The following is a 137,619-nucleotide window of genomic DNA, read 5'->3' on the forward strand; positions in this document are numbered from 1 at the left end:
CAGGAGGGCATCTCTGTCCCTACCATCTCAGGTGGTCATTGCAGGGGACGGGGAGCCTGGCTGGTCTGAGGTGGTCTTCAGCCCAGGCACCCATGTCTCCAGAGAACAGGAGGCCGGGCTGAGCCCTAGTCCACGCCCCATCTGGACCAGCTCACGGAGGTGGCAGTGGCCAGGGACAGACACTGACCGTCTGAGCAGCTAAGGGCCACTTCTGGATGCTTCTACCCCAGGAATAGGTTTTCTTTGATTAGTAAAAAAGAAGCATCTAGAAGAAAGACTGAGCCTAAAATAAAGATCCAGACAGGAAATGTTTACGGTTCACACAGACCTGACCCTCCTCCTCTGATCAGCAAGAGCAGGAGCAGAGAAGGCTGCTGCCCAGGGCCGTGTCCCCGACTTTCCTTGTGAGTGGGCAGGAGTTTTGGAAGACTCTTCACCACAGAGGACAACAGCCACGTCCACCCAGTAACCGGGCTTGCAGACTGAAGCCAGGGCACCGGTCACCTCATCTTTCACAGTTACCAGGACCCTAAGGACAGACCCAGGAGGAGCCATGGGGCTTTCCACATGGGAAAGGTGGGCAATGCCGGGAAGAGCCGAGGGCCTCTCAGACTCCAGTCTTGTGCCTGGAAGTGAAGAAAGGAACCGTCCCCCAGATGAGCCAGCTTACAACAGAAGCTCAGTCCCAGCCCTGACGCGGCGCTGCCGTCGCTCTGCCAGGGACGCCTCCATCTTGGAACACGAGTGTCGATCTCTTTCCTTCTGCCTGGAGAACGAGAGCCTTAAAGGTATTTTACTTCAAAGAAGGAAAGAGGTGTCTGGGCACCACGCTCCTGACCGGTGTTCCGGGTGGACCCTGTCCCCGCTCAGTGGGAAGGAAAAAAGCCCTGCTGACGTGCACTGGGCGTATTGGAAGTGAGTTTCCTTTGAAAATTGTGGTTCAGAGTTTCTGTGTGGCTGGACGCAGTGTTCACACCTACGGTCCCGGGGGCTCGGGAAGCCTGAGGCAGGAGCACCACGTTTGGAGCCAGCCTGGGCGACTTAGCAAGACCCTGTCTCCACCTCAAGATAATTAAAAAAATAAAATAAAAAAGGTTGAGGGAGGGTCGCACAGTCTGACACTTACTAGGATGCACGAGGCCCTGGGTTCAATCCCCAGCACGGAAAAAAAACACGATTCCGTGTGCTTTCAAGTAAAAGAGAAAAGAGGCGACTCAGATGAGGAAGAATTCATTCCCGTGGACTGAAATGCGTGGACACAGAGCAAGCCGCCCCGGGGCAGGTGGCTTTCCTTCTCCTCTCTGTGTTGGGGGTGGGTGGGGGCCTCGAGCTTCGTGGGTGGAGATGGGGCGAGGCTGGGGACTTGCGGCCTCACTAGATGGCACCCCTGGCTTGTTGTTCCAGCTTTCACTGGGTGAGGTCCAGCCCAAGTTGTGGCATTTGGGGACATGGTAAGGAAATAAGAGGCTGCTGCAGGCCGAGGAACGACCTTGGGAGGTCCGCCTCCAGCAGGTCAGGGGTGCCTGGCACTGCTGGTGTGCGAGGAGGCTGAGCAGAGGCCCCTTGCCTGGAGCAGGAGGCCGGGCCTCCTCAGCTGCCTGGGTTGTCCAAGGAAACAGGAAGCGTCCACAGTTCCATATCCGACTGGCAACTGTGGGAGAAATCCCTCTCATCCTCGGATCTACTCAGAAAGTTCTCGAGGGCCTGCTGGGGCCACCACAGTGGCTCTGACTCACCAGCCAGGTTTGCTGTGACCGGCCATCAGGCTAGATGGCCCAGGGCCCCTACCGGCAGAGCCTCTTTCCTGGGTGTTACCCATGTCCACTGTGATCATGTGGCAAGGAAACACAGTGCGTAGGAGCGGACGTACCCCATGTGGACACCATAACCCCCAAAGCACAGCTGTGAGCAGCTCGAGTGGCCTGAAAGCTATGGCTCCGTGACAATGAATCTTATTTGTCTCATCCGTTATGATAGGTAGGTCTCTGTGACCACCTCACTGAGAACCCCCCGAGAGCAGAGTGTCGCCACATGACTGCAACAGGAGGACTTGATCTGGACCCAGCTCCCCACGAGGCCCAGGAGACCAGCCTAAGGCAGCCGCTGGGCTGAGCTGCCCCATCCCCAACCCAAACTCAGCTGTCCACCTGACCTTCTGTGAAATCAGGGGGGATAATCAGCAAATCCCAAGGACAAGGCGGACACTCTGCCCCAACCTGAGAAGGAGCGTGACTCCCCAGGGCCACCCTGCCTCCCTCTGTCTCTGTGGCCTCCTTGGCTCGGCTCAGAGTGAGGCCTTTCCGCTGCACCTGCTGTGATCCCGTCCTGTCCCTGTCCCTGTGTGGCGAGCAGGTGGCACTATCCAGACTCTTTCAAGTGGGGCACATCTGACCCAGGCATGTGGCTTTTCTGGCACTGGTCAGTTCTCTGGGTCCAGCTGGTCAGTTCAGTTCAGTCTTAACATGGCCCCCAGAGCCGGCTCACAGGGGGCTCCATGGCCCCTCTTCAGACCGAGCCGAGTGGCCCCGCTATGGTCGCATGTGAACGTCCCCCAAGGCTCCTGTGTGGAAGGCCTGGTCCCCACGGCAGCCGTGTTGGGAGGTGGCTCCTGGGAAGCCATGGGGTCACGCGGGCTCTGACCTCATCAGAGGTGGACAGGCGGGGCTAGTTGAAGGGAGAAGGTCCTCTGGGGCATGCATTGGGGCCCCGGATTTCTCTATCTCCTTCCTGGCAGCCACGACCAGCCACCTAGCCGTCCACGGCCTGTCGGGATCGCCACGACACCCCCAGAACTCAGGGGCACACCTCACTTTGCCAGTTCATTGTAATGGACATCAGAGGGGACCCGGTGGACAGCAGATGAGGGTGTGCAGGGCTAGGCCTGGACAGTCCTGAGTGCCGGGGCTCCTGTCCCCTGGAGCGGGGCACGCTGCCCTCTGGCAGATGGGTGTGTTCGCCAGCCTGGACGTCAAACCTCGTCAAACCTGTTGTTCCAAGTCTCTCTCCAGCCAGACCTCAGTTCCCTGTCCTTTCTGGGGTTTGTGGGTGACCCCGAATGTCCCCACCCTTCAGAGAGGCCTGTTCCAGGAGGTGGGGGCCACCTGGTCAGCTCATCGGCAGGACAGCCGTGATGGGGCTCCTGGTGAGCAGCACTGGCTCCCCGCACCCGCGGCGGGAACCAGGGACAAAGTCCAGGCAGACTTCTTGTGCCTCAGCAATGCAGGGCGGAGTCTGAGGCCGACCTGCCAAGTTGGGCATGTGGACACCTGGGGAGGGGGGGGACGGACACACCTCTTCCTGAGGGGCAGCGCTGGGGACCAGGTGGATGGTCAGCCGCGGCTCTCAGGTGCACGACAGGAAGGGGCCAGCTGATTGACAGGACCTGAGTGTCTGTCGCTCTAAATCCACAGGAGAAAAGGACAGAAATGAGGGCTCCCGGGAGACGTTGCTGTGAACACAGGGGATGCCACCCCACCAAGCGGCTTGCGGCACCCCAGAGCGGGCAGGCAGGGCCCTCAGGTGTGTGCATCTGATGGCTGACAGGACAAGAAAGGGCAGAATTCAGACAAGGCTCCAGCCTGGACCCAGGACTCTGCAAAGTCAGGCCTGAAGAAAGGAGGGGGAGGATGAGAAACGACCCCCAAGCCAGGAAGCAACCCCAGATTCCATAGGGCAAGCCGAAGCAGGGCTGAGGACGCCAAGCAGAGCACACGGGAAGGAAGAGACACCTTGTTGAGGACCACAACCAAGTCAAGATGGCGCCTGGCGGTTTGCCAGGAGGAGTGGTTTGTGAGCCAGCGCCACCGAGCCATTAAGATGGTGGGGACTCCTCATTGGCTGACTGCTGTATCTGGATGATGCTAATTGAGTCAAGCTGTGTGTCACCGGTTAGGTATATATACCTCTGCTGTCCCGCAATAAAGCAGCTCTCGCTACCTTGAGCACCCGCTCAGTTCCCACTGAGTTTCTCTGCAATAAAGCAGTTCCCGCTTCAACCTTCAAGTTGCTTGTCACCTCCCGGTTATTTGCCCAGCCGGACTGCGGCAACACCCGGATTCAGGTACCCACAGGTGACAGCTGGGGAAATCTCTGGCTGAGGCAGTGACGGATGTCTGCCACAAGAGGGCGCTGCTCCCACGCGACTATGGTGGCGGCTGGAGCTCCAGTTGGTGACAGCCACACCCCATGGGGAAGGGCAACAGAAACGCTCAGTCCCCGGCCTGAGCCAAGGGTGGCTGGCAGTGGGCGCTGGGCTGCGATGGCCACACAGGTGTGCCACCTAGCGGTGCGTGGATAACAGAGAGAAGGAAGGGAAGCGGGAGGAGCCAGCCAGGGTGGAGATTCCTGAACACGTCAAGGTGCCTGAGCACGGTCCCCCACTGCCCACGTGCAGGAGCCTGGGGGAGGCCGGCCTCAATCTGGAGCAGGCTGCCAGAGTCAGGGCTGGGCGGGACCTGGGCAGGCTGGGCGTGCAGCCTTGACCCCAGGCCCGTGTGCCCTCACTCCTGAAACCCGCTCCCGGGCTGCTCACCAGGAGACTGCTTAGACCACGCAGTCCCGGGCTTGTCCCTGGTCCCCTTCTGGACACTTCCCCCAGGAGCAGCCTCTGCCTGCCTGGCTTGTGGCTTGGCGGCTCCTCAGGGTTCCTTGGGCTTCAGGCCGGGCAGCGGCTCCAGCTCTGCTGGGAGATGGACTTCCTTCTCGGTCCGTGGGCTGGGAGTGTGGGGGCAGGGCGGGGGTCCCTGGGTGGGGCTCAGATGCTCAGGCCGGCTTCTCCCCTGAAGGAGTGGGAAAGTGTCCGAGAAGCTCCAAGTTCCCTTCGGGTGGGCCTGTGGACTCTGGCGGGAGTCACGGGAGGGGTGTGGGGGGACAGGAATTGGCGTCCACGTGGAGTCAGGGCAGGACCGTCCACGCTCCTTCAAGGCCTCTCCCCTGAGTGGAGGGAGATTGGTGTGGGCCATGCAGCCTGGAGAGAAGACCCTGCCCAGGACGTCCTGTGGAGGAGGGTGACTGGGTGGCCGGGCTGAGCTCAGCAGGACAGCAGGCAAGCCGAGGGGCAACGAAAGCTCGGGTCCCAAAGGCCCCTGCAGAAAGAGCAGCCCGAGACGCAGGCAGATGTGAACAGACCCTCCTGAGGCACAGATGGGTGACCACTGGGGTCTTTGGAAGAAGAAAACCTTTGCAGAGAGGAAACCAGAAGGATCAGGCCGGGCCCCACCCAGAGGACTGGCGCCAGCAGAGCCTGCAGGCCAGGGGCAGGGCAGGCAAGGCTCGCTGATGTCCTGCACCTGAATCCTGCCCCCCATGGAGGCATGAGGAGGTGGGCAACCGGGAGATGCAGGATTACAAGAGGCCCGGGGGTGCCCCACAGATGGCTAGTGTCCTCCTGAGACTCCCAGAGAGGGAGGAGCCCCCACCTCTAGTGCACCCAGCAGGATACTGGAGTGGTCATCTCCCCATTAAATGCACCCCAAAGACCATACCCAGCAACGGGGATGCTCCCAGAAACAGCCCCACGTGCCTTGTTGGCAGAAACTCAACCCAACTTGGGTGGTCACGAGCGTGCCGTGCCAGGGAATGACGGACACTCTGAAGGGTGTGTCCTCGGTGGGATCTGAAAAGGCTGATGTCGGAGAAGCTGAGAGTGGGAGGGGAGAGGACGGAGCGCTGGGCCCAGGGCAGCGCTGCTGCTATCTGCAGGAGGGACAGTCCCTGTGCCGCTGAGGACAAACGAGAGCAGTATTGTTCTGCGGATCCCAGAGTGTGAGAGGGTCCACACCACACAGGTGATGAGCGCTCAGGACACTTGCCCTGCTTCCGACAGCGTTGATGGGCACCGAGGTCCATGGCGCAGTGCCCCAGCCACAGGCAACCTTCATGCTTCCCTGTGTCCACTGAGAATAGAGTGTGAATTTCTCTTCTGTTTCCCGAGCTGGTGATGTGTCAGGCACCGCCGAGGCTCCCTCTAATTTTCAGGGATGGCTGCCTTGAAGCGCAACATGGCTGAGTGCTGGCCCCAGACCCACGTGTCTCTGAGAGTCACCAGAACATTTCAGACCCAGCCTGTGCATGGATACCCCCTCTGTCCACAGATCCCCTACCTGTCTGTGGATCCCCTACCCATCCACAGATCCCCTATCCATCCACGGATCCCCTACCCATCCACAGATCCCCTACCTGTCCACTGATCCCTGACCTCTCCACAGATCCCCTACCCATCCACTGATCCCCTACCTCTCCACAGATCCCCTACCCGTCCACTGATCCCCTACCTCTCCACAGATCCCCTACCCGTCCACTGATCCCCTACCCCTCCACTGATCCCCTACCTCTCCACAGATCCCCTACCTGTCTGCAGATCCCCTACCTCTCCACTGATCCCCTACCTGTCTGCAGATCCCCTACAGACATGAGCAGTTTTAGGTTCCGTGGGAACTAGAGATCCCTCGTGTGTACCTCTGGGAACATGGCACAGAGTGGGGAACACCCCTGCCCGACATGAGTGATGGCACTTCTGAAGACGAGGGATGAGACTGGCTGCCAGCACCTGTCCCCGGTCTGTGTCTGTCCCTCTGGGGACTTCCCTGTGGTTTCCCAGAAGCACACACATCAGAGTTGGCAGGTGGCTGTGGAGCCCCAAAGCCCAGGAGAGCTGAGTCTAGTACAGTGAACCTGGGCATCTGTGCTTCCAGACCCCCTCCTGAGCCCTCAGGCCCCCCGAGCCAGCGCGCCTCCCCACGTGGTGCCCCCTGAGCTCACGCTGCCATCTCCGTCCCCAGGGACTGCATGGCTGGCAGCCTCTCCCAGGGGACCCCCTGCCCTTCACCAAAGATGCGACTGTTCCTCCTCTGAGGCACCTGCTCCCTTTCCTCTGCAGGCTCCCCTTCGGGATGGATAAGAAGTCACCTCCCTCACCACCTGTGGCCTCTGGCCTCCCCTGGTCCTGCGGGTTAAGTCACTCCATCTGGACTGGAATCTCTCCTGCTCCGTCCCAACACAGGGGGGATATCCAACCCAACACGGTGCACATGTGGGCAGCTCCTCCGGGCCCTCCAACACCCCACTGCGTGGTCCTCAGCTCCAGAGCAGGTCCCCAGGTTCCTCAGGGAACACCTGTGACGTGACACGAGCCACTCTGTCCACCTGGACATCTTGCCTCTAAGTGTGCACAGGAAGCCACAGAGGCAGGGTCTTCATCTCATCGTCCATGATGACTTCTCCCACAACTGCAAGGCTCCGAGGACACACCCCAGGCAGTGCCTGTCCCCTCCCCGTGCCAGCACCCTCGCATCTCTCCATTATATGGACGTCACAAATAAAAGGATGAAACAACGGTCTCACCCGTGTCCTGCGCGGGTGATAGAATTTGGGGTTCCGCGACGTGGAGTGAGGTGGCTGCAAGATGAAGCCGAGAAAGAAAAGGTGGCCACAAAACCACGCGGCACAGAACGTGGCTTTGGAAAGGGGCTGGGCCGGCCCTCCGCCCCTCGGGTCGAGAGTCCCTCTGGAGAGGGACGGAGCCGCGTTCGCTTTATTATACGGGGACGCATCAAAGCTCTCCCATGGAAGTTCTTGTGCCAAATAAGGTAGGAGGTGGGCTGTCCAGTGTCCAACAGGTTTCTACAAGATGGGTCTCCCCAGCCCAGAGAAGACCGAGGTCAGGGCATTGTGCAATCCTTCGAGTGGGAGGAGCCATGGACAGATTGCAAGGCCGACCTAAGTCTCCTTGGCTCAAGGCCAAGTGGAGACGCTCAGATAGCCAGGGTGGCTTCCTCACAAGTGTCTTAACAGAGAGCGGGGGGAGAGGCCGACTCCAGGGCAGCAGCTGACCACCAGAGGTCACAGATCTAGTGAGTGAGAAGGCTGGTGACCCTTAGGAAGACCACCAAATCAATAAAGGACACAGGTGACACTGGACAGGGGGAAAATGTGATGACTAAACTGCCTCAGAGCACACAGCAGGCTCCTCCCACATGACTCAGTTCACAAGTGGCTCATGGGGGCCAGGAGCCGGGGAGGAAGCCCAGACCAGGGTGCAAGTCCCACAGAGAGGGGACAGCACCTCCTGCCTAGCCACACACCGGGCTGGCCTACAGAAGAGCCAGAGCCCAGGGCTGCCGGGCAGTGAAGAAGCTCCTGCCGACCTCGGGCGAGAGTCACGGACCCCTGGAGAGCATCCCAAGGCCACCGACGGTGCTCGGCAAATGCCCACAGCTGAGCCTGGGGCAGGTAGGCACTCAGGGGTCTTCTCTGGGCCGCAGCCCCCTTGTGTTTGGGGAAGGGCCCTGGTGAGACGTGGAGGAGACAGGGCTCCTCCCTCGTCCCTGCACCCAGAGAACCACAGGCCTGGGTGTGCCCCTCTGCTGGGGCCGTCTCCTCGTCTGCCAGGTGGGCCCTTGTGGCTCTGAGGTTCCAGACCTCCGTGCACAGCCTCAGTGCCCAGCACAGTGCCCAACACCTGCTCGACACTATCGATTCCCCAGGAATTCAACGAGGCCACCACGCCTCTGACTCTGTTCGGAAATGGAGAATCTCAGCAAGGTTTCCACATGGCCATGTCCCCCCGCCATGCCTGCAGAGGTGCTGGGTGCCCCCTGCCAATCAGGGCAGGGCGGGCTCCCGTGATGGTCAGAGGGGCCCACGAGGAGTCTCACTGCCCACCTTGGTGTGGGGATTGCTGTGTGTGGCGCTGACCAGTGTTTCTGTGCGGGCTCTGCTCGTGCCCGAGGCGGGGTATGGCTCTGAGCCCCGTGTTCCTCCTCCAGGCTGGAGAGCCAGGGCATCCATGGGCAGCTGGGCTGAGGTCCCAGGAGCAGAGCTGTCCCCTCTCCAGGCCACCTCTTCTGACAGTGCCCTCAGGAGGGCAGGGGGCAGTAACGAGCTCGGGACAGGTGGAGGCTGAGCTGCCCAGGGCCGGGCTGCAGGTCCTCAGCCCCAGACCCTCGAGGGAGAGCCCAGGCACAAACCCAGATGTTCTGGCCCCAAGTTCCTCTGTCTCCTCACACACTGAGCACCTGGAGACTGGGGGCCTGGGTCAGGGGCACTGGGACAGGGGGAAGGAGGCCGGAGGGTCCAGTGTCCAGGACCCGCATTGTGACTCGCCAGCCTAGAGCTGATCCCGCGTCACCACAATGGCCAGCATCACTGTTATGGGCCGATCTGAAAGTCAGGTCAGGCGAGCCCACCCTGCTCCCACAGCTCACCCTGCGTGAACTGGCCCCTCCCGTGAGAGCCGCCTCGCCTAGAAGCTGACCCCCACCCCCTGCACCCTGACCACAGTGTCTTTAAACTACGGAGCTGGAGTCAGCTTCCTTCCTGAGTGGGCACGAGAGGTGCCAGTTCTGAGGACGTGGTGACATTTTGTGAAATGTGTCTTAGGACTGTCCTTGCCGCTCCGGCCCCCTCTTTGTGGTTCTTCTGTTTAAATGGCCCCCCACCTGCGCTCAGCGCCTGGGCGGGAGGACTCTCTGCTTTCTGCTCCCTCGGGCCTGGCCAGAAGTCCTTTGTCTCTTCTGCAAAAACACCCCGAGTTTTATTGGGGATTTCAGAATCGCGCCTTGACAGCTCTGCTGGGCTGGGCTGGGCGCAGGGGCACTGCGCGTCCTCTGTTCAGAACTAGCCACCCGCACTCAGCTGGCAGGCTGTGCTGTGTTAGGACCACACTGTCACAGCACAGGGACTGGCACCCCGGAGGTGACACCACCAACAGCTTTATTAATGAGAAGGATTTATTACTAGGGCTATAGAGGCAGGGCAGAGCAAGCTGGGCACCCCCAAGGGCAAAGGAGGGAACAGCTGGGGGTACTGAGTCCTGGCTGGGCCCAGGGGCATGTCCCATGCTATCAGTGTGCGGTGAGAGTCACAGAGGGCAGGGGTGGGGACCGGCCAGGAGGCTGGGCTGAGGCCTTTGCCTGTGGCCCTCGTCAGGGCAGGCCGTGGCATCCGGGGCACCCTGCCAAGCACCCAGGAGGATCCCCACCATCCTGGGACTCAAGGCACCACAGCCCCCAGGTTCTGTCCCCAAACCCAGGTCACTAAGGGATTTGGGGTGCTGTGGGTGACTGGGGAATCTGAAGAAGGGGAAGTTTGCGATTTCAGTGTCAGACCCCGTTCCTGGGCCTTCCCAACAGCGGCAGAGGCAGCATGCCCTCCGTCCCCGTGCCATGCCCAGTGAGGACCCTGTGCTGCTCCCACCAGCAGCCTCTGGGTGCCCCAGGCGGAGACACTGGAGCCTCCTCCCAGCCAGGACCCAGGGGAAGGCGGCTGAGGGGCAGAGCCAAGGAGCTTGGGCAAGCGCGCTGGGCAGGGGCGCAGGCCCACAGCTGACCCATCTGTGGCTTCGTGAAGAAAGGCAGCTGTGGTGGCAGGACCCGAGGGAGGAGGCCGCAGCCCGGGGTCGGGAGGACCCTGCCGGCTGAGCACTGTCGTCCCTTCAGCCTCATGCTTGCCTGGTGACACTTCTGTTAGGACACGTGAGAAATTGCTGCACGGACGTTGTGTGACATGAACTCTCAGGCAGAATCAGCCTGAGTGATCCATCTCCTGGTCCCTCTTTGGGGAGGCCATGTCTTGAGACACCACGTGTCATCGTTGGAGGGATGCAGCCCTGCACCGCCCACTGTCTCGGGGGTGCTCTGTGCACAGAGGGAGGGGAGCAGGCCTGGGCAGCAGGAACGCCGCCCTCCCTGGGCACTCAGGGCCTGCGGACAGAGCCAGGGTGGGGGACACTTCTGCTCCATGGTACCTCATCCAGGACAGCATGGGGCAGGGCTGGCTACCCCGCTCTCTGTGGCAGCTTCCCTGGGAATCTCCAGGGCCTGTCCTCAAGGACTCACCCTGGGTCTGTGTCGGGGGACCCTGGGGGCACACTGCCACAACGTGGTGGTTTAAGACCACGGGAAGGCCAGGCCTCCCGGTCCTGGAGCCAGAGTCGAGGTGCAGGCACGGCAGGGCCGGCTCTCTTCAGATCCTGGGGCCCTGTGCAGATCTCGGTGCCCTTGGGTGGCTCTAGTCCAGGGTGTCCTTGCAGGGTGTCCATCCCCTGTGAGGGTCAGCTCCTGCACTTCTCTTATCACCCCTCCCAGTGGTGGGCTTCAGGGCCCACTTGGTGCCAGTGTCACCTCAGCACATCCTGACCACATCTGCAAAGACCCTATTTCCAAATAAGGACACACCCAGTACCAGGTTTGGGCACAGCACGTCTCCCCCGCAGGCCATCCAGATCCTCTGGGGCATCGCGGTTGTGAGCACGGGCCTCCCTGTGGCCTACACCCCCTTCACCCGTCACTTCAGCCTTGCGGTCTCCAGCTTGGCCATCTCGGGATACTCATTGTAGGCGCCAATTGTGTGAGTGGATGGTGGCGGGCAGGCAGGTCTCAGGTGGGGAGGCCATCCAGCCCACTTGCCAGTTACCTGCCTGGGTCCCCTCACTTGGACAGCAAAGCTGCAGGGGAGTGCCTTGTTTTGAGGGTCCCCTGCCAGGAGTGGGAGCAAGCTGGGCGGGGGATGGGGCTCTGCCGTGGGCAGCGGTGACTCGCTGGCTCCAAGAGCAGCTCTTCTGAAAATCATCTGAGGCTGGTCCTGGGTCCTGGCCCCGGGGGTTCCTCTTTAGAGTGACCCCATACTTCACAGCCCCAGTGGGGCCCTTTTATTGAAATGAACAGGGTCCTTTCACTCACAGTTATGCATGACAAGAGAAATGCCTAGGATGTCCCTGGCACACGGGGATGCAGGATCACCTGCTCCTTCGCACACTGGGAGAAGCACGGGGGTGGGGACAGGAGGGACTTAGGAACAGGAGGCCCCGAGCTGGCGGGGGTGGGCAGGCGGTCTCTGGGGTCTGCTCTGGGGGCGGTGTGGCCAGCAGGGACCTGAAGGTACAGAGAGCGCTGAGGGCTTCTGTCTGCAGCTCCCAGTCTCCTGGCACCTCAGGCCTTCCAGAGAGTTCTGCCCCAGACACAGCCTGCCATCTGGAGGCCTTGGTCAGCTCAGGCCACCGCGACAGCCTCACGGCCACTTCTCAGTTCTGGAGTCCTAGGCCAAGGCACAGACCCAGTATCCGGGGTCTTAACCCAGGACCTTCAGTCAGAGCAGCCCCCATCGATGGGGAGAGACAGTGGAAATGCAGAGCTTACTGTGGACAGGGCCTGATGGCCACAGGGCTCACCTGAGGCCCCACACAGTCGTGGAAGTCAGGGGACGTGGGTGACGGGTCCGTGGGCACGTGGTTACTGGGCCCAGGGTGTTACCCAAGCAGGCTTCCCTCGGGGTGTCTGAGAGGTGGGCTTAAAACAGGAGGTTGGGCTGTAGTCGTGGGGTGGACACTGTGGCACTGCACTGTCCATGTGGGGCATGAGGTCAGACGGGCCAGCTGAGGTGGCTGCACGTTGCTGTCCCAGAGGGAGGTGGCCACCAGGGAGCTGGCGGAGAGGGCAGAGGCATCTGGCTCTCCCTGCTGAGGACCCGGGGGGAGGAGGAGGCAGAGCTGGACAGTTCAGGGGTGACCGAGCCCTGCTTCCAGTGGGAAAGGCCAGCGGCCTTTAGACGTAGACACAGAGGCTGTGTGGAACGGCAAGAGGCTGCCTCCCCACAGAGGGCACCCTGAGTCCTCATGGGGTGGAAGGGCAGAGGTCGCTCTGGGGCCCCCCTTGGCAGGACTCCCCTCTGGTGACCGATCACTTCCCAGAGGCCCACCATCACCTGGGGTGACCTCGACACAAGCCTTCAGACCACACAGGGGCTCCAGGAGGGCCTTCATCTTCCTGCCCACACCCGGAGCCCTCCTCCGCCTCCGCCCTCCTTGCCCTCTGGGTGGCTTGGGCACCCCGCTGCTGCCCTCCCCAGTTCTCTGTCTGGCCATCGTGTGTAGGACCACGGGGAAAGCCCTGGAAACACCATCCCTCCACGCCCTACGGAGTTTTCCTACATCACAGCTACTTCAAATGACCCCACTTCCCCAAATCCATTGTTTTCCCTCAGATAACCCAGAATCGACTATTTGTCAACGACCTTTTCATCACAATGTCCCGTCTCCCCGTGTCCCTTCTGTTCTTAATTCTCGTCCTGGTGGAACCCAAGTCAATAAGACTTTAAGGCTTCTTCTGAGCAAACAGCGTCTCGACGATTTGGTCAGCTCCACAGGGGCGCGTGGCCCACCGTGGCCCCCTGGCCTGTCTGTGGAGAGTCCCCGTATGTGGAGTGACAGCCTTGTTGGGGACCTCTGCCTGGTGAGTGTAAGTTCTGCTCTTGTTTAACGCAGGCATTTGCAGGGAACGGCCCAGCCACCTGTCACTCACCTTTGCAGGTCAGCAAGGTCCTGGTCACTTCCAGGCCACAGTGGCCTCCCTGCCAGGACCCCCGGCCTGGTCTGCATTTTAACTCCTCACAGCCCAGAGCTTGAAGCCACGTCTGCTTTCTCCCCACGCCTCTAAGTCTCCATGGACAAGACCCGTGTCCTCGCCGCCCCCTCCCCTGGGAAACACCACCTGGTCCCTGGAGAGTGCTGGGCCCGTGGCCCCTTTACTTTGCCCTGGAGAGACTTCCCTGAGGTGCCCGGGCCCTCGCGGAGCTTAGGGGCTTCATCCTGTGTGCGCCTACCTGCCCCACGCGGAGCTGCAAGCCCTGAGTGACGGGGTGGCCCATCCTCCAACGCGCTCCTGCCGCCAGCCTGTGGGGTGCTCCTTGTTGGTGTATGAGGACATGGCGGTTAGTGGCAGGGACATCGACTGGTCCCTTTCCTCTTTTCTGAGCAGTTTATCATTTCTGGATCACTCTCTCTCATCTTGGGGAAGCAGCCGAGCAGCCACTTGGTGAGTACAGGTGCCATGGCCTCTCACCCAGAGTGACGCAGAGGTCCCCGCCCAGGTGCATCTCCCCACCTTCAGGGAAGGGACAGACCCCAGAGGGCCAAGGGTGCCCCGGCTCAGCGGTGATGTTGGAAGCCCAGAGTCCTCAGCCACAGGGCCATGCCCCCGTCAGGCTCAGGGTGATCCATAGGAACACCCTACTTGCCGTGACCCGACCGCCAGGGTCCCTGTCTTTGGTGCCCACGGGGGACTGGGACACTATTTGCTGAAAAGCAGGGATTTCAGGAGATGGCGGTTCCTGTGCTCTCGTGTGAGCAGGATGGGGCCGGGTGGGGGGTGTTTGGTGACAGGGCCCTTCTGACCCACAGGTCTGCAGAGTCACCTCCAGCCTGTGCTTGGCAGGCCTGTGTCAGGGCAGAGGGGGCGTGTTGGAGGGGCTGGTGGCCTAGGTTTGAGGTTCTCCTGGTCCTGACCCTGCTGCCAGGCCTTGGGCAAGGTGCCCAGGACACATAGCCGGGGCCAGGGTGCAGAGCCTCGGGCTGCCCTGTGGCCAGCCTCCCAGCTGGAGGAGGAGCCCCAGGTTGAATCTGGGCCCCCTGCCCAGGGTCTGCTCAGGGCACCCCTTCTGCTGGGCTCTGGAGGAGGGAGCCTCTTCAGGGCACCAAGGGCCTGGGAAAGCCAGGGGGACACAGGGGTAGCCGAGACTTAACAAGCGCGATGAGCATCTCCATATTTCAACTACGGCACAGCCCATCCGGACAGTTCTGTGCACGCCTCCACCTGTCCTCCGTCCACCTGTCCTCCATCCCAGCCGAGTCCTGGTGGAGGAGATACTGGGGCAACATCCACCACTGTCCACCCAGAGGCCTGTGCTTGGTTCGCACATGCAGGCACTCAGCAGGGTGCAGGGGCTGCTCGGGTGGGGTGACCCTGCACGCCTCTTGTCCTGCAGAGCCCCACGTGTGGGAACACTCGGGAGGCTGGGTGGGATGAGGCTGCGTGTGGCTCAGGGGTGCAGACCCTGACGCCTCCTCCCCGTAGGCCTGGAACAACTGGTCACCAACCTCCTGAGCCTCACGGCTGCTACCTTGGGCTTGACCCTCCCTGGTGTCACCCTGGCTGGGACGGTCCCTGCAGCCAGCCAGTGTGAGCTGGACCACTTAAGGGACGAGAGGAGTAACTGCTTTGTGGCCCTCTCGGGTTTGCGGGTGAGTGTCTTGGAATGTTCCAGACTGGTGATGTCCTGGAGAGTCGCAGCCTCGTCTGTGCCTTCTCCTGGGGTGGACTCTTAGCCCAGGACAGGGGAGGAATAGCGGGCATCAGCAGATCTGCAGCAAAAGTGCTGCTTCTAGAACAGTCAGTGAGACATGGCCTCAGCTGGACAGAAATCATTACCTCCAAAGCTGGGGTCAAGTTCCCAAAGGATTCAGCCGTCATCTCAGGGGTGCACTTTCCCAAACAAGACCCCAGCGTTGGGAGCAAAGAATTGCTCAAGAAAGGCCAGAGCCCAGGGGGCCCTTAGGACCCTGGAGAGGTGGCCCTGGGTGGCACCTCCAGCACAGCAGGGCAAGGGCAGAAGGTGAGGCACAAAGGGGCATCCCGACTCCTCCAGGGCACGAGGGGCAGGTGGCAGTTAAAGTGAGGAACTCAGGAGGATGGCCCACAAACTTGGGACACACAGGAAGGGGAGGGGCCTGCTCCTGCAGCCAAAGGGAGGGCCAGGGGCAGGGGCAGCAGGGAGGGGCCAGCACATGAGGACTGACTCTGGCTCCCTTCGGCCAGCTCCAGCCACCTCCGCATGCCGATGCTGGAGGAGGAGCCGGGTTCAGCCTGGCCCCTGCCCAGGGTCTTCTTGGGCACCCCCTTCCCACCAGATCTTGTGTTCATTTCCTGTGTCTGCGGTAACAAGGGACCACAAACTGGGGGGCACAGAGTAACAGAAATCACCTTCCTGACTCTGGAGGCTGGAAGTCCCAAGATCTAACTGCCACCAGGATGTGCTCCCCTGAGGCCCCAGGAGGCTCCGCCCTGCTCTCCCAGCTCCTGGGGCTGCGGGTGCTCCTTGGTGTGTGGCCACAGCACTCTAGCCTTCTCCGTGGTCCTACGGCCGTCCCCTGGGTGCCTGTGTCTTCTTTTCTCCCAAGGATACCAGCTGTTGCTTCAGGGCTCTCCTTAAACCCACGATGACCGCACCTTGAGATTCTCAATTAACTGCATCTGCAAAGACCCCATTTCCAGACGCGGTCACATTCAGAGACATGACTTGCCAGGTGGAGGGGATACTGCTCAGCCCACCATGGTCATGGTCAGCTTAGACACCATTCTCACACCTGTGGCCTCCTGCTCTACCTGGAGGCCATGGATCCAAGGAAGGTGACCCAGGAGTGGAAATTTTCGGTTCCCCTCAGCAGGTGCCTCCTGCAGTCAGCACGAGCATTAGCACTCACTTAGATTGGTCACTGTGTCCCTTGCTGCCCCCAACAAAGCCAGGCAGGCCCCCAGGGCTGAGCAAGGTGGGTGTCCAGGGATGCTGTCCTCACACACCTCCACCAGAGCATGCGTGTCGGTGGAAACGCAGCCTCAACAGCAGAGACCCCCGGGAGGTGGGTGCCACCTGCCATCCACTCCGCTGTCCCCAGAGTGGCCCAGGACACTGGACTTCATGAGGAACAGGTGGAGCCAGGTGTGCAAGGGGAGGGGAGTGGTTGATATCCACCCTAGCCAAAAGCAAGTGGTCATCTTGGGCCTTCAGCCCTCTGGCCATTCCAGGTAGACGGGGGCTGGTGTGTCCAGCAGGGGCCCTGGGCATCTTGCGTTTCAGGGCATCCTGACCATGATGCTGCTCTTCACTGGGCTGGAGCTGGGTGTCTCTGTTCTCTCTGCGGTGCTGTGCTGGAACCAGGCCCACTTGGACACACCTGGGGTGAGTCTGCAGCTGCCCAGACCTGGCCCTGTGACAGGACCTGTGGGTGGATGATCTTGTGTGACCACCACAGCCACTGTCAGGATGGAGGAAGGATACGGCCCTGGGGCCCATGCAGACAGCACTGACCACAGACCAGCTAGGCCACTCGGCTGAGGACTGGACGGGCACTGGGGCGGGGGCAGCACAGTCGGGGCGGAAGGACCAGGAGAGCAGCAGCTGAGGTCCAGAGGTCCTGGGCCACCTGTGCCCAAGCTGGGCGGCTGGGTTTGCCCCCCACCCACCTCCATGGACAAAGCTGGGTGGGCCACCTTCCCCACCCAGTGGCACTTGCTCTAAATTCCTTGAGATCGCTGCCTCTCTGCAAATCAGTGAAATACGCTCAACCCAGATTCTGTCTCAGAAAGAGATGGATCTGCTGGTCGGGGACATCTGAGATCTTGTTAAGGGACAGCCGGCTGAACCTCATGACAGGGGCTGTCACCTGCGCCTGCCAGGGCTTTGTGACCAAGCAGTGGCACAGTCAGCCGTCTGAGGGTTGCATGTCACAGGAGGAACTGGGATTGAGAAAGAGACACGGGGGGACCCGGGGCTCAGTGCTCACCACCCTCCCCTCCGGGTCCTCTTCCTGACTCAGAGGGACACCGTCTTCGCAGCAGCCTGTCCCCATCTGCAGGGCAGGCTCCCAGCTGTGCTCCCCGGGGAAACTCTTGGGGGAAGACAGAGAGGAACAGAGGGAAAAGGGGAGGGAGGGAGGAAGGAGAGCCAGGGGTCCCGGTGGCCTGAGGGTGGGCATTTAGGCCCACTGAAGACGCTCCCCAGAGGTGACCGAGGAACTCTAGAGCACTTTCTCCTTCCTCTAAGGAGCCTGTGGGTTCAGCGTGGTCCCTGGTGTGTCTCGCCATGGTCCACAGCAAGTGCAGAGGTGACCAACCTCTCAGGCCTCTGCCTGGACCCCAGGTGCTTCTGACAGACCCCAGAGAGCCAAGCTGGGCAGTCACCGTGATGACCATGAAGTGCCCCTGGGCCCCTCCTTCAAGGCCAGGTGGACTGCAGGACTTGGTGGGATGACCACGCAGACCCAGACGGTGGAGTCTGTCTTAGCACCGTGACCCCATCCTGGGCCTCGGGCAGAGCTCTCAGGGGACCTCAGGAACTTTCAGAGAAGCTTGCTTTGAAGTAAAAACATCTCTGACCGCGTATCTGCCTTCAGTCTCACCTTGCCGCTTTCCTTTTAGTCAACAGACACCGACGGAGGGAAAAGAATTTAGAGGAGTTGGAGAAGTCTTAAATGAGTACCGGAGAGGAAAACAGGGGTCACAGCAGGAAGCCCCGCAGAGCCTCCCTCCACACCGCGGGCCACCCAGGCACTGGCCAGTCGGCCTCTCCCTTTGTTCTTTTGCTGGCCACAGCCATGTCCCCCCAGGGCAGGACCTCGGGGCCTCTGCTGGGGATCTGAGAGCCAGCCTCTCCCCTGCTGCCCGGAGCCACGCAGAGCTCAAAGCGGGAGCTGCTCGGTGGCCCTGGTGCAGAGGCAGTCCTCCAGCCCCCGGGTGACCCCTCCGGCCGGAACCCTCGGGGCCTGAAATCAGTGCAGGGGATCAAGCACAGCACCAAGGACGGCGGTGGGGCCTTCAGAGCCGTCCTGGCCCCCAGGCTCAACCACACTCGGAACCTTCCTTCCCTCTCCCTGGGGGGCAGGGCCGGGCGGGGTCTGGTCGGGACCCACTGCACACCTGCCCCAGTGGGGCCCGCGCTGTGAGGACACCCCTGGGCCACGTGGGGACCGTCTGTCCTCCTTCCCTTCTTCCCTCGGTCTGTCTCCCAAGGCTGGGGGAGGAAGCCACCGTAAAGCCCGGGGTGAGCTGGGATAGGGCGGGAAGCCTGGTGCAGACCCAGGTCAGAGTGGCCACCATCCACCCCACAGGTCTCCAGGGCCAAAATCAGCCCTGGTTGGGACAGAAGGGGACCCTGGCATGGATGAGTTGATTTACCCTAAAATCTCTAATTCTCGGCTCTCCCTGTACCCCCTGGGCATGCAGGCGAAGAGACTGGGGCCCCAGTATCCCCTTCAGGGCCTGCCCCAAAGGCCTAAAGACCCCCACCAGGCCCCACCCACTAAAGCTTCCTCTACCTCCCAGTAGTGCTCGGGGTTGGGGCCCAGCCGTGGGCACAGGGACCTGGGAGACACTCACTCCAGCCACAGCACCACCCACCTGCGTCCTGGCAGATGGTGCCAACAGGCTCCGGAGGAGTGCGAAAGCGAGGCTCCCCAGAAAAGGCACGGTGGGGGGGGAGCTGGGGAGCACACGGTAGGGGGGCCCCTGGGAGCCAGCCAGGCCCCAGGGCACAGCGCTCAGGGCTGGGGCCCCTGGGATCCAGGCCCGGGAAGCGACTTGGGTTCATGATTCGATGCAATACTGGGGCTGAGGTAGCACTGCAGGAAGTGGGCCCCACTAGAAGGTCCTGGGGGGCAGCCTGGGGACTGTCTGTCCTCCATCCCGCCTTCCCTCTCCCTGTCTCCTTCTCTCGGCTCACGGCAGCTGATCCCAGGCTCAGAAACACAGGGAGGTCATGACCCACCCCAGCTGAGCTGGTTCTGACTGACCAGCACCTGCCACCTCAACTCCAGCTCATCCTCCCCAGCGCCAGCGTGTGTCCCCAGGCTGCCCCAGGGCCCTGTGCCCTCAGGGGCACCCAGGCAGGGCGTGGCCCACCCTGCAGCTGGAGAGCCGTTCCTGGGCGAGGCCCTGCTGAGATGCCCTGCTCTGCTGGTGCCACCACCTCACACTGCCTCAGCCGGGAGGACGGGACCAAGAGGGTCCAGCCTGCCGACTGGGCGAGGGCCAGCCCCAGTGGCCACGATCAGGAGGGGCTTCCTGGTTTAGAGCAAAGCAGGGAGAAGAGCCGCACACAAGGACAGCAAGGAAGGCCACCCCGCAGGAGACCACGGGCCAGTGGGCAGGGTCCAGGTTCCAGGCCCTGCTCAGGGCCCCCTCCGTTCCTTCCTGGTCAGCTCTCCCCTGCCTCTGGCCCTGGCTCCAGGGGGGCTCCGAGTGCGGCCTGGACACCCTGCTCTCTGGGCCGTGGGGCTGGGCTGGGGGATGGTGCAGACCCAAACCAGCTCCGCTCGTCCCCAAAGCCTCCTCTGCAGAGGTGGCTTCACGCTGCCTGGCTGGGAGGCCCAGGCTCCTGGGGCCCAGCCCTGCAGAGGGTTCCAGAACACAGGGTGTGGGGAGGAGGGAGCGGCTGCTCCACTCCACGAGTGGACTCAGGCACCCAGAGAGGGAGGCAGCCCGCAGGACGGGGACCAGGTGTGGACCAGGCAGCTGCCACTCAGCTCCGGTAGGCAAAGGTCAGGACACAGGAGGAGGCAGTGGCCTGGAGGTTCCTGCCCAGCGGAGACAGGGGCCGCCAGACAAGCCTCATCCCTGGACCTGCAGGACATGGGTAGGGAAGGTCAGCTCCCAGGTGCCCAGCAGGAAGCTGTGCAGGGAGCCCAGGCCAGGAAGGAAGGTGAGGGTGGGAGGAGGTCTCTCCCTGTCTCCACTCAGGACCCTGCTCTGCCCATGCCAGCCCCAGAGAGGCCCTCCTAACTGGCTCCGATGGCTTTATTTCAGCTTCTTTTAGAGGAATCAGATTGAAAGTTCCCTCTGCCTTTAAAACGATCAAGGCTGATTTGCCAAGTGGCTCCAGGTGGGGAGTGTCCCTGTCCTTGGTCACAGTGATGCCAGCGTCACAGTGAGCTGCGGGGAGGGAGGCCTCTGGCAGGCGCTGTCCGTCAGTCCAGGCCGTCGAGGTCCTTCTGTGCTCTCTTCTCCAGCTGCAGGACCTGAGGGGAGAGGCCGTGAGAACAGTGTCCAAGCACCAGCTGCCCCAACACACCCACCAGCACCGAGTTGGCCAGCCGTGTCCTCTGAGAACGCAGGTCACCAAGGAACCCGCACGACCCCAGCACAGGGAGCACAGTGTCCGGGGTGGCTGAGCAGGTGGGCACTGGCTCTTGCAGGATGCAGGGCATGGGCACCACCCAGTGACAGCACCTGGGTGTGGGCAGCAGAGCCCTGCCCAAGTCCCTGCTCCGCAGCCCGCCACCCCGTGTCTCCTGCTGACTTCCACCAAACCCCCAGGTCACTCCGCCAGGAAGCACATCTCCACTGCACTCAGCTGGACCCGGCATCTCTACCTGGCAACTGTGAAGTCCAGGGGCTCGTCTGGCCCCAACATCAGTGTCTTTCAACCTCGGCACCACGGATGCCAGGGACCAGCAATTCTCTGCTGGGAGGGAAGGCGTCCTGGGCACCATAGGCCATAAGCAGCGTCCCTGCAGGTCACCACTAGATGCCAAAGCGGGGACGCCCCCCTCAGTGATGACAACCCAAAGCATCTCCAGACACGGGGGCCAACCATCCCTGATGGGGACAGCCTGGCAGATGGAGGGCACGTCCGTCTGCACACCAGCTGCTCAGAGACCTGCGCCTCCTGCCAGGCTCTGGGCACGAAGGCTCCTTCTGGTTCGTCAAGCTCTAGTCAGCAGGGCACTTACAACTGACCACATGTCCCTGTGTGGACGAAGTGGCCACTTTCGCCTCTCACAGAGACGGGGCTGGGCACGGCTAACTTGCTTTCTGGGGCTCCTGCCTGGGGCCTGGCAAAAGGAGAGGAGAAGGAGCGCCCTTGTTTAAGTGACTATCAGTCCTTCCTTTATTCTGTTACTAACTGGAAAAAGAAAGGGGAGGGCGACCCACTGTCCCACAGGGACGTGGCCACAGGAAAGAAGGCAGCCGGTGTGGTGACGTCGGCACCACAGTGTCCACCGCGGTTGTCCCCTGCACATGGTGTGGCCCCAGCCTAAGCATCCGCCCGTGGACAGCTGGGCAAGGCAGTGTGGCACGTGGACCCCGTGGAATATCACCCAGCCTCAGGAAGGAAGTCCTTCCGGTGGGACCCGGCGAGCCTGCAGGATGTCATGTCCAGTGAAAGCAGCCAGGCCCAGCACAGGGGGACCACAGGCTCTCCCTCACACATGGAGGTGGAAAAGTCAAACTCATCAACAGAAGGGCAGAGCGGGTTCCTGGCCGTAGGAGGAGCAGGAGGTGCCGACCACAGGACGCGGTCAGGCAGGAGAAGGGGCTCTGGAGCTCTGTCCTGTGGCGCGGTGGCTGCCGCTAAGGTGCCACATCTCACACGTGGGCCAGGGGCAGATGCAAAATGTGTTCACCGCCCGGGGCCGGAGCCGTGAGGGCTGCGGGCGGAACAGCTTGCTCCGGCCAGTCCAAAACGGGCACGTGTCCAGAACGCCACGCTGTACACACCAACGTGTGTACGACTTTCGTCAAAATAGATCACAAGCAAAGCGCCCCCTTCACATCCTGCCTCCGTGCAGGACGGGCTCCGTGGCTCCCGGGGAGGCGGCCGCCGCACCCACCTGGTCCTCTATGCACCGGAACTGCCAGGGCCAGCGCGTGTTGTACAGGAAGGGCCGCAGGTCGAACCTGTTGTCGTCAGGGCTGTAGTTCTCTGCGTGGTAAGCGGGTGTGAGCGTGGTCATCTTGTGCCTGTTCAGGGAGTACCTCGAGAAAAACCGCTTCACCTTGTCGGCCACCTGTGGGCATGCGATGTGTGGGCGTCGAGGTGCAAAGGGGAAGAGCACCAGGCAGTGGCACTCTGTGGGACGAGGCGTGCACACAAGGCTGGTGGGCCACAGCCCCTCTCGGGGCCTTCCCTCAGGGCAGCTGTGGACACCAGGCAGGGCTGGCACTGGCTGAGGTGAACACGGCAGAACAGCCGATTCTGCCCCAGGAGGCCGGGGCAGCCACAGTCACCCCACAGGGTCCCAGGCAGCTCTGTGGGACTAGCACGCTTGTGGGCTTTGGCCCCAACAGCTCAAAACAGCGCTGTGTGCAGGATCCGACCTGGAGCCCCGGTGCTGCGCTCACAGGAGGCTGGGCCACCTCCTCGGTCACTGGGGAGGCTGAGCCTCTCTTGGTGACAAGGCAGACAAAGGTAAAGACTGGGCCAGGAGCCTAGAGCACACAGCACAGGTGGTATCTGGGAGGCAGGACGCTCGCCTGCCCCAGTGGGCCGGAGGTGCCTCTGTTCGGGTGCTCCTTGGGTGGCTCCGTCTGTGACACCATGCACGGCCTCACCTGCCGAGGTGTGCAGGTGTCTCTCCACATGCTGAGCAGCTTGCAGAACATGCTGTAGGGGCCCATCTTGGCAATCTTCCTGAGCCGCCCGAACACAGAGAGCTCCGTGTATGTCATCCCCATGTCCTCCTGCAGAGAGCAAAGGTCACTCCAGGCAACGGCCAAAGAGGGCAGAGAGGCCCACGGTTGAGGGCAGAGGCCCAGGGAGGTGAGGCTGCCTCAAGAGCCAGGAGTGGACACTGGCTTCATTTCCAGCTTCCACCGGCCAATCTGGAGGTGCAACTTGGCTTTTAGGACCGCAGGACAGTGCTGGGGCCACCAAGGATGTGCCTATGTCCTGAGCACTGGTTCCTGTGAAGGGGACCTTATTTGCAAAAAGGGTCTTTGCAGGTGTAACGAGGTCATGAAATGACCCTGGTGTCTGGTGGGTCCTAATCCCAAGACAGAGTCCTTATAAAGCGTCAGAGGAGACACAAGGAAAGAGGAGAGGCCATTCTGAGACAGAGGCAGGGACAGAGTGACGAGCGATGTGGCCACAAGCCAAGGGCACCCGGAGGCCCCAGAGCTAGAAGAGGCAGGAAGAGCTCCCCCCAGGGCCTTTGTGGGGTCTCAGCCCAGCCCCACCTTGATGCCAGATGTGGCCTCTGGAGTGGAGAGGCTATTGTTTTGGGGGGTTTTTTTGCAGAAATTGCCAACTGTATCTTAAAATTCATATGAAAATTTTAAGAACCCACAGTAGCCAAAATTATCTTGAAGAAACAACAAAGTTGGAGGACTCACACTTCCTTATTTCAAATCTTACCACAAAGCAACAATAGTCAAGATGGTGAGGAACTGGTGTAGACAGATGCAGAGACTGACGGAAGTGAACTCCAAGTCCAGAAATAAACCCACACATTCACAATCAACTCATTTCAACAAGGACGCCAAGACAATTCACAGGGGAAAAGAACAATCTAATCAACAAGTAGCGCCGGAACGCAGACCTTCCTCACCCCACCCACCGAAGCTGGCAGCCCTGCACTAGGGCCTCAACCTCCCCGAAGAAGACATGGGGCAGGTCTGGTGACCAAGAGGCTGCGGGGTCTGGTGATGTCCTTCAGCAAGGGCCCAACAGCCACCGGTCAGCATGAGGTTGCTCTAAACCAGAGGTCCCACCCTCTGTGAGGGATCTGCGTCCCTCAGCCTGCCATGGTGGTCCCCTCCCTACCTACTTTGTCACCCCTCTCCTGGGCCCCCCTCGCAGTGAGAAAGCCACCAAAGTGTCAAAGGCCAGGGGGGGACTGACGCTGGGTCCCTGAGCTTAGGCCGGGACGTGGCAAGGGTGCACGGGCTCCTGGGCAGAGAGAGGCTGTGAAGGAGCCCGCCCTGCCACACAGGCCATGGGGCGTGGGAGAAGCCTGCCACGAGAGAGCCCTTACCTCATCCGTCTGGGACACCTGTCCGTTGGCCAAGGGCTCCAGCTCCGCGGTGGCCGGTGCACACAGGATGCTGTGGCCAAGAACACGGGTTGGTCACCACAGTGTGGATGGGCTCCTGAGCCTTGGGAGGAAGCCCCAGGCCACCCGACCCGGCAGGTGGGCAGCAGGCAGAGCCACGCCAGGGTTTCCCTGGGCAGAGGCGAGTGGACGTTCTTGGGGCTTTGTGACCTGACCGTGATGGGCTGATGGCAGGAGGGCAGCCACGTGCCTCTCCTCAGCACAGTCTCACCTGGGGCCGGGCAGACCTGAGGGGTCCTGTGTGCTGCAGGGCATTTAGGAGCCCCCTGGCCTGCACCCGGGAGCTGCTAGCAACACAGCCTTGGGACAACTAAAAATGCCTCAGCCACTGCCCAATGCCCCTGGGGACAAGACTGCCCCAGTCCTCACTGGGGCAAGGAGAAGGCGGCCTGGGCCTGGGGAGGACGCAGTGAGCCGGACAGCCTGGATGCCAGTCAATTCAGCAGACGCCATAAGGGGCAGGTGCCTGCTAAGTACCCGCATCAGTCCCCCCGCCTTAGGTGGTGGGAGAAGAGTGGAGAGGACAGGAGGGCAGAGCCGGCCTGTGTAGGAAGCAGTGGCTTGGTCATGGGACCCCAGTGTCCGGCTGAAGGGCAGGACTCTTTCCCCAGGTGATAGGGAGCTACAGAAGGTGTCTGGGTGGTGGTGAGGGTGGCCCTGGGCTGGGCTGGCAAGACCCCAGTGGCTCAGGAGCAGCCGCTGTGGCGTGCTGGCGCACACTCACCCCTGCAGGGCGGGAAGCCGGAAGCGCTCCATGCAGAACTGGACGAAGGCCCTCAGGTCCGTCTTGCTGATCCCCCCTATGGGGTTGATGTCTGCGCTGGAGCAGTCGTACTTGGTGAGGTAGCCGAGGAGGCTTCAGGAGAGAGGGGGCGGGGAGACAGGGACAGACTGGCTGGGAGAACCCGAGATCCCCAGGGCACGCGGTCAGGCTGCAGATGCCACCAACTCTGGACATCAGCGGACTTGCTTCTTCCAGGAGCCTGGCGGGTTCCAGGCTCCTGGAGAAGGTGGCATAGCTGGGACAGACGGCCAAGGGGGCAGGGACTGCAGAGGCCTCACAGAGGCACCGGGAGGCCAGGACGTCCTCGCGGCTGGGAAGCAGATTTGGGAGTCGCCAGCATTGGCCTCTGCAGGCTGAGGCCGGAGGGACCTGGCCTCTGGGTTCCTCAGCCTTCTCTGTCAGCGTCTGTCACTGTCACAGCCTCTGACGTGCCACTCACCAGGACCTGGAGCCTGTAGGCCTCTGCCCACCTTGCCCGTGGCCGCCCCTTGCCGCCTCTCCTCCGCTCTGCCACCCACCCCTGCTTAGCAGCGCCACCACCCAGCCTGGAGCGGTCCCCGCGGCACAGACGGCTGCAGAGGAGACACCCTGCCTCCAGGTCTCGCGGCCCCACCTGCCATCACCTGTCTCAAGGCAGCGTCTTGTCCCCTCCCCACGTGTCACCCCTTGCTCCCCCCACCCTAGTGCGGTGCCAGTTCCTCCTCCTTCATGGGGAAAAAGCCTCTCAGAGTGGACCCTCACACCCCTCAGTGCCCCTCTGTGCCCTCCCGTGGCCCTCTGTGGCAGTGGAGGCTGGTGGCTCCCAGCAGAGCCTGCCCCTCGCCTGGTCTCTGCTCTCCTGCCTCACCGCCCTGCTCTGTCCACTGGCCTTTCCCGTTGGCAACTTAAAACAAGGAAATGTCCTCTCCTGTCCCCAGGCTGCCCAGCCACTCCTGCAGCTGCCCTCTCCTTCAAGTGTGACCCCTGGAAAGGCCTGTCTCGAGTCGCTGCACCCCCACCCCACCGTCCCCCCAACCTGCCCAGCAGGTCTTTCAGTCTCCCACGCTTGGCTTTCTAGGGGACAACGACAGCCTCTAATCCTGACATGGCCTCACCCCAGGGCTCTGTGTGGGCCCCTCCGTGAGCTGTGTCTGCCCCTCCCGCAGGCCTTTCCAGTCCCAGGGGGCCCCCGGCCGAGGGCTTCGACGGAGCCTCCCACCGCCCGCCCCTCGAGCTCTCTCTGCAGACACTGTGCACACGTGCCACATGCTGTTGTCTGTCTGCCTCCACCAGGGTGACACGGGGCAGGGTGACACGGGGCAGGGTGACACGGGCAAGGTGACACGGGGCAGGGTGACACAGGAGCTGCTTTTGTGTTTTGTTCACAACACCAAGAAGACCCACGACAGGGGACCACAGGGCGCAGTGAGCACACCCAGGCTGCGGAGCCAGGAGCACAGTCAGAGGCAGGAGGAACAACTAGAATTAAACACCCTTGAAGCTCAGCACTACAGAAATGTCCACCCGCGTCTGCCCTGGAGAGCGCAGGAGAGAGGGCTGTCGGGAGCGAGAAGAAGGAGTGGGGTACAGCAGGTAAAAACAGGCCCGGCACACTCAGGAGTCCAACGGCAGGCGGCACCGTGGGACCCTGTCATGGGACCCGACAGAGGAAGGTCGGCTCAGCGCGGGGCCCGTGTGCCTGGAGGAGGACGGAGCAGCGGGAGCTGGACGGGGACGGGCGGCCCTCAAACGCCCTGAGTGCGCCACCTTGTCTTCCCCACATTCACCCAGGACCTGTGAGTCTGGAGTGCGCCCCGCCCTGGGACGACGCTTGCTTCTTGGTAAAATGTTTAGTAACAAAAGAAAAAAGGAGGGCAGACAGCGTGGGGGGAGATGTCCAGCAACACCCTTCACAGACGGCCGCTCTCGTCCTCTCTGGGCAGCACGGTGCTCCCAGGACACCCCCGCCGTCAGCCCCCAGGAAACAGTGCCCTCCACACAGCACTGGGGCGACAGAGAGGCACGAACAGAACAGCACAAGGAGGGCAGGGTTTACCAGACACAGGGGACATAAATTAGGATCCAAAAGCTTAGAAAGTAGGACTTAACAGACATCTGCAGACTTGCAAGGGTGTAGAAAGATTTGACAGACTGTAGGTGAAGGGTGGGTGGGAAGGGGCGGGTGGAAGGGTATGTATGGGGGTGGGACCGGGGGACGGGGGGTGGGTGGGTGGATTGGAGGATGAAGGATGAGCAGATGGATGGGTGAGTGGGTACGTGAGTGGCCAGGCGCTCAGATGGATGGACAAATGGATGCATGGATGGATGGATGGACGGACGAGTGGTCAGATGTATGCATGGAATGGGAGACAGGTGGGTCCATTGATGGATGGACAGGTTGATGCAAGAACTGACAGATGGGTAGATGACAAAGTTCTTGAGATTCCTCAGCTGATAAGAGAAGAGCTGAGCGGCCTGGAGCTCACCTCAGGGAAGAGGGAACCTCGGCTGGGAAGACGGCTCAGCTCCCCCCGCTAAGCCTGAGACCAGCCTGGTTTATCTGGACAATGTGAGGAAGGGACTATTTTTCAGTCCATATAACAAATGAGCCGTTGAGTTTGGAGGTGAAAACTACAGGCAAAGAAGTGGCATCGGTCACCGTTGAATACCTAGGAGCAGCAGGCCCTGGATCAGGGTGGGGCACAGCCCCAGTGAGCATCGTGGAGGGAGGAAACAGGCTGGGGCAGGGCGGGCGGGCATGGGCCAGAGGGACAGCAACGTCCAGCCAATCTGCACCCTCCAGGGTCCTGACGTTCTGGGACACCACGTTGCTGTGGGCACCAGACTCCCCGAGCCATGGGGTAACACGGCTCCTCCCTGGGTGTTGTGTGGATATTGCGAGAACCAGCCGGGTGCTGGGGGAGGCTGCCTCTGGAGGCATGTCACCCTGAGATCAGGGATGTCCAGGAGCCCACCGCTGCACACCCGCCACACCACCATACCTCTCATCCACGTTGGCAGATCCGAGCACGAGAAGCCCCCCACGGGCGCCCCGGGACCAGAGGCTCAGCTGAGCAAACAGGTAGGCGAGGACCATCCTGATCCGAGCCTGGGCAACAGGAGGGAAGGAAGAGTCACCCAGCGAAACCCGGGACAGGTGTGCTGCACCCTGACCCCATCCCGGCCCAGGAGCAGGTCCCGGCAAGGCCTCCAGGGGGAAGCTGGCTCGGGGGCGTCCTCCTGCAGGGAAGGCCCCTGAGGCGTCCCGTCAGGCCAGCCTGCAGAGCTCTTAGGGGCCTGCTCTCCAAAGACGGAGGACCTGGGCCTCCTCATTCCTCACCACTGGCATTTCTGGAGGGGACAGGCCATCCACGCACAGGAGAGGGGACGGGGACATGACAGCCTGGAGCAGTGGCGCCTGGGGCCTCTTCTGCCTCCACTGATAAGCAGCACCCAACTCGAGGGCAGCAGCCCAAGAGGCAGGAGCAGGGCTGCTCTGATTGCCCCTGCACAGCCCTGCGCACCCCGAGCCCTCGCGCCCCTGCTCGCCCTGCGCACCCCGAGCCCTGAGCCCCCGTGCACTCCTGCTCACCCCTGAGCACCCCGAGCCCTCGCGCCCCTGCTCGCCCTGCGCACCCCGAGCCCTCGCGCTCCTGCTCGCCCTGAACACCCTGAGCCCCCGTGCACTCCTACTCACCCCTGAGCACCCCGAGCCCTTGCACCTCCTGCTCGCCCCTGCACACCCCAAGCCCCTCACGCTCCTGTACTCTCCTGCTCTCCCCGAGCCCTCGCGCACCCCTAAGCAACCTTGAACACTCTCACACACAAGCCCATGCTCACACACTCCTGCACATACTTTTGCATTCCCATACACAATCATGCCATGCTTGTGCCACACAGTAACACACACATGCCCATGTTCACTCCCGGCACACCCTTAATTATGAGCATGCTTGTGCTCACACACTCCTGCACACTCACAAGCACCATGGAAAACTCTCAAGCATGCACATGCCACCTATGCACACACATGCTCACACATGCCCACACACACATGCCTCCATGTGCTCACACATGCAGGAACAGAGACTCCTACTCTGGCACATACACTAACACACACGCACACACACTGCACACACATGTTCATGTGCTTGTGCGTACACTCCACGCACAGCTACACACACATAGCACACTCACACCCATGCACACACAACATATTCAGGCATATCCGTGCACACCTGTGCGTACACGCACACTCTTATAACCCTGTGCCCTCTTAGATGAGCACGTGCTCAGCCGGCAGCCGCGTCCTCATGCCTGTGTGGTTAGTGTCCCCAGCGAGGCACAAGGCTACTGACCCCAGCACCAGCAGTCCCCAGGGCTTCCTGTGCCCCACTCCCCTCAGAAGTGGAGTCACCTGCACATTCTGCAGGGCCAGGTTTTCCCTGCTGCTTCCTCCATGAACTGCAAATAGAGGACTTTTCCCCGTCACCAGGCGGAAGATGCCCAAGATGGCCTTCACAGCTGGGTCCATGTTGAGGCTGATGTGGTGGCTGGAAGGAGAAAGGACCAGCATGGGGGGCAGTGCGCATACGCACACCTGTGAAAAACACATTCCACTGGCCCTGGCCACCGTGCGTGACCCAGGGTATCTGGTGCATTCACGGCATCACGTGACGTCACTGTCATGCAGGTGCAGGGCTCCGGCACCTGGAAGCCTGACCCCGCCAGGGTCACTCCCGCTCCTCTCTGACTCTGGGCTCTGCCTGATGAGGACCTTCCACACAGGCAGAGCCACACGGAGGAGGCCTTCGGCAGCTTTTGAATCTGGGTTCCCGGCTCACAGTGACTTGAAGGCTCACACGCATGTGGCGCGGGTCGACGTGTGCCCTTCGTGTGGCTGAGTGACACTCCCTTTCCCACCGCACTCTGCCTCTTCCCTGTCTGCAGGTGGGGCTGGGCTGTTTCTGCCTCTCGGCGACCGTGGGAGCTGAGCCGTGGTCATTCCTGTTCCAGCCCCTGCTCAGGCCCCTGCTCCTGTCTCCTCCACTACACCAGGGGTGGGACGGTGGGACTGCTGGGGGGGCAGCCTTTAGCGGAGCTCAGCAAATGGGGCGCGGCGGCTCCTCCTTTCTCCCTAGGAGTCAGCGTAAGTGGGCCATTCTGAACGGCCACGCCTCGCCTTCCCCACCATCCTCGAGGAGAGCTGCCCGAGGAGGAGGCAGTCAGGGCAGCCTGTGAGCAGGTGCTGGGGGGAGGGGCGGGAGCCATGCCTTCCGTAGGCCACTCCTGTGCCCTGGTGCTCACTGGAGGTGAGGAGGCTGCCCTGGGCATGGAGGAGGGAAGGAGGCGGAGACGGGAGGCTGTCGAGGACCAGGGAGGGCAGAGGACTGGCTCAAACCAAGGGCAGCTAGACCCACTGAGGGACAGTGCAGCCACGGGTGTCCACAGCTGGCTCCTGGCCACCGCTGCCTGCCTGTGCTCGCACCACCGAGTCTACCTTCCGATCTGCTGGGCCAGCTCTCTGGCCCTGCTGCAGGTCTCCTGGGAGGAGTTCTCGCTGGCCATGTAGCAGGTGGTCAGCAGGCGTCCACAGAGCTCCCGGGGGTCCTGGGGGATGTAGCTGTTCTGGTTCAAGATGGCCTGGACATCGGCCAGCACTTGCTGATCTGAAAACCACCAGATCAGAAAGAGTAGAAGTCGCTGTGAATGTCCAGCCAATCCCAGGCTATCCCCAGGGAACTCAATGGAATCCCAAGACATCCCCGGGCACCTGCACAGTCCCCAAAACGTGTTCCCCCCACAGGGCCTCACTGTCACGGACGGCAACAGGCTTAGTCATGAGGACTCTGCAGTCAGAGCCACAGCAGCAACAAGCCCAGGAAAGGACCTGAGTGTCCTGCTGTCCCTGGGCTCTGACTTCTGCACACGGCCACAAAGCCTCCTTCACCCACTATGCCACGACCGCCCACCCCGGAGCTCCCGGGTCAAGGACATCACCTACTTCCGTCCCTCACGGCCTCGCAGACCTGGAAGCACATGGAGTAGACGAGGCAGGCAGTGGCCGCACTGTCCACACCACCGCTCAGGGGCAGGAGAAACCCGGCCTGAAACGGGCCAGCCGGGCACAGGGTAAGCCAAGCTCCCGACACACAGCAGCGTGCCCGAAGCGCAGCCCAGCCCTGCCCACCGACAGGCCTGACAGAGGGCTCCGCCTGGTAGGAAAATGCCCACCACGTGCAGAAGGAGGGAAGGTGTTCGCGGGCCTGAGCTGACTCTCCACAGGGCATCACAGACCAGCATGGCCACAAACTAGCACAACGTGGGCCTCGGAGCTCCGAACGCCCAGACAGTCCCGCCAGGCTCCCGTGGCCAAGCCGGCCGGGCCCACTTGGCGTCCAGCCAGTGCAGACGGCTGCGCCAGGCAGCACCTTTAGCTGCATGCACAGAAAAGAATCCCAAGCCTGTCCCAGACTGACGCAGGCCACCCAGCAGAACAAGCAGTGGACACGGGGCACCTACCTGGTGGCTTCGCCTCAAGAAATCCCAGAGCCAGCAGGCGGGTCCGAGGCTGCAGGGCAGTAAGAGCGCTGAGTCTGGGGCACCCGAGCAGCCCACCTGCGCAGGTTCCCCGGGGGAGATCTGCCCAGCAGGGCTGGCTCTCGCCAGGCCCCGGCCTCCATTGCAAATACCTGATGGGAATTAGGGCTTCTCAGGTCTGAAACAAGCCTGGGAGACACGTATCACTAGTGTCCCCTTTTGAAATGGGGACACCGAGACTCAGAGGACGGCACCTTTGTGCCCAAGGATGCAGCTCAAGGACACTACTGGCCCAGGAGATGAGCTCAGTCTCTCCAGCTCCAGCATCCAGACCCTCGGCCCCAATGAGGCAGAGTCCTGGAGCCCAGCGTCCACCCCAGGCTCTGAAGACCCACTGGGCGCACGCGGTGCCACCCCACCCCAGTGCAAATGGCGGCAGCTGCTGGGCGACGCGGCCACACGAGTGAGGGGATCCCTGCCGGGGGCTGCCCACCTGATCTCCTCCTCCGGCCTGTGGTATTTCCACTCCAGGGGCTCAGAGACGGGCTGCAGCAGGTCCTCGTGGCACGAGAGGGCAAAGTCCACCTTCACTCTGGGGTAGGGGCTCACCCTGCTGGCCTGTTGATGGACGTTCAAGACAAAGTGAGGTCCCCCATCAGGAAGCCGGGGAACAAAGACCAAGCCCTCGGGGAGACTGGGAGGGCTGGAACCCGAGCAGCAGGCGGTGGCCAGCGCCGGTCAGGGCCCAAGACATGGCAGCCGCTCCCTGCTGGTGGGAACGGAAATGGTGCAGGGCTCAGGAACAGCCTGGCAGCCCTGGGGCTACACAAGAGTCACCACACGAGCCCCCGGGGTCACTCCTGAGTATGTGACCCAAGGGGACAGACATGAGTGTCCCAACACCTGCATGTGGACGTCAGGCAACACTGTTCCTAATGGACACAGGCTAGTGCCCCAAGTGCCCTCAGTGGTGGAGGGTGAGCACCAGGGTCCCTGCCCGGGTGGAGCAATACGCAGCCGTGAGGAGGAGCGCGGCTCAAACATGTGCCCTGCCGCAGGCGAGTGGAGCTCTGCTGGTGACGGCAGCAGGTGTGAGGCTACGCCTGGTCTGACCCCACCCTGTGACGTGTGCGGGGTAGCAGGTCCTTGCAGACAGAGGCTGGGGACGGGGCAGGGTGAACACTCAGGGGACAGCTGCTGCCCGGGGTGCTGGAGATGCTCTAGCATCGACCCCACGTTATGCGACTCCAGGAATACAGGGAAACCCCACGGGGCTGGGCTGGGCGGGGGACAGGTGTGGGCACCGCGCCTCGTAAGGCGGTTTCCAAACAGCGGCTGTGCCCACGTTGAGCTGCACACTTCTGGGCTGCCTGCAGAGTCGCCCAGTCACAGTGACCACTGGTTGGTGGCCTGTGGGTGATGGCATCTTAGGAATGTGGGGTTGGGTCCTTGGCCATAGGACTGGGGGGCCAGGGCGAGGGACCGTGCTCACCTTCAGGAGTCCTGGACACGCTGGCTCACCCCGGACCTCACCCTGGCTGTGCTGCCTGCCCGTCCTGCCTGCCCTGGCTGCTGCCCCCGTGTGGGGCCTTCTGGCTTCCCAGGCTGCTCCCATGTCTGTCCCCGTGTCACAGCCCCCAGGGGCCAACCCTCAGCCTCTGCTGCCCTGACCTCACCGTGCTGCCCGCGCCCAGGACTCAGGCCGGCCTCCAGGTCCTTCGGCCCCTCCGCAGCCCCGAGCTCCCGCTGCATGTCCACACCCTGCAGCTGCCCCGCACAGCTGCAGTGAGCCCTGGCCACCTCCCGGGCCCCTTCCAGGACTGGGCAGGCTCCCCGCAGGGGCTCGCTGAGCACTCACCGCCAGGTTTCGGGAGGAGATCTCTGCCCTGTAGCTCCTGACGTCCTCCAGGTCCAGGGTGGCCGTCAGCACCTCCTGGGGAGATTCCAGAGAAGCACGTTTCCTTCCGTTTCTTTCCCCTACATGTAACTGCCTTGGTCACTGTGCTGTGTGGACGAGTCACATCTACAGAGAGCCTGGGACCTGTGACTCCTGGGGCCCAGGGACAGGGTGAAAAGCATCCTTGCCAACCTAGACCCTTCCTCTGTTTCCACCAGAGCCTCTGCTGCTTTCAGGCCCTGGCTAGTGATCCACCAATCCCAGCATGAGACGCAACTCTGCCAGTAAGCACATGCAGGGACTTCCAGGGAAGCGCCTTTCTTGTGCAAAAGACACTCTGGACACAGCCAGGTGGAGATGAGATGGCTGGAGCTGCTGCGGCCATCCTATGCCCATGAGCAGAGGCAGCCTGAGAAGGAAACCAACACGGGAAGGTGCAGTGGGGCCTGGCAGAGGTGGAGCCAGAGCCCTGGCCACCATGCCTGGGCCCTGACCTGGTGAGCCTGTGTCCAGGAGGTCACCTGCTCTGGCTCATTGTGGAGTCTGCTACTTGTGACATGGAGCAGAAAAGAGGTTTTAACTCAGATATCATTCCTTTCTTTATGAACAGACATCACAGTCACATGACATTCCTAGAATCTGACACTTCAAACACAAGCATGGGACAGCAACAACAGCCTCTGTTCCCCATTGGGTGACGTGGGACACTGTGGTCACCTGGCTGGCCCCTGGCTCCCTCTACCTTGAACAGTGGGCCCTACTCAAGCTGGAAGACACTCATCAAGAGGAAGCAAACTAGGGGTCCCCATGCCCCGGGGCTCTCTGCTATCCCCTGAAAGGACGGGGGGCTGGGGCTGGCCCGAGGCCCAGGGTTCCATCCCCAGCACCACAGAGAAGACCCCGAAGCACAGGGAGGCACAAGCCACAGAGAACCAGGGCCGCATGGTGCCTTTTTCATGAAAGGTGACCCGTCGCACCGGAGTATCCAGGGAGCCAGACACCTGAGACCAGAACTGAGGGGTGAGGGCCTGGCAGGACGGACAGGCCAGCTGCCCGCAGCGAGGGCGCCGGGTGGCTCTGAGAAGCTGGCTCGTGGCCCGGAGTCACGGAGGGCAGCCTGGAGGCCCAGCCTCTGCGTTCAGCCTGAGGACGGCTCTGCCACACCCCGTGCCGCAGGCCGGTCACTCTCTCCTGCCTGTCCCTGAAGCTGTGGACAAGGTCAGAGGTGGGAACTGTAGTAGCCGGGGGATTCCACGCGCTGGGAATCACCTCCTTGCTCAAGGCAGATGCCGAGGATTATCCGGGGGCCGGGAACTGCAGGGCCTCCAAGGTGCCAGCCAGGGGTGGGCTGCAAAGAAGCCTGTGGCTTGGACATGTGGACAGGCTCTCGGCCAGGCCACCTGACTGGCAGGCAGTGCCCAGCATTCCTGCAGTAGGAGGGGCCTGAACCCATCTTTCCACCTATGCTGTGGTTAGCGCCAACTGACCAGGCCTCCAGGACGCTGCCGCTTGGAAAGCAGAACTCGGAGGACATGCCCAGAAGACCCCAAGGGTAGAGGAAGGTCCCCAGGCACCAAGCAGAGACTGCCAAAGCTGGCCCAAGTGCTGTGGGCAGGAAACCCCCCAAACACGAGGGATTCTTCTTGGGGTGACCTTCACAGGCTGCTGTGAGGTGCGTCCCCCTGAGAGCCCGAGGCGGCTACAGGAGGAGCCCGCTTGCTGCCCGGAGCGCAGAGGAAGCATGGCGGCCTGAGCGCTGCTCACACCTCACGCCCGCCTGGGCGGTCCCGGGAGACTCCGCACACCAGCCTCTGTGAGCTGCTCCCACGGCACAGCTGCCCAAGGCAGCGCCAAAGACTCGAGGTGAGCCTGGACCCTCCCCAGACCCTGCAGGAAAGGAACTGACATCTAATGTGACTCAACACACTGTCGTGGCCCCGCGAGGCTGTGGACCTTCTCTGAGCGGTGACCGGCTGCAGCGAGGTCCAGCTGCCGTCTCTGCATGCCCTCGGGGTGGTAAGGGCACTCGTGAGCACCCTGGGCACCTGGCCCTCACCGCTGCCATCTGTGAGCTCAAAGAGCCCCTGCCCCACCAGAGGGATGGGTCTCCACTGCTCCCTGGAGCGCAGGGCACTGTGGGTGAGACCTCATGTTAACACGCACTGTCCTGGAAAACCGCGCACCTTAAAGGACCCCTCTGTTCCAGGGGACAATGTCCTCAGCCAGACACAGGGCCCTTAGTCTCCAATATGGCACCGGGCTCCACGCCTGTCATCCCTAAGAAGAGGTTTCCGTCCACCTGCTGAGAGTCACTCCAAGGAGCCCCTCGCATCCCGCAGGGCACAGCATCGCCCAGCCCCACATCTCCACGGAGCCTGTCCAGCGCCTGCGGCTCACCATCGGGTGAGTATGGCCTAGGTTCAACCCCTGTGGCCTGTGGCATGGCCCCCAGCCGTGCATGTGACCGGCAAGCTGTGCCCAGCTCACTCTTGGGTGCCCAGCCAGCAGTGCCCAGGCACAGTCCTCCCTCACCACCCACAGGTGGGCCACTGGGACAGGTGCCCCTGAACCAGGCACCAACCCGGGAGGTGTGAGACCACCCTCTGCACCACGCTCATTACCACGTCGTCCAGCGAGAACTGGGACCCCTGGGCGAAGATGCCCCCGTTCATGGCGATCAGGGCACAGCCGTCGTAGTACAGCCGGTCGCCATCGCAGCCCTTCTGGTTGGCCAACAGGTAGATCCCGCCGTTCTGGAGAGGCAGAGGGGAACGGTCAGCGGTGGTCATCGTCCTCACCTCCACAGGCCCCACGGGGGAGGCCTGGCCGTGCCAGACTCTCCCTGTCCCACCCATGTCACCCAGAGCTCCTCCCCACAGCGCCTGTGGCAGGACGGCCCAGCGGCCGGGGTCCTCGTGGACCCCCCCGCCGCGGGCTGTGGGCAGCATGCCTCCACTCCCCACAGTGAGGTGCACTGACCCCAGTGCTCGGCCTGGCAGAGCCCAGGTTCAAGCCCACGGCAAGAAACCTGTCGCAGGAGTGACAAGTGCCTCTGTCCCTTGCTGTGCTCAAGTGCCCACTACAGTGGCCGACACGAGGACGCTCCTTTGTGTATTCCCTGAAACCAAGGACAGATGACATGTCCCGGCTCCCACCAACCAGAGGTGTTGACAGAGCCTGATTCCCAGGGGACCATGAGGGCTAGCAAGGCCACTCAAGGGAGCCCCAGGACGACGGCAGCCTGTGCTCCCTGAGTACAGGCCGTAATCATGGCCCCAAATTCCCACTATGCCTGGCCGGGCCCTGCCCTAGGTGCCAAGGCTGCAGAAGGCTCTGGGCTAGGGCTGGCCTGGGCAGTCCACCAGCAGCCCCTTCCAAGCCTACCTTGGTGGTGGCCATGGTCACCAGGTCCACCCTGGCGTGGGCTTTGCGCAGGACATGGTGGCTGCCTGAGGCATTGGTGATGATCTCCACGCCGTCCAGGCCCATGTCCACGTGTGGGCTGTGGCAGAAGCACAGAAGACCAGCTGGGCTCCTTCAACTGCCCCTGGCAGCCCCTCCAGTTACCCCTCAGCAACTCAGCACCCTGCAGCTGTGACCCCAGGACATCTGCAAACCCCAGGTCCTCCTGCTGGTCCACGTGAGGTCATGGACTGGATAGCAGAGGGCCCAGCTGACCTGTGTGGTGTCCAGAGCTCCTCGCAGATCTCGCTCCCAATGCAGGTGTCCTGGGTGGCCAGCACCGCGTCTCCAAATGGCACCGTCTCCTGCAGGTGGAGAAGGCAGACTCAGCGGCCATCCTGTCTGGGCTGCGTACTGACCCCAGCACTACACGTCCCAGGAGACCTCTGCGAGGGCCACCACGCTGAGCCAAGCCCACCCTGGGTCGTCCTCAGGCCAGGGTCTGCCGGCCCAGGGCTCCTCCTCTGCCGATCCCTAAGGGTCTCGAGTCACCCCAGGCACAGCCACAGCCGTGCTCTGAGCCGCTGTGGCTCAGGGGCAGGGCACTGCTCTGACTCACAGCCCCGAGCTCCGCTTCCACCCTCTGGACACTGTCACCAGCCAGTCTTCCCATCCCCTCCTCAAGGGGACTGCCCTGACCCCTTCCTGTCTCTGTCCTTGCTCCTCGGCCACCACGAGGCAAGCAGCCACCTCTCGCACAGGCCCAAAGCAACCAGGAGGAGCCTCTGGAGCCGAGCGCAGAACAGGTCCCCCTTCACGCCGGTCGCCTCAGGTGGGTGTCCAGCAGGGAAGCTGGCCAAGGACTGCCTCTGCCCTGCGACCACGGCAGCTCACCCGCCCCCTCCTCATCCAAGAGATGCAGCAGCAAGGGGACACCAGAGCCCCTTCCCCGGGGACTCAGTGGAGATCTGACACAGTCCTCCCAGGGGTGAGGGTGCAGAGGCCAGGTCCTGCCTCGTGGAGGGAAGGAGAGCAGCGGTGGGGGTGGGGGTGGGGGTGGGGAGAAGCGACTCCCAAGACCCCACTGCGCTCGGCACCAAGTCCCTCCTTGGTTTGCCTCTAACGCCAGCCGCGGAGCCTCCTGTGACTCTGTCCGTGAGCTCCCGCCCACGCAGCCCGCCGTTAGCTGGCAGAGGTGAGTGTGGCTAGGAGGCGAGTGTCCAGGGCAGGACTCACCTGCTGAGTCAGGTCCTGCAGCATCCGAGGGAGGAAGTGCTCCTCTGTGTGCCTGGAAGGGAACACTGCAGCTCTGAGGCCGGAAGGGACACGGACGGAGCACGGCCTCCAGCCTGGACAGACGCACACGGCCCCCAGCCCAGGTGTCCCAGGTGTCCACAGAGCCCGGCAGCCCTCCACGGCACTGTGACTCCTGTCTAAGGTAAACAGGACAGCAAGGAGCAAAGTGGACGGCTGCCTGGGCGCTCCTCCGGGGCAGCGGCTGTGCCTGTGGGCCTGAGCTCAGCAGCTCCATCCTGGGGGCGTGGCTCTCTAGTGCAGCGTTCCCAGCCACAGCCCGTGACGGAAAGCTCCCGTGCCATTAGCCCGCATGCTGACCCATGCCATCAGCTCCCGGGCCGTTAACCCGCACGCTGACCCATGCCATCAGCTCCCGGGCCGTTAACCTGCACGCTGACCCATGCCATCAGCTCCCGGGCCGTTAACCCGCACACTGACCACGCTGTCAGCTCCCATGCCGTTAACCCGCACGCTGACCCATGCCGTCAGCTCCCGGGCCGTTAACCCGCACGCTGACCCATGCCATCAGCTCCCGGGCCGTTAACCCGCACGCTGACCCATGCCATCAGCTCCCGGGCCGTTAACCCGCACGCTGACCCATGGCTTTGGTGAGATGGTGAATGATGCTGCACATTCACAGGATGGGCAGGGGCCAGGGCAGTGGGCTGGGAGGCCCAGAAGGGCACCAAGGGTGGTGGTGGACACACTGTTTACACCCTAGCTTCAGGTGGGCTCACGAGATGCACCAGACAGACGTGCCATCCTATAACGAGCACTCCTGCCCCACCTGCGGGTCCCGTGATGGCCACGTGGCTGCACCAAAAGTCTCCTCCCTTCCTTCTTGGTCCAAGCAGACACCCAGTGAGAACCTGGTCAGGAAGTGCACCTGCCCAGGGCCCTCCCCACTCCCGCCCAGGGCCAGCTCCGTGGCCCCCTTTGCAGGTGGCTCCAGGCTTCTCGCCCTGCTTTAGGGGGCTGGGACATCACAATCAAAAGTCACTGGTGATGCTGCCTCAGCTGGCCCGACGGCTCTGCTAGGGACGCCCTCCCTGCTGTGGCATCCTCTGCTTGTCCTCCCAGAGGATCTCCCTGCGGAAGCCTTGGAGGGCACCTGAGCCAAGAAACCACTCTGGCCATGCTACGGTGAGCGTCCATGGCCCCGGGGGCCTCAGGGCTCCTACGGTGCTGCAGTCATGGGATGCTGGGGCTGGGAGTCTATCCCAGAGCATCAAGACAACGAGCCGCTGCTGAGCCCTCAGCAGGCGGAAGCAGGGCCTGGTGACTTCCCCGTGAGGCTCTGCGGTGGCACCTTGAACCTGACGCACTCGGTGCTGAAGCAGGCTGTGATGACCTGGCCGTTTCACTGTCACCATCTGGCTGTTCCCACAAGGTAAACCTCCTGCCTTTTCTAACTGCACCAAAATGCAAGCTGTGGCTGCTCCAGCGCAGTGTCCCGGCCACCCCTGCCACAGGCAGAGCGAGATGGGCACTACTCTGGAGGGTGCCATGGGACAGCAGGGCACTCATGTGACAGAAGAGGAAAGGGAATGAGCTGTGCCTGCTCCCAGGACAGGTGGGTCCCAACAGCAGCCTCAGGACAGCGGGCAGAAGTCGGCCTGCAGACGGAGCCGGGCCAAAGAGTAGGAGAGGTGCCAGGGAACCCGCTGCACAGGAGAGTGTTAGGGATAAACAGCAGGAAGAGCAACGGATGAAGAGACAGCAGGTCAGAGAGAGGGGAGAGACGGGGAGGCAGGCGGGGCGTGATGTGCTCAGGACTGAGGTCCCCGAGGAAGAGGACAAAAGCAAAAGAACAAGACCCTGAGTGCAGAGACCAAGCAGACCTCCCTGAAGTGACGGCATGGAGCCAGACACTCAGTCCCCATGGCAAAGGAGAGCTGTCCCTGGACCTCAAGGAGATGGTGACACCCCAGGACTCCTAGCAAACAGCCGGCCCCCACGATAGCAAACCCGGCTGGCCGGAGCCTCCCTCTAGCATTCCTTACGCAGAAGGGCCAGCGCGTGGGGGCCTGGAGGTGGGCCCTCAGAGCAGGCCAATGCACACGCCTGGGGGAGCAGGTGCCCTGTCGGAGCCCAGGTGTGTGCCCTGGCCCTGACCCACGGTCCACCGGGGCCCTGGCTTGCTCTGGAACTTGGCATTGGCAGAGCTGCCCCGCACACTCTGTGAGGGAGATCCTCCTGAGGCCGCCCGGTACACTGAGTGCAAGGTGGATGGATGGCCAGTGGCCACGGGAGCCCCTCACAGGAGGTCAAGAAGCCAGTGACCACCCACGCGAGACCCCTCTCCAGCAGCAGCAAGCCAAAGGGCAGTCCTGGAGCAAGTCACAATCATGAAGAGAAGTTCTTTGTCACCTAGAGCTCTTTCCCAGGACCTGCCCAGCAGAGACGGGGACACTGTTCTAGAAATGTGGCCCCCGGATGTTGGCGTGAGTATGGAAAGGAGGGGGATCGGCAGCCCCTGACCGGGAGACCAGGGTGATGAACAGAGCCAGCCGAGACGCACAGAACCCACTAGGGCATCGGCAGCAAGGCACACTCGAAAGCCACACGCCTCGTACGCAGGAACACCAGCCACCGGAAACCCCACGTCAGCGCCTCCGCCCACCTCGGAACACAGGGACCCTGTAACGAGGAGAGGGACCGGGCTCCTCGAAGGGCGCGCTCACCTTCGGGGTCTGCAGGTCTGGGGTGCTCTGGCTGCCTCAGCAGTGAGCCCCTACCCAAGGCCAGGGAGGCAGACAGCCACCGTCAGAGCACCAGATGGCCCTCCCCAGGAGGGAGAAGGATCACTCAGGATGTCAGCAGGCTGACCGAAGACCTGACGCTGCCCACTCAGGGCGCAGTGTCACCTGACGTGACTGCCCACCACTGACCCCGGCAGCCTGGCTGCGCTGTGATCAGCAGACTGAAAGGTCACGCTGAGGTGACGGGCAGCCAGCTCCTGTGTCCATGACCCGGACCAGGACCAAGGAGGTGAAGGCCTTTATTCGCATCCAACCAGCGGCCACCGAACTCACCGGCTCCTGGACCACGGGGTGAACCAGCGCAGCTCCCGGTAGTTGGCCTCGTTGGCCAGGGCCATCTTGGGTCTGATGAGCAGGATCCGCCTAGAGACAGGAACGGGCTCACTCGGCGCTCTGAGCCACCACCACAGAGGACTGGGCACCGCCACACAGAGCCAGCCCGAGACTGCAGCCCCAGACAAATCCCGTCCCTGCAAGGCAGGCCCTGACAGCCCCACCCACCCAACGGGCAGCCCTGGGGGGCTGGGCTTGGCAGGTGCCCTCTGCTGGACATGGACCAGGGGTGCGAGGAGACACCCTGCCTAGCCCAGTGTCCAGGTAGCACACAGGCCCCAGGGCCCACCCTCTGGGGTGCATTGGCCCCACTGGGGATACCTCCAGGGGAGTCTCCGGCACGGGTCCACCAGCTCCAGCCCAGAGCAGGGAGCGGCCCAGGCCACCCTCCCCGGGGCCACCCACCTGTTGAGAAAGATGACTCGGCAGTTGTAGCGGACATTGCGGTGCATCACGGGCCTGCAGAGGAAGAGGCCATGTGTCTATCCTCTTAGGAAAGCCACATGTGGAGGGCGGGCCACGCGGACCCCAAGCCACTCCAGCTTGGAAAGCTGCAGTTTGCCACGAGCTAATCCACTGTGAGTGCCAGCGCCAGTCAGTGCCAGTCGGTGCCAGTCGGTGCCAGTCGGTGTGACTCTAGACCCTGTTTGCATAGGCACACACCCACCGTCCCCAGCACGACCTCAGGCACCACGACTTACTTGTGCTGATGGAAAGTGGCCACCCGTGGGCGCACGGAGTCCAACAGAAGCACATGAACTGCAAAGCCAGGCCCAGAGCTCTGGGGCACACCAGGCGGCAGCAAAGCAAGCCCCTCACCTGGGCCCTCTGCAGGAGGGCCCTGACCCGGGCCCTTGGCAGGAGGGGCACCCAAAACTGGACAGGACAGCACTCTGACCCACGGGCCCATCACCTCCCACAGGCCTTGCTCAGGAAAGCCAAGCAGCAACAGACCTCTGATTCTCTGTCCCTGGGACTTAACTTGTGACCAGGACGCGAGGCCATTTCAAGCTGGTCACTGAGGACACTCTGAAACTGCGACCCCTGACACTCTGCCCAACTGGCCCATCAAAACCCACATCGGACCACCCAGAGACGCTGCCTTTGCTCGGGGCTCTGTGTCCCGTGACCTACAGCCCCTCAGCCCTCTCTTGGCCTTTCTGTGACCTGTGACACCAGGGCAGCGTGACCTGGGGCTTGGGTGCTACCCACATTAGCAATCACGACGGAGTGGAATAAAGCAGCCAGTGACGGACCGGCTTCTGACCACCAGCTGGCCCATGGGTCCTCCACGGCTGCGATGACCGTGGTGTGGCTGTGAGTGCACTGTCACTCAGACCCTGGCACCAGGAAAGGCACACACGTGCTCGGTTGACGTATGGCTCAGCTGGCTCACAGCACCACCGCACGCACCGGGGTGGCTCTGGCCGCAGGACCCCGTGTCCTGGCTGGACGGAAGCCCCCTCAGCTCCCTCGGGGCACCGTGAGCCTCTCCCACAGCCTTCTCAGTCCTACCTCCTCCAACCAGTTCAAAGTGAGCGGAACCAGCCCTCCGCTCAGGCAGCAGGGGCTACCTCTGTAAGGGAGCCCAGCAGATGGAGCGCACAGGCCTCTGTCCTCGGGCTCCTCCCGGCCCTCCTGGGATGTTCCCAGGCCTCGTGGGGCTGCCTGACCCACCCCTGCTGCCTGGCCACCTCGCCGTGTGCACCAGCCCCTGGGTCTGCAGGTCCCCTGCCCAGCAGCCGCTCACATCACCTCGTGGGCACCTAGTACATCCCCAGCTGCAGACGAGAGGACCAGGGTGGAGTGGCTGGTGGCTTGATGGGGCCACTGGACTGGTTAGAGCAGGGTAAAGGGCAGCAGAGTGGACACTGCCCCCCAGCCCAGCCTGAGTGACAGCCAGGAGGCTCAGGGCTGAGCTCAGCCCACACAGGGGACAGTGGTCCTCACAGGTGCTCACGCTGGCTAACTGAACAGGGCAAGCTCGTGCACACGGGGGCATGGGCCCCAGGAGGACGCAGGTCACACAGGGAGGGTCCACACGCAGCATCCACGAGGACAGAAAGGCACACCGTCAACAGCGGGGGCTTCAGAGCCGGCTCTCTGCCACAAGCTCAGGTTCCAGCCTTGCCACTGGCCGAGAGCACTGGCCTGATGCTTCCCCCCCAAAATGGGGTCATAGGGCAGGAGGGGTGCAAGGACATCCCTGGCCCCCAGTCCTGGCCACAGCACCCTGACGGCCACCGTGAGCGACTTGCAGCTTCTAGCCCACTCAAGCCAAGAGCGACCAGGCTCCAGGATGGCGCGGTGTTCCCGGTCACGGAGGGTGCACGGGGAGCTGGATGGACGAGACCCTTGAATAAACGGGGCCTCGGCGAGCAGCTGCGCCGACTGCAGCAAGCCCCTGCACAACACAGGCACAGGCACCAACTGAACAGGAGCTGTCCCCACGTGGGGACTCCAAAGCTCATCACATAAAGGGGATCGAACAGCAAAGAACACAGAAGTCCGCACGCCGTGCCCGTCCTAACACAGGGCTCTCGAGATCAGTGAGAAGAGCCGCTAGAGGCAACAACAAGCCCGCAGCTCCCACAGGACTGCCACCCGCCACGCCACGAGCAGGAGAATCCCACCTCCCAACCAACAGGAAAATACCCACTCCCGCCAGGACTCACGCAAGCAACAGGCGGCTCCAGCCCCACCACCCTCAGCTCCCTCCCCTTCCTGGGGGAGCCAGCTCTGCTCTGCTCAGACGCCCCAGCCTCAGGGTGGTCTGAGAAGGCATTCCAGGTGCCAGGGTTCAGTGACGTCCCAATGCCCTCTCGTTCTGTCCAGAGCAGCTTGTGCATCCAGAGAAATGCCACATCTCAAATGAGAAGAATCTTCAATACGTGGCCATCAATTGTTAAAAACTGGAAATTTAATAGGACTATAAAGCCCAGGCCAGCAGAGAAGAGTCTGAGCAGAAGTAACAGCGATGACGCGGGGTAACCGGCTGAACAGGCCCCCTCAGAGACGGCCCCACCCTGATTCCCAGCATGACTTCACGTCACAGGGTCCCCTGGGAGGTGCCGTCAGGGAGGAGGTGGGGCCCGCGGATGCTGGTGGCGCGGATGCTGGTGGCGAAAGCAAGAACCCCCAGGCGAGGGAGGCAGGTCCCAAGGCTCCTCCAGGCCTGAGGGACCACCAGGCTTCTGTGACCCTTTGTCATACAGGCCGCTGGTGTTCCTCAGTCGGGAAGGGGCTGGGCACAGACCCACCCACATGCTGCTGAGGAGAACCCCTGAGCGGACGTCACCTGAAGGTCATGAGGCAGCAGACACACTTCAGGTGTGGACGCCGCAGCCCTGCTGCAGTGGTGGGGCCCGGTCCTGGGAGCTGCCCTTTCTCTGGGCCTGCCCTCCCACACACTCACACGGGCACTTACATCCCCACGTCACAGATGATGTCCTGGGTGACCGGAGACGCCAGGAGGGCCGCCAGCACTTGGAGCGAATGCAGGAGGGTGTCCGACTCGTAGTAGTGGTCCCAACACCCGTAGCCACTGCAGGGAGGGGCAGGGAGGGGCAGGGGTGGCGTCAGCAGTGGAGGCCCAGGCCAGCTCTCCAAGCCCCCAGGCACGTCCACCTCGCAGCCAGCAGCAGGCGCCCCGCCACAGCCACCAGGCACGTCATGGGAGATTCCTGGTTACTAGGAGGAGCGCCTGCCCTTTAGTGGCCCAAGTCACCTGACCTTCAAGGAAAGAACCAAAAGAAACAAAGGTGGACCCACCAAAAACGTCTGCCAAGGAAGACCATGGACGGCCACTCGGCCGCCTGCTGTGGGCTGGACGGTGGCCCCCAACATCTCTCACGTCCTAACCTCGGGGCCTGTGCCTGCGGCCTCGCTTCAGAGAAGGAGTCTCTGCAGACACAGTGGAGTCAAGGTGTTCAGATGCGGTCAGCCTGGACTTTCCTGGGTCTCCTTAAATGACCAGTGTCCTTATAGAGGTGGACAAGAGCCAGACCAGAGAAGGGGAAGGCCATGCAGAGGGAGGCAGAGACAGTGAAGTGGACACAGGCCAAAGGATGCAGAGCCCCGGGGGCTGAAGCGGCGCCAGGACCCTCCAGGACCCTAAAGAGAGAGCGAGACTCTGCTGCACCTCGAGTTTGGCCTCCTGGGCTCCTACGCTGCCAGGGAATGCATTTCTGTCATTTCAAAACACTCCATTTGTGGCACTTGGTCACGGCAGCCCGGGACACTAACGCCGTGCTCCATGGTGCCACAGACTGTGAGGAGTGCTTCCAAGTACCTTCTGACAGTAAAACGTAGACAATCCGTACGAATCCCCAACACCTTTGCCTTTCTGCACTGCGGCAGCCTGGAAGCCGACCGGGCATGTGCCAGAGACCCAATCTGGCGCCTGCTGCGTTTAACGCTGGGAAAGCCTCTCCTGCCCCTGCCTGGTGCTCAGATGAGAGCGGCACTCGGGAGAAGCCACGAGGGCCCGGCCCCAGGATGCCCTTCTCTCCCACAGCTTCCCTTCAGCTCCCAGGCCTGTGGGTGACAACACGGAATGTCTAATGCCAGGTGGCCAGCCACCAGTGACTGCACCCCTTCAGCTGGCCAGCAGCTGGAGGAGCCCTGTATGACAGCGGCTGGTCAGTAAGTGCCTGGGACCCAGATGGCCAATGACCTTCCATCGGCAAGGCCAGCTCAGAGAAAATAGCCGCCCTTCCAGGTGAGAGCCCTAGGTCCATGAATCAGAGGTCCACCTTCTGTTCCCGGATGTCCCACACAGGAGCTGGACCCCAGGCCAATAAGAACAAGAGTGGGGCTTGATGAAGTGACCGGACTCCTCTCCTGCCTGAGTCACCTTCCTCTTTGTCAACAAGGCAAATGTTGAAGGGAAGCCTGCTCAGAATGCTGTGACCGTGTGAAGCCAGCAGGGCTGCCAACCCCCGACACAAACACAGCACCCGGGGGTCTTGGTTAGAATCCTCCCTGGCAACGGTCAGGCCAGAGGACGGGGCTGCACTGCACCCGGCAGGGAAAGGAGCAACAGGCACACGGGCCAAGTCAGGAGCTCAGGAGCAGAAGCCACGCGGCCTCGGGTGACTGTGAGTCCCAGGTCCCTGGCAGTTAGAGTCTTCAGAATTAAAGGAGGGGTGTGTAAGTTCCCTGGGGTGGTCTGGGAGAAGCAGGGCCACGTGAAGTCATCAAAACCTTAACCTGATTAACCAAATGAACTTGGAAGGACAGAAAGCTGCCTTAGAACCACCCAACAGCACCTGAGAGAGGACAGTGGCTGCTTCCTCTAGGTCCAGAAACCAGAGCCAATGACGGAAAGGGACCAAGGCACGGACGGCCTTCCAGATTCCACAGGGGCCCCGAGGACAAGTGAGGCCAGCACAGCACAGAGGCACGGGGTCCAGGTCAGAAAGAACCGCAGCTGGTGAGGGGCTCACAAGCAGTAACCCTCTCATTATTTTTTAACTAGACACCAGAAAAGAATCAAGGATCCATTTTCTTGATTCTTGCAAAAAGGTGTAGAGGACACAGCCTTTGAGCTTGCTCACGGGAAGCCCCTGAGATCAGCAACAGAATCCCTGTGGCCAACGTGCAAACCAAGACCCGTGGTGTCTTAGTCACCAGGGCTGCCACAGCACAGCATCCAGACTGGGTGACTGACACCCAGCAGAAACCAGCTGCACACCGCGCAAGCTCCGCCCGTCGTCCTGGAGAGGGCTGCTCTAGACTTCCAGGTGGCTCACACGTTGCGGGGGAAACAGGCTCCCTTAGGCCTTTTTTATAAGGGCAGCGATCCCACTGACCATGGCCAATGTGTGTTCCCAAGGTTGAGACACCATGGCCCCGGGCATCAGGTGTCAACATGTGAATACTGGTGGGGGGAGCACGGACGCTGAGACCACAGCACCGGGGCACGGGTGACCGGGTGCACCCCAGTTTTAAAGTCAGCTCCACCTGGTAAAGCTGGGTTCCTCTAATGACTCCATGCAGGATGATGCGGGAGTCTGGAATCACCAGCGTCCCTGGGCCTGTCTCATTCAGGTGTCCAGTGGCATCAACCCCATCCGCAGGCAGGTTCCTGACAGCCTCCTAAGTGGGCTTGGCATCTCGGCCCTGGTTGGTCCCACTGCTTCCTGCCCTCTCAGTGAGAAAGACCACTGGCTGCCCGCCGGGCTGTGGGTGTGTTCTCACCAGATTTCCAGCTCAGGTCCAAGCCTGTATCTTGCTCCTCTGTTTTTAGCAATTTCAATACCTGTATGTACAGAGAAGGGGGCAATTTCACTCCTACAACCCGTCCACGGGCAGAAAAAGCCTGCTGCTGCGGTAGGTGTGGCTGAAAAATCACTCCTCTGTGATGTCCTGATCCCTCGTGGCCAGTTCTCCTGTAAATTGCAAGGCCGCAGAGGCCAGCACACACCTGCACACGAGCAGGAAATGAGAAACAGGGAGGGCCTGCAGGCTGACCCTTGGCCCCACGGAGGAGCAGGAGGTCACACCCTGTAAGCTCATGGACAAGTGGGTGCCAAGACCAGCTGCAAGAAGAGGCTGGTGACCGAGGTGGTGCTAGCATCGGGCTTCAGGAGCAGCTGCCAATGTGAAGTCATGGGAGGAGAGAAGGAGAGGACAGTGGAGCAGAGACCACTCTATACACCTAAGATGGCCTCACTCACCCCATTGAGATCTGCTCTGAGGAAGTGAAAGGAGGTTGATACATGGATTAAAAAGAAAAAAAGCCAGTAATATGTTATCACTTGAAGCACTGGAGTGACCACACCTGTAGGTCTGCCTTCATTAGCCCCAGTTTGGGCACAGGTCATCAAGGGTAGGCTTACACGAATGCAGTTATATAGTGACCACTCAAAACCCACTCTTCTCTGAGCTGACAGCTCTCCCCTCCCTCTACTTCCCTCTCAGGAAGGCTTTTCCCAATGCCCACCCATCAGGAAGGTCCTCTGGGACCAGAGACCCTCCCATCTCTGGTGTCTGCACAGCATCCTGGCCAGTGGCCACATACCCCTCCAACCTGGAGGATGGGCAGCTCTGCCCAGCCTGGCCACCGGGACCCCAGAGACATCTGAAGGCAGGTGCACCCTCGATCTTCCCCACCTCCACCTCTGGGGCAGACTTCTCTCAACTTGTGCCTCAACGTGTCCCCCCCTCCCCACAAACCAGGAGGATCTGGGCACTTGACACTGACGAGTCCACTATCCACTGTCCTATCTGTCCCCACTTCCACGGCTGCGAGTTTCTCCAGGGCAAAGCAGTGCGCACGACGGGACGAGACCCGCGCGGCTGGACTGTTCTTTCCTGTCTCCCGCCGCCCCCAGACTCACTCTTTAAAATTCTTTGCAAATTGCCCTCGAAGTCCAGGGCCCACTGGTTGAGGGCGCAGGTGGCTACGGTCACCTTCCGGCCCATCGTGGCCGCAGTCACTCAGGAGGGAGGCCGGCCGGAGAGCGGCAGGTCCCGCTGTCCTCCAAGCTGGACAGTCAGCCCTGGCGCCTGCCCTTCCGGACCGCCCCTCTCTGACCTCGCCGCGACCCGCCGCCGACCGCCCCTCAAACCAATCACGGGTCCGAACTGAAGAACCGCTGAGGAAGGCCACGCCCCTGCCCGGGTCGGCGAATCACGGGCCAGAGACCTGCAGAGTCGCCGCGGCAGGCTCCGCCCACAGCGGAGCTCGGATGCGCCTGCGCAGCAGAAGATACTGCCAGTGCGCTGTTTAGCCACGTTAGGTAACGTGAAAATTATAACACCCGCTCCGTGCCAGAAATAATGCATTGTCAATGCTGCCGGGAGCCTGGGCTAGGCTCACACCGCGCCTCCCCGCCTCCCCGTACCCACAGCGCTCCGAACGCCGTGTCTGTCCCTCTGGATCCCGCTCTCCTCCCTAACCAAGCGTTAGGTAACCCTACGCAAGGAAGATCTGCCTTGCTTCTCTGAAACTGTACACAAACTACACTTTAACGTGATTCTGTAATTGGTTTCTCCGCGTTAGGTTAGATACATCCTTTTGATCATTTTTCTGCAGTTTGGTAATCCATCGTAGGAATAAAGCCCAGTGTGTCCTCTCAGTAATGAATGGGCATCTACTTTGAAGCACTTTGCTGACATGCGAGCATGCCCATAGCTGCTGTTTCCGCCACAGCGGTCTCTGCAGACACGGGCCAGTTTCTCCAGCGCTTTGCTGAGTGGCAGGGTGTGAACATGTTCACCTTTATGAACCACACTACACCTCTTCTCCAGGTGTCTGTACCGAGTCCTACGGGCAGTTTTCCATTTCATTTTGTGTCTGTGCACCCAGGGCCGGAATGCCTCCCCCGCACCCCCGCTGTGAATAACTAATTGCCTCCGTCATCGCTGGGATCCTCAGTCCCTCCCTCCTGTGTTCCAAAGCTACTTCTGTCCCATGTGTACTTATTTCACATTTTTTTAAATCACTTTTTGCACTTTTAAAGTAATGCTTGTTCTTGACAATTTGGAGACTCCAGAAAAGCACAAGAATGTTGTATGTGTTCATTTAGTCCCAACTTCCTTTCCTTGGGATAGTTTTCTTCCCCCAAATCAAAGGGACTGCTTTCTTTGCTCCTTCAGATTTCTGCTCAGTATCTGCAGCCAACATGGCTAAAATCCAGGGCTCGCTGCCTCAGAAAATGAGGGGGTTTTAATACCAAGCCGTTGATGGATGGGCCCTAACCACCTGCCAGGCATTGACTATAAGAGCAGCTCACAATGGTAAACGTGTGTCTTTTGCAGCTCAGAGCATCTCCCAAGGACCTGGGAGTGGTTCTCAAGAATGTAACCATCAACAGAAAAAGATCTCAGTGTCTGAGACTCCAAGGGAGGACATGATCCTGACTTTATTGTTGCTGGTCAGCGAGCACAGCTGGCCTCCCCTCTTCTATACAAATCAACCCTTTGTCCTTTCTACTTTTCTGGGAGGCCCTATGCTGCCCCTTAGTTACTTGCTTTTAGTTGACTTTAAAAATCACCAGTGCTGGAGGTCACAGAGCTGGGCAATGATTAGCCTCCCGCTTTTTTTGCTGTAGATAACACCTCTGACATGGGATTACAATGATGGTTGCCGGGGTGACTTTTCAGGGACTTGAAGGCTGTTTTTGTTGAAATCACTGACTCTTCACTTCAGCCTGTCTGATAGCTGACTTTTGGCAGCAGGAGGCCAAGAAGTCTATCCTCAGATCATACCGATACTGCCATTTTCTGGGTGTGCATCCCATAAAGGGCCTAGAAAATTGATTATGTGTATAATGGAGTCATTTTAGGTTAGGGAACCGTGTGGGCAGATGGAGCCATTTTTAAATTCCCTAACAGGTATGTAATCACAACTGTAGCTCTTTTCCATGCCCTCCCCAATTGTAAATTAGCGAATCTCTTAGATTGTACCCCCAAACTCTTCCTATCAGAGCCACAGGCAGTGCTTCCTTGGGGGTAAAACTGGAAGCCGGCCCCGCCACGTGTGCTTGCTCTGGTATTCTCTTAGGGGGCGCACTCTTCATCACAAGGACAACTGTGCCTTGCTAATCCAGTTTTAGCAAGTGCTTGATTTCTGACAGTCGGTCCCTATTTCTAAGAGTATCATGGTGTCTTCAGCTAACTAATATTTCAAGGGGGAAATAGAAAATACGCACAAAGAATTAAGTGAGATGAACGAAGTGTGGCAAACTTTGCAGCTCCTGCACCCGGGCATAGGGGGTTCACCTTATGTCCCAACTTGTATTCATGCTGGACCTTTTCAAAATAAAACGCTGCGGAGAACAAGCCCAGCTCGGTGAAGGACCTGACAGACCCCACTTCCAATAGGTCTGTCGCCTAGCTGCCAACCCCTCCAGGGGTTGTCTCGCCTTGGCAAGGCTGGCCTGCATCCAGGGACTGGTGGCGGCAGGAGCACATGGCATGGCCATCCCAGACCATCAGGGCAATTCTAGGGGCTTCTTCGCCGCAGTTTCCGCCGGGGTCGACCACAAGGTTCAGCTCGCGCTGTGTCTCGGCTGTTGCCGCTGCGCGGTCCCGCTGCTCCTAGCGGGGGCGCCTGTGTGGTCCCTAATAAGCACCCACTCTAAGCTCCGTCTCCTCGTGACAGCCCGCCAGTCCGCCCGGAGACCCCTAAGTAAAGCTGCTGCCTGTCCCCCTGGATTCTTACACGGCTGGACTTTTGGGTGCCATTTCTCACCTCTGGACATTGGTCATTTCATTTTGGTAACATAGGAAAATGTCCCCTCCGCTCCCCCACAAGGTGAGCTCAAGAGCAGGAATTGGGCCCATTTTGCTCTTTGCTGGTCACGCCGAGCTCGAAAGCGTGGAGCATCCTTGCAGAGAAGACACCGAGGCACCGGGAGACGCACGCCGCCCAGCCGACCCGTGGCCACGAGGCCTCCCGGCTTCGTCCCGCTAGTCCCCGCCCCTTTCTGCGACCCAGCCCGGCGGGCCAGGTGGCCGCCCCCCGCTCGCAGCCCCGCGGAGCCAATGCCAGCCGGCGGGGCCGGAGCCTGGGCGGGGCGAAGGCGGGCGGCCAGGGCCGTCAATCTCGCGCCCGTAGCCGCCAAGTGGCCCGAGCGGTGGGCCGGGAGTCAGCTCAGGTGCCTCGCCCAATCGCGGAGCTCGGGGACGCCGGCCGCACAAGCACCGCCTCTGATTGGTCGCCTATCGCAATATGTCGCCTGGGGGCGGGGGGGCTGCGGAGTCGTCCTGCGCGCGAGCGGGATTGGCTGGAGGCCTGCCGCGCCGGCGTCTTCGGGTGCCCAGGAGGGCGCGCAGGTGAGCGGGTCGTCGGCCCTGGTGGGGGTGCGCAGTTGGGAGCGGGATGCTCCCTCGGGTGTGGAGATGGACTAGCGCTCTGGTGAGGTGGGGCCGGTGGAGAGGGGCCCGCGCAGCTGTAGCGAAGGTCCAGCTCGCAGGTGAGCAGCTGCCGGCGCTCAGGTGAGGAGGGACAGGTGTGGGGATGCTCCTTGGCCCACCCTGTTACCCTAGGTAATGACCCTCTCCTGCTACGACTTGGTGAACCTCCTTTCAGCCGAATTGTGAATACTGCTATTTATTCTCTCAAGAAATATGTGGGTTGTATGGCCGGAGTGAGGAATTTGGGAAGCTTGGGGACAGAAAGGCCAGGGGTGGCTTGGACAGCCCCAAGCCCTGGAAGACCACCAGGTGGGTGGCAGTGGCAGTGCTGAGGATGGGCACTAGTTCCACCTGCAGGACTTCTTTTCTCCTAACAATCGGGATGGTTTGTGGAGTGGAAGTCAGGAATAACCAGTGTCTGACTCTTGGGATCGCTTCCGACACAACCCTTCCCTGCAGTTGCTGCAAGTAGGAGATCTACAACCCACACACCACGAGCCAAGCACAGGCATGCCCCAGTGGAACCCGGTTGCAAAAGGATTTGGGGAAAGAAAGGAGAGAGAGTGGATGTGTGTTAGGTGATAAATAATTGGTGGGAACATATACACCAAAGTTTAATGATGCCTGGGGGATGGATTGGAAGGAGAAAGAGGTATTTCTTTCTTTTTTTTTCCTTCTTCTATGTTTGACTTCTACTCTTACACAGTGAGTGTATATCGTGTGACTTGTGAGAAGCAGAAACCTTGTAACTTCCATCAAAACAGGAGTTTACCCTTGAGAATCACGGAGCAGGGCCTGTGGGCACTTCCTCCATATAGCGCTCATGCCCATGTCTGAGCCTCAGAGACTGTCAGTCCGGTGCAGGGACCCAGCCGCTCTAGGTCAGTGCAGAGCCTGAAGGGACGGCTCATGGGGAGCACCCTGACACTGAGCAGGTGTGGCTTGAGAATCTCATGTGGGACCCACGGAGGATCACCGGCCTCTTCGGGTGGATGAGTGGGAAAAGGTACAGGCAAACCCAAGGATCACCCCCAAACCTGCCTCACCATGCCTTGGGTATGGAGACAGGGTGCCCATGACCTCACTGACTCCTTAGAGACACAAGTGTTCCCAGATTTGTTGTAAGTTTTCATTATTGTAGGAGAGAGAGAACAAAGCCAGACGCTGAGCCTCCCACGCCGTTTCAGGCCTTGGCGTGCGACTCTCCCAGTAGCTGTGCCAGTGGAACTCTCTGTACCTTGCCCTCTGTCCCAACACACAGGGGCGTGTCCTTCTTCACCCATGCCCAGGGCCCTGTGTGAGGCCTCATTTCTGGTCTCGTCTCCTGTTGGTCGTTATTAGTTGTTCCCAGGGCACTGCTCATCCCCGCAGCTCTCTGAACATCTCCCAGGGTGAGTACTTGCACTCGCGGGGCCAGTGGCCTCACACAGGAGGGCTCCCACCCCTGTCCACCCGGGTCGAGCCTTTCTCTTTCATTTTGAAACCCGATTTGGGGCATGCCTGTGTCTACCACTCCGAGACTAGTGCACTGCTAAATTGGACCTCTTGTTCTTCCCATGATGCTTCAACCAAATAACCGTGTTCCCGTATGGCAGGTCCCCAGAGCGGTGCCCAGCGCAGGCCTTGGGACCTTCTCTCACCATCAGATGTTACTCCACCCCCACCCCCTGCCCCCATGTGTCACAGCAGGCAGAGGTCCCTAGACCCAGCTGGGCTGCAATCCCCAGGGTCTGTTAGCAGGAGCAGTTCTACCCTCCAGGTAGGTGTGAGAGTTCGTGTCCAGTGGGCCCTTGGCACTGGGTGAGGGCTAAATGTGTAGTGACAGACAGGGGGTGTCACCAACAGAGCTCTGGTTTCAGCACCTGTCCATCCTCCATCTAGAGGTGGAGTCTGACTCTCCTCTCCCTGAGTGACAGTGAGCCTGTGGCCAATCGGATTTGGTGGGAGTGATGTCACAGGTCCTCCCAGCCACTCAGAAAAGGCAGCCTCCTTCTGCCTTACTTCCTGGTAAACGCAGGGCCTGAGGCCACCTTGCTGTGGGGAACCCTGTCGGCCTGCACTGGAGACCCCTGGAAGCTAAGCGCTGGCTGCAGATGGCTGGCTACAGGGGCCTCCGCCAAGGCCTGCTGCTCAGACTCCTGACCTGCAGAAACCATGAGCAGATGAAGAAGATCTGTGGTTTTCTGTGGCACTGGGGCCTGAACCAGGGGTGCCCTACCACTGGCCGGCATCCCTAGGTCTTTGTATTATCCATTTGAGACAGGGTCTCGCTAAGTTTGCTGAGGCTGGCCTCAACTAGAGGTCCTCCTGCCTTAGCCTCCAGCATCACTGGGATGACCAGTGTGTGCCCTTGCACTTCACAAAGATTTGTTGTTTGAAGCCAATGAGCTCAGGGCTCATGTGCTTTGCAGTTGATACCAGAATGCTCCGTGCTGGCACCCCAGGTCTTTGGAGCCGGCTGATTTTGTAGCTGCTTCTGCCAGTCTCACCTGGAGGAGCTGCCCCCAACCCTGGCTGCTGCTGATAGTGAGGGTAAAGGCTGACTCTCAGGTGGACACTCGGGAGTCCAGTGTGGCCCTGAGCCCCTGGCACCCATGATCCCATTCACTTCTCACTTAACAAAGTGGGAGACGTGGCTACTTTGCAGAAGAGGGAGCTGAGGCTTAGCAGACCTCGGTAAGGGTTGAGTCACCCACCTCGAGGTGTTCAGGTGGGGACATGTTAGCCATGGGGGCTGGGCACACTGAGAGCTGTCAGCCTCGGATGGGGGCCATGGGGCCAGCCACCACCTGCCCTGCTGTGGTGACCCTCAGGATGCCAGAAAGCCACCGCGGGCGGAGTCATCCCAGGCCCCGAGGAGCCGAGTTCTCAGGCTTGTGTCGTGGGACTCAGAAACCCGTCTAGGGGCTGAGAGGGCTGCCCGAGAGACCCGTCCCTCTCCCTGCCTCCTCTGTCCCCACGTGTGGGAGGGGAATCCTGAGATTCCTAAAGAAAGTTGCAGGCAAGAGATGTCGGCGGGGAGAGGTAAGGGAGCTCCCGGGACCCTGCTTCAGGCTAAACCTGTACGGAAAAAGAAAAAGCCCGGCCCTCCTCCCTCCCCGCGCTGAGGACCCCCCAGGGGGCCGAACCCCGTTCTGCCTTTGGAACCCACCCACAAGCAGCAGCAGAAACCTCTGGACCCTCCGTCTGCCCCAGGACTAGCCGTTTCTTGTGGCCTGCCCCTGTGTCCAGCCAGCCGCAGCTCTATACGATTTGCTTCCTGTCCCAAAAATCCATAACGGATGCCCTGGACCCTTGGGTCTGGTGGACGTTTTCCTGACTGCTGTCTGGCCATGTCACAGGTGGATTCAGGAATTTGTCCCAGGAATGGCCCTTGGCCTTTGGCCAGCCTCTGTAATGGAGCTGTGAGTCCTTTATTCCAGAGGACCCGAGTCTCCACGGTTTGGTTGAACACGCTGGACGCTAAACCCCCTTTATCTGTCTCTAAGGGCCACCACCACAGAGCCCCAGGAGCCCTTCCGAGTCTGAACCCCTGGCCTGAGTAGCCCCTGCCGTGCTCCAGCGTGGAACTGAGTGCTCTCCCTCGACCCTGCCGATCACCTCCCTGCGGTTCTGACATCTCTGTCTTCCCTGCAGGGCTTCACTCGGCTGCTGAAGGATCAAGCAGGTCTTGAAACCACGGAGCCTGAGCCGGTAAAGGCCAGTCCAAGAAGGAAACCTTCAATCTGAAGCCGCTGGGCCAGAGGCGGAAGGTAGTGTGCGGCTCACAGCCCTCGAGCGAGCGTGGGAATAGGCAGTGGCTTTGAAAACGCGAGAACCAACTGGGAGACCCACTGAGGGCTCTCAGCTGCTGCCTGGGCTTCTCAGGAGTCCCCTCGACCCCTCCGCCCTCTCCTCCCAGTGAGGCTGGTGCCCAAGTGTCTATGACAGCATTCAGTGCCCAGGACAGCAGGTGACTTGGGTACTGAACTCTGAGCCAGCTGAACGCATTCACCTGGTTTTGTTTTACTCCAGGGAGACTTGCTTTTCCTTCTTGGTAACATCGCCCCTTGGCTTTTCACCTGGTTCTCAAGTTGAGGGTCTCTTTCCCTCAGTGACTTTCTGGCATGTGAGATAATCAGAAGGTAGTGCAGTGCCAGGCTTTGTCTCCAGGAAGACGCCAGTCCCTCTGTGGACCCTTCCTCGAGGCAGAGGTGCATGGGGGCCCTTGGGTTTCACGTGGATTGGCGTGAATACTGGAGATCAGAGGCGGGCGCTGACTTGGTGGGCTTTGGCTGGGAATGGGGCAGGACTGTCCATCAAAGCTGTTCTCCTGCGAGATGAAAACGCCTTCCAAAGTGGAAGTTTTATTTATGTGTTTATTGGTCCTGGGATTGAACCTCTCAGCCACATCCCCAGCCCTTTTTTATTTATGTTATTTATTTTTCTCAAACTTGGGACCTTCCTGCCTCAGCCTCCCAAGTCGCTAGGGTTACAGGTGTGCGCCACTGCGCCTGCACCATGGAAGTTTTTTGGATGAATGTAAATTTTTAAAAAGTAATTCATGGTCACTCTTGAGAAAGAAATCAGTGTTAAAAGCTTTAACAGAGAGAAGAGACAGCCCTGTGTGGCATCCCACAGGCCACTCACTTGTCCCAGCAAGCACCTTGCATTCTCTTTCCTGTTTTTGTGTTGTTTGTACCTGCTCATGGTGCGGGGGGGGGGGGGGGGGGCGGGTAATTTGCTTCAACCCCTCCCAGCTTCACAGATTTCCTTCGACACATCCAGTAGCTAATTAGGCTACATCGCTGTGGTGGAACTAATATCATTTTATTGTTGAGCCAAGTAATGTTCTGCTTTAGAATGTTTTCTGTTGCTATAACTAAATACCACAGGCAGAGTGATTTATAAAGAATAAAGGTTTATCGAGCTTATATTCCTATAAGCTGGGAAGTTCAAGATTGGGTAACTGTCAGGTGAGGGCCTTCTTACTGGTGGGGATTCTGCAGAGTCCAGAGGTGGCACGAGGAATCAATCACATGTGAGACAGAACTCCTATCCAAGGTCTTTCCTCTCCTTTTAAAGCCACAGTTCCATCAGATTAGGCCTTTACTCTTCTTGCCCCATGTAGCTTTGCTCCTCTGTGAAAGGTCTCGCCTCTAAATCTCATGGTAGTTTCCACCTTCTTAGTAGCTCACAATGAGAATTAAATTTCAGCGTGAGATTCCATGTGCCTCAAACTGCAGCATGCACTATATTGTGGTTCGGTCTCTTTTTCTTCCATTGTCTGGCTTTCTATTTTTCCTGGGGTTAGTGATCGCCTCATTTTGTGCACTTGCTAAGTTTTTTATGCATCTACCATTAATTTTTTTTCCTGAACGTTCTGATGTAACTGTCATTACCGGCACTAATTTTTCTACACACCCGAACACAGCAGAATCGATGGTCTTCATTTCCTTCTTCCTGAGCCATTTGTCTTACACGTGTGGGTGGTTTCTGCGTTCCTGCTCTGTAGCTGTTGTCCTGGATTGCCCTTCCACTGAGCGATTCTCTAGATCCCCAGGCTCTGGATAACCTCAGATAGAATTCTAGATGGAGAGAAAATTTCCCTTGGAATTTTAGAGCGTCTCATTGTTGTCTTCTGCGATCTGTTTGCTGTTGAGAAGTCCAAGGCTCCGTGGTTCTTGACCAGGTTTTCTGAGTGCTTTTTTTAGATTCCAGGGATTGAACTCCAGGGCGCTTAACCACTGAGCCACATCCCTAGCCGCCCCACCCCTCGCCTTTTTTTTAAGAATATTTTTTCAGTTGTTGATAGACCTTTATCTTTATTTATTTATATGTGGTGCTGAGAATCGAACTCAGTGCCTCACATATGCCAGGCAAACGCGCTACCACTGAGCCCCAGCCCCCCCCAGCCCGTTTTTGTATTTTATTTAGAGACAGGGACTTGCTGAGTTGCTTAAGGCCTCACTAAGTTGCTGAGGCTGGCTTTGAACTCATGATCCTCCTGCCTCAGCCTCCCAAGCTGCTAGGATTACAGGCGTGCACCACCGTGCCCAGCTTTTCGAGCACTTTTAAGATGTGTTGGAGTCGGGGGCACCACCGCTTTCTCCAGGCAGTGGGACCTGGAGAAGCAGTTTCCTCCCTTCTGTCTGTAGGACACTGCGCTGTGCTCTCTGGCTCCTGGCGGGGAGGTGGACAGGCACGGATGCCTGCCTGGGGAGGCTGCCTCGTAACAGGGGAGACGGGAGGCCTGGGGGGAGGGCCTTGAGCCCGGACGCTGCCTGTCCCACCGGGAACCTGCTGTCAGGAAGGAGGTGCGGAAGGGGGCCAAGCACGGGTGGCCCGCGAGCCCTGCCCGTGCTCCTGGCAGAGCGGGGTCTGCCCTCGGGGACCGCCTGAGCAGGACGTCTTTCTTCCCCGCAGGACCCGATGGCTGCAAAATCCCAGCCCAGCGCTCCCCAGCCCGGGAGTCCCGGCCGCGTCACCAACGGCAAGGCGGCGTCTCAAGGCCAGTGGGGCCGCGCCTGGTGAGGTCTCCCCCGTCCTCTCAGAGGTTTCCACCTGGGGCTGTGGCGCCCCCGTGGGGACCCTTTGCCTGAGACGCTTCGCCCTCAGCCCGGGGGTGAAGTAAGGGCTGGAGCAGGGGAGGAGGCCCATCTCGGTGACCATCCCTTTTCCACGACGCTTGGCACCGTGGGGGCTTGCGACTGATGCTCTGGAGGTTGGGATATCTGCATGTGGGTACCGAGGTGCGGGGCCTGAGCGTCACGCGTACTGCATGGCCCCTCGTACCCATGAGCGCGGGTGACTTGGCACAGTACTTGTAACACCTGCACTGTGAGCCGACTGGCCACGTGAGCCAGGTGTGGGCCTTTTCACTTGGCCCCATGTGCGCCCTCTGAGTTCCAGCTTCTGGTCACTTTGGGCTTGGATGGGGATGTCAACCCCTGTCGCCTCCTGCACAGCAGCGGGGCCCTGCGTGCCCTCGGTGGCCTGCCATGGTGCCCGGGGTCTCGTTTCTCAGTGTGAGCCCCAGGATGGGGGTGGAGCGTCCTCCCTGGCCTGGGACAGGGCAGGTCTCGGGGGCCACGAAGGGCCCTGGGCTCCGTGGGTGCCCTCGGCCCTGCCCATCTCCGAGGAGCGCGCCCCAGCGGCGGGAGGGCTGCGGAGCTGGAGCCTTGCTGGCTCGGGCAGGGTGCGCACGGCGGCCCAGGGAGGCGGCCTGCTGACCGCCGGCCTCCCGCAGGGAGGTGGACTGGTTCTCCCTGGCCAGCGTTGTGTTCCTGCTGCTCTTCGCGCCCTTCATTGTGTACTACTTCATCATGGCGTGCGACCAGTACAGCTGCTCGCTGACCGCGCCCCTGCTGGACATCGCCGCCGGCCGTGCTAGCCTGGCAGACATCTGGGCCAAGACCCCGCCGGTGACCACGAGAGCCGCCCTGCTCTACACCTCGTGGGTGGCCTTCCAGGTCAGACCCTGCCTGGGGTCGGTGCAGGGGTCATGCTCTCCTGCCTCTGACTGGGATGTGGGGTCCTGAGTTGGGGGACAGTCACATCCCTGGGACGCCGCAGGGCGTGGTGGAGACGCGGGGCAGGGGCGCCTGTTGGCTCAGGAGTGTGCCAGCCGGCAGTGACATGCAGAGCGCACAGCAAGGCCAGTGGAGGGCTGGCCAGACCACAGGAGGGACTGTCCCAGCCCCCAGTGGACGCTGCAGAGCAGGAGGCACTGCTGGCAAGGCCAGGCCAGTGTTTCCCAACACGTCCCCTCCGTCCTGCTCAAGGATGTCCTTGGCTCTGTTGTGATGGCGCTGGCCTCCAATCCAGGAGGCCACCAGGAAGGGTGGCTTCCCAGGGCCACGTCCTCAGCCCTTTTTGTTTTTTATTTCAGACAGGGTCTGGCTAAGTTGCTTAGGGCCTTGCCAAGTTGCTGAGGCTGACCTTGAACGTGCGGTCCTCCTGCCTCAGCCTCCTGAGCCCCCATAAGGGGACTAGGAAGGACCAGAGTGTCCCCGGGGCAGCTGGGCTGTCAGGGTATCTGTGGCGCATTCCAGGGTGGGTGCTGGTTCAGCAACCTCTGCTTGGCCTGCAGCTGGAGCTCCCGGGAGCTGTTGAGTGGGGCACCGCCCAGGCCCCAGGGCTGCTCTGCCGGTGACGCAGCAGTGGACCGCCCCATCATGCTGTGGGCCGCCGGTCACTGGGCTGGGCACTGTGTCTCCCAGGTGCTCCTGTACACGATGCTTCCCGACTTCTGCCACAGGTTCCTGCCAGGCTACGTGGGAGGAGTGCAAGAAGGGGCCGTGACCCCGGCAGGTACCCCCGTCCACCTGCCCACACCCTGGGCCCTGCCCGGGCCAGTGGCATGCAGGCGCTGGCTGCCCTGTGCCTCCATGTCCCGGGCTGGCCCTCCCAAGCCAAATCTGTCCCAAAGAGCACTCATGAGGAGAATGAGTTTACTGGGAACTTTCCACAGCGCCGGGCTTCCAGGCAGAGGAGGGCAGCCGTTGTCCCCATGTGAGGCTGAAGTCCCTTCCTCAGTCAGGAGGGGCTCCTGGCCCCCACTGTCTGCCCGTCCCGGGGCAGATGGATGGAGCGGCCTCCTAACTCAAACCCTGACCGTCCTGACCCCACCCACCTCAGTCCGGCTTCAGGCTGCGCGTGGGCAGGTGGTTTGGACGTCCTCCCTGTCTCTGCCCACAGAGCTCCCTGCCTGGGGGGAGGCTGGCGGGCTCCGGGCACTCACAAGGGGAGCCTGGGACCCATGGGACAACCCTACTCTGCGCCTGTTGCCCCTCCTGACAAACCCCAGGCCCACGACTCGGTTGTGGCCAGTGAAGGAGAATCGGCCAAGGGAGAGGGCTGGCCTCCCTTCCTTCTGCAGTCTGAGGGGTGCTACTGGCCATTCGGCTGGTGAACCTGGAAGTAGCTTCCTCTGGGATGGGACCCAGGTTCCCTGGACAGGGGACCCAGGGAGCAAGTCGGGCCTCGACCAGGCAGGGACAGGCAGCCAAGCGACTGGTGCAGGTCAGGAAAGGCGGCGACGTGTCTCGCCCTCCCCCGCAGGCGCCGTGAACAAGTACCAGGTCAACGGCCTGCAGGCCTGGCTCATAACGCATCTCCTCTGGTTTGCCAACTCTCACCTCCTGTCCTGGTTCTCCCCCACCATCATCTTTGACAACTGGATACCGCTGCTCTGGTGCGCCAACTTCCTGGGCTACGCTGTCTCCACGTTCGCCATGATCAAGGGCTACTTCTTCCCCACTAATGCCGAGGACTGGTATGTTCCCTAGGAGCTGGTCAGACCCAAAGTGGGCGGGGAATGCCTCCACCCTGCCTGTTTCTACTGCCCTCGGGTAGGAGGTCATGGCGCCCCGAGGACTGAGACTCCTGGTGGGGGGCGGTGGGCGGGAGTCCTGTGACTCTGGGGAACGTCCTTTCTCAATGTCTGGTGCTCTCGCGCGCCTTGAGAAGAGAGTGGCTGAGTCATCATTTGTAGGGTCGTCAGGGAGCAGGGACACCAGAGACCACTTCTCTGGGAGCAAGGACAGACTATTGCCCATGTCTTTGGACTGCCTGGGGGCACCTGAAGTGTTCTTAGGGAAGTTGTATCTCAGCAGCTTGAGGTAACTGCTTCCCTGTTGGTTGCATCCATTCCCAAGGAAGCTTCTCATTGCCCACCCATCCATCTATGCATCCGTCATCCACCCTTCTCTCCACTCACTCACCCACCTATCATTCATTCATGTGTTCACCCATCCATCCATCCATCTACAATACATCCATCTACCCATTCATCCATCCACCCACCCAACCATCCGTCCACCCACCCATCCATCCATCATCCACCCATCTACACATACATCCATCATCTACCCTCTCCATCCATCTACCCATCTATCTGCCTTCCTATATGTCCACCTACCCATTTATCCATCTTTTCGTCAATAGATGTTTGGTAGGCACTTCTTGTAGACACTCTAAATAGCGGGGCTCACAGTTTAGTCTGGGGATCCAGCAAAACAAAGTGTATTCCATTAATTGTTACATTTAGGCTCTTGGAAGTATCTCTGGATGATGGTGATTTTTTTTGTTGTTGTTAGTTTTTGGTGATCTGTTTTATAAAGTGTGTTATCGCTGGCCTCCCGCGGCTCCCAGAGGTCACTATGTGCTTTATAATCATCACCTGCTGTAACAGCCCAGCTGAGGGAACTGGACGTGAAAACTTGGTGTTCTGATTAATCCCTGTTTGTGCGCAGCAGGGTCTGCGTGTGGGTTGTGTGGCTCATTCTCTGCCCCCTGCCTGAGGCTGGGCTGTGGGTCAGGGACCAAGGTCACACATGGCTGTGGATCTTGTGCAGCAAGGGAGACCCCTGGGACCCAGGCTCTGGCTCTCCTTGTCTACGGGTCACAGTTTACACTGTCACTTTCCCTGGGGCCCCAGGTCTGCTGTGTGCTGTGTGCCGTGTGCAGAGTGAAGTCTTGGCTGGGCTGGTGTGCAGCTCCCCCGTGCCTGCATCAGGGCATGGCGGTGAGGGCAAGGAGGACCCAGGAGCTCCCGCGGGGGACGTCTCTGCTGGGCCACTGCTCGTGGAGTGATAGCAAAAGAGGGTGCCAGGCTTGGGCAGGAACCTCAGTGTCCCAAGGCTCTGTGTGGCTCTGGGTGGCCCATGCCAGGGTGTCACCTAGGCCACTCATTAACCCACCACCACCGGCACCCCCCACAACAGCGAGGCGCGGTCGGTGCGTGAGGCCTGTGGTGAGCGCGTCCTTCATCTGTTTCCAGCAAGTTCACGGGCAACTTCTTCTACAACTACATGATGGGCATCGAGTTCAACCCCCGCCTCGGGAAGTGGTTTGACTTCAAGCTGTTCTTCAACGGACGCCCGGGGATTGTGGCCTGGACCCTCATCAACCTGTCCTTTGCAGCTAAGCAGCAGGAACTCTACGGCCAGGTGACCAACTCCATGGTCCTGGTCAATGTCCTGCAGGTGAGGCCCACAGGGACGAGGGCCAGAGCTCTGACCCTGCCCAGAAGCCAGAGTCCCCTCCCAGGGCGTGGCCGGGAGCCCTTCCTTCTGAGCACCGTGGCCCCTCCTCGTCCCCTCCTGGGCTCAGACCCTGTGACAGGGACCTCCCCCGCCCCACCCCAGCATGGCAGGAAGAGCCGGCAGTGCTGTTGCGGGGTTCTCCGCGGCCACCCAGGCCACCTGCTCTGGCGTCGGGGTGGCGGCGGCCAACGCGCTCCTGTCCTGCAGGCCATGTACGTGCTTGACTTCTTCTGGAACGAGACCTGGTACCTGAAGACCATCGACATCTGCCACGACCACTTCGGCTGGTACCTGGGCTGGGGCGACTGCGTCTGGCTGCCGTACCTGTACACGCTGCAGGTGAGGAGTGGCGGCGGTGGCCAGCCTCTCGGGACTCGGGGCTACCCCCAGGGCCCTGTGCCGCCCCCAGGCACCCAGGGCCGACCCTGAGCACACACACTGCACCAAGTGCCGAGGTGTCTGTCCCTGGGGGGCCACTGAAGTGGTCCCCGCTCCTAGGAAGAAGGGAAGGTGCTGTGTTCTGTGGCTCCCCGACTTATGATGGGGTCCTGTCCTGAACATCCCGCCCTGCGTGGAGAATACCAGATCAAAAGTGCACTCTGAGGCAGTGGGGGACGCGCGAGGCCAGCAGCCGCGCCACAGTCCCGGGCCTGCCCCAGGGCTGTGCAGGAGTGGGGAGCCACAGCGTGGATCGTCCTCTGGGACCAGCTGGGAGGTGGGGTCAAAGCCGGTCACAGGGCGGTGATGGCAGGTGTCTGGGTGGCCTGCCGCCCGTGCCAGGGCCCCGAGGAAATAGCTGCTCCTGGCAGAGGGTGGGGTGAGGGTAAAGGCCCTGGCATCGTGGTGACTGCAAGTCTGCCAGGGCCTGGCAGCCCACCAGGACCTGCTCCTCCACTTGGCTGGCTGCCGGCTCGCTGGATCTGGGACTGGCTCCATTTCCAGGCGCTAAACTGTGGGAGCGCAGTTCTCCTCGGGGACTGGGCCTTGATTAGTGGCTTGAGGCCAGCACAGCCCTCTGGGTAGGTGCTGTGTCCAGTCAGTGCAGGACCAGGGCCATCCCGAGGCCTGCTCCTGCCCATGTCTGGGAGGCGCTGCTCACCCATCCCTCGGGCCCCCGCAGGGCCTGTACCTGGTCTACCACCCCGTGCAGCTGTCCACCCACCACGCCGTGGCTGTCCTGCTGCTGGGCTTGCTGGGCTACTACATTTTCCGGATGGCCAACCATCAGAAGGACCTGTTCCGTCGGACGGATGGACGCTGCCTCATCTGGGGCCGGAAGCCCAAGGCCATCGAGTGCGTGTACACGTCGGCAGATGGGCAGAAGCACCGCAGCAAGCTGCTGGTGTCGGGCTTCTGGGGCGTGGCCCGCCACTTCAACTACACGGGCGACCTGATGGGCAGCCTGGCCTACTGCCTGGCCTGTGGCGGCGGCCACCTGCTGCCCTACTTCTACATCATCTACATGACCATCCTGCTCACCCACCGCTGCCTCCGGGACGAGCACCGCTGTGCCAGCAAGTACGGCCGCGACTGGCAGCGCTACACCGCCACCGTGCCCTACCGCCTGCTGCCCGGGGTCTTCTAGGGCCCAGGAGCTCCGGGGCTGTGACGAGCGCTGAGCCCGGCTGGTGGGGCTGGCGTCCCAGCCCTCTCCGGGAGCCCAGCACCCTCACCTGGAGACACAGCGCCCGGCATTGTGCCAGGGGGTTCTGGGTTCACCGCTGCCTCCTGCCAGCAGGCCGCTGGCGCCCTCTGGTCTGCCCCCAGGGCAGGAGGGACGGCCCTTTGTAACTGTTCACGTGGGAGCCCAGGCTGCCGCTCTGCCCAGAGGAACCCGCAGCTGAAGCCCTTCAGGCCATCTTGTCCCCGAGGTGAGGACGGCTCTGACGCCTGCGAGAGAAAAGTGGCACCAGGAGCTGCACGCAGCAGGCTGCCCACACCCACCTCACGTCCACTCTGTGGCCATGGGCAGGCCCTGGGGACAGCCCTCCTTCGCCGCCTGCACACTGGTAACTGGTCAGCGGAGGGCCCGAGGGACGCCGCAGAGCCAGGGCGTCTGGTTGGTTTCCTTTTGCTCCTGCTGCACAGCCGCCAGGGGTGTGGCATGGTGTGTGCAGGACCAGCCAGCCCAGCTATGGCCTTTCTGAAATAAGGCCGCGGGCTCCCCGTGCCCGGCTCCGGGGAGGTCACCCACCAGCCTCGGCCACCTGCCTGTGGAACGTGTGTCCAGCTTGCTGCTGACCCTGAGTGGACTCTGGCTCAGAGAGCGCCGTCCCAGGCCTCGCCGTGCCTTCGAGGAGTCCCCGCTCGGGAGGGGCTCCCTCCCAGGGCTTTCCTTACCAGCCCTGTCCCAGACTCAGGGTCTTCTGAAAGCTCTCTTCAGACCTGATTCCACAGCACAGCTGCTCCTTTTTTATATTAAACGTTCCCTGTTCAGATAAGTCCCGGTGTGCTTTCTGTCCCTGGGTGGCCTCTCCCATCCTAGGACTGTTTGTGGGTGCAGACCCAGCGTAGGTACCCAGCAGGGACTCGGTGAGCCGAGTGCCTCCACGTGGGTGCTCGGCTGGAGGTGGGGCGTCTGCTGCCGTCACCAGTGGAGGAACCACGCTCGGCACTCGTCCCAGCAGGTGGACAGATGTGGGAGGCCGACTAGCACGTGACCGTGTCTGTCTCCCCTTCTGATCAGTGTGGCGTCATCACTCTGTGATCTGGTTGCCTAGGTAACCCGGACAGTAGCCCCGATCTTCCTACATCCCCACGGAGGAGCTAAGCTCACCTGTTCCTCTGTGGCATTACCCCTAGCCCTGTTGGGGATAGAGTGTTCCCTGGAAACACCTTTGTGTGTCCCCTTCTCTCGCTCTGTCTTTGGACATGGCCTTCCTAGATGTCAGTCCACCTGCCGACAGCAGACATCATGAGGCTAGACTCAGCCCCTGAAACCTGAGCCCTGGCCTCATTTGAATGGCTTCTCCTGGGTAGAAGGGGTCAGCACGTCCAGGCTCGCGCTCGCTCTCTTTCTGTGGACCCTTAAGGTCAGAGGAGCCGTCACAGCTACCCGCAAAGAAAAAGGCATTTCTGTCTCTTGTGTGGTCATTTCACGCAGCCCAGTTAGCCCAGTTCCCCTGGAGTGACCCCTGAGTGTCTTAGTCGAGAGCAACCTGGCAATTGGCGTCCCTTGGTGGGCGAGAGGTCTGCGTGTTTAAGTCACCGGGAACCCACCAGAGAGAATCCAGAGAAGGCCGGGCCGTCTGCTCCTGGAGAGCTGGAGGTGAGGCGCACAGAAGCCTGTGCCCACTCCCCAGGGCAGCCTGGCCTGCTTCGGGGTTCAACTGGTTGGACAGAGACAGCGGCTCCAGGGTTGAACTGTGGGGCCCGCCCAGGCTGGCTCGGCAAGGGTTCCTGGTGCTCCACCCTGCCTGTCTGAGAACCACGCCTCCCGTCCTCCCCAGACACTGAACGAAGGCTTTTTGAAGAGGCTGAGGTATGACTGTGGGCTCAGGTCCTGAACCCCGCTGCCCACATTTGAATTCTGACACTGCCCTTTAAAGGCTGTGTGGTCTTGAGCAGGTGACCGAGCCTCTCTGCGCCTCAGCTCCCTCACTGGAGAAGTGGGGTGAGCTATTGTCTTGCTGCCTTGCTGGGAGGGGGATTTCCCAGACTCATCTGCGGGAGCTCTGGGCTCAGGTGCTGGAGGTGCCTCTTGTCCACTGGCCAAGGCTCTGTCTTTCCTGTGCCCAGCGCTCGCACTGTGCCCAGGGAACACAAGGCCACACGAGCTGCTCCCCTCAGCCACCAGACCGCGCCCTGCTCATGGGCCTGAGTCCTCCCCTGGGCCAGGACAGGTGGGCCAGCCCCTGCTGTTGGCTGGGTAGAGGACACACACTGTTGGAAAGGTCACAGCCTGGGCTTCTCGGAAAGTGGCCTGGCTTGTGGCCCCCAGGGGACACTGCTCCTGACAGGGGGTGCTGTCCTTTATGCCCCACCAGGCACCAGACAGGTCGGACCAGTTGGGAACCTGCAGGGAGCGGCCGTCCCATGAGGAGGGGGAGGCAGACAGGCCTGTCCTCCCTACAGCCTTGTGACACAGGCCACAGGCTACCCCTGGCCCAGCAGCAGGCTAGCGTGCCCCTCCAACCTGCTTTCACCACCTCTGGGGACGCAGGTGACCCAGTAGTACTTGTTCGCCTCCATCCCCAGAGGCGGCGGGCAGGTTGCACCCACAGCACCGAGCCTGGGGTTTGAAGCAAGTGGCCCCGGTGTGGGTGGCGGAGGCCGCGTGTTGAGACGAGGGTCTGTCCTGCCGAGGGAGACCCAAGGCCGAGACAGGCGTGTGGCACAGCCTGTGACCATGGGTGGGAACGATGCTTGACGGTTTCAACACTGCCGAGAGAAGTGTTCTCCCCACAGGAAATAAGTAGGTCAGGTGCCATCACCCGCCAGCTAGCTGGCCGTCGCCCCGCAGTGGGCATCGAGAGGACGCCCCACGTCCTGTCCACATCGTTGGGCTCGTTCCCCGGGTTCTGCCTCCTCCACCCAGACAGCCCCGATGGGAAACAATGAGTGGGCGTCAGCCTGGCTGGTCACACACGAGAGACTCGTCATCATGCCCCGAGCAACGCTGAGTAACCACCGTGTAGGAGACGCCCTGCCGGGCTGGGCGCTGAGCTGTCCCAGGGGAGCCGCGCGATTGCCCAGGTCCTGTGCAAACACCACGCCTTTTTCTATAAGGAAAAGAGCGCCTGGACTCAGTCACCGGGGGGACGGCTGTCCAGTTTCTGTCATTTAGAAATAAAATTAAAAAAAAAACTGGGCTGGGGCTGGGGCTCAGTGGTGGAGAGCACTCGCCTGGCACGTGTGGGGCCCTGGGTTCGAGCCTCAGCATCACATAGAGATGAATGAAGGTATGGTGCCCACCTACAACTAAATGTATTTTAAAAAATTACTAATGACCAGTGAAGGTCTGAAAACTGTGCACTTTCTCCTGCGACCACAAGGCCAGACACCAACAGTGCACGGTCCCAGCTCAGGCGGCCAACCAGTGAGCCTGGACAGACCTGCACAGGTCTACCTGCCCCTCCCAGGATGGGGGTGGACCTGGAGGTCGGCCCAGGGAGTGTGGCCTGGGCATGCAGGGACACGGCAGGAGGCCCTCATCCAGAGGGACAGCGGGAGCAGCGTTGCCACGGCTGGGCCTCTCCCGGGCACGCGGCCAGGCCGTGCTTTGGTTTTCTGCGGATTTTCTTTCACTAGCGATTTTTGAAAGCTGCGAATGCACAGTGACTGCACTCTTGGAGGTTTATCCTGGGGAAATGAGAACTCTGACCCAGCAGAGGACTTGCCAGAACCTTCTCGGCAGCTCTCCAAGAGCCGGAGGCGACCTGGGAGCGTTCCCGGGGCTGACTCCTACTCAGCGTCATCACCACGTGGACTTCTGTTACCACGTGGGGCAGTGCGTGCACTTTTAAAATTGTGCAGACTACCCCAAAATAAAATTTAGAGAAACATAATGCGTCACAGTGCCCCCCCCCACTGTCGCCCCCACCAGGTTCAGAGCAGCGCCCGCCCTGCCTGGAGCCAGCCCTGGTCACCATCCGGGGATGGACACACAGGTTCAGGTCTCCAGGAGGATCTTTGGAAACAGGGATGACAGCCACCTGCTCAGCTGCCTGCAGCTTTGTCACTGTCTGAGAAATGACCTGTCGCTCCACGTCAGCGACGGCCCTGGTTCTGAGAGCTTGGTGGGATTCTGTTAGGTAGATTCACTTAACAAGTCCCCTTCTGCTTTTCAAAACTTAGTCACAGTGTTGAAAAGCAGAAGGGGACTTGTTAAGTGATCACTGTGAAACACCAACATAGGCCCTTGAACTTGCTGGTGGTGGATCCAGCGCCCCCTGGGGCTCAGTGCGCTCTGAGCAAACGGGAAAGTAAAGATTTTTATACCATTTACTAAAACACCAACGTCCACAATAAAACCTTACCATTGTCGGAGACTTGCTTACACTGGAGACCGTACTTGGTCTTGTTTAAGACAGGATGGCCACGTCTAGGAACCTGGAGACTCGGGGGTCCCCACACCACAGCAATCGGAAGAAGGATCTTTTCAATAAACCAACGAAAAATTTTAAATACCAAAACGTTTGGGTCAAATATAGGCTCAAATGGAGAAATGAGTTTTGATTCTTGACTCACATCATATAAAATTGAGGTGGATTGCTAATCTACATGGGAAAAGCAAGCAAAGTCTTTTTTAAAAAAGCAAAGGAATGATTTGGGTCAGACAAGTTTACGATGAGTGATAAGAGGACTCGTCGCAAACAGAAATTGGCTTCTGATGAAATCAAGGACTTGACGCAAAAAAGAAAATGTGCAGAGGGTGAGGGGCGGCTCACAAGAGGGGACGGGGACGGTGCTGACGTGGGCCCTCCCAACTGCAGGGACTCAGCCCAGAGCGCAGAAGGGCCCTCACGACCCAGACGGAGGTGACCGCCTGGGAATCCTTGTAGGAGGAGGCAGCCTTGAACGAGATGACCCCTGAGCACATGGGATGGGCTGGACATGACTGGCCATTGGGAAATTAGAGCCACCAGGAGCTCTACGGCTGCGCCAGAGTGACAGGGGCCCTCGGGCCTCCCTGGGCGAGGAGAGAGGGCACTCTGCCCTGGCTCCTAAGGGTACAAGTGGTAACCCTGAGAGGGTTGTTGGGTCCCTGGTCTGTCCTAAGAACATGATCAACAGAGCCGGAGGTTCCATCTGATGGTCGCCATGGCCACCCCTTGCATAGCCGTCCTGCAGGAGTGTGCCCAGCTGCTGACCGCTCAGCCTCAGGCTCTGCCACCATCACCAATCCTGGGGGTTGAGGATCGTGGCTGCGAACCATCTCACGCCACTCTCCCACCATGTGCCTTTAGACTGCCCATCACCTGGGCCTTGAACGGGCTCCTGGTTTGCGGGGGACACGTCCCCACTGCGGAGCTCTGCCGTCCAGGTGCCATCCTTCTCTGGAGACTTTCTCTAACTGTCCTCCAGGTGGGCAGCCTCTTGGGGGAACCGCATGGCCATGCCTCAAGGCCAAGCCCTCCTGTCGCTGGCCAGCAGCCCGACGTCAGGGCACGTCCCCAGGGTGAGACAATCACGCCCCTCCAGAGACAGCACAAGAGCGTACAGGGCCATCGCCAGAAATAGGAGGAAATGGACGCGACCTAAACGTCCACCACAGAAGAACGAATGTGGTACAGCGGGGGATGGAGGCCACACAGCGAGAAGGGACCAGTGGGGCAGGACAGCGGCCCAGCAGCATCGTTGAGCCCCAGATGGAGCCAAGGAAGCCTGGCCACGGGGCCAGCGCTGCGGGGTTCCATGGTCATCCCATCACCTCAGGAGAAGCAGAGGGTGGGGTGTTCTCCAGGTGCCAGGCGGGACATTGACGTGGAAGGACGCAGAGGGCCAGCCTTGCGGGGACCGGAAACAGCAAGCCCTGTCTCTCCTGGTCACTCAGGGGTGAGAGGCCACCCAAGATGCACACCCACCTTCCAGGCCAGCACCTCTCCTGAGGAAGGAGGAGGGCCGAGCAGGGCAGTGCAGCAGGCCACACCCAGGCTGGGCCCCAGGGAGGTGGACCGTGGGAGGGCCGCAGGGGGACTGCAGGCTGGAGCGAGGGACAGCAGCAACAGCAGGGCCACTAGGCCAGCCCGAGGGAGTGGCTTTTGCAGAGATGTTCAGGGGCGGAGGAAGTGACCGCGCAGGAGTCCCCAGGCAGACGGACAGAGGGGAGCCTCGTGGCCTTGGTGGCAGGTGCGACCATGCTGGCTGCCCAGAGCCATGGCCCCACTGTGTGGCCCCACTGTGTGCCCCACAGTCCTTGGTGGAGGTGAGAGGAGAGATGTTGGTGGAGGTGAGAGGAGAGACGTTGGTGCTCTCGGCTTCGTCCGGCGGGGCCTTCCTACTTTGTGCTGGAGTCGAATTCTAATGGTCCTGGGACGCGGCACCCGCACCCCTGAGTGCCTTCAGCAGCCAGAGGGCGGTTTCTCCCAGGTCCCGGGATGGCGTCAGCAGGGGCTTATGGAGAAGGGTCAGGAAGCCAGGGTGGCGAAGCCGGCTGTTCCATCGCGACCCCCTGGTCAGCGCCCTCGTGTGCAGAGGCCGTCTAGGGTCCTGTGGAAGCCCAGGTTCCAGAGGGGCTGACCTGTCCTGAAGGGGGCATGTGGCCTTCTCCCTGCTGACTGCCCGCCCACTCCCAGCTGGCCAGCGTTGCAGCCACAGTGCGGTCGGTAACCGCGCCCCTGTCCCCCTTGCCCCTGCCCGGCCTGCCTGTGTGCCCGGCCTGCCCGCCTCTGTGGCACTCTCCTCTCTCAGGTCGCTGTGGGTCATCTCTCCTCCCTATTCAGGGCGAGGGCCGCGCTACCCAGCGGCTGGAGCTTGTCAAGTCAGCTTTCCTGCCCCCCCCCAGACCCAGGCTGCGGGGTTTTCCACGTCCTGTGGCAGGACAGAGCCCTGGGGGGGCCACAGGCTCCTAGACAGTGAGGTCAATCTAGGACAAACAGAAACGAAAGTGTCCAGCCCGAAGGGCAGCACTCAGGCCCCCTCCAGGCAGGGCCTGGTGTCCCCTCAGGCAAAGCCCTGAGGTCACGGCTGGGTCACAGCACACAGAGATTGTTGTGCGTAGGCATGCCAGGGCCACCAGGGCAGGAGCCTGGTGCCAGTGGCCTTGCTGGGCAGGGCAGGAAGGTGGGTGGCCTCCTTGGGGATGGCCCGGGTTTTGAGACGTCGGGTTCCTTGAGGGTTTCATTACGGGGTAACTCGGATACACGGGCGGTCGGCTCCTTGGTGGAGAGACGTGGGGCTGCGAGGGCTCAGGCGCTGCCTAGGTCTTGGTTTAGTCCTGTTGCCCCGGAGGAGGGGTTTTCACTGCTTAAAGTCTTGGGAATTCTTTTTCTAATAGGAAGGGAACATGTCCCCGCACAAGACCAACCACTGCCGATAAACAGAATCAAGCTGACAGGTGATCCAGCCCCACCGAGGAATGCAGAGGTCAGAGGAGAGACCATGGCACAGGTGAGAGCAGAGACCTTGGTGGACGAGAGAGGAGGGAACTTGGTGGACGAGAGAGGAGACACCTTGGTGGAGGTGAGAGGAGAGACCTTGGTGGAGGTGAGAGGAGAGATGATGGTGGAGGTGAGAGGAGAGATGATGGTGGAGGTGAGAGCAGAGACCGTGGTGGAGGTGAGAGGAGAGACCTTGGTGGAGGTGAGAGGAGAGATGATGGTGGAGGTGAGAGGAGAGATGATGGTGGAGGTGAGAGGAGAGACCTTGGTGGAGGTGAGAGGAGAGACCTTGGTGGAGGTGAGAGGAGAGACGATGGTGGAGGTGAGAGGAGAGATGATGGTGGAGGTGAGAGGAGAGACCGTGGTGGAGGTGAGAGGAGAGATGATGGTGGAGGTGAGAGCAGAGACCGTGGTGGAGGTGAGAGGAGAGATGATGGTGGAGGTGAGAGCAGAGACCGTGGTGGAGGTGAGAGGAGAGATGATGGTGGAGGTGAGAGGAGAGACCTTGGTGGAGGTGAGAGGAGAGATGATGGTGGAGGTGAGAGGAGAGACCTTGGTGGAGGTGAGAGGAGAGATGATGGTGGAGGTGAGAGGAGAGACCGTGGTGGAGGTGAGAGGAGAGATGATGGTGGAGGTGAGAGCAGAGACCGTGGTGGAGGTGAGAGGAGAGATGATGGTGGAGGTGAGAGGAGAGACCTTGGTGGAGGTGAGAGGAGAGATGATGGTGGAGGTGAGAGGAGAGACCTTGGTGGAGGTGAGAGGAGAGATGATGGTGGAGGTGAGAGGAGAGATGATGGTGGAGGTGAGAGGAGAGACGATGGTGGAGGTGAGAGGAGAGACGATGGTGGAGGTGAGAGGAGAGATGATGGTGGAGGTGAGAGGAGAGACTGTGGTGGAGGTGAGAGCAGAGACCTTGGTGGAGGTGAGAGGAGAGACCTTGGTGGAGGTGAGAGGAGAGACCTTGGTGGAGGTGAGAGGAGAGACCTTGGTGGAGGTGAGAGGAGAGATGATGGCGGAGGTGGGAGGAGAGATGATGGCGGAGGTGAGAGCAGAGACCGTGGTGGAGGTGAGAGGAGAGATGATGGTGGAGGTGAGAGGAGAGATGATGGCGGAGGTGGGAGGAGAGATGATGGCGGAGGTGAGAGCAGAGACCGTGGTGGAGGTGAGAGGAGAGACCTTGGTGGAGGTGAGAGGAGAGATGATGGTGGAGGTGAGAGGAGAGACGATGGTGGAGGTGAGAGGAGAGATGATGGTGGAGGTGAGAGGAGAGACCGTGGTGGAGGTGAGAGGAGAGATGATGGTGGAGGTGAGAGCAGAGACCGTGGTGGAGGTGAGAGGAGAGATGATGGTGGAGGTGAGAGGAGAGACCTTGGTGGAGGTGAGAGGAGAGATGATGGTGGAGGTGAGAGGAGAGACCTTGGTGGAGGTGAGAGGAGAGATGATGGTGGAGGTGAGAGGAGAGATGATGGTGGAGGTGAGAGGAGAGACTGTGGTGGAGGTGAGAGCAGAGACCTTGGTGGAGGTGAGAGGAGAGACCTTGGTGGAGGTGAGAGCAGAGACCTTGGTGGAGGTGAGAGGAGAGATGATGGTGGAGGTGAGAGGAGAGACCGTGGTGGAGGTGAGAGGAGAGATGATGGTGGAGGTGAGAGCAGAGACCGTGGTGGAGGTGAGAGGAGAGATGATGGTGGAGGTGAGAGGAGAGACCTTGGTGGAGGTGAGAGGAGAGATGATGGTGGAGGTGAGAGGAGAGACCTTGGTGGAGGTGAGAGGAGAGATGATGGTGGAGGTGAGAGGAGAGATGATGGTGGAGGTGAGAGGAGAGACGATGGTGGAGGTGAGAGGAGAGACGATGGTGGAGGTGAGAGGAGAGATGATGGTGGAGGTGAGAGGAGAGACTGTGGTGGAGGTGAGAGCAGAGACCTTGGTGGAGGTGAGAGGAGAGACCTTGGTGGAGGTGAGAGGAGAGACCTTGGTGGAGGTGAGAGGAGAGACCTTGGTGGAGGTGAGAGGAGAGATGATGGCGGAGGTGGGAGGAGAGATGATGGCGGAGGTGAGAGCAGAGACCGTGGTGGAGGTGAGAGGAGAGATGATGGTGGAGGTGAGAGGAGAGATGATGGCGGAGGTGGGAGGAGAGATGATGGCGGAGGTGAGAGCAGAGACCGTGGTGGAGGTGAGAGGAGAGACCTTGGTGGAGGTGAGAGGAGAGATGATGGTGGAGGTGAGAGGAGAGACGATGGTGGAGGTGAGAGGAGAGATGATGGTGGAGGTGAGAGGAGAGACCGTGGTGGAGGTGAGAGGAGAGATGATGGTGGAGGTGAGAGCAGAGACCGTGGTGGAGGTGAGAGGAGAGATGATGGTGGAGGTGAGAGGAGAGACCTTGGTGGAGGTGAGAGGAGAGATGATGGTGGAGGTGAGAGGAGAGACCTTGGTGGAGGTGAGAGGAGAGATGATGGTGGAGGTGAGAGGAGAGATGATGGTGGAGGTGAGAGGAGAGACGATGGTGGAGGTGAGAGGAGAGACGATGGTGGAGGTGAGAGGAGAGATGATGGTGGAGGTGAGAGGAGAGACTGTGGTGGAGGTGAGAGCAGAGACCTTGGTGGAGGTGAGAGGAGAGACCTTGGTGGAGGTGAGAGGAGAGACCTTGGTGGAGGTGAGAGGAGAGACCTTGGTGGAGGTGAGAGGAGAGATGATGGCGGAGGTGGGAGGAGAGATGATGGCGGAGGTGAGAGCAGAGACCGTGGTGGAGGTGAGAGGAGAGATGATGGTGGAGGTGAGAGGAGAGATGATGGCGGAGGTGGGAGGAGAGATGATGGCGGAGGTGAGAGCAGAGACCGTGGTGGAGGTGAGAGGAGAGACCTTGGTGGAGGTGAGAGGAGAGACCTTGGTGGAGGTGAGAGGAGAGATGATGGTGGAGGTGAGAGGAGAGACCGTGGTGGAGGTGAGAGGAGAGATGATGGTGGAGGTGAGAGGAGAGACCTTGGTGGAGGTGAGAGCAGAGACCTTGGTGGAGGTGAGAGGAGAGATGATGGTGGAGGTGAGAGGAGAGATGATGGTGGAGGTGAGAGCAGAGATCTTGGTGGAGGTGAGAGCAGAGACCGTGGTGGAGGTGAGAGGAGAGACCGTGGTGGAGGTGAGAGCAGAGACCTTGGTGGAGGTGAGAGGAGAGATGATGGTGGAGGTGAGAGCAGAGATCTTGGTGGAGGTGAGAGGAGAGACCTTGGTGGAGGTGAGAGGAGAGATGATGGTGGAGGTGAGAGGAGAGATGATGGTGGAGGTGAGAGGAGAGACCTTGGTGGAGGTGAGAGGAGAGACCTTGGTGGAGGTGAGAGGAGAGACGATGGTGGAGGTGAGAGGAGAGATGATGGTGGAGGTGAGAGGAGAGACCGTGGTGGAGGTGAGAGGAGAGATGATGGTGGAGGTGAGAGCAGAGACCGTGGTGGAGGTGAGAGGAGAGATGATGGTGGAGGTGAGAGCAGAGACCGTGGTGGAGGTGAGAGGAGAGATCTTGGTGGAGGTGAGAGCAGAGACCTTGGTGGAGGTGAGAGGAGAGATGATGGTGGAGGTGAGAGGAGAGATGATGGTGGAGGTGAGAGGAGAGACGATGGTGGAGGTGAGAGGAGAGACGATGGTGGAGGTGAGAGGAGAGATGATGGTGGAGGTGAGAGGAGAGACTGTGGTGGAGGTGAGAGCAGAGACCTTGGTGGAGGTGAGAGGAGAGACCTTGGTGGAGGTGAGAGGAGAGACCTTGGTGGAGGTGAGAGGAGAGACCTTGGTGGAGGTGAGAGGAGAGATGATGGCGGAGGTGGGAGGAGAGATGATGGCGGAGGTGAGAGCAGAGACCGTGGTGGAGGTGAGAGGAGAGATGATGGTGGAGGTGAGAGGAGAGATGATGGCGGAGGTGGGAGGAGAGATGATGGCGGAGGTGAGAGCAGAGACCGTGGTGGAGGTGAGAGGAGAGACCTTGGTGGAGGTGAGAGGAGAGATGATGGCGGAGGTGGGAGGAGAGATGATGGCGGAGGTGAGAGCAGAGACCGTGGTGGAGGTGAGAGGAGAGATGATGGTGGAGGTGAGAGGAGAGATGATGGCGGAGGTGGGAGGAGAGATGATGGTGGAGGTGAGAGCAGAGACCTTGGTGGAGGTGAGAGGAGAGATGATGGTGGAGGTGAGAGGAGAGATGATGGTGGAGGTGAGAGCAGAGATCTTGGTGGAGGTGAGAGCAGAGACCGTGGTGGAGGTGAGAGGAGAGACCGTGGTGGAGGTGAGAGCAGAGACCTTGGTGGAGGTGAGAGGAGAGATGATGGTGGAGGTGAGAGCAGAGATCTTGGTGGAGGTGAGAGGAGAGACCTTGGTGGAGGTGAGAGGAGAGATGATGGTGGAGGTGAGAGGAGAGATGATGGTGGAGGTGAGAGGAGAGACCTTGGTGGAGGTGAGAGGAGAGACCTTGGTGGAGGTGAGAGGAGAGACGATGGTGGAGGTGAGAGGAGAGATGATGGTGGAGGTGAGAGGAGAGACCGTGGTGGAGGTGAGAGGAGAGATGATGGTGGAGGTGAGAGCAGAGACCGTGGTGGAGGTGAGAGGAGAGATGATGGTGGAGGTGAGAGCAGAGACCGTGGTGGAGGTGAGAGGAGAGATCTTGGTGGAGGTGAGAGCAGAGACCTTGGTGGAGGTGAGAGGAGAGATGATGGTGGAGGTGAGAGGAGAGATGATGGTGGAGGTGAGAGGAGAGACGATGGTGGAGGTGAGAGGAGAGACGATGGTGGAGGTGAGAGGAGAGATGATGGTGGAGGTGAGAGGAGAGACTGTGGTGGAGGTGAGAGCAGAGACCTTGGTGGAGGTGAGAGGAGAGACCTTGGTGGAGGTGAGAGGAGAGACCTTGGTGGAGGTGAGAGGAGAGACCTTGGTGGAGGTGAGAGGAGAGATGATGGCGGAGGTGGGAGGAGAGATGATGGCGGAGGTGAGAGCAGAGACCGTGGTGGAGGTGAGAGGAGAGATGATGGTGGAGGTGAGAGGAGAGATGATGGCGGAGGTGGGAGGAGAGATGATGGCGGAGGTGAGAGCAGAGACCGTGGTGGAGGTGAGAGGAGAGATGATGGTGGAGGTGAGAGGAGAGATGATGGCGGAGGTGGGAGGAGAGACGATGGTGGAGGTGAGAGCAGAGACCGTGGTGGAGGTGAGAGGAGAGATGATGGTGGAGGTGAGAGCAGAGACCGTGGTGGAGGTGAGAGGAGAGACCTTGGTGGAGGTGAGAGGAGAGACCTTGGTGGAGGTGAGAGGAGAGATGATGGTGGAGGTGAGAGGAGAGACCGTGGTGGAGGTGAGAGGAGAGATGATGGTGGAGGTGAGAGGAGAGACCTTGGTGGAGGTGAGAGCAGAGACCTTGGTGGAGGTGAGAGGAGAGATGATGGTGGAGGTGAGAGGAGAGATGATGGTGGAGGTGAGAGCAGAGATCTTGGTGGAGGTGAGAGCAGAGACCGTGGTGGAGGTGAGAGGAGAGACCGTGGTGGAGGTGAGAGCAGAGACCTTGGTGGAGGTGAGAGGAGAGATGATGGTGGAGGTGAGAGCAGAGATCTTGGTGGAGGTGAGAGGAGAGACCGTGGTGGAGGTGAGAGGAGAGATGATGGTGGAGGTGAGAGGAGAGATGATGGTGGAGGTGAGAGGAGAGACCTTGGTGGAGGTGAGAGCAGAGACCTTGGTGGAGGTGACTGCAGAGACCATGGTGGAGGTGAGAGGAGACACCGTGGTGGAGGTGAGAGCAGATGGTGCTCCGGGTGTCGTGCTCCTGGGCAGTGTGCTCCTGGGGAGTCTTCTTGAGTGTAGGGGATGGTTCTTCTTTCCTCTGGACGCCCTTTTGCCATTAAAAACAGCTTTCTGATGGAAACATTAGCTTTGTGGCCCCGTTTAGTTTTCTAAGACTCTCCGTAGGGGTGGCTGCTGGGGCCGTGGGCTCCCATGCAGGCTCCAGCGCCCTGGGGCTGGGCAGCGGCCACCTCTGCACCAAGGCTGTCTATGGAGGGGAGGCTCTGCTGGCTCTGCCCAGGGACATTCACTGCAGTGTCACCAGCATTGCCTTTCTCACCAGGGACAGGCCAGGCAACTGCTGAGCGTGAGAACGTCCCCACAAGGGCCTCGGCTGGGGAGAGCAGGGCACCCTGTTTCCTCCCTCCTCCTGGAGACGACAGGCTGTACACCTGTGGTGTCCTTCGCGGAGTCAGCGTGGCCCCATCAGCATCAGCAGGCACAGGTGGAGGTGGAGGGGCCGTGGTGAACCCCGGGCAGCCAGAACTGCCAACTTTTTGATGTGGAAAGCTGGGTCCTTGTCCCCATTGCCGATCCAATGAGGGCAAGGCTTTGAGAAAAAGGCAAAAGTTTTCTTGATTTGTTAGCAAAGGAGGAGCTCGGGGACTCCATCGCCGTGTGGGACAGGGCTGGAGATGAGTATCGTCAGGAGACATGATTGATCAGTGTCCGTCCCGGGTCCCGGAGGGCCGCTGCTCCAGGTCCTGGGCTTGGGGTTCCTTTATTCTGGGGCAGCGAGTCTCTTCCAGGCGTGAAGGACATGGCGGCTCAGCCTGTGACAGGAAGAGTCTGTTTCCCCCCACCAGGGAGGGAGGAGGAGGAAGGGAAGAGATGTCCATTTTGAAATAAGCCACTTGCAGTTGAGCAGCCAGGTTTGAACGGGAGCGCGGAGTGGCCCCCTGGACGGGGGGCTCAGGAGCAGAAGCTGGAAAGGCCAGCAGCTGTTTGGGGCACAGAATGCTGGTGATCACTGTGACTTCATGTCCTAACTGGAAACACCCAGGCTCTCTGAGTTCAAAACTGTCAAGTGTCTTTTCTGGCCAGAAAGAATGTCTAGCACATAGTAGGGATGCAAGACAGAAAATCTGTCCAGGGGCTAGGGCTGGGGCTCAGTGGCAGAGACACTGGGTTTGATTCTCAGCACTGCATACAAATAAATAAAATAAAGGTCCATCAACAACTAAATACATAGATATGTAAAAAGAACAAAGAAAATCCGTCCAAGGGTGGTGCCTCTCCCAGGCTGACAGTAACCCCTGCTGCAGGGGCCTGGGCTGGCCCACGCAGCCAGCAGCGGGTGGACCTCCCTGGCCATGGGGTGGGGTGGGAAAGCAGACTGGCCCGCCGGCCCCGCACTCCTTGGGCTCCCCCTACAGGACAGAGACTGCCCCTCAGCACTCGGAGGACCACAACTGCACGTTTTAGTTGAATGTGTACGATAAAACTCCTCTCCCTTTTGTTGTTATGCTTTGGGAACTTGTCTGAATGTTGTAAAGCTGTTACACAGTAGGACTGAGTATAAAGGTTGATGTCCTCATTCTCTGGAACTTAACGTGAAGCAATTAACTTCCAGAACTTGGACAGAAACCACGTTCCATGAGACTGCACTCCCGGGAGCTGCCACCAGGGGCAGCATGTGCACAGGCACAGTTGAACCAGCCTCAAACTCATGCGCCACTTCTGAGCGTGCGGTGGGCTCTCTTGGGGTACAGACACTGGAATCCTGGGTGGGAGACTGAGAAAGACTCTCTAGGACGGACTTCAGAGGGATTTGTGTTGTCCACACATGCCTGCATTACTTACACACTCTAGTCTAAGCACCTGTGTGCTGGGGTACTGTGCTTGCCCAGCCTGGGAGAGGCCTGGGCTCTCTCCTGTACTGGAAGATAAATGAAAGAGGAAGTGATGTCATAAGGCCCAAGCCAGGTTGCCCAGCACCGGGGAGCACAAGCTGGTGACCCTGCAGCCCAGATTACCTAAATAACAGAGTAACAAGCGTCTGTTTAGGGGAGGAGCTGGGTGCTGTAACGGGGAAGGGGCTGAGCCACCCGGAGGCCCCAGAACTCAGCTCTGGCCCCACTGCACACAGTCAAGCCCTCCACGTAAAGATGGGCGTCGTCCCCGCTCTGTGTGGCTACTCGGATCATCCCTTGGCTCAAGAGGACCCACAGGTCTGGTCACCAGTGGACGCCGGGCCTGGGTCACTAGAGCAGGTCCTGTTGCAGGCCCAGGCCACGGGCCTTGCACTTTCCGCAGGGTGGAGGTTGGGAAAGCCTGGCACTGGCACCGTTTGTGCACAGCCCGGGCTCCTCCCGAGTCTCTGTGTCACGTTTTGGTAGTTCCGCGAGATTCCAATCTTTGTCATTATTGGTACCTGTGAGGGGGATCTGTGACCAGCGAGGGCTCCATGATAACTCGGGGGCACTGTGAACAGTGTCCCTGTGAGATGGAGCTGTGTTCTGAGTGCCCCCCCACAGGTGGCTCCTCCACCTGCCCTCTCCTGGGCTCCCCGGTCCCCTGAGACACAATATGGAAATGAGGCCGATTAGATAAAAGTCTCTGAATGCTCCAGTGGAAGGAAGAGCCTCACCTCTCCCAGTGTGGAGCAAACATCGGGGTGATGAAGCCGCCCGGGCAGGCACCGGCAGCCGGGCGGGGCTGGAGGCTCGGCCCCGTGCCCACCGCCCACACTGGCCTTTCGCCCTTGAAGCAAGTTGAGTGGGTGACCTCAGGGAGAAAGCAGCCTCTGGCCGGGCAGCATCCCTGGTCTGGATGGAAGACCTGGCCAGCGCACCTCCTCAGCCAAAGCCCGACCGGGAGCAGGGTGCTAGCTCCCTCCGCGTCTACGAAGGCTGAGAGGAGAGCGGCTGCAGAAGAGCCGGAAGCTGGCAGAAGCCCATCCATGAGCTCGAGGACAGAGGGGCTCCGGGACACGAAGGTGCAGGTGAAGCAGCGCCTGGTCCTGGAGAGGCCGCGCAGGGAGCTCCATCGAGATCCCCAGCCCGTCAGCAGTGGGCACGGAGCAGCGGTGTCCGGTGCAGGCAGCGTGGGCTTCTGTGGGACCCGGATGCACTTAGGACACCACAGCGAGAAGTCAGGGCAGGCTGTCCCCAGGGCACTGGTGCTGCTGCGCTTGGAGGTCAGCCGCTGCTCACTGCCCTCTGAGCGTCCAGGGCCCTTGGGAATTCTACTGCATTCCTGTCTGAGCTGTGAGCGCGACACAAAGCCTGAGGAGCAGCGTCTGTGTGCCACCTGTAACTGGAGATCCCACGTCCACTTGATGGAGATGGACGGTCCCACACTTCCATCATGAAGTGCTCCCGGCAGGCCTGGGACTGGGAGCAGTTTGACTTTCAAGTCAAACTATTAAGAAATACCTTTCTTATGGCTCCAGGGGCTGCAGAGAGGGAGTCCCCTGGAGGATCTGGGGCAAGTAGATCGCCAACCTTCTGGAAAGGAGCCACCAGTCTAGATGCCATTGAGAACACTTGTGCTCCGTGGGAGGAGGTCAGCCTCTCACCAGGAGCAGGAGTCGGGAAGAATTTGGTCCCAGTCCTCACGGATACTCGGATGCTTCTGGGCGTGAGTGGGGGGATAACTGAAGGTGTGGTGGAAATGGCAAGTCACGAAGGAGTGGGGCTGGCAGATGTGACAAGCTGCCAGCGGGACACGAGGCAGGGTGAGCTGCTGCTTAGCCCCAGCCGAGAAGGTGGCTTCCTGAGATGGGTGCACTCCTGCTGAGGGCGCTGGGGAGGAGTCACCAACACGGCAAACTTCACCGCCATCTTATCAAGAAATGGCAGCAGCCCCCCAGGTTTGGGCAGCCACCATCACTCCACAGCAACCAGCAGCTTCGAGACTCTGCATCAAAAAAGAGATCGCTCACTGCAGACTCTGACGGTCGTTAATAATTTTTAACAATAATGCATTTTAAATTAAGATTTGCATGTTGGTTTTTAGAAATAATGCTATTGTGTAAGGGTCCGGCCAACGTCGGAGGAAGAGACCACCAAGAGACGGCGGCTCATGCAACAGCAAAAGGGGTTTATTGAGAATCCAATCCAGCGCGCTGGGGCTCTGTGCTCACTCAAGAAGGGAGAGCAGCCCAGAGCCCCGAGAGGGGCTGAGCACTGCTTAAGTACACTTTTTGGGGAGGGCGGGGACTTTACATACATTACAGTCTCCTTTAACAAATCATCATACACCGCGGGAAAATCAAACAACAACTCCTAAACATGATTAGTTCATTCATTGGCGGGAACAGGTCCGGCGGGAGTGATAGGTGAGTTCTAAGGGGGGAGGTACATTCAAACTGATTGGTTTAGGCCCTGCGATGTCTACATGCAAGGCTACACAGGGTCCTAGGTTATTAAATAACCAGTTGGTCAGGGGAAATATTTACTGGGTGGTTCCAAGTATTGTCTTAACAGCTACAGGAATTTCAGGTTTTACGTGTAGCATAGGAACTTAACAATACCTGGTCCTTCACATTTTAACTCAGGCCTTGCAGCTTAGAAACTTTACAATGCCCGGTCTTTGACACTTTAACTTCAATTTCTTTTACCCTTACAATTGCACACTTAACGGAATACAGTGTGAACTTCACTTTTATATAAACTGGGAAACCAAAAAAATGCATGCAACTCTCTTTTCTTGGTATTTGCTTTATCACGGTGGTCTGCAGTCGTACCCACAGTGCCTCTGAGGTGTGCTTGTAGATCCACGTGATGGTACGTGGAGTACTATACGGCAGTGGAAACCCCACAGCCACAACTGTCAGCGTGCAGGAACTGCAGGGGCTGGATGAAGCCAGTAGGTCTCGGGAGACACACCCAGGGTGGTGTGCCACTCACAGAAAGCTCAGACCCAGGCATCGTCTGTAGGGATGTACCCAGGTATAAAGGGAGCGAGAGAATTACTGACACAAGCTTCAGTGCTGGCTGTCTTGGATGGCAGGAGATCCAGTGGGTGAAGCTTGCTGTCTTATGGTGGCCAACTTGAACTTGCATTTATCTTGCTATGCATCATAATACAAAATAAAATAAATGAGACCAAGCCCTGCCCTTGGTGCCCCAGCCCAGACCTGGCTGCCTCTGTTTCTTGCCACGAGGGCTCGTGCTACGGTCTTCTGGAGCTTTGTGGGGAGGAGACTGCTCATCCCGGCTCAGGTAGCCCCAACCTCACACTGAATTGGAGGCACAGGGCTGGCAGCTGTGGGGACAGGGGTGCTGGGTCCAGAGCACAGTGGCCTAAAGAGGACACCCCCCTGTGGTGCTCAGTCCCTTGAGGGACTGTTGGCCCAGGTGCCCCCTGGGCCCCACAGCTCCCAACACTCCCAGCTGTCGGAGATCCCTCCTGGGTGACACCCTGGGATCGGGATCAGCCCACACCCCTGCCCCACAGCCCAGGAGAGCCCCGCCTTTGAATCCTAGACACAGGGCTGTCCGGTTTCCCAAGACTGAGGGGTTTTCCCCGACATAGTTGAACATTAAAACTGGGAGGAACCAGGCAAACCTGAGCCAACTGGCCACTCCCCCGGGTGGCTGGTCCCCGGTGGGAGGGTTGGCTGGCCACGGCTGGCTTGTGCTGTCGGGTGCACCAGCCGGGACCTTGCTGCCCTTCCCGAAGGCCTCACTTTCCTGGAAAGGAGCAGGCGATGCCAAGTTTTGTCCTCCAGCTGCTGGACAGTCCTCCTGCCCCTCCTGGGGACAGCAGGGTTCTCCTGAGCAGCCCTGGCTGGGCGCTGATCTCGCCGAGGGCAGATCCAACTGGCAAAATAAGACCGGAAGGCCCCAAGGCTGGCAGCCAGACCAGAGAAATCAGCCATCACTCCATTACCGTCACGGGTGACCTCTGTCCTGGGACATCGTCACATGGATCTTGGCACAATTCCCTTAGGAAGAGCCAACAGTAGCCACAGCTGTTTCCCAGGAGGACTGACTTGCCCGTGGGCATCAGGGGTGTGTGGGCTCTGGGGGGCACGGGCAGCTCTCTGACGCCAGAGCGATCCAAGAACCGCCAGGTAAAGGTGTCAGAGCACAAAATCTCAGCCATCTGAAGGTCTCCAGGGCTTTGTCGCTCAGTTTCACAATCAGGCAGCACCGCCTCCATCAGACAGTGTTCTGTTGGGCTGAGAGGAGGTTGGCTTCACAGCCAGCGCTGAGAAAGGCAGAAACGAGCACAGAGTCAACTGTGTGCTTTAGTCACCAGCCCTGCAGGGACAGGAAGACTGAGCCAAACGACCCAGGACTGGAGAACATCAGGTGGCTTTTTGTAAAGATTGAAAGATTAAAGCGTGCAAGGATTAAAGCAGAGGGAACCTCATCGTGTCAGCTGCAAATGGCCATTTAGGACCCTTGGCTGTGACCTCTCCTGATTTCTAGGAAGGTTCGGTGACATCTTGGTTTCAGCTTGGAGAGAGACACTTCAGCGGAAGTGACTCACTTGGCCTTCAGCCTGGCCTGTGGAACCCAAATCACAGCCAAGGCCCAAATCTCTTATCACTTAACATGCACATTTGTGTAACTGACTTGTGCTTTGTTATAAAAGGGTGTCAAGACTGTCAAAGGTCTGCCCAGGCAGCAGGCGGGTATGGTACTTCTTTCCCAGTAAGCACCACAGTGAGGCACGTTCCTTTCCAACAAATGGACTAGGTGAGGTTCAGGACTGAGAACCAAGAGGTGAAAGAGGTCCAAAGACAGAAATGGTCACACATCTATCCACCACCTATCTAACCGTTGATCCTTCCATCTCTCAATCCATTCATTATCCATCCACCTGTCCATCTACCCATCCACCTGTCCATCTACCCATCCACCTGTCCATCTACCCATCCACTCACCCATCTACCCTGGCTCCTCCTCTTACAAATCAAGTCAGCCTGCTGACGTCTCCAATTTTAAGCCCCTTCAATACCCTCACCCTCTCCCTTTGGGAAATCTGAATTAACCAGAAGAGACAGGGAAGGGACAGGAGACAGAGCCAAACAACCCAGGGATGATCCTTGGTGTGGTAATCCTGATCACCCTGCGGGGATATACAGCAGGGCACAGCTTACAAAGCCCAGGGCTTCTCTGCAGCCTCAGGACTCCGCCAGGCCCTGGACCCCCGGGCACAGCAGTCCCAGTGGGAAGAGCGCCTCGTCCAGCAGCCGTGGTTGGAAGGTGGGCTGGAGGCGCCTGGTGGTGCGGGACATGACGGCGCCAGGAGGTGACCCCGACACGCTGGTGTGTCTGGCTTCTGTCTTCCTGTTGGTTTTGAAGAAATTATTTTGGGCAAAAGTGGATGGAAACAGTACTGGATCTTTCTTGGTGGTTTCCTTGGTGAGGAAACCATTTCAGGGACTTGGAAGATCTGGGTGTGACCGACTGGATGCGTGGATTATCCCACCTGGCCGTTGCAGCTCTTCCCTGACCCCAGTGGTTCTCAGCCACAGCTGTTTTGTGCCCCTGCTCCCACACAAATGCAGAGCTGTGTCCTCAGGAGGCAGCGCTCCTGGGGTGGGGGGGGAGGGGCCGGCCCTGGAGACAACCCTCAGGGCACAGAGGCAGGCCCAGGCAGTCACACTGAGGGAGCAGCCCTACTCTGCCACCCAGAGCAACCCGCCCACTGACTCCCTCTGGCCAGGGAGTGTCCGGCTCACTTCACATTCCTGAGAATGCAGTTCTATGAGAGGGAGCACAGCACACGGCGGGAATGTGACCTAGGAGCTGATATCCATCTGCCACCACCCGAATGTCCCCGTCATCCCCATGCTGAGCCATGATCCCACTGTGGTGATATCTACAGTGGTCCTGTGGATGATGCCTGAGAGGCTGGAGACCACCATCTTGCCCTGTTGTGCTCCTCCCCTCGTCCACCACGAGAGGACTCAGAGTTGTCCCCTTTTGGCCTTTTGGTCCCTTGTGCCATGTGAGGACTTCTAGATGGCAGGTCTATGAGGAAGGGGACTTCTCCAGACATGAGCCTGCTCCGGTCTGCACCTCTGATCCCAGCCTCCTCCTGCACCTGTGGGAGAGGACGCAGGAGAGGTGGGGAGGGGGCTTCCGGGGGAGCGGCAGGTGGAGCCCAGCTGGTCTGGACAGGCTCCGGCAGGGCTGCTCCAGCCAGCGGTTAGGAAATCCCGCAGCCCTCAGGAGCGCTGCTGGAGATCTGCCCAAGGGCACTGTGGGCAGGGCCCTCTCCACCGTGCAAGGCCTGGGAAACAGGCTACGGAGGGACGCTGTCCCACGCTGACTTACCCACGGATGCCTTGGGCTTTCCGTTCCCTGTAGAACAGTGGAGGAGCCACATGGTGCCAGGTTGGCTCACCAGGCTCAGCAGCTCTTCACCCAAACCCTGGCTGGCCCCAGGGGCAGCTCTGGGCATTAGTGCCAGGTGGAGGGGCAGCCCCCTCAGCTCACTGGGGATAGTTGTTTAGAAACTTATCGGGCGCGCAATAGCTTGTTGGGGATACTTTGTTTCCAAATCACAATTTGTTAAGTCACAGTAGCAATCCTTACCGTTTCCCCCAGCTGCCGTCTGAGTGCCACACTGGTTGGGACATTGTTCACATTTTATAGATGTTAAAACTGAGACGTGTCAGTGCTGAGTAACCTCCTGGGGACCTTGCCCCTCTCTGCCTGGCGGAGGACCTGTGCCCTTTGCTGCTGCCTGCACCCCATCTCAGTCTAGCACGTTTTTTTAATTAAATACATTCTGTAGCTACCAGAGGATACGAGCTCATCTCTGGGCTCAGCAATCCCACACTGCAGAAATACGGGTCAAGCTGGAGTCATCTTGTTACCGCTGTTGACCGGTGACGAGTTCTTGCTTCCCCAATGTTGAAGAATAACACCAAAGAAGCACGCCGAGGCAAGGTCAGAGTAGAAATTAGAAGTTTATTAAAGGACAGCAGAAAAGACTTCTCCTGGAGGAAGAAGGGGACCCAAGAGGTGGAATCCGTGGAAGGGATGTTGTCTCCCCTTTTTATAGTTTCTTTCAGTGATGGAATGTAGGTGGGAAGGCCCGAGGGGTGGGACACAGGTGGGCCAAAGAAGTAATCTGGTCAGGAAGGACTTCTGAGTCAGCACCTTTTTGCTGGGGGCTGTCCATTAACACTTCTTTGGGATGGACTTTGGCCTAGGGCCTTTTCGGGACTTCATTAACATTCCATGAGTTGTCCTGCGTTTTCCCTGAGTCATTCTCCGCATGGCCTCCATTTCATATTTCACTCGATACTAGACCCGATTTACCTAACTACACTGACTACCTAATTTTAAATCTGGCTTCAATCTCTAGTGACCGCCAACACCAATCTGCAAACCCCGAGGCGCTGAGAGCAGCTCAGAGATGTGGCCACTGAGCCCGGGCTGCCGGCTCTGGCCCCCCACGCTGCCTCCACGGTGCCCGCCTCACCGGGGGAGCTTCTGTTACCCACAAACCCCCGAACCACAGCCAGTGTGTGATGGAGGGATCCTTAAGACAAAGTACATTGGAAGAGAAGGAACGTGTGTGCGAGAGCGGCTCTGTCAGGACCGCTGCAGGACCGCCAGCCCAAGTTCAGAGGAGGTGGCCTTCGCGGGAGAAAAGGACCAGGCGTTTCCTTTTGATTATTCAAATGATTATTCACATAATGGTGAGTGACAGTGAAGGCCTAAGGCAGCACGTGGAGATTGAGTGACATTAATTAATCCAGATGAACAGGATTAGGGCCCACCCCCATCCACCACGACCTCATTTTAACCTGATGACATCGGCAGGGACCCTATTTCTGAATGAGCTCACTGTGTTGGTCAGCTCTTCATTGCTGTGACCAAGACACCCCGAGAGGAGCAACTTAGAAGGGGAAAGCTTATTTGGGGCTCACAGTTTCAGAGGTTCAGTCCATGGACAGCTGACACCATGGCTCTGGGCCTGAGGGGAGGCAGAGCGTCATGGCGGAAGGTCGTGGCGGAAGGGCATGGTGGAATGGAGTGGCTCAGGACATGGCCGCTGGGAAGCAGAGCAAGTAAGGCACCTGGGACAAGAGCCGATAAAAATTAATCAAAAAACAAATTATTAATTCACAAGTGGGATTATTCCGCTGATTAGATTATGGCGCTCATAATCCGATCGTTCTCCTCTGATGGTTGCTGCATTGTCTCCTGGTCTTTGGGGAGCTGAGGACTCGCCTTCGCAGACCAGGGCAAGGGTCTCCACGGTCTTTCTGGGGGACACTCTCACCGCAACACCCCATACTGGTCCAGCCCCCAGCAGGGTTTCCGTCCCAGGCAGCTCCTCCTGACAAGCTGGGTGGAGGGGTAGGTGCCAACACCCGTGGATGGGCCACTCGATGTGACCACAGATGGTCCTACGGAAAGAAGGGAAAAGGTGGCCCGCCAGGCTGAGGCACATCCTCAGGAAGTGGGGAGACCGCAGCAGGTGGGATGGTAGGAAGGCGACGGTTTTGCTGATCTCCGCAGACGTGCTGGTGAGAGGAGGAGGCTTGAGCAGACCCACCCAGGGTGCAGCCAGCGTGCCCTGCGCTCATCCTCTGCCTGGCCCGAGGCCACTCCAGGTGGTACGGCAGACCTGGCACCGTGAAGCTGCCAGCCAGGGCTCCGTCTGGTGGCTATGGGTCCAGCTGCTTTAGTACTGTGGTCGAAGATGTGTGCCAGAGCACACGGGCCAGGAGAGGGTGGCGATGGGGAGGGCTTGTATGGTCAACGGAGGTCAACGGCTGACAGTCACCCCAGCGCAGCCCACGAGGTCACCGGCCACCACTCTCCATCCCAGCAGCTGCTTCAGACAGAAGCTGTGACCTAGAGGAACCTGGCGTCCAGGGGCCCCACCTCTCTCCCCCTTCCCCTGTCCACCTCCAGTCCTCTCTGGCACTCACTGCGTGCCCAGCACAGTACCTGAAGTTCTGGGTGACTCAGTCTTTCCTTCCGTTTGTTGGTCAGTCCTGGGGTCAGTGGTTCCCCTTCTGAGAGCTGACCTTGTCTTCAGTTTTCTGTTCCCGTAGATCCTTACTTCTGTGTTGATGCTGAGCGTCCAGGTCTACAGGCTCAGTACGGTCGGATGCGCCACCCTGGGCTGGCAGCTCTGCCTGGCTCTACAGCCGTGGGCGAGCTCAGGGACCCAGCCCACCTGAGTTAGGTCCCCTGCTCTGAGCTGGCTTTTGTCCCACTCGAGAGAGGTGAGCATGGTCAGCTGGGGAGGGCAGTGCAGTTACAGCCCCATTTCCTCCTCCTGCTCACGAGGTGGAAGGAAAAGGAAGCCAGCCTGAGATGGTTTCAGACAACCAAAGGGGAGAGCCACCCTGTCCGGGAGCTGGTGCCCTGGATGCCAGGGCTAGGTACCAAACCGAGAGGACGGCAGCAGACCAGCCCCAGAACCATTTTATTTCCAGACCCGACTGCACCAGGCTTGGTGGAAGTGTGTGCTCGAGGGTTCCTGCCCCAGGTCTGCTGCCCAGTGGTTCCCTGGGGCAGGCCCTGCACATTGAGATGATCCTTCCTAGTCATCCAGCAGCCTCCGCTTCCGTGGGTTGCATATGTGGATTCAATAAAACTTGGAATAGCAAATATATTTTTTAATTGTATCTGTTTTGAACATGTTCAGATTTTTTCTGGTCAGTTCCCTAAATCATATAGTAGAATGACCATCCAACCGTACAGCGTTGCACTGGGCTTTGTAAGTAATCCAGAGTTGACTTAATGCAGAGGGAGGCTGTGGGCACGTCATACGCAGACACTGTGCCATGTTACACCAGGGACCTGTGCACTGCGGGCTTTGGTATCTGTGGGCATCCTGGAACCAGGCCACCTGGACCCCAGGGAAGACTGAAACTGTGGCAGCACTTGCTGTGCGGGGCCCTCCTGGCTGAGGAACAGGGCAGGGAAGTCACATAAGCCTCCCCTGCTGCAAACCCCCCCAAATCTCAGGCCTCACTGCAGCAGGCCCAGGCCCTCCCTCCCCTGGGACCCCCCCGCAGGTTCCTGCTGTGCAGGGGGCCGGCGTGTGCAGATAGATGATGAGATCTCAGGGGGAGCGAGCCTAGACATGGCCGTGGCAAGGGATCAAGGCTTCTGAAAGCAATTTGGCAGATGTCCAGGGACCCTTTAAAAACTCTTGGTCTTCCAACTAGTCATTCCAAGGAGGTGCATGTTGAGGGGACGGTCCATCACGCAGATGGAGCCTGGCGGGCAAGGACATTCACAAGGTACTTAAAATGACCAGAACATTTGGACCAGGGGCTGGGGTGCAGTGGTTAGCACTTGACTGGCATGCACGAGGCCCTGGGCTCCTTCCCAGCACCGTAAAACATAAAATAAAACTGGGCCCAAACACCCCACTGTGGATCACGGCCAGACACAGTGGACAGACGAGGCAGGGCACTGGGCAGCAGACCCAGTTGTGGGATGGCACTGCATGTGCGGGGGGGGGGGGGATCCTAGGAGTGTCACCTGACAACATCATCAGAGCTTAGAGCATGTAAGGTCTCACAGTGACCGACCACTTCATGACGTGTGACATGTTCCCAGGATATACCTTCCTGTCAAATGACATGTGGCTGGACTTAAAATGTTTCCATAGCACACTTAACAGCATCGGGATGTCAGAGGGTTTAATGACAACATGATGTGAAAGTCCACATGTATCCTATGATGCCCGTGTGGCCATCCCTCTGTATCCACAGAGGGTTGGTTCCAGGCCCTTCAGATGCCCAAGTCCAGCAATGCTCAAGGCCCTTCAGAACAGGACGTGACCTCAGCAGGGAACCTGCCCCACCCTGCTGTATGCACCGTCCTTAGACGACTTGGAGCACTGAATGCATCTAAATACCCGGTGAATGGTTGTTGTTCTGTATTACTTAAGAAAAATTACGAAAAAGTCTGCACATGCTCAGAGCAGGTGCAAAGTTTTCCAGTTATTTTCAACACGGTGTTGGTTGAACCTGGGAGGTGGGGGTGGGCTGGAGCCACAGGCCAAGGCCAACTGGATGCCCTGGTGTCCCCAGAATCGGACTGCGGGCAGCTGCCCACAGAGGTGCTAGGTGACCATTCGCCGTCACACGTGGGAACTGGAAGGTGACAGAGCGGTTGTTGATTAGCCGGGACCGGGCAGGGCTCTCTTCCCTCACGGTTCAGTTTTCTACCATAAGCACGTAAACCCTCCAATAAGAACCAAAGTCTCTTTTAAGTGAAAAGAACATTTGTCATGGTCAGGACTTAACGAAAGTGCAACATCCCAGAGAGGACCTGGGCTCGCTCACTCCTGAGGGCAATCGATTCTTTAAAACTTCATCCAGGGCCGGGCTGGGGCCCCGTGGCAGGGCGCTCACCTCACCCATGGGAGGCACTGGGTTCAATCCTCAGCACCACATAAAAATGAATAAAGATATTGTGTCCATCTTAAAAAAAAACTTTAAAAAACCCCAAACTTCCTCCATAAAAATAGATTGAACATGGACTTTCCACAATGTCACTGGGCCAGTGGGGGCGAGTCTGTGGGGGTGACTCCCTCCTCCACCTCTTCTCGCGGAGTCCACACTTGTGAACATCCAGGGAAAGTTCTCTAGACGCAAAGCAGAGGAGAGAGGCTCCCACAGGGCCCGGGAGCCAGGAAAGCCCCCGGAGGAGGAGGCCTCTGAGCCTCCTGGGGGTGCAGGTCACCGGGCACTGCCTCTTGCTGGGCTCCTTGAGCCCTGGTTGCTCAGAGCTGCATCCCACCTGGCACAGCACCTGCCCCAAGGACAGCGCCTTGCACATGGTGTCACTAACGTGTGGTCTCCCCTGCAGGCACAGCCAGGTCCCACACCGCCCAGAGAGCCAAGTGCCAGTTATCTGTGACTACGGCTCAGGCTTCAGCAAGCTGGGCTTCGCAGGATGCGAGGCACCCTACGCCGTCTTCCCAACCGTCCCGGGCAAACTCCGGCATGACGTGAGTGGCAAGGGCAAAGGGCATCCCCCCTGGGGTTACATAACCCATAGGCGCTGCTGGCCCATGCAGCCATCCCCTCTCCCACCGGCTGGCCAAAGAAGTCCTCGGGGCAGGTGGGCATGTGTCGGAATCCTGGGCTCTTGGCTGGTAACGCGAGGCTGGCTGGGCCCCCCGAGTTTCTGCTCCTTCTCATGCCCATGCTCTGGTTGTGCTCTGTAACGGACTACCTGGGGCTGGTCGTTTATGTTAAAAAAACAAACATTTCTTCCAGTCCTGGAGACTGCGAAGTCCATGGCTGGGGGCCCTCATCTGGTGAGGGAATTCTTTTTTTTTTGTACCAGGGATTGAACTCTGGGGCACTCGACCACTGAGTCACATCCCCAGTCTCCCCACCCGCCTTTTCTTGGTATTTTATTTAGAGACAGAGACTGAGTTGCTTAGCACCTTGATAAGTTGCTGAGGTTGGATTCGAACTTGCGATCCTCCTGCCTCAGCCTCCCAAGCCACTGGGATTACACCTGGCTGGAGGGGGCCTTCTTGCTGACCACCCCATGGTGGAAGGTGGAAGAGGCAGGGGCATGAGAGGGGGAGGGAGAGGGAGAGGAAGGGAGGAAGGTAGAGGGCTCTGTCCTGTTTCTTCCAGGACATTAGCCCCGGGGTCACCTCACTCCCAACACTGCTGCATGGGCTCAGGTTTCCAACACAGGAGCCCTGGGGGCACTTGCAGGCCCAGCAGTGGGCACAGAGGGCCGCTGTGGGGAGGCCCGGCTGCCCACCCACTGACCCTGGCTTTTCCCACTTTGGGGACTGGTGGGGGTGCCAAGGAGCAGCCCACTTAGACAGGAGCCCCGGAGTGCTGATGGGAACTGACACCCAGCCTCCGCACAGGCAGCAACGGGCATCTGCCTCCCCAAGGGCACGTGTCAATGCCAGAAAGTGACCCGCGTTGCCATGGCTCCCCGTAGTTCAGCAGATTTCAGATTTTATTATCGTGTTGACACACATGTCACGTCTCCCATCTTGACCGTGGTTAGGTGCACAGCTCAGGGCTCGGGGCCCACACGCCTGCCGGGCAGCCATCATTACCTCCAGGGCTTCCTCTCCTCCCAGGCTGGAGCTGCATCCACCAAGGCTCACCCCCCTCCCCACTGCCCCCTGAGACCCTCACCATCCTTACATGGTGGAGCCACGGTGCCTGTCCCTTGGCGACTGGCTTAGCTCACTGAGCAGGTGCGTCAGGGCCCGTTCACAGGGCGCCGGTGGCAGGACTTGACTCCCATGCTGAGCACCTTCCCACCCTGGGCCTCGTGCGCTCAGCCGCTCCCCCTCCCCTGCCTGGGCACTGCTTCTGCATCTCGGCTGCGGGGAAAGATGTCGCGCGCGGAGGCCTCTTACGACCGGCCTTCGATTCCCTGGGGTCTCCATCCAGAGACATGCTGGGCCACGTGTTTTTCTTTGTCTAAGAAATTCAGATTTTCGTGTCCTTTCTAAGCACTAACTCACTTTTCCACAAGGCCTGGGCACACTGACGCGGGTCTGTGGGCTGGGTGCCAGCTTCTGCTCTGAGCCTCGCCTTGGGCACAGTGGGCTCGGGCACCCCACCAGTCAGACCCTTTACCCTGCGCAGGATGTCCCTGGCCCATGCCGCCCGGCACAGCCCCGAGGGCCTCCACGTTCCCCCAGTGACCGTGACTTGATGAGTTAAAGGGAGGGACTGTGAGGCCGCTGGGCAGAGAGCAGCCCCAGCCCCAGGAAGTGACTCCACATGTCCGTGCAGTGGGTGAGGCGGAGGGGGTCCTGTGGACTATCCTGAAGGTGGCAGCTCCTCCTTGTCCTGCACGGTGGAGACTTCATGTCCCTGGACCACGAAGACACACCCTGGCCCCAGCTGGCTAGGCAGTTGTCCCCAAGACCCCAGCGGAGGCCTGAAGCCCTGGAGAGAGCGGAGCCCAGCGTGGGCTGCCCTACACACCCCTCTTCTCAGCACAGGACTGACAGGAGGGGGCAAGGTAGGAGGGGGCACTGAGGCCTGCAGCCGCCATTCTGTGGGTGTGGTCTCTCCAGGGTCCAGACACATGTCCGGACTGTGGACGCAGGTGACTAGAAAGTGCTGCCCAGAAAAGGGGTGGGCGGGCCACCGAGACAGCACCACAGGGTGGTGTTGGTGCAGAGCCCAGGGTCACCGCACAGGGACCCGAGTGGTGTTGGTGCAGAGCCCAGGGTCACAGTGAGAGCTAGAACTTCCACAAACAGTCAGTGACAGAGCAGTGGGCCGTGGCGCCTTGCGGGCTGCGCTCGCCTGAACTGAGTTCCGTCTTCCAGGAGCCCCGTTGCCGGCCAGCCTGCCCCTTGGCCTGCCCTGCGCCTGGGTGCAGGAGCGGCTCTGGCTGCAGAAGAGGCTGCATCCCCTGCAGGCCTCAGCGCCCGGCCCCTCCCCACACTTAGGCGCTGCCGGTCCTTGGCTTCTCCAGGTGCGGAGGTGGAGGCTGGGGTGACACTGGACTCTACCCAGAGCTCCCGCTGGCCGCAGCCAAGAGGGCAGCCTGTGGAGAGACTGGTCGGGCTCGAGTGGCAGGATGAGGGCTTCGCTCGGTCGATTCCAGACAGCGCAGCCCTGACCCGCAGGCTGCCCAGCCTCGGGACCTAGGCCAAGCCTGTCCATCTGGCTGCGGAACTCCAGAGCAGGACGAGGCTCTGTCCGCACCCTCAGAGCCACACACATGTAGACGGGGGTCCGCTGAACGGTGCCAGAGGAGGCGGCAGCACCGTCACCCTCGGTGTCTGTGGGTCCTTTCAGTCTGAAACGCACCCTGGTGGCTGGCCTCATGGGACTGGCTGCCCCAGCTGCGCTGTGGCGCGGTACAAGGAGCAGAGGTCGGCCATGTCCCCCTTGACAGCAGTGAGGGCTGGGAGGTGAGCAGGGTGTCGGGGGGTCTCAGCTAGGGGTCCCGACCCGGGTCCAGATCCTGCCGTGGGAAAGACATGATGGCGCAGGACACAAAGGTCGGTGCAGTGGGCTGAGGTGGCCTTGAGCTCAGGCCTTGCTTCGAAGTCCCTGCTCCGTTGTGGCAGGCACCACTCCACACCCAGCCTGCAGCACTCGCTGGCCTTGCCGGCCACCTCTGCACGCTGGTCCCCGGGGCCACGCCTCCTACAGGCTGCTCCTGGCAAAGACCCTGGACTCCTGGGGAGCACATTGGCTCAAGAGCGTCCCCGGCTGGCCCAGCCGTCCAGGACACCCTCTTGCCCTGCAGCCCTCTGTGTCAGGGGCTCAGCCACCGGGGTGGGCTGCGTGGCTCTGCAGCCTGCCCCTGGCCCCGCCCATTGCCACCCACACAGGCACAAGCCCTGCTACAAGCCCCCGGCCCCTCCCCATCCGAGTGACAGAGTGGGAGTCAAATCTGCTTTGAAGGTAGATGTTCGCCTTCCTAGAAATGAGGAAAACCACATGGTCACCTTCCAAAGCCAGCACACAGGACGTGTCCCTCTCTCCCCCAAGGGCCCCTCTCTACCCTGGTCTGGGTCTCCTCTTCTCAAGGTGAGACCGTGTCCTGGCAACGATCCCCAGGGCACTTTGTCTCGCAGACAACTGGCCCGAACCTCTCGGTGCCGGTGGGGTTGGAGAGGGATGCCCACGCTGTGACTCGAGCCACTTTTAACAGCCCCTGCGCTGCTCAGCATGGGCCGAAACGAAAGCCAAGGGCAGGGACCCCACCCCTCCTGAGGCTGGATCTAGCTCGCTGTGGGTTTTTTGGGGGGTGGGGTACCGGGAATTGAACTCAGGGGCACTCAACCACTGAGCCACATCCCCAGCCCTTATCTGTATGTTCTTTAGACAGGGTCTCACTGAGTTGCTTAGCACCTCACTGTTGCTGAGGCTAGCCTTGAACTCGATCCTCCTGCCCCTCCTCCGGAGCTGCTGGGATTACAGGGTGCACCCCGGCACCTGTCTACCTTGCTGTGTTTTTCAGACCATGTTGGTGGGAATGGAGGAAGAAGACTGGTTCATCGGAGATGAGGTCCAGAACAAGCGAGGGATCCTCAACTTGCAATACCCCATCTCCCGGGGAGCCATCACCAACTGGGGCAATATGGAGAAGGTGGGCTGCAGGTCCAGGTGGGGGCCCTTGTCACCTACCCTGCTGGGCATGAGGAAGGCTCTGTCACGTCTCGGCTCTCAGTCCTTCTGGACATTGTGTCATGGTCCCAACCACTAGGCCCCAGAGTCGGGAGACCCAAGTTTGAGTCCTGTCTCCTCTGCTCATGGTCAATGTCACTCTGGACATGTGGCATGGCCTCTCTGGCCCTCTACAGTGTTGGGTATCATTGCTCTTACCACAACACTGCCGTGAGGCTTCAGGAGTGACGGGGGAGGAGCCCTCGGTCTGAGAGGGTCAGAAGTCATGATCACTGTGAAGTTGAGTCCTGCTCTTCGTATCTGAGGTTCTGGCCTGGGCCTGCATGTGGGTTTGGGCAGGTTGCAACTGCCTTGCAAGGTGTCCTGTTGTGGCACGAGTGTCCCAGGGCTGCTGTAACAGCTATTACTGTGGCTTAAACCACAATTCTGAAGGCCGGAAGTCCAGGTCATGCTCGCAGAGCTGTCCAGGCCCCTCCCGGGGCTGGTGGTGTGCCGTCCATCCACGGCTCCTTGGCCTATAGCGACATCACTGAGCTCTGTCTTCACCGGCCCATGGCCTTCTCCTAGTGTGTGTCTCTGTCCAGACTGCCCCTGTCTAAGGGCCGCTGGCACTTTGTCTCCACCCATGATGTCCACAGCAGCTCTGTTCCACGCAGCGGGCTCTGAAAGGCTGGGACTTCAGCATGTGAGCTCAGGGGACATGATTCAACCCAGAATGGTCACCTAACACCTGGCTCGGCCCAAGCCTGAGGCGTCCAGCACAGTGGCAGTGCCTGCCTCTCACCTTTGCATGGGCCTGGGATTCGGGCCTGGCTCAGGGTCTTGGGAGGCTGCAGCAGATGTGGCTGGGAACCCGTCATCGGACAGCTTGGCCGGGCGGGAGGTCCCTGGCAAGGGGTGCTCTCCTGAGGCTGGCGGGGGCTCCTCCTCGTGGGCGTCTGCCTGAGGCTGCCCACGTGCTCAGAACAGGTGCCTGGCCTCCTCCAGAGGCCGGCGGAGGCACAAGGCCCCAGTGGCCCTTGGAGGTCACACTGTCATTTCTGCCTAGTCTGTTGGTCCCACACGCTCTCCTGAGTCCAGGCAGGAAAGGCCACCTAGGCCTGGTTCCAGGAGGTGGATCCACTGTACCCAGCCCTGGCCCTGGCCAGTGGCGCCACATGACACCTGCCTGTGACCTCATGGGTGCCTCCGAGTCCTGGTTTCTGCACACACCCCACCCACACAGCTCGTCCCTCACTCTCCACACAGCACCCAGTGGGCGCTCCCTCAGCCAGGGCAGACAGGAACTTCACCCACAAAAATTAATAGCGTCTGTTGAGCACCTGCTGTATGCCAGGTACCCAGGTACCTCGCTGGGTATCATGGCCAGGTTGTGCACTCCAAAGTCCCTCAGGATGTGACTGGGTTTGGGTGGCCTTCGAGGTGGAGATTAAGTTAAAATGAGGTCATTGGGGGAGGTCTCGATTCACGGTCCTGTGAGAAGAGGAGAGAAAAGAGACACACAGAGGACACCGGGAAGCCACCAGCCGAGGCCTCAGGAGGAGCCAGCTTGTGACACTGGGACCCCAGACGCAGCCCCCAGGACGTGGGACCCTGGCTGCCTGAAGGCCCGGCTGTGGCGCTCTGCAGGGCTGCCTGGGGAGGGGCACACCAGTTCCTTAACGTGGGCGTGGGTCCTCACGGCCTGCTCAGAGGGCAGGACCATCTCCATTCTAAAGATGAGGTCAGGTTCACTGGCACCTTGCTCTGCCGATGCCCCATCCATACCGGGGCCGCGGCCAGGGCTCTCGCTGTGCACACCCAGCCCATCGGTGTCTGGGGCTCGCCCTGCAGTGTTGGTGCAGCTGCTCTGGAAAGCACCCGCCGCCCCGCTCTGCCCCAGTCCCCAGCTCCGGGCTGGTTGTTGAGTGCCTGGTCCAAAGTCACCCTCGTCTTCCCGCTGCCTCCGCAGGTCAGGGCCCCCCTGAGTCAGAGGCCTCCTGTGACCCCCAAACCACAGCAACCAGTCGGCGTCCGTGGGTGGGTCCAGGATCCAGGCCCCCTCCTCGACCCGGGTGCAGGGTTGCAGCAGTGCAGGGCGACCTGCGCATCGTCCCCACACTCTGACCACGCCAGGGGCTCCCAGGGCCGAAGACGGCGCCGATGCCTGGGAGCCCTCCTCTACTCCGTAGTTTGGGAATAACTACCAGAAAAAGTCCACATGTTCAGGGCAGATGCAGGTATTTTTGGAGTGTTTTCCATCCTTGGTTGGCTGAGTCTTTGGATGAGGAATCCACAGATGTGCAGGCTGACTGCATTGCTTTGTGAGCTAGAGAGAAGGGGGGTGGGAGACTGTTAGATAGATGGCAGGTGATCGATAGGTGGTAGGTGATAGGTGGTAGGTGATGAGAGACAGGTGTAGGTGATTGGTAGGTGATGGGTGATTGATAGGTGGTAGGTGATAAGTGGCAGGTGATTGATAGGTGCTAGGTGATTGCTAGATGACAGATGGTAGAAGATGGACGGACGGACAGCACCCTGCCTGGAGGGGCAGCCGGCTCTGCCTTGGGCAGCGCAGCTCACCTGCCGCTCTCCCCCCAGATCTGGCATCACTCTTTCTACCACGTGCTCAGCATCGCCCCCGAGGAGCACCCTCTCATGGTGACAGAACCTCCCTTAAGCAAAACAGCCACCAAAGAGAAAGTGACCCAGGTAACAGGGCCAGCGCGGCAGGGGGTCAGCCTCCGGCCTCCTCCTGAGCTGGGGCAGCCTCAGGGCCTCGTCCTCTCTGGGTGCATCAGGAACAGGCACTGGGCGGAGTTGGCCCCGTTGACGGTGGCAACAGGAGTGGCGGCTACATTGGGGGCTTGCCAAGTGGTCAGGCTCTGGGCTGGGCACACCACAGCAGCGGCTTCACACCCATCCAGCCCGTGGGCAGGCGATTAGAAGCCCCTGTGTCCAGACGGACACGCTGGAGCAGTGGGAGCTCAAGTGATTTGCCTCAGGTCACAAGCCAGTGGCTGGTGGACCCAGAGGGTGTGACCCCAAGCTCCACCCCAACCACTGCTCTGTGGTTCGTCCTCCTTGGAGGTCTGGTTCTGCTTTGAAAGCTGCTGGGCTCTCCTGTGAGGGTACCCCTGTCCTGCCTGTGCAGAGGGGTCAGTGGTGTGTGCTGGTGGGGTCCCTGGGTAGCTGGATGGCGGAGCCGACAAGCCCTGGTGCAGATCACTGCCCTCAGGACTGCACCGGGGCAGGGGGGCGGGGGGGGGGGGCAGGGCTGCAGGGTGCCCCAGGCTGCCTGAGTCCTCAGCTCATCCCTGGGCTCCTCCTAATGAGGACATCCATGGGCTAATTAAGCAAGCAGCAGGGCTCTTCCATCTGTCCAGCCATCCTGAAGCCCAGCGGTGTCTCTCCATTGAGCAGCGACCTGCAGGACAGGCCCAGGGCCGAGGCGCCACCTGCACAGGCCCAGAAACAGCAGCTGCATCCTTCACAGCCTGGGTGCGAGCTGCCGCCTCATCTATAGTAAGCCTCACGTGGGCCACTGACCCCTCCTCTGCGGGGACATTTAGATCATGGAAGTGGGGCAGTGCTGGCTTTCCGGGACCAGCACAGGACGTACCCGTCTGGAGAATGACCAGTGTCCATGAGGCCCTTGGCACACTGGGGGAGGTCGGAGAGGGGCAGGACCCCCTCGCCCCAGGGAGCAGGCCATCTGCCCAGCTGCAGAAGCTCCAGCAGGGGCAACAGGCCCACCTGGCTGCGGAGGCCAAGATCCCAAGACCAGCCTCGCAAGCTGGAGACCCCGAGGCAGATGGTGTGGCTCCCGCCTGGAGGCCGAGGCTGAGGACCCCGCTGGAGCCTTAAGGCAGGGAAGAGCTGTGTCCCAGCTCCCGGGCAGGCGCGGCGGCCTCTCCTGTCAAGCCTCTGTGCTCTCAGACTTGTGCTCTCGGGGGCCATCTGGGGCACCCTGGGGCACCCCCGTAGGAAGGTCTGACCGCCGTCAGGTTGACACCAAAGTTGGCCACTGCAGCAGCCGAGCAGGTGGCTCCAGCCGCCTCCCCTCGGCCCACCTCTGGTTGAGTCTAGCAGGGAGCCAAAGGTTGCTCACTGGGCCATGCTGAGACAGTTAGGAAGGGACACCAAGACGGGTGTGTGTCTCAGAGAAGGCGCTTCGTCCCTGAGCAGCGTACCCTGTTAGTGACTGGGGGTCATGGCCACCCCTTGCCCCTAGAGAGTCCTGTGTACAGAACAAGAGAGGCCCTGCCCAGGAACCCGTGGTCAGAGGGGAGGCTCCTAGGAGGGGCAGGGGCTCCAGCACGCACCCCTCCCCCGTATCCCCAATCTCTTTCTGGTGCCCCTAAGAGCTGCCCAAGAAAAGACCCCAGACCTCAGCCCGGGGCAGAGGGCGGCGGGAAAGGAGAGGTCTCTGCAGGCCAAGGGGCAGCAGCCACCCTGCAGCCACCCTCCCAGCCGAGCTCCCTCCCTGCCAATGTCCCTCGTCCAGCTGCCACCCGTGTGGCCCCTGCAGGGGCCTGGAATGGGCGGGGACGTGCAGGGCTGGTGCTCCTTCTGCGGTGCCCCTGTGGGATCCGGAAAGCCATGTTCCTGAAGAGAAGCCAGTGGCCGCACAGGGAGCCCGGCCCCGAGTCCCCTGGTCCTGGCCTGGCTCTGCCGCACACCTGACCTCAGGCAGGTCAGTGGTCCTGGCTCTGCCTCAGTGTCCTCATCTGGAGGATAGTAAAGGACCCCTGGGGTCACTGTGAGGACAGAATGAGCTGGTACCTCAAAGCCCTGTAGCTCTCCAGCCTTCGGCAAACCCGGCCCCACGGTTCCCAGGCCTGTTTCCCCCCCTGGGCCACAGGAGTTAGACTGCAGGGGCCCTGAAGACCCCGCAGCTCATGACCCTCAGGCTCCATGACCTTGGGCTCCACGACCTTCAGGCTTGGCGCAGGTGGGCAGGACGGGGCAGTTTTGGGAACCAGCGCTCTGGTTTGAGCCCTCCCTGTGAGAATCGCGCCCTCCAGACACACGCTGTGACTCCTTTGGAGGGGTCTGCGGTTGGACTCCTGTGAGAGTGGCCGCGATGAGCCCGCCTGGGCCAGGCCGCGTGAGCACAGGGTTTCCCTCGGGTGGATTCCCTCCTACCTCAATGCTGCTGCTGCCCGTGTGGTTGGAACTGGACGGTCCCCAAAAGCTCATGTGTCCCCAGGGCATCTGTGTTCAGAGTCGGGGGAAGGGATTGGCCGGAGGGGGCTCCGACCTCATCACCTCCTGGCGGTCGTCCCTGGATGGAGTGGACTACTGAAGGGGAGGAACTGTGGGCCTGCGGGGCGAGGGTGGAGAGAGCAGGTCACTGGGCTGTGTCCTTGGGGAATGTATCCTGTCTCTGGCTGCCCAGAGCTGCCAGCTTCCCCCACACGCCCTTCCCCAAGATGTTCCAGAGCAACGGAGTCAGCAGGCCACGGCCTGAACAAAGGGACAGGTCGCGTCAGGTAGTTTGGCGACAGTGATGGAAAACTGCCCGGAAGGCTCCAGGCTCTGCGCTGTCAGCCCCTCACCGTGACCCGCGCGGCAGGCGGCTCTAACGCGTTGCCTTGACCCAGTTTGGAGGCCCCGCCTGAGGCCAGTCAGTCCCCCTTCTGGGTGGGTGGTTAAGTCCACACCCTACCGCTGCCCTCGTTTGGATGTCACGTGCAGAGCCAGTATGCACCTGCTCTAATTGACCTGGGCCAGCTGCAGGGCACCTGAGGACAGCCTCCATGTGCAGAATGGCTGGGAGAGACCCCGGGACCCAGCGCAGAGGAGCCCGGAGCCCACGTGCAGATCCAGCTCAGAGTCACTGTCCTTGGACACGAGTCCTGCTGTGGCCCTGTCTAGAAGGCTTCTCTTGCTCAGAGTATCGGTGACAGAGGTGCCTTTCATCCACCCCAGTGGCACTGCACAAGGGTCTTCAAAGCCCTCCGAGCACAGCACGGCCTCCCTGCAGGTGAAGCTCACGGCCACCATCTCGGGTGCAGGGCCCAGCAAGCAGCCGCCTGCGCTCAGCCTCGGGGCCACCTGCTCACCTGCCTTCTGTCTTCTGGGGCCAGGGGCTGCCACGTACCTATGTGGGAAGAGCCAGTTGGTCTCGCCTGGGCACTCCTGCCCTGGCTCCCCGGGGACGCCTGGGCCATGTTTCTGGAACACACCACGTCTGCTCCAGCGAGGCACCCGGCCCGTGTCCAGTCCCCTCAGAGGAACTGAACCTCCCCACGTCCCAGCTGCAGAAGGGAGGGCGTGTCCAGTGAAGAGAGCTGCTCCAAGGAGCCTCTGGGGCCGCAGGGGCTGTGGGAGTCCTCCCTGCCCTCAGAGGGGCCTGCTGTCACAGGAGGAGCCCTGAGGGCGTTCCGCGGGGGGTGGGGGTGGGGGGCTCGCAGGGCTGGGGAGGGGCGCGCCTTGAGCCCCTCTGCCCCTGTGGGCTGCGCAGCCGTGGAGCCTGCACTCTGCCCGTGTGGGGCCTGGCTGCCAGCGTGGTTGCTGTCCCCCTAGATCCTGTTTGAGACCTTCGGCGTCCCCGCCCTCTACATAGGCAACCAAGGTGTCCTGTCTCTGTACTCTTCCGGCCAAACCTCGGGTGAGTGGCCCTGTGGGAGCCCCTCCCCCAGCCCACAGTCCCATCCCAGCACACACTCCTCCCTGGCACCTAAGGGAGGGGACCACACAGTGCGCACCCCCGCCTTCCCACCCTCTGGTTAAGCAGGATGCACCCAGATTTTTAAAATCCGCTGGACTCACCCTTATCTTCAACAGCTTTATTGAGGTGTGATTGACACATAAGCCCGACGTGTTTCAGGGGCGCGCTTTGACAAGTTTGACGTATGGATCACCACGACCCACATAATGAACCTACCTCACCCCAACGGCTCCCTCCTGCCACCCTTCCCGCCTGTCCCCAGCTGACTCCCAGCCTGTCCCCACAGATGGGTTCATACGGAGTGCCGTCCGGTATGAACGGCATCAGAAGGCAAGGGCTCTGCCCTGTGTCCCTTTTCACTCTGAATTATCTGGAAATCCATTCCTTGGTATTGCTGTGGGTCGTTCCCTGGGGTGGGTCACCCTCATTCATTTGCCCATGAATGGGTTTGGGCAGGTTCCTGTTAGAGCTCTTGGAAGAAAGCATCCATGCACATGGTGTGGAGGTCTTTGCATGCATGAACGCTCTCCTTAGCTTGTGGTAAATATCCAGAGGGGGACTGGCTGGGCCACATTGTGGGCGTGTGTTTAACTTCTAGACACCTGCAAGCCAGCCACCGAGGCAGCCCCACCACTTAGTCCACAGCTGCCGGAGCTCTGGGCATGGAGTGGGAACGCAGTGGTGTGTCCCAGGGTTTCGATTCACACCCTGACCACGCTGCCACTGGACCACGCTTCCTGGGCGCCTCGCATGTCCCCTGGTGAAGCGCTCCACAGTCTTGGGTTCTCTGCACTCCTATGTATCCTGGACACAAGCCTCCTGCCAGACGTATATTTTGCACATACCTGACTCTGCCTTCCCTTCATTCTCGTCACAGTGTCTTTTGAAGGTTTCAATTTCCATAAAGTCCAATTTATTATTAGCTCTTGGTTTTGTGGGCCATGACTTTGGTATTGCATCTAAGAAATAGGGGCTGAACTGGGTTTAATGGCACATGCCTGTCATCCTAGTGACTCGGGAGGCTGAGGCAGGAGGACTGCAAGTTAGAGGCCAGACTCAGCAACTTAGCAAGGCCCTGCCTCATTATAAAAATAAAGAGGAAAAGAGGAACCAAACTCAAAGATTTTCTGCTAGAACTCTCAAAGATTTTAGTTCTACGCTAAGTCCTAGGGTCCATTTTGAATAAGGCATAAGGTATGAATGAAGCATGTGTGTGTGTGTGCGCGCACAGAGCTCCTGTTTTTTGGGGTGTCTGTGGAAGACACTGCCCTTTCTCTGCTGACTTACCCGGAGCGCTCTGAAAGCCAGTTTTCCGTGTGCTCGGAGCAGCTCTGGACCCCGTCTTCTCAGCTTTGGGTCCAGCTGTGGGATGCCACCGCATTGTCCTGAGAACAGCTCATTAGGAGTCTCCAAAGGAGGTGACATCAGTGCTACTGCTTCAGTCTCTTGTTTTTGAAAGGTTTTGATCATTTTAGGTCCTCTGCATTTCCATATAAATTTTAAAATTCGTTTGTAATTTTCTAAAACAAACAAAACCCGCCCACCACCCCTTCGGGTTCTGTGGTTTGGTTCTGCTCTTGCGGTGCTGGGGCTGGGGCTAGGCCTGTGCTTGCTGGGTGAGCGCTGGCCCTGAGCTCGCCCACCCCGGGGTCTGAGACTGGATCGGAGCCAGCTGCATAGTTAGCTCCAGGGTGACCATGGCATGCCTGCTAGGACCCTAGTTTCTCCCGGCAGTGTCCTGTGTTCGCAGAGGACAGGTCGGGGGTCTGGTCATATCTGTCTGTTTCTTACACTTGGGTGGTATTATAAATTATGTTTTATTTCAACTGTCATTATTCATTATTATTTATATAGAAATGCAATAGGCTTTTTGCTTTTGTGTTACAGGATCAAATCCAGGTCTCACACACGCTAGGCAAGCTCTGTCTCCCGAGCTACACCCCAGATCCCTATGATTGATTTTTGTACATTGACATTATATGCTGATATTTTAATTAAACCCACTTATTTAGATTTTGTAGGATTTATTATTTGGACCATCATCTTGTCTAGGTTTTACTCCATTCCATGATTTTGGAATTGGATGCTTTTAATTTTTATTGCTGGGTTGCATGAAGCCGTGGGGCAGAGGTCCTTGTCTTGCTCTTGATCTTAGAGGGAACCATTCAGTTTTGCAGCAGGAAGTGTTGTGATAGCTTTGGTTTCTCATCGGTGTCTTTATGCATTTGGTGGTGTCTTGTGTTCTCATCAGCGGCAGAGGCTGGGTTCTCTCTCCTCCTCAGTGGGGTGTTTCCTCGTTGGAGAGGTAGCACTGCACGGCCTTCCAGGCCAAACCCAACTGGTCATGATTGAGCCATTGTATGTGTCACCGATTCTGTTTGAATTTTGAGATCATGTCCACAGGTGACAATGGCCTAGTGTCCCAGCCCCCAAGACACTGTATTCTTGCCTGGCACTAGAAATATGAAGGCAGACCCTGTGCTCTTAGTTGCAAGAGTGGGAGGGAGACCCTCTCCCTGGTCCCCAGCGTGGCTGGAAGGGGAGGGACTCTCTGCTTGACCAGCTTCATTGAAACGTGCAGTCCGTGGCTGCAAGTTCGACAGGTGCCAGGAGTCAGTGGCCCGGATCCCGATCAGCTCTGGACAACCCCAGAAGCCACTGGGTCTCACAGAATGAGTCGTGCATTTCCACTGCCACTCACGTCCTTTTGGACCACCCCGCCCAGTGTGCCTTGCTGGCGGAAACGCAGCCTCCTCCACTGTGTCCAGCTCCCCCCACACACACCTGGGTGCTGCCCAGAGATGCTCGTGCCAGGGCACTCTCCTCCCCTCTGACCTCTGGACACCTGCTCTGACATTCCTCCCTCTAACAATCAGAAAACGAGGCAGGCTCCCCTTCTAAGCAGCCCCTCCCCAGGAGAGTGTGCTCCCCCAGGAAGAAGCCAGCTCCTGGGACCCTGTGCCTTCCCTCCGGACCTTTCCTCCTCTGCCTTCTCTTCCTGCAGACCTGGCAGTGGTAAGTGGCACATGATGATGCCAATGTGTTCTCTTACCCAGGAACAACCATCGAGTCTGGAGAAGGGATGACGTACTTTGTGCCCATCATTGATGGCTGTCCTTTGCTTCAGTCAACCACCCAGATGAACGTAGCCGGCCAAGACCTGACCATGTACCTTATGCAACTGTTGGCCCAAGAGGGGAACCTGCTGGTGAGCACAGGTAGGAAACCGCTATTCACAGCCAGGTAACGGGGTGTGATGTCTTTCCTGGTCTACTCAACCTGCAGCCCTCAGTCGTAAAGTTAAGGCAACAGGACCAGCCTCCCAGTTCTAACTCAACCCTCTCTATATGTAGGGACATTTCTTCCCTTGACAATGATGAGAAAGATGATGGTGATGATCATGGTAGGGTGATGATGGTGATGGTGATGATGTTGAGGGTGGTGGCAATAGTGATCATGTTGGTGATAGTGGTGATAATAGTGGTAATGGTAAGGATGGTGATGATGGTGGGGATGGTGGGGATGGTGAGAATTGTGATGATGGTGGGGATGGTGAGGATGGTGGGGATGATGGGGGTGGGGATGATGGGGATGGTGAGGATGGTGGGGATGGTGGGGATGGTGATGATGGTGATGATGGTGGGGATGGTGGGGATGGTGAGGATGGTGGGGATGGTGGGGATGGTGAGGATGGTGGGGATGGTGGAGATGGTGAGGATGGTGGGGATGGTGGAGATGGTGGGGATGGTGGAGATGGTGAAGATGGTGATGATGGTGGGGATGGTGGGGATGGTGAGGATGGTGGGGATGGTGGGGATGGTGGGGATGGTGAGGATGGTGGGGATGGTGGAGATGGTGAGGATGGTGGGGATGGTGAGGATGGTGGGGATGGTGGAGATGGTGAAGATGGTGATGATGGTGGGGATGGTGATGCTGGTGATGATGGTGGGGATGGTGATGATGGTGGGGATTGTGAAGATGGTGGGGATGGTGGGGATGGTGATGATGGTGATGATGGTGGGGATGGTGATGATGGTGATGATGGTGGGGATGGTGATGATGGTGGGGATGGTGAGGATGGTGGGGATGGTGGGGATGGTGATGATGGTGGGGATGGTGAGGATGGTGGGGATGGTGGGGATGTTGGGGATGGTGATGATGGTGATGATGGTGGGGATGGTGATGATGGTGGGGATGGTGGGGATGGTGGGGATGGTGGGGATGGTGATGATGGTGATGATGGTGGGGATGGTGATGATGGTGGGGATGGTGGGGATGGTGGGGATGGTGAGGATGGTGGGGATGGTGGGGATGGTGGGGATGGTGATGATGGTGATGATGGTGGGGATGGTGATGATGGTGGGGATGGTGGGGATGGTGATGATGGTGGGGATGGTGGGGATGGTGGGGATGGTGAGGATGGTGGGGATGGTGGGGATGGTGATGATGGTGGGGATGGTGAGGATGGTGGGGATGGTGATGATGGTGGGGATGGTGGGGATGGTGGGGATGGTGGAGATGGTGGGGATGGTGGGGATGGTGGAGATGGTGGTGGGGCTGCTGCTGGTGACAGTGGTGAGGCTGATAATGGTGATGAAGGCTATAATGATGAAGGTGATGGTGATGATGACTGTTATGGTTTGGATGTGAGGTGTCCCCCCAAAGCTCAGTGTGAGACAATGCAGAAAGGTTCAGAGGAGGAATGATTGGCTTCCAAGAGTCTTAACCCAATCAGTGAATTCATCCCCTGATAGGGACTTCCTGGGTGGTGACTGAAGTGGTGGGTGGGGCAGGAGGAGCGGGGAATTGGGGTGTGTGTGGCTTTGGGGTATATATTTGTATCTGGCAAGTGAAGTCTCTCTCTGCATCTGACCATCCTGTGAGCTGCTTCCCTCTGCCACCTTCTTCTGCCATGATGTTCTGCCTCCCCTGACCCTGAGGAATGGAGCTGGCCTTCTATGGATTGAGACCTCTGAAACTATGATCCCTCAAGTAAACTTTTCCCCCTCCACAGTTGTTTTGCTCAGGTCTTCTAGTCACAGCATGGAAAAATTGACAAAACAATGACAGTGATGGCAATGAAGTTAATGATGATGGTGGTGGTGGTGGTGACAGTGGTGCTGCTGCTGATGGTGATGGTGAAGGTGATGGTGGTGGTGATGGTGAAGGTGATGGTGGTGGTGGTGGTGGTGGTGGTGGTGATAGCAATGGTGATGGTGATGGTGATGGTGATGGTGGTGGTGATGGTGGTGGTGGTGGTGGTGGTCATGGTGAAAGTGATAGTGAAGGTGATGGTGGTGGTGATGGTGAAGGTTATGGGAGTGGTGATGGTGGTGGTGGTGATGGTGATGCTGAAGGTGATGGTGGTGGTGATGCTGAAGGTGATGGTGGTGGTGGTGGTGGTGGTGGTGGTGGTGATAGCAATGGTGATGGCGATGGTGATGCTGATGGTGATGGTGGTGGTGATGGTGGTGGTGGTGGTGGTGGTCATGGTGAAAGTGATAGTGAAGGTGATGGTGGTGGTGATGGTGAAGGTGATGGTGGTGGTGGTGGTGGTGGTGGTGATGGTGGTGGTGGTGGTGGTGGTCATGGTGAAAGTGATAGTGAAGGTGATGGTGGTGGTGAAGGTGATGGTGAAGGTTATGGGAGTGGTGATGGTGTTGGTGGTGATGGTGGTGGTGGTAGTGATGGTGATGACAATGGTGATGGTGAAGGTGATGGTGGTGGTGATGACAATGGTGGTGGTGATGGTGATGGTGATTCTGTGCAGGGCATTGGGCCAAGTTAGCACTCCACCCATGTTCTATCTGTTTCTTGCCACAACCCTATGAGGGAGAAAAGTTATTTCTATTGCAAGACAAAGAGGCAGAGGAAGAATGGGGTCTTTGGCCAGTACCCCATAAGTAGTGAGGGTATTGGCTCTCGGGATATGAATCTAAGGACTTCAGACAGACAGTGCCCGTCCCTCTTTTTGGCTATGTTCCTAGCCTGAAAAAAACTGTATAACAGCCATTTCCAGCAAGCCGGCAGTCCTGCACCGGCCTTTCTGGTCTTCCCGGCCAGAAGTCCATGGCAAATGCCAAGCAAAGCAGGGAGCCCTGAAGGATGGCACCCATCAAGAGGGACATGAGAAGGGCTGGGCTTGGCCAAGTCAGCATGTTATTGACAGATCACATTTAGCAAGATTTTTATGTGCATTATTTCCATTTGTCCTTAATATAATCCTGAAAGTGACCATTAATTTTATTCATTCATTTAGAAGAAAAGGCAGGCTTAGGGAATAATGGATTTGCTGAAATCTAGGCATTTGGAAAAATGGCAGAGTTGGGATTTGAACTCAGATCTGTTTCACTAAAGCTTGAACCACATGAAGAAGGGAAAGGCATCAGGAGAAGTAGGAGGACAGAACAGATTTGGGCAGGAGCAGTTTGGATGGTGGGATCTGGAAGTCACTGGGCTGCAGAGCAGGTGGGATTTCCAGGCAGCACTGCGGGGACACCTGATTGCACCTCAGAAGTTTAGCTTGGTTTAACATTTGTTGCCAGCTGCCTGGAAAAGGGTGGGCATCGCCTTCCAGGAGTGTCCAGATGAGGGGCCCCTGGGCTGTGCGTGGTCCTCCAGAGCAGCTTGCAGAACCTCCTACTGCAGTAAATAATCAATGTGGTTTGATTTTCTAGTCCTCGAAGCACACCACACATGGCAGGGTCTCAACCTACAAAATGCTGACATCTTGCAACCCCTCCCTCTCAGGGCAGGCCCAGGGCCTTGCAACATGGACAAGAGGTCCTGCTGTCCAGGCTGCACATGGAGGGCAGCTGGCAGGGCCTCTCCTCCTCACGGCAGGGGCTCTGTGAGCTGCTTTCTTGCCTCCTCTAGCTGGGGCTTTTCCTTTGTGTCCTGTAGGGGATCCAGAGTTCGTCAGGGACATAAAAGAGAAGTGCTGCTATGTGGCCTTGGACTTCAACAAGGAGAAGTCCAAAGATAACCTGCTGTCCTGCCAAAACAAATTCCTGCTTCCTGATGGCCAGGAGATCACCCTCAGGCAGGGGCATTTCCTCTGCCCCGAGGTGCTCTTCCAGCCCAGCCTCATCGGTGAGTCTGCAGGGAAGGCAGCAGGACAGGCCCTGGGGCCCTGGGAAAGAAGGTGCTGGGCCCAGGAGGAGGTCTTGTTTGAGGGGCAGACAGGCTCCTCTGGTATTAGCTGTCTCTCGCCAGGTGCCCGCTGTGTGCCCTTGGCCTTGAGGACACTTGGAGATGGGGGCCTTTTCTCTGCCCCCATCTCCAGTCCACGTGCCTTACAGAGGAGGAAACTCACCCCAGGAGTCTTGAATCATTTGCCAAGAGTGGTGCGTGACTCCACTGGGCTGCAGGTCTTCCCGGGTGCATTATATTTTTAAAACCCCACCTACTTACAAAATAATTTGCATACAAAAATGCAGATAATTGAGGCAGAAAGGTGAAACCCGTAGATTTGGAGGGAATTGGAAAGATCTGGCTGACCAGGAGGTTTGAGATGAGCCTCCAGCTGAGTGACCTCGGCAGGCAGGCAGCATTGGCCAGGGCAAGAGGCGGGTGACGGAGTCACAGGAAAGGGGAGACGAGTTTGCCGGGGAGTCCTGGGAAACAAGTGCTCCGTGGAATCCCCTTCTTGGAATGACTGTGACATTTGTGGGGGATGCAGAGGTGTAAAACCTGGGCTCTTTCCCAGGACTTTTCCAGAGGTCCTGGGTAGGTTAGGGGGTTTGGCAGTTGCCCAGCGTGCCTGGAAGCTCCTAGTCTTAAAACCACACACACACCCCCTGGAATATCGTGAGGACAGACCAGTCACTGGAGCCCTTCTGCCACTGCATCCAAGTCCTCTTCAGGGTCTGGGTGGACCCTAGACCAGGGTTCAGGGCCGGCAGAGCCTCCTGCCAGGCAGGCTGAGCCGCCCCTGTGAGTAGCTCCTCACCCTTGGCCAAGGCACCCAATGTAAGGAAGGACAGAGGCTCAGAGGCGCATGGCGTCTGAGAGATGGCCACACACCAGTGCCCCTGTCATTCTGTGGGCTCAAGAGTGTTGCTCAGAATTCTTGTCCACAGGCTCCGAGCAGGACGCTGCCCCTGCGGAGCCTTTCAGAACATAGTCATACGGGGCATGAGAGACTGACAGCTGTCGGCACCCCTGGAGGATGCACTGTTCCGGGGGCCGGCAGAGTCAGTCCTATGGGGTTGTTGGCAGGCTCCCTTCACTACCTTGTGGATGCTCACCTGGCCATACCTGGGGTCATCGAAGTCCCCTGCTGCACCGGGGGAGGGGGCTATGGGAGCCCTGCAGGGCCTGACGCCCATTCCATCAGCCGCAAGGGAGGGCTGGGTACGGGGCAGGCCTCCAGCCCCCAGGGCTTCTCTCTCCCCTCCTGGCAGAGAGGAACAGCCTGGGCATGCCCATGACCGTCTTCCGCTGCATCTCCTCCTGTCACCCCCGCCAGTGGAAGACCCTCTTTCACCACATAATCCTGTCTGGAGGGACCGGCTCCTGCTCGGGGCTACGGTCACGACTGCAGAGAGAAATAGCCAACCTGGTTTGCCCAGCGCACGACATCCAGGTGAGGGTCCCAAGCCACCTGGGTTCATGCCACAGACATTTCTAGAGTGCCCCATGGGAGCCAGGTGTGGGTCCTGGCATTGGGGGACGCATCCACAGACTAACGCGACCCAGATCCTTGAGCTTCCGTTGCAGGGGTGGAAGCAGGAACAGGCAGGCACCGTGAGGGCGAGGGACGGTGTGGCCAAGGGGCAGGGGAGGCAGGAAGCGGAGCCAGGGCACTGCAGGCACAGCTGGTGAAGGCCCTGGAGAGGCGAGGGGCAGCCCAGGCCAGAGGCTGCTTCCCAAGGAGGGCAGGGAGGTGCTGGGCTAGTGAGCAGGGCAGAGAGGGCCAGGCCTTCACCCGAGAGGACCTGAGACCACCACGACTGGGCAGAGGAATACCATCCAGCCCGAGCAGAGGGTGGCCCAGGCTCCTGGGCAAGAGCGGGCTGTCCTCAGGTGTGGGGTGGACTGTCCTCAGGTGTGGGGTGGACTGTCCTCAGGTGTGGACTGTCCTCAGGTGTGGGGTGGACTGTCCTCCGGCCCACCGCAGCCAGTCCCTTTGGTTGAAATGCAGTCCTTTCTCGCCCCTGGGGACCCTCGTGGTGAGCTGCCCTCTCTGGTGGCTCTTGCTTGGCTCCGGGGCCAGCCGCGTGATGCCCTCCTCACCTGGCTCTGGGTCCTTCCGTCTTCCCTGCTGTCTGGAGCTGGCTACAAGCTCCGTGGGCCAGGTCGTCGTGGCTCAGGCGTGGCCTTGCGCGGTCAGCTCTCAGAGACACCTCTCTGCCCGTCTGCCACCCTTCAAGACTGCCCTGTGTCCTCCCTGGGGTGGGGACCTCTGCATGCTAACTGGGCGGGAGAGTGAGCAGTGAGCTCAGAATCTCCCTCCCTCTCTACCCCTCGGCCACCAGAAGACACTGAGGCCACCTCCTCGCAGGGCCCACGGGCAGGCGGTGTGGACTCGCCCTGCGCCCTCAGCTCCCCAGTCTTCTCTGGAGGCCTCTCCGCTCCTGGGCTCTTGGATTGGGCTGCAGGCAGGACCCTCCAGAGAGAACCTTGTGGCCCGTGTCCTCGGTGCGCCTTGCACTGCCCGCGGAGGTCACCTGCCCCTGCCCTCCGTCCCTCTTTAGTGTGTCACCCAGTCATGGGCCAGGTTGCCGTGGGAAAGTCAACGAGGCGGTGGCCCTTGTTCCCCAGCCAGGAGTGACAAACATGAGCCCTGCTTCCCACCTGCCACCCTCAGCCTCTCACTGCCTGCGTGTCACAGGCCACCAAATTCACAGAACACTGAGGTGCTGTCCCTCGCCTTCTTCCTAAGACCCAGGCGCCCTATGAAGCACCACAAGGGGCGCCACAATGCTCTTCAGGGAGCCCGACAGAGCCTGCTGCCCCTGCAGTCTTCCCTGCGTCACCCGGCGACGTGGAAGGCTGCGTGTGGCAGAGGAAGCTGGTCCCTGCCACCTAACTTCCTGAGCCTGCAGCCCTCGGGCCCTCTGACATGAAGTTGCAGACTTTTTCGTCCTAGTGGACGATGCCCTCCCCCGACTCCATGTCCCCAACTCTGTCAAGAATCGTGTTCCTGACACCCCTCCTTCCTGCCCTCCAGAGCCTTGCCCAAGATGAACTTTCACAAAATCAAAGAGGAAGGCTACCAAAGCCCGGAGGGCACACCAGTCGGCTGAGCGCCATCAGTGTCTTGGCCACAATTGCAAAGGGGATCTGTGGGGCCATCTCTGTGCAGCACAGTGTGGCTGGGCTGCCCTGCACCAGCCCTTCCGTCCTCCCCAGAAGATCCTCATGTGCTCCCCATCGCCCACCCCAAACCCTCTCCACGGAGCTGGGAGGCGTGTCTCTCGTCTGCCTGGTCTCTCTCCTTTGACCCGTGCCTGGACGGGTAGGAGGCAGATGGCCTGGAGCCACAGGAAGGTGCTCACCTGAAGAAGAGCGAGCCCCCGTCCCACGCCTGCTCACCAGCCTGGGAGAAGAGCCGGCTCCAGTGGGGCCAGCTTCTCGACAGCCGGCGAGCCCTGACGTGACGTGGTCACACGGGGAGTGTCCACTCTGTGGTGGTGTGAAAGCCATCCGTGTGGGTCGACTGGAATTAGGAACTTTGACCTTTTCCCAGGCAGCAGTGGGTGGCTGGGCCCTCACTCCTGCTCAGCCCCGCCATGGCGGCAGCAAGGCTCGCACCCTGGCCGGCTCTGGAGGTGGAGCTGGGATGTTCTGCAGGCAGGGCTCCATGCGGCTCCCTCTCCAAGGCCTTCCTGCTGAGATGGGGGCCCCACCCACGTCCAGGAGTGGCTGAGTCCCTCTCCCAGCTCTCCTGAATGTTCTTAGCTGAACTTTTTTGCCATGATTATTATTTGGGGATACTCTTTCTTTCTCTTAGAATCATTTCTAAATGGGGGTTTGGGGGCCAGAAATATGGGCAAACTCTAAGGCCTCGTGGACGTGTTGACAGGCTGCCCGTGTCACACCCAGCGGTTTGGTTTCACACCCCTTTGCCAGCCTGAGAGATGGGGAAAGTCCTGTCCTTCTCTTTTAAAACATCTTCCCACAATTGCCTGTTCCAACCCGTGGCCACGTTTTCTATGGGTATTTGCTTTCTTCTTAGTGCACCCAGCACCCAGGTGTGTCTGCTCCTGAGTGTGTTTGGATAAGGTCAGATGGAGTAGGTGACTCAGCAGAGGCTCCGGGCGCCTGGCATGGGCCGTGCTCCCCACCTGAAGGGCTGACCTGGAACCCACGGCCCCTTCTCCCCTGACCCTCCCTCTCCCTCCCTCTTAAAATCACAGTGATACATCTCTTAACTGAAACCAGCCACGGGGTCCAAGCCGAGCACAGTTCTGTGGGTGACAGAGCCAGCAGGTGTCAGGATGGGGCCGAGAGCACAACTTGTCTCCCCCCACCACACCTGAATCCCCCCCCAGCTTCCCTGTGCACAGCCCCGAGGCTGGGACTCGGCCCTCCGATATCTCGGAATGACCGTCATGTGGCACGCTATGCCTGTGCACCTTACTGAAAGTCTGAGACCGGAGGATGAGAAGCCTGACCTCGACAGTGACTCTGACCTTCCTGAGCTGCAGTGGCCCCACCTGACAAGTGGGTGAGGAGGGTCCCCAGTGTGAGGAACCTGTGCTCTCCTAGAGCAGGAGCCAAGGAGGAGCACTTTGTGCAGTTCAGGGGAAGCAGGAGAAGAGGCCAGAGCCGCTGGGGAAGGTCTGCCCACCATGGGAGGGACCTCTCGGCTGCTGGTGAGGGTCGGCTGGGTCTGCCTGCCAGCGCCTGCTTGTTTCTCCCTAGGGTGCCCTGTGTCCCCCCGTGGCCTGAGGGCTGCGGTGCTGGAGGGAGGTTCCGGCCACTCAAGGGCACCAGCCCACAGAAAAGCTTACCTTCCAGGGGGCTCGACCCTGGAGCCTGACCTGTGGACGTCGCTGTCCCTGTAGAGCTGTAGCTGACTAGGCTTGTTCTCCTCCCCTCCCCCCCTGCTGCCCTACCTTCCAGGTGTACACCTCTCCATATGCCAAGTACGGGGCCTGGGTAGGTGGCTCCATCCTGTGCTCGCTGTCCACGTTCGAGGACATGTGGGTGACCAACAAAGAGTACGAAGACATGGGATCCTCTGTCGTCCGCAGAAGAAGCATCTGATACGTAACTATAAGGGGCCCCTCACCTGTGTCGTCCACCCAAGTCCAGGCCAAAGTGGGCCAGAGTGCAGAGCCCGCTCACACACAGGGTCCTTCCTCCCCTGGCTGCCAGTAAACAGGTCACCAAGGGACAGCGTGTCTCTTCCTGACCCCCTCCCTGCCTCCCAGCCGGGACAGCAGCACGTGCCCCCGACCTCAGCACCATAAACAGGTGGCCCTCAAGCCTGTGGCTGTGCCTTGGGGTGGCCAGGGCTCCTCCGGCACTGCCCACCCCGGGGGTGTACGGGCAGAGCAGGGCCTCTGCAGCGTATCCAGGCCCTCCGCGGGTGTCTTGGTCCATTTAGAAATAATGGAGGTTTATCTGGCTCCGTTCTGGAGGCCGGGCGTCCCGGAGTGTGGTACTGGGGTCTGGCGAGGGCTCGAGCTGCATCACCACACGGCAGAGGGATCACAGGGAGAGACAGGGCCCCGTCCTCTTGTAGAGTCATTAATGCCATCACGAGGTCCCACCCCAGGACCTCACTCGACGCTGTCCCCCTCCAAGGGCCCCTCTCCACATGCCATGCGGGGCTGCATTTCCAACAGGGGACTTAGGGGCACTCAGCCACTGGCCACACCTACACTCCCAGTGGGGCACTCCAGACAGAAGGATACCCAGCTCAGCTCCCGGGGCCCCCACCAGCACAAGAGGTGCCCCTGCCAGGCCCGGCCCACACAGGGACAGCACAGGAGCTCTGGTGGCGTGAAAGCGCAGTCACGACGGTGTCCAGGGCGCAGCGGGAGGGACGTCGGTCCTGGAGGAATCGGGTCCTGCGGTATTGCGGTGAGCAGTGTCTTGGAGCTGATTTCAGGGTAAGTGGACTGGGGCTGAGCAGGTAGCTGCTGGGTCCAGGGTATTTATTTATTTATTGGGTGCAGGGATTGAACTCAGGGGCATCCGACCACTGAGTCACACCCCCAGCCCTGTTTTGTATTTTATTTAGAGACAGGGTCTCACTGAGTTGCTTAGCGCCTCACTAAGTTGCTGAGGCTGGCTTTGAACTCGCGATCCTCCTGCCCCAGCCTCCCGAGCTGCTGGGATCACAGGTGTGCACCAGCTCTCCTGGCTTGGATCAAGGTCATTTAGGTGGAACGGGGAGCTTGAATCTGTAAGTAAATCTGGTAAGAAAGCCGGGCAGGAGCAGAGGGACACGGAGAGAAAGGAACCACGCACCTCGGAGGAGGAGCCGCCAAGGCCCAAAGCTGCGTCCACACAGGCTGCTGCTCAGCTGGGATGCTCGGTGACCTGAAGTCCCGCTGCCTGGCCCAATGACAGAATGGCCCACCTGACTGCGTCCACCGGGAGCCCAGGGAAACCTGCTCAGACCTCTAGATCCCCCTGCTTTGGCCGTGAGCTTCTGGTCGGCTGCACAAGCCACTGGTTCGAGGGCCTTTTGCTGCAGACGACCTCTGACCCCGTGACCATGGTAACTGTGGAGGTTACTTTCCAGGGACCTAAAGGTCGTTTCTGTTGCAACCACTGACTCTTCACTAAGGCCTGCACAGGTGTCCCAGGTGACCTGGCCTTGGGGGACTAGAACTCCCCCTCTGGTCACACGGCCTCCACCGCTGTCTGAACACAGGAAGATGGATTACTCCTGTGCAGAACGCTGACTGACTCCAGTCACTGCCCACTCCTATTCACCTGTCGCTTCCCCGGGGACGCCCGACCTTGGGGAGGTGGTCACACATGGCTCTCTGGCGCCACACTAGGCTCCCGGGAACAACCTTCTGTTCTTCCTTGTAACGGCAACTGAGTGCTGGGGGCACAGCCTGCTCGGGGGATCTTAGACTTTCCCCAGGACCCGGCGCCCATCACCCAGCACTGCTGTCCCCACAGCGGCACCCTGGCCTCTGCCTGGTCTCACAGCAGCCTGGGAACAGGTCCCGGCTTTCACCACGTAGCAGGAGTGGTCTCGAAGGCACAAGTGGGATGGCATGTCTCCTGGGCTGAAGGCCCCGAGGACCCCAGCAGGCCCGTCTCACCCAGGGCAGCCCCTGCCCCATGGAGATAAGGGACATCACCCTGGGGCTGTGTGGAGGCTGGGGGACAGTACCATGGCTCCTTACGGAGTCAGAATACTGTGTGACCTAGCAGGTCCACGTGGAGGTGTGTACCTGGAACAAGAGAAATTGGGGCACGGAAGGACGTCGGCATGTTGCCCTCACAGCAGCTGTTTGCAACGGCCAGAGGCGGAGACCACGTGTCTGCTGACGGGCTGAATGAATCAGGGGCCGTCCATCCAGACAGCGGAGTGTTATTCAGCCTTTAGAAGAAAGTAGGCGGGTGGGGTGGCACACGCCTGTGATCCCAGCTACTTGGGAGGCTGAGGCAGGGGATGCCAGTTCAAGGCCAGTCTCAGCAACTTAGAGACCCTGTCTCAAAAGAAAAAATAAAAAGAGTGGGAGGTGCAGCTCAGGAGGGCAGCCCTGGGTTCCATCCCCAGCACTGAAGTAATAATCGTCGTCATAAGGAAGAGGGGGAAGGAAGCCTGGCACCCGCACAACCTGGAAGGACCTCGAGGACATAGCCACACACAGGACAGGGACCCAGGATTCCACTCGGAGGCCCCGGAGGCTTCCGTCCCATCGACACAGAGAGCAGGAGGGTGGGGTCGTGTTTAATGGGACAGGACCTCAGTTCAGGGGGGAGGTGAGGAAGTTTCGTAGGTGGACCATGGTGACGACTGCACACCCATATTCAGTGTCACTGTGCACCCCAACAGTCAAGATGCTGAGGTTCGTGTGCATTTTACCAAAGAGCCCCGCAGCAGCCTCTCACCCAGGAAGAGCAGGGGAGGTGGTCAGACATGGGAGGTGGTCAGACATGGATGTCACCCCACCTCCCCGTCACCCTCTCTGGCCACTGTTCTTTGTGCTGCTCCAGGAGCATGTAGCCTCCCTCGGCCTCCAGCCTTGCCCATGCTGGGCCTCCAGCCTCGCCCATGCTGGGCCTCCTGCACACGGGGCCCAGCTCCTCTGCCACTCACTCCCTGCGGTCCTCGGGAAAGTCTCTTTCTTGGAGGTGTCGTCCCTGGCTCTGAGCCTGTCCCACGTGGCCCCCTATTTGTGACCTGCTCTGCTTGGCCTTCATAGCTTTTCACCTCAACATAATACGCATTTGCCTCTGGGAATTGTCTGTCCCCTGCTGGAATGGCAGGTCCCGAGGGCAGGGACTTTGTGTCACCGGGAGGCTTAGCAAGTTGAGCAAATGGCTGGGTGAATGAAGGGAAGAAATTGGCCAGGCAGCTTGGACAGCCTCTGGACACCGGGCGGACAGCACCAATCGCGACCCACAGGAGACGATCCCTGGAGGCAATGGGGCGTGAATCGAGGCTCAGACCTCCTGTGGGTTTCTTCAGATGTGGCAGAACGGTGGGTTCCACAAGGTGAGATGCTGACAAGACGGCAGTGGGCTGGTGTTTGACACGTGTTAGGCAGGCAGACGGAGCGTGCAGGCCCGGACTTGCAGAGAAGCTGTAGGAGGCAGGACCCACTTTGGCAGGGCTGGCTGGAAAGCTCTAGAGAGCTCAGGGGCAGTCCTGGTCTCAGCCCCAGGGCCATCCTTACCTGTCCCCAGAGGCCACTCCAGCCATCCGCCCTGCAGTCTTTCACCTGGGGATGGAGCTCTTGAGCATCCTTGGTGGGGCCGGGGGGGTTGGTGAGCACAGCTTGGCAGAGACCAGCCCTCCCATTCCATGCAACTGTTAAAACCATGACGTGTGCGCACACAGATAAGCTGACACCCAAAGTCTGTGTTGGGGTTTTCAGTTAAAAGCAGCAGGACTCGATGGCATGGCACCAGTTATGCAAACTAAAAGCACTGGCGTGTATTTTATGAGGAACACAGGCTTCCAGGGTGTGTGTAAAGCAGCAAGTGAGCACTTCAGGGAAGGGAGAGGGAATGGGGGGTGGAGACAATGGGGACCGCAGGAGGGTGCTCGGCCTGCAGTGACCTGGTGCCCAGGACCATGCGGCAGCCCGTGCCCGTCTCTGCTCCCGTGCCTGGCAAGCCACTAATAAACAAATGGGAGACAGAGGGCAATCTTGAGGTCAAAGGGAAAGCAGAAGATTTCCAAGAAAATTAGAAATTAAACAACCTTTTGGATTGGTGATCCCCTCACTCTGTTCCAGGAAAATCTGAACTGCAAAGATCAGAGTCCTGTGGCAGAGCCGCACACACAGGGGCTGACTTCGGATTCCAGAAACATTCCAGACTAGACACTGGAATCCCACCTATTAAAACATCCACGGAAACTGGAAAAACACAAATATTATCCTGCAAGTTCTTAGCAGAATTCACAATAAAATGGGGTCAGAATAAACAATAGGGTGAAAACCCAGAATGGAAAACACACACTGTCATGATGAGCCCTTCCTCCCCCACTTCCCTCCCCTCCCTCCCCCCTCCCCCTTCCCTCCCTCCTTCCTCCCCCCTCCCCCCTCCCCTTCCCTCTCTCTTCCTTCCCCCTCCCTCCCCCTCTTTGGGTGGAGGGTAGAAGACACCTTTCAGGGGCAGCTCTGAGGCTGCAGGAGGAGAGATGGAGAGAGACCCTGCTCAATGCCAGAGTCCTCAGGCTGTCAGTGAAAGGAGTCCAGGGCACAGTCCTGCCCCTGGCCTGGGCGCAGTGGGACCTTCTCTCCTGGGAATTCCAAGTGGCTCCCATCGCTCAAGTGGACCTCATATGAGGGGCTAATGGCCCTCGAGCAGCAAAAGTGCTGGCCACTCTTTCCTAGCCACACCACAGAATGGAGAATGGAGAGGAACACCCCCCAGGAGCCCCCTTTCCCTGTGGCCACCAGCCTCCGCAGCCAAGGCTCCCAGTCACACGACACCCAGAGTCACCTCCTAGGGCAAAGAGCAGGCTAAGACTGCGGACTCGGCTTCGGGACTTCGAATCCTCAAAACTCTGGATCACTGGAAACCAAGGGAGGGTCCAGAGTGACAGAGAGGGACGAGTGGGAGGCACAGGAGAGGACGCGTCCCAACAGGAGCATCGGAGGTGAAAACAGGACTCGCTGCTCCCACATCTGGCCAGACAGGCAGAGCTGAAGGAGAGAGTGAGCACGGAGGTGTGACCCCAGCAGAGGAGCGGTCAAAGGCAGCAGAGGACGTAGGACATTTGCCGAGAACGGAGCTGGGGAGACGGACGGGCTTTGCCAGCATTGCCAACAGCAGCTCTGGGTGACGGACTGAGGTCCAGGAGACGTCGCCAGCCCCCAGTCCTGGGCCTCACTGCTCTCAAGGGTGCAGCCAGACACGCGGGAGACCCTCATGGGGGTAGTAGCCTCTCCCGTGAGACATCAGTTGTCCCTGCCGGTCCTTGCTCACAGCTCAGCCTTCAACAGCCAAGACCCCCGCGCGGAAGCTCGAGGAAGCGCTCACGGTGTGGAGGGGAGTCTGGCTTGAAGGCGCCCGTGTGCTCAGCCCGGGAGAGGTGGGAGTCGACTCTCGACTTTGCCAGGACGGCAAGCCTGGCAGTGACCACCACAACCCCATGTGGCGTGCCCTCCAGCCAGCAGAGACCGCAGGCCAGGCGGGAAGGGAGTGTCGGAGGAGGAGGGTCCAAAACCCCAGGCAAGGGGCTCCCAGACCTGCAGTCACCACACAGAGGGCCCTTGCCACAGGACTGAGCAGCCTGACAGTAGCCACCAGCCCTGAGTCCAGCTTGGCTTCTCTTTGGCTCTTTTTTTTTTTTTTTGAGAGAGAGAGAGAGAGAATTTTTAATTTTTTTTTGGTGGACACAACATCTTTATTTTATTTTATATGTGGTGCTAAGGATGGAACCCAGCGCCGCGCGCATGCCAGGCAAGCACCCTACCACTTGAGCCACATCCCCAGCCCTCTTTGGCTCTTTTCAGAAAAATTTTGCCTCTTTTCTGAAACAACTTGACTCTTCAGGCTCTACCTATGTAACTTTAATAAAAATATGTACCAAAGAGTACAGTCTCAAAACACTCACAAGAAGCACCCCAGAAATTGAAGGCCACTGCTGTGTTGGTTTGGTTTGGTCTGGTCGCGGTGCTGGGCATGGGCCCAGGCCTGGCGCAGGCCAGGCTCAGGCCACCCTCTGAGCCCCACCCTAGCCCTGTAGTGGGCGTCTCTAAGACGCATCTCTTGGTAACCGGTCAGACAAGCAGGAGGGACCCAGAAGGTGGGAGCAGTGCAGGAGAGGCACAGGGCGGCTCTGCCCATCAGATCTGTTCCTGCCTCTTGCTGGGCACAGAGTGAGACCGTGTGTCCCTGTCCCTGGCAGTTAGGGGGACCCAGGTTCTGGGATCTAATCAGGGAACACCAGGTGAGAGGAACGGGGCCCAGGATTTGTGGGGTGCATCCCCACTGCCCACCCACAGCCCTCCTCTAACGCCCTCCCTCTCTGTGGGCTGGAGAGCAGACGACCTTCAGCTGACTTGGAGGCCGTGGGTTGGGGATGGAAGGTGAAAAGAGGAGGCTGGGTCTTGGAGTCCCTGCTTGGGGACAGCCACCAACCCTGATGCTCAGTAAGCTGACTAGCATAGAGGGCAGCAGTCATCCCTTAACACAGCTGGGGACTTCATAAACACTGAGCAGGCTGACCCAGATGGCAAGTGCCAGCCCTGTGCCGCCAGAGACGGTGCACCTCTCAAGTTCTGCAGCCTTCAGAAACCCGTCCGTGCAGGGTCACTAAGCCAGCTTCCCTGTAGGCAGAGGAAGGCGTCAGGAAGACCAAGCCAGGCTGGGGTGTGGCTGCCTGGACGTGGGAGGTCCTGGCCCGTCCTCAGCACCAAGCAAAACAGCAGCCACGCCCTCCCAGCAGGGACAGATGGTTCCCCGTGGAGGGCGCAGCCCTGGAAGTTGGACAACCTGAGGCCGGCCCAGCAGTTGAATAAGATAACGAGTCACACACAGTCCTTTTTTATTACAGATACATTTGAACTGAGTTCTTTAAATCCCTTGGGAACTAGAATGACATATGCACGATGACCTACAATAACATCATTGTCATATCTAAAAACACTTAGGAAATAGCACTGGGAGAAAAGAAGAACGAACGATAGAAAATATCTCATGCGAGAATCAAACAAGAAATCACGAGACTTACATTAAGAAAGCCATAAACTTCTACCAAAGTACTGACCAAGACACGAACAGGGAGGGAGATCACTGGCCCAGAGAGGAGGCAAACATAAAGATGTCAGTGAGCCGAAATCGGTGCCCATCTGAGAACAGATATTGCTGGCTTGGGTTCATGAGGGACCAGAGTGTGTGAAGGGATCTTTGGGGGGGCTCATGTTATTTGAGAGATGGAGAGAGACATGTCGCCCCCGACCCCAGCCTTCGCGCCTGATGGGCACGCTTGCCCAGCTGAACCTGCACACGGGCAGAGCTCAGCCACAGTTGCCTGGAGACCAGCAGGTGAGCACACCAGGTGGTGCCTAGCTTTCCTACAGCAGGGTCCTAATCCAGGTGGCATCCAGCTGTGCTGACTGTGACAGGGGCAGTGGTGGCGGTCCCCGGGGTCGGGGGTGGCACACCAGCTCACTTATACGGCAGGTGGGCATGTTCTGGGGAGAAACTCAATCACTCCCGATAGCTTCTCCAAAGGTCTGCCCCCCAAGCCGGGCTCAGAGCCTGGCCCACTTGTGATCTGTAAGTTCTGCTGGGCAGCAGCAGGTGCCCCAGAAAGCTGGAGGGGATCCAATCACACTGACACAGCTTGAGAGAGGGCTTCTCGGAGGCCGGGTCTCTTCTGCCATCTGGAGACCCTGCGGCACTGGGTCTAATTAACACCTTGCTCACCTGCAGCCACTTTCACTTCCAATCCATCTCAACAAACTCAATGCTTTAATGAACAACCAGTAAGCATTCAGCAGACCCTACGCCAGGGGCAGGGAAGCACAAACAGATGCTGTAGTTCCTGCCCGGGGAGCTCAGCCACTGCAGAAGGGGAGGCCCCAGAAATCAAACCACCTCACCAGGGGCCATTGTGGTCAGGACTGTGCACTGGTGGGGAGAGGTGGAGGGCCAGGCCACAAACACCCGGGAGTCACAGGAGCACCTCCTGCCACAGACGCACCAACGGGCCCACGTTCTTGATGGTGGAGGGACTCCATGGGGGGGACCCATCCCTCACACATGGCTGGTTTTGGCTAATGGCACGTTAGCAAGCATGAAGCAAGTGGAGGCTTTGTAGGTGCTTGTCCATTGGACCGGCTCTCACCAACCTTGAATGCAGCCAGACCGTGCCAGCTGGTGAATGCACCTCGATAGTGAGAGACATGGCTCAGGAACCCCCAGGAACCCCTAATAATGCCCCCTGACCATCACCCACCTGCAAGCCACTGCCAAACATGAGTCTGAAACCACTGACCTCCAGCTGACCATAGAGGAAGGCACAAATCCAGCAAGGCCAACAAAAACCCGCCCAGCTGGGCCCAGCCCGTCACTGGGCCACCAAACCACAAACTGATGATGGTTTTAAGCCACCAAGTCGTGGGGCTGAGCTGCCTACTCTGCCCAGATTTCTGCTACGTCCCCAGGCAGTTACTAAAGAAAGAGAAGGACTGCTCTGTGCACTCTAGGATGTGGCCCCTCCCCTGGGATTTGCCGCTAGAGCAGGGGACTGCCTGTCCCCGAGTGCCTTTGGCGCAGACCAGGTCTCCAAGGGCATGTGCAGCAGCCTTGAACAGAGGCATCCCCCAGGGTCAAGGACTGGGCTTGGCAAGAGCACATCGAGTGACGCGGGGATGCTTGGTGACAATCCCATTGGCCCTCCTGCCAGTGTCCCCTAGAAGCCAGCGGCTCTGCTGCCTCATGGTCAGGAGGACCGGGTGTGAATTCCAGCTCTGCCTTTCAGTACAGAGGTGACCAGGGGCAAGGCCTTCACCCAGCTCAGAGGCCGTCTCCTTGCTGGCTGTCTCCATGGGCTGGTGACGCCCACTCCCGGTGCTGGGAGCAGAGACGTGGGCCCCAGGGCAGGCTCCACTCATGAAGAGGCTTGGGAACACCCAGCCGGCCTGCCTGAGAGGTGCCTGGAGGCACACCCTGACTCAGATGACTCTGGCGACTGGAGGGTGCTGTCACAGTGGATCTTGGGCCCCTGAGAGGCCCAGCTCTCCCTGTGGGGCCAGTGCCCGCTCAGTTCCCTGGTCTCCACGCAGACTGCCCTCCCTCCTGCAGTCAAGTCTGTCTTCAGAGCTTCTGGGGGAGGTGTCCTGCTGGCCTGGGACCCCAGGCCTCCCGACCAGACCCCACCCTCAGCTTAGACCCCCACTGGGTCTGGCTGGACCCCCTGGCAGGGTTGGGACAGAAGCCGGTCAAATTAGGCCAGAGAGGCCCAGCTCCACTCTGTGAGTTGAGGGCTGCAGGGCAGAGCCCATCCTGCGGGAAGCGGCTGGATCCCTGGGCGGTGCCTGCGAGGTCACCTGCGGAGAGGCCAGGGAGTGCTGAGAGAGGACGGAGCCAAGAGCCAGGGGCCTGAGCTCTGTGCCCAGCCTGGGGCATCACAAGAGCCGCAGCTGCTCGAGGCACAGCCCCTGTCCTATGAGCTGCCTGTGGGTCGGGACACACAGATGCTCTGCCCCCAGATCAGAGAGCAGAGGTCACAAAGCAGCTGTCACGGTGCGAAGCCTCCCTGCACCTGGTGTCCTCTCTCAGAGGTGTGCAGAGGAGTGCTGCCCCCCACCACGTTGCCGAGCCCACACACCTCCACGGCCAACCAACCACGTGATCTCTCTTCCCGGGGAGTTGGAGGGAATGGATGATTCAGAGGCTGTGCCCACCTTGTCCTGGGAGCTCAGGCCCCTGGCTCCTCCCGGGCCTCCAGGACAAGTGTGTCCCCACCTGGACAGGGCTGGGCAGGGGTGCAGTGTCTCCAAGGGGCCGTCCTACCGCCTCGTGGCTGCTGCTCAAAACCCCAGCGGGCAGTCTGCACAGGCACAGGTACTGGACAGAGCGGCCACGTTGTTGGGAATTGCAGGACTTTTGTTGGAGGGTTCGAGGGACAAGTAGCCAGATGATCGGAAGCCTGGGTGTCTTGGAGAGCTGGGGTGCGTGGGCTTTTCTTCCTGTGCTCCTGTCTGGGCACAAGGCCTCCTCAGCTCACGCTGTAGGAGACAGTGAGGCCTGGGGCTCATTCTCCAAGTCACATTTTCAGGGACCGGCAATTACTCTGAGCGGGTCAGCTGGCTCCTGGGAGGACCAAGCGGCCCTCCGAGGTGGTGTGCAGGCTCTGGTGGCCAGCTGGCACCTGTGCCCATCCAGCCTCCACGGGCCCGAGGAAGCTCAGGGGCTGACTGGGCACCGCCACCCTGCGAGGCCCATTCTCAATTCAGGCGCATTTTGTGAAGAAGATTCCCGGCATCTCGCCCCTCCCAGCACTTTCCCAAGGCTCCTGAGAGATAGAAACCTCTCCCTCCTCCAGCCAAGGCCAGGGCTGCAGGGGCAGGTGGGAACCCCGGGCAGTGAGGACCCCCTGAAGCCTACAAGCAGACCTGAAGACCCAGAGGGGAGAGCGAAGGACGGAGACCTGGGGTAGGAGGGCGGGGCTCTCGGCAGGGAGCCCTGGGCAGCAGAGCTGAGTGGAGGTGCCCGGCCACCAGCACTGGGGCTCGTTTGCAGACCAGGGCTCTCCTGCAGGGCTCCCACTCCTCCTCGCAGCCCTGTGTTCAGGACATGCTGCTGCATAAGGCGTTGTCCCCCGCTGGGCCTCTCAAAACAGCAGACGCCCCTCAGGTGGTGGTTCCCATGGACCTGATGCCTGGGACAGGCCAGCTGGGCAGTGCTGGCTCCAGGTGTCTCAGCAGGACTGAGTCCCAGAGGCCAGTGGGACCAGGCTGAGTCCTGGGGCTGTGTTCTGGCCGTCGACCTGCCGGCGTGATTAGCTCAACCCCACGTGAGGGTGAGGCAAGGGACTAGAGTTGTCCTGTCCTCTGTACCTGTGACGGTCACTGATGTGGTCACTGCCTGGCTGTGGCCTCACTGTGGCCCTTCCTAGATGGCAGCTCTGGTGTCACCTGCAAACACGGCACCCGGGGGCTGAATCCTTGCTCTGCTCATGGTGTCCTTTGAGTCTGTTTTTCCATCTGTAAAATGGGTGTGAGTTCCTTTGGTAAGTGTCCGTGCGGGGCAGAGAGGTGGTGTCACCTGTGTAGAACTGCGTTGGCAGGTGTGAGTCCACACCTGACTCCTGCCTTTAGCTGCTATGACATCACCCAGGTGTGCTGTGTGGCCCCCGCAGTCCAGGTGGTCAGATCCCACGGCAGCCAGCCCTTCCCAGGGTCTGCTGTTCAATGGGCCCCTTCTGCTCCAGAAAAAGTGCCTGGTGACTCGGGGTCGACCTGCCCTCCTTGCAGAGGCCCTGACACCTCTCCTTGCTCTCTGGTCTTGTGTGGGACACTGGCCATTCAGTCCATCTGTGCCACCTGGTTGGGGGGAGCCCCTACCTGTCCTGGGACCTCTACAAGGTCGTGTCTCCAGTGGACTTGACTGTGAGGAGTGGGCTGCCCCCTGGTAAACAGCTCCAGCAGGCGAAGCCCCCTGGCTGTCCAGCCACCCTCCCCCAAGTTAGATCCCGCGTGCCCATCTTGTGCCACAAGGAGCCTGTGGCCTGCCCTTGGGTGCTCACGTCCCATGGTGGTCTTGGGCCTCTGTCCCCCTTTGGAGTTCTCGGGTGAGGTCTTGGGTGGGGCCTTGGGTGGGGCCTTAGGTGGGGTCTTGGTTGAGGTTTTGGGTGGGGTCTTGGGTGGGGTCTTGGGTGAGGTCTTGGGTGGGGCCTTGGGTGGGGCCTTGGGTGGGGCCTTAGGTGGGGTCTTGGTTGAGGTTTTGGGTGGGGTCTTGGGTGGGGTCTTGGGTGAGGTCTTGGTTGAGGTCTTGGGTGGGGTCTTGGGTGAGGTCTGCAGAACATGGTGCTGGCTTCCAGGCTCTGAATCTTGTGCTTCTTCCTTGTCGTTACCAAGATGGTGGACACATTCCACCTGTCCATCTCCCGGACTTCAGCTACATACTGGATACGACTGTGGTCCCACCCTGGTCGTCACTGTGACGGTCACCCAGGGCAGACACTCCCGCTGCCCCTGCATACTGGTGCCTGTCCTCAGTGTGCACCCTGTTGGAGCCCTGCTGTGCCCAGAGCCTAGACCTGAGCCTGGCACCTCATGGTCTCCTGTAAATATGTGTTGCCTTGAGTCTTTGTGGAGATCATTGCCGTGCCAGGGGGGACCCCAGGGCTGCGGCCTCGGCACCCCCAGGAGCTTGTTACAACTGCAGATTCTGGGCCCTGCACAGTCCCAGGCCCATCACTGAGGACTTCGGGGGCTGGACAGGGACCTGGGAGTCAGCCCCCAGGGACTCTGCTCACCTGAGGAGTCCTGTCAGTGCATGAAGGATGCAAACGAGGCTGGAGTCCCTGCAGCTCCGAGCCACCAGCAGGTGTCACCCTGACACAGGTTGGCAGGTCTGCATCCTGACTTTGCAAAGCTGGTAGAGACCTGCAGGACCACCCTTGACTGGGGACAGCAGATGAGCAGAGCTGACCCACCTCTGGGTGGTCAGCCCATCGGGAGGAGGAGGAAGAGGAAGAGGGGGACAGGCCATGAGTGGTGTGTGTTTGAACCTTTAGGAAGGACTGGGCTGTGCAAGCCCATCTCTACATGAATGTCATCAGGAAGCCATTCAGTGGCACGAGCAATGACGTGAGGTTGGCAGTGGCTCTGGCTTAGGGAGCTCGGGACAGCTGATGTGGGTCCAGGGGCTCGAGGAGACTCTTCAGGTTTGGGGGCCCAGGCCGTCCCCGACAGGCCAGCCCTGCCCACCTTCTAGATGTGACCCTGGTTTGTCAGATGAACCAGTTCAAGCCGTTTCCTGTGGGCATGGGCCTTGTGCAGCAAGTGGACGGGGTCCAATCCGCGTTCGGAACCGCTTTCCCAGCACGGACAGCTGGGGGAGGCCTGGGGCAGGACAGAGGGCAGGAGAGGAGAGCATATGCAGGAGGCAGCTGAGAGGTGCGGTGGCCGCTGGAGCAGGGGACCTGGCCATGGGCATTTGCCCTGCTCCAAGGGCTGGCCAAGGTCACAAGAACTCAGGGGACAGACCTGCAGGCTCAGCCACCCTGCCGCCCAGTGTTCCTGCAGCTTGGAATCCCTCTGGAACCAGCAGGGAAGGGCTGCTTGTCTCAACCCTCACTCCATTCTCTAGCAGAGGTCCCCAGACAACATGGACACTGGGGAGGACCCACGCCAGGGGGACTTCCTGCCCAGCCCTGGCCCTGCAGCCGGGCCCACCCATGCATCCCCAGGGAAGGTGCTGGGCCTTGGCAGTGTGGGGAAGGGGCCGGCCCAGGAAGGAAGGCTGAGCTCCAGAGCCACCTGCCAACTGCTCCTGGCCAACCCAGGGCCAGGCCTGAGTCACTCACGGCCCAGCCGCCTGCAGCCCACGTGACATCTGAAGCGAGGCCCCCTCCACCATGTGCAGGGGAGCAGGAGCGTTGAAGACACCACCCTGCCTTTGAGCAGTGGCTTTCCTGCCAAGAGCTGGTGACCCTGGCCTGTGCTCCCAGAGAGCAGCTTTCCTGTCTTCGAGGTGGGGAGGCCCCGATGGAGCTGTGGAGTGCCCAGCGCAGAGTGGCCCCTTGGGAGGCTCCCTACCTGGGGTCCCTTTCCTTCTCCCTCCCTGTGAGGGAGCAGCTCACAAAGTGGCCTGGCCGTCCACCCCAGAGCGGCCAAGTGGCTGGGCTCTGCAGGCCCTGGACGCTGTGGTGACGGGAAGCCTCCCCACGCCGCGGCTCAGGCTGTCTGTTGCTTGGTGCTGCGTGGGCCAGGGCCAGTGGGGAGTGGCTCTTCCCTCCTGTGCTCATGATGCTGAACGCGTCCAGTGGAGCAGGGGTCTCAGAGGCCATGAGGAATGGGTGGAAAGAGGAGGCTCTTGGGAACCCAGCCCGCCTCCGACTCTGGGGCAGCTGGGGCAGGATCCGAGCCTTCCGAGTTCCCCCTGCACAAGTGAGGCCCAGAGACGTGACCTCCAAGACCTCACTCAGTGTCCCCCGAGATTCAGGAGCAAGACCCCCAATCCAGGAGACAGCGGGCTGCACTGGACAGGGAGGACTGTGGTGTCAGCAGGGCTGGACAGGAGGGCTGAGGTGGCGGCAGGCCTGGAGGGGAGGGCTGAGGTTGGGGTGAGCGCCACCCTTATGTCAGGCCCTGTGTTCAATACAGCCCTGCCCAGGGACAGTGGGGTGGAGCAGCACCTGCCCTCTAGGGAGCCCTCGACCTCCTCCCTTGGGGATTCCTTACCATTAAGAAGCCAAGCCCCATGGGCCAGGTGGCCAAGGCCACAGGCTTCAGAGCAGACTGGACCTCCTGGAAGCCCAAACCATGGCCATCTGAAGCACTGGATGGAGGGACAGAGGGATGGAGGGGCCCACATGATCGAGGCCCTCTTGGCAGGAAAACAGGACCTGGAGTGGGGCCAAGGCCAGGAAGGGTCAATGACACGGGGCCATCCTGCAAATTGGAAAACAAGGCCCTTGGACACTCTGTGCCGCCACTTACCTGGAAATGGTCCTCAGCCACCCAGAGCCACAGTGGCTGCCATGTCAATGTGCGACACAAACTGCAGGGCCCCATGTGCTCCTGGTGCTCCTCCCCATCACCTCTGCAGCCCGAGGGAACAGCAGGAGGCCAGAGGAGGAGGGCCAGGGCCCAAGAGGAAGGGCCAGGGCCAGCTGTGTCCCTCAGCAGGACAGCTGGAGCCCTCCCATGCCAGGCCGCTCTCTGGCCTGCAGCTGGGACTCGGCACAGAGGCCGGCTTCCCTGAACTTCCCGGGGGCTGCTGGCTGCCGCTCTGGGGTGGACGGCCAGGCCCAGGCCCAGATGGCGCTCTGCCTCCCACAGCTGGGACGGGAAGAACTGCAGGCCTCCGCGCGGCAGTGCTTGAGCCAGGAGGAACCAAGGAACGTGGGAAAGCCACGTGGCCTCGGACTAAGCTGTGTCCTCACTGGTGAAGGGGGCAAGGGGTCCACCTGCAGTGCTGCAGAGAAAGGGGACACAGTGACCAGCACCATGGGGACCCACGGTCAGCCGCAGCTCTCACTGTTAAGAGGCCCAGCCCATGGGCACTGTGATTCCAAGGCAATGCCGGCCTCTCCCAACCATCGGGCACCCAGTTCTGAAGCCTGCAGGTCACCCTGCCTGCTGACCCCCTCCTTCTGTCGGAACTGGGCTGCCCACTCCTACTTGGGCCAGAGCCTGAAGTGATGCTTGCCAAGGGCCCTGCCAGGTCTGACCACATCCAGCCCAGGAGGGGCTCAACGTCCCCAAGACCCAGACACTCAGGACATGTGGGCAGATGGGCCTTTGTGCCCTTGTCCAAGCTCCTCCCACGGCCATTGGTCAACTGCAGCTAAGAGCCACAAGGCCCGTGTGCTTCTGCCCAGCTAAGTGCCACCAGGGACCTGGCAAGCGATCATTCAGGGGGCACCGTCTGTCCCTCTGTGTCCACAGGGAAGCTTTGAAGCAGCCAGTGAAGCAGGACTGTCCAGCTGCCCCCTCTCAGGAGGCAGCCTCCACATCAGCCAGTAATGCTGGCACCTGGGGACGCTTCCAAATGGCCCTGACAGCTGATTCTTGTTTTAAAAGCAAAATGTTTTGATTTTTTGGATAAGGCTGCTCCCCTCCAGCTCCCCGGCCCTCCCACCCTGCCCACCACTGAGCTGCCTCAGGCCACACCTGGCCATGAGGGTCTCAGCCAGGGCGCTGCAGTCCTGGGCCCCAGGAGAGGCCCCAGGGTTTGCACAGCCTGCAGCGGGAAGGGCTTAGTGAGAGCAGCCCAGGCGCCCCTGCCCAGGCCGGCCACACAGCTCACCCGTGGGAGCAGCTGGTCCCTGGTGGAGGGGACCCCTCCAGGATCGGGGGCCAAACCCACCCACAGGGGCAGGTGTTTTCTTGCCTACTCCAAATCCACCTCAGGCCAAGCTGAGCACAGTCCTGGGACCCGGGGCCTGGGCACTCCTCCTGCACCCCAGTCCTCGTCCTCTGCAGGGGCTGCAGTCAGGATCTCAGGCCACTGCCCCAGGGGCCTCACCCTTTGCTCCATGACCCTCTTCTTTCCCAAACTGATGTAAAAACACCTGTGGTCTTCAGGGCGCCAGAGCACCAGGTGTGCTGGGATGAAGCTCGCAGCCCCGTGGCGGCTCACGACCACCTGTGGGGCGGCTTCCCTGGTGGCCACTGGCCACTCCTGACTCGCTCAGCCCCCGCTGCAGAGGGCCTCAGGACAGCGAGCAGGGAGCAGGGCAGGAGGTGCTGTGCCTCCCAGAAGGAGAAGCAGGCAGAGCCAGGTAAGTGGTATTTATTGAGCCCCTGCTGTATGTGCACCATGCACAACTCAGGGGCTGGGGTTTCACTTAGATTCCAGGAGACAGAGCCTCCCCTGGGGGCTCACCTCCCCCAGTAGGAGACACTGACCATCACTTTAGGGGTGGCATTGAGGAGCTGAGTTTGGGTGGCCCGGCGAGTCAAGGGGAGGGGGCAACCGCCCACTGCAGCCCCCCAGGAGCCTGCTTGGCATCCTGAAGCATGGCGCACGGACTCAGGGTGGGGTCTTGGGGACACCTGGTCACGTCTGGGCCCTGGAAGGCCCAGGCAGGGGTGGGGCAGCACCTCCCTGCTCGGCTCCCTCTAGGCAGCCCCTGCGTGGCGCCGGCTCCCCCTGGTGGCAGCTGGCCACACGGCCTTGTTTCCCTGGGTCAAGGCAAGGTCTCTGGGGTGCCCGCCAGCCCCGCTGGTGACCTTCAGGTTTCCAACACCCTTCTCCCTGGCTGTGGGCATCGGGTTCCCTCCAGTGCGCTGTGTGGTGGACGGCTTGTTCCCAGGGTGCAGCGAGATGTGGCCAGCGTCCCTTGTCCCCGAGAGAATCCCAGGCAGGGGAGGGCAGCCCTGGAGCCCTGGATGGCTCAGAGCAGCTTGGCCCCTGCCCCAGCCCTTCTTTGGTTTTTGAGACAGGGCCTCCCTAAGTCACCCAGGCTGGCCTTGAACCTTGGTCCTCCTGCCTCAGCCTGCAGAGTGGCTGCGGTGACCCGGGTGGGCCCGGCGCCCACTGGGTTCAGTTTTCCTACTTGTGAAGTGAAGTTTGTGCCACCTGAACACTGACGGCATTCCATGAGGCTTGGCACCAGGCTGTGGTATGAACCCGACCTGCATTCTCTCTGTTAACCCGTGGGAGTGTTATCTTGGTGTCTCGTCCACTGTAACGGATTTATCCCCACTTTACAGATGAGGAAGTGGGGCCCAGACCGGGTGGACAACTTGCCCAGGACGGCACAGCTGCAGACCCAGGCGGAGCGAGAGACAGACTGGTTTCAAGCACGAAGCCTCCTCTCCCCCGCCGTCTCGTGACGGCCGACGACTCTGAGCTTGCTCAGACGGCTCCACCGAGGCCACTCTAGAGACTTCTCCGGAAAGTACCACGTCATGTCGAAGCTCAGTCACCTGGTCGCCCCCCTCAGGCCCTGGGAGTGGGGACTGTCCAAGGCCAGAGAACAGGAGGGCCTCCTGGTCACCCCTGGGGCTGTAGTGAGGCTCTGGTTCCAGGAATCAGGGGCCACATGCCCTGGGCACCGCAGGTGTGTGCAGAGGGTCCACGCCAGCGAGGGGGTGGGCAGCCTGGACCAGCTCCTGGAACTGCCGCGGAGGCCACCCTGGCTGCAGGAGGCCATTGGCTGAGCACAGCCTCTTCCAACCTCTCTGAAGGGACAGAGCAGAGCTGGGCGTCAGGGACACGACCCTGCCCAGGGCCGTCCCCATTGCTATCCCTTAATGCCGAGGGGAGCAGGTGGCCAGGAGTGCACGCCTCGCTGCACGGTGCAGGTTTCAGGGCTGGAACGGCCCCGGCTGCTGGCCTGGGGTCCTGGGTCTCTGTCATGGTGGTGTCTCTTCCCTGTCCCAGGTCCCCACAGGACCCTCAAGTCGGCCCTTCGTCTTCTAGCCACCTGGAGAGCCCAGCCTCCCTGGCTGCCTCTCCTAGAGAATGGGGTGCAGGCTGTGGGTGCGGCCCACTGTGTCCTGGGCGTGACGTGGGGGTCTTCCCCACCATGCCTCAGAGGCCCGGTTAGCCTGGGACTCCTGGCGGAGGCCCTGCCTCCCAGACAGGCTGGGGCTCTAAGTGGGCGAGGTGGTCAGCCAGGCCTGGGATGGGCTATCTCCCCGGGTGGGCCATGGAGCCACAGAACAGGACGCAGGCTGGCTGGCGGGCTGGAGGCAGAGTGGTGGGGAGTTCCCTGGGAGGCCAGGAGGAGTGAACTGCTCACAGAGAGTCCGGCCACAAGGAGGGAGGGCAGGGACAGGGAGGGCCCACGGGCCACGTGCTCATTTCCACTTCTTAGCAGAGCATGGCTCTGATCCCCTTTCCTGACTGGATTCCCTGCTGCAGGGAGCACGGAGCCAGCCATTGTCAGGGCCTGGTGCAGAAAGCTGCAGCGGGCCACACCTGTCTCCCGAGGGCTGGTACTTCCCGGGTCAGCTGGCCACGGTAGTCCTGGACAGCCCGGCCTCTGGGCAGTTATGGACGCCCTTGGTAGCCCGTGAAGGGCCTTTCTGACACAGAGGGGCAGGTGTGGACCTTGGGAGCTCTATGTCCTGGTCTGGGGACAGACGGCCAGCCAGCTAGCTTCAGCCCCCTGGGATGGCATCTCTGGGCCTCTCTTGGGCCGGTGGGCCCCAGCCCTGAGCTCCGGGCACTCTGCCTCTTCCTACCTCCAGCTCCTGAAGAGGCCACCCTGGACAGGCCTCTGGCTTTCCCTGGTTTCAGTCCCCAGGTGCCCGTGGTGCTGCAGAGAGCCCCTGCTCCCATTCCCAGCTCCAGTGCCACCCGTGGAGGGCAGCAGTGGGTCTGGCCTCAGGGGTCCCAGGCCTGGTTTTGGGTGGCTGCCTCTGCAGGAGGCCACCTGTCTCTCCCACGAGGCGAGGCCTGAGCCCTGAGCCGGGAGGACGCCCCGCTGAGCAGGGGGTGAGCGGGGCCTGGTGCCGAGACAGCCACCGTGGTCGGTGGACACCGCTTGTCCCAGAATGGAGAGGAAGCAGGCCATTCCCTGAGTCCTGAAAAAGGGCAGGCACCTGTCCCCTCTGAGTCTGCAGTGTCACCAGCCCAGGGGAGAAGCTGCCAGGAAGCAGGAAGGTGACAGTCAGCCTGAGAACAGATTGAGGTGTGACGGGTGACAGCCAGAGATGGCCCAGGAGGTGGGTCAAGACGCCCTGGTCAGCCACGTCCACAGACACCACGGCTGGAATAAGACACCTTGGTCAGTGACCCTCCCCACAGAGAGAAGGAAAGGATGGCTGAGGGTGACATGGACGAGAGCAGCACCGTGAGCTTTCTCCCAGAAAGGACAGCAGGAGTCCCGCTGAACCGAGCTTCAGCCCGGGGAGCATCCGTGTGACCAGAGGTCCAGAGGTGGCCTCTCGTATTGGTTAGCTCTTGCTGCGTAACAAACCCTCCCCACACTGGACTTGAATAGCCGGTCGTGATATTGCTCCTGAGCTTGTGAGCGGACGGGGCAGTTTGCCACTGGCCAGCTGCCCAGTAGGGACCAGTGGTCTAGGATGAGCTGGGCCTCATGGTGGCTGTTGGTGTTGGTGGCCGGTTGGTCCTGGAGCTCAGAGGGGCACGGGGGTGAGTAAGCTGTGCGTGTCTCACCCTCCAGCAGGCCGGCCCAAGAGCACCAGGCAGGCCCGGCCCTGCTCGCGGGTGTGCTCCAGCCTCTGCATTTGCTACCAGCCTTGGCCAAAGCAAGCACATGGCTCAGGTTCTAGGGGAGTGGAAAAGCAGACTCAGTCCCTTGAGTGGGAGGACTCTAAATCCATGATGCAGCGATGGGAAGAGTGGCAGCCATTTCTGAGACCTGCCGCATGGGCTTCAGGCTGGGTTGGACCCAGGAGCTGCTCCCCTCTTGGCTCTGCTTCTTTCTTTGTCAGATCCACTTGCAGCCAAGGCAGAGTGAGCGGTCACCAGGGACTCTGGCCTCCTTCAGGTCCAGTGGGATGAAATTCCCTCTCTTCCCCACGGTTCTTTGAAGGAAGCCCCCAGATCGCCCCTCCTTGACTGATTGGACAGTGTGCCCATCTCTGGGCAGACTCTGCCCTGGAGGCTCGTGATGCCGTAATGGCCTCCTCAGGGCACAGAGGGGGGAGTGGGCTCCACACGCCTCGTGGACAGAGCAGGAGCAGGAGCAGTGGCCTTGGAAGCCAGGTGCCACACAGGAAGCTGAGGACGCTGGGTAGACAGGGAACCCAGCCGGCAGGCCAGGGCCTTCTGTTTACGCCCTCTTTTTTTTTTTTTTTTTTTTTTGGTACTGGGAATCGAACCCAGAGGTGCTTAACCCCCGGGCCACACGCCAGCCCTTTCTTATATTTTACTTAGAGACAGGGTCTCGCTGAGTTGCTCAGGGCCTTGCTGAGTTGCTGAGGCTGGCTTTGAACTTGCGATCCTCCTACTTCAGCCTCCTGAGCTGCTGGGATCACAGGCGTGGGCCACCGCCCCGGCCCGTTTGCTCCCTCTTGGGAACACCTGCTCGCCGCCAGCCCCGCCTCTCAGGCTCTTTGCCTTCTCACCACGAAGTCCTGGGAGTTCTAGAAGGGGCCGCGTCGCAGTTTGCGGTCGGGTGGGCTTTGTGAATGTCCCCTCCCAGCCTGGCTTTCCTCCGTTTCTTACGGGGACTTTTCATCCGGTAAGCAGTTTTGGTGTGGACGAATCTAACCAGACTTCTAGTCTGTTTTTTAGGTCTTGTCTGAGGAGCTTTCTGCCTGGGTCTCCTTGGAGAAGATCGTGGGCCTTCCTTGTTCATCTTGAATCGATCTTTGTGGACGGCATGAGATGAAGTTCGAGTTCCATTTCTTCCAAACAGACGCCCGGTGCTTCCTGGGCCTCGCCACCGTGTCCTGCGGCTACATGAGAGTCACACCGGAGCCTGGCAGCTGGGAGACACTGACCTTGTCCTCCGTCCACAGCGCTGCGGTTGACCGTACTCATGCCCCACTGTGGGGTACCAAGAGGTGGGCCGGGAGGAGTGGCCAGGCGTGGCCTCAGGGTGGGCTACCGGGCTGCTTCGAGGGCCTCATACTCCCCGGCCTCCTCGGGCTCAGCCAGCAGGGCCGGGGCCAGAGCAGCCCCTTGACCTGGGACCGAGCATAAGTGGACTGGGTCCTTTTGACCCAATGTGTCCAGTCTGCGGAGCCGCATGGCCGGCAAACACACAACCCTCCCCCACAAACTCTCCCAGTCTTGCCCAGCTGCCCTGGGCAAGGAGGAAGCTGCCTGGGCCCCAGACCACACAGTGGGCGTCACGGCTCCACACGGCACAGCGGATGCTTTAGAGACCTGCTCTGAAAGTCCTCGGTGGCTTTGCCAGGTGCAGCGGCCTGTAATCCCAGCATCTTGGGAGACTGAGGCAGGAGGATTACTAGTTTGAGGTCAGCCTCTGCAACTTAGTGAAACCCTATTTTAAAATAAAAAAGGGGCCAGGGATGAAGCTCAGTATCAGATTGTGTGTGGGTTCACCCCCAGGACTGCAAAGAAAGCTGTCTGTGGCTCCGACCCACTCAGTCCTCCACCCCCCAGCCTCCACTCCCCAGCCTCCTCAGCAGTAGCCCAGAGGCCAGGAAGCAAAACTAGCCAGCCATGTCCCCCTGGGCTCCCTAGTGTGGGCACAGATGTCAAGGTCCCAGATGAAGACAACTGCCACAGTGTGCCACATCCCGTAAGGAGGCAGGGCCCCTAGGAAGGGAGGAGAAGAAGGCGGATGCAGTGAACCTTCTCCCTGCCCTTGGCTGGTCCTGGACCACCCACTCACCACCTCTGCCTCATGTCGGGGGCGGGGGCACTGCAATGCCCCCACAGAGCGACCCCTCCCTCTGTCCCAAGCCTGGCTTGGCTCAGCACCTCCTGGGGGGCCTCTGCTTTCCACTGCATGGACAGTCAGGGCAACCCAATGCCATCCAGCGGAACCGCCCGGCCCCGGCCCTGGTCACCGGAGGCGGGGACACAGGGGCCCTGCAGCGGCCCTTCATTCCCGATGCTGGGCCCAGGCATCTGGGGGTGTATGGGCAGAGCCAACCTCACCGACCCCTTCCAGCTCCGGTAGAGCCAGGGCAGAGGGTGGAGAGCAATGTCCCTGAGCCCTCAGCCAAGGCGTGGAACCCCCGTGACACGCCCTGGCCACCCAAGCACATAGGCTGCCTCCAGTGATGGCCACTGAGTCCCGAGGCACTGTGCCACCTTGGGAGGGTCAGCTGGGTCCCCAGCTGGGGAGGACTTGGCTGTCCAGGGCAGGTGCAGATGTCAGGGGTCAGCCTGGAGGCGCTGGTCTTGCTAGAGCAGCTACGTTGGTAGAAAGCTCTGCACTCTGTGTCACTCAGCAAAGCCACCAGCCTCCCTCTTCCTGGATCCTGGAAGGCATCCTTTGCCTCTGCCCCGTGGAGCCTGGTGGAGGCCGGTGCCCTGGCCGGAGCACAGTGTGGCCCAGCGTTGAGTGGAACTGAGAGTCACCGCAGGCGCTGTCTCAGACCCAAGGGCCCTGGCGGGCGATCTGGGACAGAGCCGG

General features: G+C 60.1%; 3 protein-coding genes across 9 annotated transcripts; 2 read left to right on the forward strand and 1 right to left on the reverse strand.

Annotated features, from left to right (window-relative positions):
• Positions 1-20,321: 20,321 nt before the first annotated feature.
• Positions 20,322-48,924, reverse strand: Nadsyn1 (NAD synthetase 1). Of its 5 annotated transcripts, XM_027944246.3 has the most exons (21): positions 48,713-48,924; positions 47,571-47,631; positions 44,797-44,913; positions 41,775-41,828; positions 41,310-41,399; positions 38,215-38,266; positions 37,255-37,343; positions 36,961-37,078; positions 36,198-36,329; positions 33,538-33,612; positions 32,173-32,297; positions 31,662-31,710; positions 31,144-31,246; positions 30,640-30,808; positions 29,557-29,692; positions 28,142-28,248; positions 25,101-25,232; positions 24,299-24,368; positions 22,878-23,006; positions 22,157-22,333; positions 20,322-20,560 (listed from the first exon to the last, which is right to left on the reverse strand). In XM_027944246.3, the coding sequence occupies exons 1-21, from the start codon at positions 48,795-48,797 to the stop codon at positions 20,510-20,512; spliced, it is 2,121 nt and encodes a 706-aa protein (XP_027800047.2). In that variant the 5' UTR covers positions 48,798-48,924; the 3' UTR covers positions 20,322-20,509. The 5 variants fall into 5 exon arrangements, with proteins under 5 accessions (XP_027800047.2, XP_027800049.2, XP_027800048.2 ...); XM_027944248.2 differs by lacking the exon at positions 47,571-47,631 and having other exon boundaries at positions 48,713-48,791; XM_027944247.2 differs by lacking the exons at positions 47,571-47,631; positions 48,713-48,924 and adding an exon at positions 45,141-45,234.
• A 3,150-nt stretch (positions 48,925-52,074) lies between these two features.
• On the forward strand, positions 52,075-65,703 carry Dhcr7 (7-dehydrocholesterol reductase). Of its 3 annotated transcripts, none has more exons than XM_027944722.2 (9): positions 52,075-52,154; positions 55,872-55,987; positions 58,641-58,744; positions 59,464-59,686; positions 60,437-60,527; positions 61,278-61,491; positions 62,998-63,202; positions 63,470-63,601; positions 64,383-65,703. In XM_027944722.2, the coding sequence occupies exons 3-9, from the start codon at positions 58,647-58,649 to the stop codon at positions 64,845-64,847; spliced, it is 1,428 nt and encodes a 475-aa protein (XP_027800523.2). In that variant the 5' UTR covers positions 52,075-52,154; positions 55,872-55,987; positions 58,641-58,646; the 3' UTR covers positions 64,848-65,703. The 3 variants fall into 3 exon arrangements, with proteins under 3 accessions (XP_027800523.2, XP_071472068.1, XP_034492781.2); XM_071615967.1 differs by lacking the exon at positions 52,075-52,154 and adding an exon at positions 52,185-52,316; XM_034636890.2 differs by lacking the exons at positions 52,075-52,154; positions 55,872-55,987; positions 58,641-58,744; positions 59,464-59,686; positions 60,437-60,527 and having other exon boundaries at positions 60,539-61,491.
• A 12,214-nt stretch (positions 65,704-77,917) lies between these two features.
• On the forward strand, positions 77,918-115,206 carry LOC114099883 (actin, larval muscle-type-like). The gene is made up of 13 exons (XM_071616905.1): positions 77,918-78,049; positions 80,951-81,238; positions 82,818-82,911; positions 89,084-89,212; positions 91,082-91,151; positions 91,863-92,004; positions 95,976-96,104; positions 98,723-98,833; positions 102,653-102,737; positions 105,854-106,015; positions 109,701-109,889; positions 111,203-111,384; positions 114,870-115,206. The coding sequence occupies exons 1-13, from the start codon at positions 77,918-77,920 to the stop codon at positions 115,011-115,013; spliced, it is 1,857 nt and encodes a 618-aa protein (XP_071473006.1). The 3' UTR covers positions 115,014-115,206.
• The last annotated feature ends 22,413 nt before the right edge of the window (positions 115,207-137,619 follow it).

This window comes from Marmota flaviventris, chromosome 9, assembly GCF_047511675.1.
Source record: "Marmota flaviventris isolate mMarFla1 chromosome 9, mMarFla1.hap1, whole genome shotgun sequence".
NCBI lineage: Eukaryota > Metazoa > Chordata > Mammalia > Rodentia > Sciuridae > Marmota > Marmota flaviventris.

Bases quoted from the DNA above. Each gene is read 5' to 3' on its own strand.
- Nadsyn1 (XM_027944246.3), bottom strand. From the start codon at position 48,797: ATGGGCCGGAAGGTGACCGTAGCCACCTGCGCCCTCAACCAGTGGGCC. The intron at 41,829-44,796 runs GTAAGTGCCCGT...CTTCCTCTGCAG, and splicing joins ATCATCTGTGACGTGGGGAT to GCCCGTGATGCACCGCAATG. The intron at 20,561-22,156 runs GTGGGTGCGGCG...CTCTCCCCTCAG, and splicing joins TCCGGTGCATAGAGGACCAG to GTCCTGCAGCTGGAGAAGAG.
- Dhcr7 (XM_034636890.2), top strand. From the start codon at position 60,605: ATGTCCCGGGCTGGCCCTCCCAAGCCAAATCTGTCCCAAAGAGCACTC. The intron at 61,492-62,997 runs GTATGTTCCCTA...ATCTGTTTCCAG, and splicing joins CCCACTAATGCCGAGGACTG to CAAGTTCACGGGCAACTTCT. The intron at 63,203-63,469 runs GTGAGGCCCACA...CCTGTCCTGCAG, and splicing joins TCCTGGTCAATGTCCTGCAG to GCCATGTACGTGCTTGACTT.
- LOC114099883 (XM_071616905.1), top strand. From the start codon at position 77,918: ATGATGGTGGAGGTGAGAGGAGAGATGATGGTGGAGGTGAGAGGAGAG. The intron at 81,239-82,817 runs GTCAGCCGCTGC...GTGTGCTTGTAG, and splicing joins TGGTGCTGCTGCGCTTGGAG to ATCCACGTGATGGTACGTGG. The intron at 89,213-91,081 runs GTTAGGTCCCCT...TGGTGTCCCCAG, and splicing joins CAGGGACCCAGCCCACCTGA to AATCGGACTGCGGGCAGCTG.